The 143,479-nt window shown below is 40.5% G+C and overlaps 8 protein-coding genes and 1 long non-coding RNA gene across 12 annotated transcripts in view; 3 read left to right on the top strand and 6 right to left on the bottom strand.

Moving 5' to 3' along the window:
- epg5 (ectopic P-granules autophagy protein 5 homolog (C. elegans)) overlaps window positions 1-10,059 on the bottom strand; it is a 21,216-nt gene extending 11,157 nt beyond the window's left edge. The window contains exons 1-26 of the mRNA XM_088426276.1: window positions 9,554-10,059; window positions 9,222-9,323; window positions 8,520-9,137; window positions 7,230-7,490; window positions 6,939-7,137; window positions 6,558-6,694; window positions 6,357-6,464; window positions 6,198-6,271; window positions 5,848-5,956; window positions 4,852-4,966; window positions 4,637-4,787; window positions 4,387-4,548; window positions 4,148-4,305; window positions 3,830-3,981; window positions 3,046-3,186; window positions 2,800-2,961; window positions 2,602-2,724; window positions 2,264-2,526; window positions 2,047-2,187; window positions 1,805-1,949; window positions 1,207-1,404; window positions 1,014-1,121; window positions 806-928; window positions 564-730; window positions 229-465; window positions 35-158 (exon numbers count right to left, since the gene is read on the bottom strand). Of these exons, the coding sequence (XP_088282402.1) occupies window positions 35-158; window positions 229-465; window positions 564-730; window positions 806-928; window positions 1,014-1,121; window positions 1,207-1,404; window positions 1,805-1,949; window positions 2,047-2,187; window positions 2,264-2,526; window positions 2,602-2,724; window positions 2,800-2,961; window positions 3,046-3,186; window positions 3,830-3,981; window positions 4,148-4,305; window positions 4,387-4,548; window positions 4,637-4,787; window positions 4,852-4,966; window positions 5,848-5,956; window positions 6,198-6,271; window positions 6,357-6,464; window positions 6,558-6,694; window positions 6,939-7,137; window positions 7,230-7,490; window positions 8,520-9,137; window positions 9,222-9,323; window positions 9,554-9,601 (4,326 nt within the window). The 5' untranslated portion in view covers window positions 9,602-10,059. The remainder of the gene's footprint in view (window positions 1-34; window positions 159-228; window positions 466-563; window positions 731-805; window positions 929-1,013; window positions 1,122-1,206; window positions 1,405-1,804; window positions 1,950-2,046; window positions 2,188-2,263; window positions 2,527-2,601; window positions 2,725-2,799; window positions 2,962-3,045; window positions 3,187-3,829; window positions 3,982-4,147; window positions 4,306-4,386; window positions 4,549-4,636; window positions 4,788-4,851; window positions 4,967-5,847; window positions 5,957-6,197; window positions 6,272-6,356; window positions 6,465-6,557; window positions 6,695-6,938; window positions 7,138-7,229; window positions 7,491-8,519; window positions 9,138-9,221; window positions 9,324-9,553) is intronic.
- A 548-nt stretch (window positions 10,060-10,607) lies between these two features.
- LOC148429790 (protein limb expression 1-like) lies at window positions 10,608-15,988 on the bottom strand. Its single transcript, XM_088431391.1, has 6 exons — window positions 15,208-15,988; window positions 13,698-13,894; window positions 12,703-12,843; window positions 12,495-12,590; window positions 11,743-11,820; window positions 10,608-11,666 (listed from the first exon to the last, which is right to left on the bottom strand). Exons 1-6 carry the CDS (start codon window positions 15,287-15,289, stop codon window positions 11,193-11,195), a joined length of 1,068 nt encoding a protein of 355 aa, XP_088287517.1. The 5' UTR covers window positions 15,290-15,988; the 3' UTR covers window positions 10,608-11,192.
- Window positions 15,989-16,183: 195 nt separating this feature from the next.
- Window positions 16,184-20,998, bottom strand: riok2 (RIO kinase 2 (yeast)). Its single transcript, XM_088431379.1, has 10 exons — window positions 20,825-20,998; window positions 20,090-20,228; window positions 19,879-19,995; window positions 18,952-19,127; window positions 18,748-18,836; window positions 18,470-18,661; window positions 18,281-18,373; window positions 17,556-17,978; window positions 16,751-16,850; window positions 16,184-16,619 (listed from the first exon to the last, which is right to left on the bottom strand). Exons 1-10 carry the CDS (start codon window positions 20,888-20,890, stop codon window positions 16,458-16,460), a joined length of 1,557 nt encoding a protein of 518 aa, XP_088287505.1. The 5' UTR covers window positions 20,891-20,998; the 3' UTR covers window positions 16,184-16,457.
- A 43,087-nt stretch (window positions 20,999-64,085) lies between these two features.
- rgmb (repulsive guidance molecule BMP co-receptor b) lies at window positions 64,086-76,291 on the top strand. 2 transcript variants are annotated; one of them, XM_088409155.1, is made up of 3 exons: window positions 64,086-64,596; window positions 70,912-71,447; window positions 74,332-76,291. In XM_088409155.1, exons 1-3 carry the CDS (start codon window positions 64,479-64,481, stop codon window positions 75,070-75,072), a joined length of 1,395 nt encoding a protein of 464 aa, XP_088265281.1. In that variant the 5' UTR covers window positions 64,086-64,478; the 3' UTR covers window positions 75,073-76,291. The 2 variants fall into 2 exon arrangements, with proteins under 2 accessions (XP_088265281.1, XP_088265272.1); XM_088409146.1 differs by lacking the exon at window positions 64,086-64,596 and adding an exon at window positions 65,727-66,179.
- Window positions 76,292-76,380: 89 nt separating this feature from the next.
- LOC148429787 (uncharacterized) lies at window positions 76,381-77,954 on the bottom strand. Its single transcript, XM_088409165.1, has 4 exons — window positions 77,807-77,954; window positions 77,183-77,485; window positions 77,074-77,106; window positions 76,381-76,962 (listed from the first exon to the last, which is right to left on the bottom strand). The coding sequence occupies exons 1-4, from the start codon at window positions 77,859-77,861 to the stop codon at window positions 76,823-76,825; spliced, it is 531 nt and encodes a 176-aa protein (XP_088265291.1). The 5' UTR covers window positions 77,862-77,954; the 3' UTR covers window positions 76,381-76,822.
- Window positions 77,955-78,267: 313 nt separating this feature from the next.
- Window positions 78,268-88,207, top strand: erap2 (endoplasmic reticulum aminopeptidase 2). The gene is made up of 21 exons (XM_088409134.1): window positions 78,268-78,389; window positions 80,625-80,952; window positions 81,041-81,227; window positions 81,298-81,467; window positions 81,538-81,676; window positions 81,866-82,000; window positions 82,083-82,203; window positions 82,285-82,439; window positions 82,743-82,856; window positions 82,947-83,078; window positions 83,619-83,750; window positions 84,113-84,181; window positions 84,262-84,437; window positions 84,509-84,588; window positions 85,474-85,657; window positions 86,273-86,429; window positions 86,518-86,702; window positions 86,799-86,960; window positions 87,221-87,361; window positions 87,455-87,536; window positions 87,695-88,207. The coding sequence occupies exons 2-21, from the start codon at window positions 80,783-80,785 to the stop codon at window positions 87,824-87,826; spliced, it is 2,823 nt and encodes a 940-aa protein (XP_088265260.1). The 5' UTR covers window positions 78,268-78,389; window positions 80,625-80,782; the 3' UTR covers window positions 87,827-88,207.
- Window positions 88,208-89,003: 796 nt separating this feature from the next.
- lnpep (leucyl/cystinyl aminopeptidase) lies at window positions 89,004-106,769 on the top strand. 2 transcript variants are annotated; one of them, XM_088409121.1, is made up of 22 exons: window positions 89,004-89,385; window positions 92,797-92,891; window positions 94,695-94,897; window positions 95,011-95,122; window positions 96,347-96,586; window positions 97,153-97,343; window positions 98,610-98,748; window positions 99,392-99,526; window positions 99,622-99,742; window positions 99,813-99,964; window positions 100,054-100,167; window positions 101,263-101,394; window positions 101,483-101,617; window positions 101,726-101,886; window positions 101,976-102,064; window positions 102,146-102,329; window positions 102,412-102,568; window positions 103,182-103,366; window positions 103,773-103,934; window positions 105,192-105,332; window positions 105,414-105,495; window positions 105,572-106,769. In XM_088409121.1, the coding sequence occupies exons 1-22, from the start codon at window positions 89,358-89,360 to the stop codon at window positions 105,701-105,703; spliced, it is 3,090 nt and encodes a 1,029-aa protein (XP_088265247.1). In that variant the 5' UTR covers window positions 89,004-89,357; the 3' UTR covers window positions 105,704-106,769. The 2 variants fall into 2 exon arrangements, with proteins under 2 accessions (XP_088265247.1, XP_088265239.1); XM_088409113.1 differs by having other exon boundaries at window positions 92,797-92,912.
- Window positions 106,770-114,761: 7,992 nt separating this feature from the next.
- slc14a2 (solute carrier family 14 member 2) lies at window positions 114,762-120,697 on the bottom strand. Its single transcript, XM_088427566.1, has 9 exons — window positions 120,567-120,697; window positions 119,665-119,836; window positions 118,259-118,448; window positions 117,966-118,094; window positions 116,600-116,792; window positions 116,330-116,477; window positions 115,871-116,005; window positions 115,740-115,789; window positions 114,762-115,651 (listed from the first exon to the last, which is right to left on the bottom strand). The coding sequence occupies exons 1-9, from the start codon at window positions 120,588-120,590 to the stop codon at window positions 115,268-115,270; spliced, it is 1,425 nt and encodes a 474-aa protein (XP_088283692.1). The 5' UTR covers window positions 120,591-120,697; the 3' UTR covers window positions 114,762-115,267.
- A 17,445-nt stretch (window positions 120,698-138,142) lies between these two features.
- Window positions 138,143-140,139, bottom strand: LOC148429783 (uncharacterized). Of its 2 annotated transcripts, none has more exons than XR_015867140.1 (2): window positions 139,826-140,139; window positions 138,143-139,162 (listed from the first exon to the last, which is right to left on the bottom strand). It is a non-coding gene; the product is annotated as an uncharacterized LOC148429783 (long non-coding RNA). The 2 variants fall into 2 exon arrangements; XR_015867142.1 differs by having other exon boundaries at window positions 138,143-139,091.
- Window positions 140,140-143,479: the final 3,340 nt, after the last annotated feature.

Raw genomic sequence — 143,479 nt, 5'->3', positions numbered from 1 at the left:
ATTTGACTCTTTCTTCAAGAAATATGAGGCAGACCTGTTGCTGCTGCATAACCTGTGCAAGTCTGTGTGGTTCATATTCAGGAGGAAGAGAGGGAAGGTAAACTTCCTGCTTCTGCAGCGTTTCATCATCCAACCAAACAGCAAAAACACTAAACAACCTGCCAGACAAAAAATGATCTTGGTTTCCTGCTAAACGTCACAGTGAGAAGTAAAAATATTAAAGCCTACCTGACCAGCTCTGTGTGCAGCTGAGGAGACGTGAAATAGGAGTGACCGGGGCTGGCAGGATGTCGGTCGCACTGGTCGTCTGCTGAGGTTGTGTTCTTCTGAGGCACTTTGAGGGCCTGGCTGGCAGCATGGTGGAAGTCAGATACGGTTTGTATTCGCTGCCTCAAGTCTCGCAGCAAAGTGGCTTGAGAGGAAGCCTGGAAGAATCGGCGCCCGATGCATCCACCTGCAGCCAGTCTGGAGGAAACATGGATACATAGTGCATTCCCTTGAGAGTTCTTTTCCAGAAAAGTAATTCCACCATTGTTATTGATTAAATTATAAGAGAATCATACCCATAATCGGGACCAGGCTGCCTGAGGTAGAGTTGCAGGAACTTCTGCCAAACCAGAGGTACGAGGGGATGGTCAGGGGGTGTGGCTAACGCCTGCCAGGCCCATCGATACACTTGTAACCGCTGCAAAGACGGTGTGACTGGCAACTTCAGCCTCTGCTGGGCCCTCTGGCTCAGGCACAGTAATCGCAGTCAATTAGATATTGGTCAAACATCTATTTTGATAGTCGTTCACTTTTGCACCTTTAAGGCTAGCTCTGGAGAGATATTAGGCTCTGACAGAAGCTCATTTTCAACACATCGCCGGAGCTGAGAGTCTTCCTCAAATGTGCCTTCCATATTAAGCACCATCCAGGCAAACCAAACCTATCAAGAACACTAATACTGTCAACAAGTGAGATAAAAAAAAAAAAAAAAAACTGGTGAACTGATGAGCCTTAGAAACACTTACCTCTCCAATCAGTGATTGGCCCTCAATGAAAGAAGGTGTTGCATTTCCAGCAATCCAGCCAACCAGAGAGGAGAGAAGACCTCGATCTCCATGGTAACCCAAAGCATTCTGCATTCAAATCACGGCATTACGAACTTTCCTCATTTGCCTTTTGGACTGGACATGGAATTCACACAGTCACCGATGCAAATACCTTATGATGCTGTTGCAGGAGCTTCAGCAGACATTCCTCCTGATGATGTGTGAATGCAGCACAGCAGATCTGATCCATGAGGAACAACACAGTTTTGTCCCGGTACCATAAGTTCTGCTGAGTCAAAATCCCCACCCAAAACTCCAGCACTGCTGCAGCGCCAACGCGACCAGGCTGGGAACTCTCGACCACATGGCTCTGGAGGACAAATAAACATGCGTTGATTAATCATGGATGGTAAAACTCCTCATCCTCAAAATAAGCGCCACTGCTATGTAACAGTATGGCCAAAATGTAGAAAAGCTTGGTCATAGACATTTTTGAAAACAGGTGATAAAGGATTGATATCATTGGAACTGAAACGTAAATTTAACATCTCTCATCTTTTAAAACGGCCACACCTTGTTGAAAAAACATTCTGATAGGTCTCAGTGTTCACAACCAAAATCAATGGGAGCTTAGAAAAACATGTACATTTAATGGTTTTTGTGGAAAAGGTGCTGGAATATAAAATATAATAGAATAAAATAGAATACCTTTATTGTCAGCTGTACAGACACTGGCTACAGAAACTAATGGAATTATTGAAATGATTTACCTGAATAACACTGTTCAGCAGTCGAACATTGTCCCCATAGTTTGTTCCAGTGAGGAGCGGTGCGACCCGGTGTGTGACTTGCTGCGTCACACCCTGAGGACATACGCTGTCGTACTGCAAGAATAACTGAATGCAACTAACAAACCTAACACAAACAGAAAAGACACAGGATGTTAAGTGTTAATGAGGCAGCAAATATATTGGGAATACATAAGGATTTGTCAAAGGTGGATTTAGTTTACTGGGAATTGTTGAGAAGGTAGAAACTGAGTGGGTAGATTTGGGGAAGAATGGTGTCCAGAAGATGCACAGCCGCTCGCAGGTGGCGTGACTGAATCAGACTCTTTAACAAGCTGACTCCATCAGTACAAAAGTGCTCCAGGCTTTTGAAAAATCAAGCACATGAATTAAGCCCTTTCACTGACCTGTAGAACTCATTAGGAATGCATGAGTCCATACCTGTGTCCCACTGTTGTCATGGCAATGGATAGGTAAGCTCCAATAGGGATGCCTGCTTTGACGGCCCGAAGAACGGAGTGCATGCTGGGAGAGTGTGTAAGTTCTGCAGTTGGAATGGACGCTAAAGCAGGTACTGACCACGCCCCTTTTTGGTTCTGCGCATTGGCGTGAAGCTTCAGCCTGAGTAGGAGCTGCCACGCCCATTGACTGAAAGATGCTTCAGGGGACACGCCTAAGCGAAGGACACTCGCAAGATAAGACACCTAAAGACAAAAACCAGGCATTCTCGGTCCAACTTTGCCAAAATCAAATGCAGTGGATGTCTGACTATGAGTTACCTGTTTAATTCCTTCTGATATGAGGCCGCTATAGGGTTTGTCAGTCAGGTACTTTTGATAAGCCTCAGCCACCAGCAGAGCCACTTTACTGTGCAGTGATGATGACAAGGCCAGGGATCCATCCTGAAAAACCAAACGGGCTTAGTTATTTCAAACCTGAAGCGTACATAAGACAACTGAGGAAACTTTTGAAAGCACCTGTGAATATCCCCAGTTCAGACCCTCCAGTATAACACAGGCCAGACGATTCTCCACAGCCGAGAGAGGATGCTGGAGCAACCACCCTCCGATCACACATATCTCCTCCGGTTGTGGATGCCACAGGTTCAGAGGAAGCTCTTTACATAAGTACAGTGCCACCTAACACATAGAAGGGGTTTGGGTTTGACGTGTGTATTTTACATACTGTCCCCTGGTGAGAATTCAGGACACAAAAGGACTAACCATGCCCACAGTTTGGATGGTTTCTCTCAGCCTCTCCAAAAGCACAGAGATAATGTAGGGATGGGCTGATGCTATGGTGGCCAACAACTCTCTTCCAACTTTAGAGTAAATTTCTCTGGTTGACACGCTCACATAAGACACCTGTAAACAAATCAAAGTGAAATCATCTAGTTTTACACTGGACATGCACAGGCCACAGCTTTAGGTACACCTACAGTCTGATGAGATCCAGCTCAAGAGTTGTATCAAAAATTTGCCTCCCATAAGAAGCTCATCATCATAAAGAGGTAAGTTCTCTCGATTTTGCTACAATGCTCGAGGCATTTTTTTCCTCTTAAATTGGAGTTCTTATTAAAGCTGCATTGTTCATTTTGTTGTGTCCAGACACAGTTTTTGGCTTGACTGGTTGAGGTAATTCAACAAATCTCCATTACATTAACACGCAGTCCAAACTATACATAAAAATATAATAGAATTACAAAAACTGCATCTTAACGGTTATCTGCCAGACATGTATGCCTTGAGTCTGCGATCGCAAAACATCAACAAAAGGGTCGATACAATTATCGGACAAAAGTATGAGTACCGATATGTTGAGATAAGGTCGGGTATCGGCCCAATACGATACCTGGTATCTGTGCTTGCCCATCCCTACTTAAATTCCTTGCGGACACATAATTATCATTACAGCTCTTGGAATTGGTTTCACTGGATGTGCTGGTGTAGCTCATGTAATCATAGATAAAAAAATACATCTCCTTTCCTTGGCACATTCTTGTCATACCTGGTAAATCAGCAGAGTAATAGTTGTGACGAAGGCTGGATCCGAGTACTGAGTGGGTATGGCCATGTGTGCGAGTGCAGTGAGGAGGGAGATACCGTCAGAGCTGTTCACCTCACACAACCACAGCTCAAACCTGTCTTGGTGTTCTGGCTCTGTAACAAAGATGGTCAGCCCATGATCACCGGTGGATACAGTTCAACGACCTTCCAAGCATATCAATTTAAACATTTCAAGAAACGTTTGGTTTTATATACACTGAAAGTAGGTCGAATAAAACTTTCGTGGCTGCTGTAAATAATACTCTTGTAATTTGTTTACCTCTTAGAGCTTGAATGCAGGACTGTGTGTCCCCAGAATTACTAAGAGTTTCCTGTCCTGCTGTTTCGGCACACTGCATGACGTAAAGGATCCTCCAAAGCATGGAGCTGGACAGTGTGCCATATGGCATCTCAGACATGAATAACCAAATTCCCAACCTGTAAAAGAAATAATAATGGATTATGCATAGATGGGTTTTTTTGCTCTCTTCAGAGAAATTTTTGAAAATTGTACCACACCTTTTGTTTCTGAGAACATGCAAAACAGCCCTGAGAAAAAGATGATCATATTCCATCTGCAGCTTTTCCAGAGGCAACGCGTGCACATGAGCGCTAGATCCACTGGTAGCGGTCACACTGACATATTGTGCCCAGTGATCACTGACATAACACAGCGTCATCCTGCAAGAGAGAAAAAAACAATGACATTTTCTGCTAATAAATGTGGAATGTGGCTGTATCAACTGCATGATCCCCTTGATGCACTGACCGTATGATGTGTCCTATTCGTTTCACAAGCTGTCTGTATCGGGCCCTGTTGTAGGTTTGCAAGCCAAGGGCAAGAACTTCAATAAGTGAGGATGCAAAAGCAAACACGCGCATCATCTTCTGACTGGAATACCCCTGAGGCTCATAGACACCTACAAACAAGTGACAATCTTAGTTGGAGCTTTAGTAAACAAAAGTAACGTCACAAACATTTACCGTCCTTGTCGATCCCAAGCATGTGTGAATAGAGCTGCTGGAACGGGAATTGGGACATAATGGCTACGAGGTCATCTTCACAGAGCAGTAACCAACTGCTGTCTGGATCCTCATCCTAAAAAAATGAGGACAGCACATTTGGCATTCAGTTTATCAAAAAAAAAAAAAAGCAGCAGATTTGGCATTAAGTCAACAGACTGACATTTTCTCAAAATTAACATTCATTTAGTTCAGGCGGTCGTGATGTAGTCTCCCCAGGTAACGTCAGCTTTCTACTAAAGAACGTTGACTTTACAAGCAATTTCTATCTGCATTATTTGCGTCAGTCAAATTGGCTTTGGCTATTTGTTAGAGTATTAGACATTTATCAATGAGGCTCATTAGCAGAGGGGAAGGCAAAGTCTCCGCCAAATACAGTATATGCATATTACCTCGTTTAAATAAGCGTGAATACCATGGAGAACTGAGATGGTTTCTGCTCGGCATCTCAGTGACGCGTTTCACCATCTGCGTGTGTTTTGCAAATAAGACGCTATCTTTTTTGCTTCCCTTTCGCCACATAGTGCCATGCAAAACAAATTTGGCAATAAAGTGTTTTTTGTTTCTAAAAAATGCCATTAGTAATCCGATTTTGCCAGTGGCTTAGATCTGTGAGAACTGGCCATAGTTTTTGAGGTTGCATCAAAGGTGTAACACAGGTGTGAAATCACTGGTTTGAGGGGGACTGCCAGAAGCTGGAATGGGTAAATTAAGTCAAACGCTGGCACCAACTTCCCCTGCACTGTTATGATGAAAGTGATTATTGCAGATCAAGTTTTGTATGTCACATTATACATATGCCATCACAATTCTAATCATCTGTGCGCAGAAAGTGTGCTATGTTGTATTGAGTTGTCTGAGGTGACAGGGTGATAAAAGTTGGGTGTGTTGATATAGCTTTGAAGCATTAATTTCGCACAAGCTGTGTGAAAGATGAAATTGACTAGCTATGAGTACCTCCTCTCCTCCTTCATCCACTAGAGTCCAGTTGCCTGACTCAGGTCCAGATGAAGCCGAATTGAGGCCCTCACATGGTTTCATGTGACTCAAAAACTCTGCACGGTGTCTAAAGTCAGAACAGAGATTGAATTGGGTGAGTGATATGTTATGCTTTTATTTTGAAGGGATCCTAGTAATTCAACACATTGCCCATCTTATGCAATCCAATACAACTTATCATAACAGGAGTACTCTAAAAAAACATAAGCGACCTAACCGCGCACAAATAAGTATTCACTTTACTTTGATCATAAATATTACCTAACTACAGGTACCTAATGTTGCGGGCAATGAGTGTCTTTACTTACCGAGCAGGCGACATCAGAATCGCCAAAGCCTGCATGAAGTCCTGCACCCCACTGTTGTTCCCACATACTTCAATCTGAACAGATCATAATTTGTTCAGTATAGGTAATTTTGTGTATATCCTGTATGACAACTAATAGAAAATTGTTTTCTTAGCCAACCTGGAGGAAAAGGGCAGCCCACTTGCCGACCCCTGCAGGACAGCACAACAGATGACAAAGCATGAAGAGATGGTCCCCTGGCCCTCCAACATGGAGCAGCACAGCCACCTAGTCATAACACATGACAACATGGATTTACTGAGCCACGAAGAAGAAATGCTCACAAAGGGAGCGTGTGTGTGTTTGTAGGTACTGTATTACCAGTATTTCCAACCAGTGATGGATGTCTGCTTGGAACTGTGCGTCATCAAGGACTTTTCTTGTGAAGCTAAAGAGGACACTGATGGCATCTTTCAATGGTTGAATGGAACGGGCCTGTCTTTGGCTAGTTGGACAATCTGATGGGAGAAATAAAAACACCTCAGATCAGGGGCACAGCCAATTTGCACATCCTGTTTTGTCAGTGATACTGTTGCTTGCCTGTGTGTGTGGTCTGCTTCAATGTGCCGTGTGCAACAAAAAATGACCCAGAATATAAATCTAATTTCAGTATAATGGAGCTTAATCAGCATCATAAATAAATAATAAAATAAACAATGCGGGATGTGCAACGCTTTTGGTGATGATGTAAGTGTATGTTACCTTTTAATAAGCGGTATAAGAATGATTCCACCTGGAGGCGCGACAACGAAGCAGTATATGCATGCAAGGCCACCTTCTGATGGAGAAGTTCATTGCGAATTTCTAAAAGTTTGCTCAGCTCAGCCAGCACGCCCTGACTGAAGTCTGCTTGCTGGAAGCGATGGTATCCACACACTTTGGATTGATCTCCACATACACCCTGTAGAAGAGAAAAGCAAATACATTAGCATATTATTTTTTTCATAGGATTCACTGCATATTTGTGCTTGTTTTGTTTTAGGAAAACTTAACCTGGAGTGTTAGCTGTTCATCTCTGAAACTCCACAGACGATTTTGAGTGCTTTTACAGTCAGACGACTGTGTGTGCAATTGTGTGTGAGATTGGGTCAGCTGTCTGCGGCAGCGCCAGTAGTTTTGCAGCAGTTCGGCTAATTCGTGGCTGTCCTGTCGAGCCAGCGAACAGAACTGGGTTGTGCATACTTCAATGCCTTCCAGCCAAGCTCGTAACCCTCCTCCAGGCTCCCAAACACTCAGCTGCTCCAATGTGAATGGCTGCAAAAGAAAACGATATGAAACTGGTACGGGGTTATGAATTAATCATCCATCCTTGCTTCTATCAGTCCATCCATTCTTCCCTCCATCCGTCAATCCTAACCGCTTGTCCTCACGAGGGTCATGGGTCTGCTGAACTTAATGCCAACGGTCTTCAGACCGTAGGCGGGGTACAACCTGAACCGTCTGCCAGCCAATCGCAGGGCACACAAAAACAAAACAACCATTCAAACTCACAAACACACCAAAGGGCAATTTGGAGTAATACTTTATAATAATGATCAGCCATGCAGCCCTTACTTTTAGTCCTTATTCTGTTCAGGGTGACGGGTGAAACGGCACCTATTCCCCATCTTGATTCCTGGACTAAGCCGCGGCATTTGCATCACCCATGAAAAATACATTAAAAATTCTTCAAAGACAACTATGCTCACTTTTGAATGTGATAGAAAACAACTGTCTGTATGATGCATTATCGCAATTCTCAAATGGGGGTACGTGAAGGCACTTCAGGGGGGTTTGTGCAACTTTAACACGGTTTCTGCATGTATCGGCAAATCTTTACAATTGGATTGGATTGCATTGCTTTCCAATTGCATTGGAATACCATGAAAGGAGCAGCACATTTCTCTTTTCAAAGTAAGAGCAAACTTATTGGAAGTTGAACAACTTGTTAAATTGTGTTATAGTGACTCCTTTGCAAATCTTTGTATGCCTTTTTTTCTGTTAAGGTTTATATGGATGCTCATTAGTGATGCAAATTTTCAGCAGACGAGTCATAAATAAAACAGATGATGTTACATGAGCCATCTTCTGTAAAACACGCCTGGATATACTGCTACAAATGTTGTTTAAAAGTTTTAAAAATCAAAACGTGGATGGGACAGCCCGCTGTCTTTTTTCATCCCAAAATGCTTTGCGTTGGTTAGGGGGTACTTGGCTGAAAAAATATTTCTGAGAGGGTACATTGAAAAAGGGCTGCGAAGCAATGTATTAAGCAATATTATGTTCTTTAGTATTTTAAATTACCTGAACTTCTGTTGTTGTTCTTGGTAATTCAGGATAGAGTTTGTTCTTGGAAAGTTCAGCTACAGACTCCAAAGGCAGCAAACTCGGAGGAGATGATTCCTGCTCGGCAAGGGCTAAAACCGCAGGACCTTTCCCACAACTTTTTACAGATTCCCTGTGAAACTCTAACAAGGATCCCTCCTCGAGTGTTGGGACAGATGGGTACAGCGAAGGAGCACTGGGGACATGTTTTATGTCCAAATGTGTCGAGGCACAAGACATTTGTGATATGTTTTGTAGCTGAAGCACCAAATCGCTCGTGCCCTCTGTTTCTTTCTGCTGTGTCTGTTCCACTGAAGCTTGTGATGATTCTGACGAATCTAGAGCAATGTGCTGGGTCTGACTTAATGCAGACGTTAATGCAGTTCGTGACACGGAAGTCTCATGCGACTCTGCATGCAAAGCTAATGTCTGGGCTTTAGTCTCAAGTACAAGAGTTGGCTTATGCTTTTCCTCTTGTAGTTCTTGATTTGGGAGGCAAAGGGGGATGCTGGTAAATTCGGAGCAGGAACCCTCATCACTAACGGTTGAGGGGGTCGCATCTCCCTTGTCTTCTTTCGTTTTATGCTTTCTGACAACCTGAGAATGGAAAAAAATATATAATCAGAAAATATATGATGGAGGTTATCTGCACAAAAAACAATAAAGTTCCAAGTTCCATACAAGGCATCCTTGCACTAGTCGTTCGGAGGAGGAACCCTCATCACAAATGGTTGCGGGGGTAGCATCTCCCTTGTCTTCTTTCGTTTTATGCTTCTTGACCAGCTGAGAATTGAAAAATAAAAGAATGTAATCAGAAAATATATGATTTAAGTTATCTACAATACATAAATATATAAATAAATAAACAAATAAATAAAGTCCCAGACAAGGCCTTTTATGCACTATTGGCTGGCAACTTGTACACTAATATTAATGTTTATTTACATGGTCTCTAAGCCATCAAATACAGTACTGTACAAAAAAAAGAACGAATACAGAAGAGCAATAGTCACCTTTCCACTGACTTTTGCCTTGGTCTTCTTAGGTCTTACAGCCTCCATCTCTCGGCCGAGTCTCACATCACAACTGCCACGGTAAACACTTTGCTGACAGAGGCGGTCTTCGTAGAAATATTAGGCTCACAGAATTCACAAGCCATAGGTCAAGTGAGCAAACAACGTTCTTTCCCCTGATAAGCAGCAAGTGGCAGCTTGTGTTGACAAGATAAATGCCGACAAGACTTGTATGCACAGATATTTCGGAGGCACGTTAACCACATTTAAGTAAACAATTACAAGCGTTTGATGTTCACGGACTAGGCATCTGAGATGACATAGAAGGTTGCAACATTTACGACGGAGTCAAAGCTAGCCTGGTGCTAAAGGGAATGGACTTGTTTGGTCAGCGCGCAGTCTTGCCGATGTTTATTTATTTTACCAGAGTCGCGAACGTCTTTTTTGGCTCCTCGTGTCATAGAAGTACGAAAACATTTTGTGCAAGCAAGTGACACAATACCGTAGTCTCGGTTCAGCTGTCATTTGTTTTGTTTTTCCAGGAACCGTACTGAGTCACGTGGTAACTCCACCTTACTACGGAGGTCGAGGGTGGTCAAACTCTATTTAACCAACAACCTACAAATGATCTGTTTTTCGTCAACATAATGTTGGCAGAATGCCATTTTTATGCATGATTAACAACAGACGGCGTTAGCACCTAGCTTTTGTGATCAAATTATACAATATTTTATTGTCGAGTGAATCTAGTATGGGTTTCACATTTTGGATTGAAATACTGTACTGAAATGTAGAGATTTGTTTTCATGTATATGTTAATTGTTGGTTTTATAATATGATAACCTTAATTTGTCTCACAATGCAGGGACTTGCATCGTTTCTGCAGCAATATTGGGTATAGTTTTATTTTGTGCAACATTCATGTATCAACCTAAAAAAAACATGTTAGTCCATAGAACGGTTGTCCTTGGTGTATTGTTTGAAAAAGAGTGTAATCATTCATTGAAAGTGTCAGGCAGTTCTTTACCTGATGTCATGATATATACACACTCCATTGACTTGATACATTGCGTTTTTATTAGTACATAATTTCATGTGAAACACAAATATCGACAATCATGATGCTGTAAACGGTGACATACTGACAGACTAATCTATTTACACATGTCCCTTTTTAATGCATATTAATGCAGACACAGCTGTAAATGTTGTAATTCATTAATACACAAATTTGACTGCATCGTATAATCTGGTCTCCAAATCAGACAGTTACTGAATGTCATTCAGATGACCGTAATAACAACTTTCAAACTCATAGGGAATACTGGCCGACCATCCTAAATATGAACACGTCTGCGGACCTACAAAGGAATAAAAAACAGGCATTGTTTTGAGCACCAGGAGGTTGTATGAATTCAGTGTACCGTTAAAATTATACTGTAGCTCTAATGCTGTATTTAATTCATATTCACATGTGAATCAACAGGACTGATTCTTGGGCTTGGTTTGAATGAAAGCGAATGGTTAGTGCTATCCAAATACCATACAGTTGAAATAGTTCATGATGAAATCGCAATGGGAAGAGAGCCATACAAGTACAGTGCTGTCAATGTTGGCAGTCGACAAAAATATCTACATTTCATGTATTCTCCGATATATTCTGCTTTAGCAAATGCATGTGAATGCAAAATGAGCAGGTTGCGTAACAATCAGCGGGAATGTTCCTGCCACAATTTTCACAAATTACAGGATTGGTGTATTCCTGGAGGGGTGGTGATGGACTGCAGGACGGTGTTATTAGCACTTCTCCATCATGGGAGCACATTATTTGCAAAGGACGTTGTTCCTCTTTGTTATCATGGGTCTGACCGCGGACCTCGGGCGTGTGGTGAACATAGGCTTGACTGAGGGCCAAAGTGAGGATGCCGCTTTTCTCCTTGTAGAAACGTAGCTCCATGCCTCTACTCCGGGCCAGCAGCAGCTCCTTTTGCGCTTCTTGAAGCTCCGCCCCAAGTTGGCCCGGTGACCTCTGTTCCCGTCCGAGCCAGTCCAGAGCCATGCTGCTGCGCATATACTCATCAAGACCACGCTGGCTGTAGTAAGCAATCACGCTCTGAAAGAGAGGGAAAAAAAAGGGGGTTGTTGTGCTACTACTTTGAGGAACAAAAACAATATATCTTTGTAGATACCTGACGAGAGCATTGCTTTTCTCTCAGAGCTTTTAGAGTTCCATTCCAGTGCAGCAACTGAAAAACTGTCATCATCTCCTGAAGTGTTGCAACACAATTGAAATACGCAGGTCAACATTTCATGGCATCATTTATGAGCATTTTTATTCAAGGCATCTCTAAACTATAAGCTACAAAAGAAGGAAAACGATGTAGATTTGCCTGCAAAGTTATACCTCCAAAAACACTGCTTCAGTCGTACCCTTGATTTAAGACTATGTTTTGAGAGATGTATAATATTTGGTCAAGAAAAGGTATAATTAGCCTTTTAAGACTCTAGCAATTATAATTGTAATGTGGATTATAATAGAGTTGACTGGACTTGAGGGTTGGACTCCTATCGACTAATTTTTTATATCGGTGGGTGTTATACAACAATCACCTCCATGCTCGCATAGGTCTGTGTAATTTCTGTATGAATGTGTGAAAATTGAGTTATGAATATGCATGTGTGCATTGCGTAATTATGAATAAACTGGAATGATGATCAATCTATTTTCTGCAGACTGTCTGATTATTTATACAAAGTTAGCGCTTTCCTCCTGGGTCCTAAGCATTTCAGTGACGGTGGGCAGACGAAGAATATATTAACAATAATAGAGAGGGAAACAGGTGTGAGTGAATGAATTCATTTGTGGTTCAAAAATTCCTGATTATGTAGCACTGTTCAGCATTGCCCCAGGGGACTTGTTTATATCAGAAAAATATTTTACCTGGAACTCCAGCATGGTCCTTCCTATGTAAGAATGGAGAAGCAGACTGTATGTTCCTATATGTGTGCTTGAATCATTTGCATCTTCTATAGAAACCTGGTCAGAGACAACGCAGCAAAAAACAAACAAAAAAACGTGGGTCTTAGCATGCTTTTTTCTGTGGCCCAAATCCACGTAAAGTAGTAATATCAGACTGGTTAGCGCTCACATCACTGTCAATGGTGGCCTGCTGCAGACTCTGAGCGATGAACTGAGGGCAGATGCGTCGACAAGGCAGCTCATTAACGAGTGAGTTCATCAGGGCCACTCGGGCCGCATCTCGACGGGCCTCTGCTTGAGTGTTGCACAACTGAGGATGACAGGGTGGACGTAGAAAGAACACGAACTTTCTTGAATCCAACATGCACTTTCAAGTAGGTTTCCATTTTACACTTCACTGCAGATAATTACAGGATCAGAGCACAAATCACAAAGGAGAGGCAGTCACAGATAGCTGATCACATGGTGCTGGAGGCTCGGGTCTGAGTCACAATGCACTTCTGGGAGGCACCATGGAATTACAGTCATGTTAAACAAGATGAAATTGTGGTGAAATTGTGCTTTGCGTCAAATTTTTTGCACTACTTGTAAAATGTGGCATTTGTCTTAATCCGAAAAAGTTCATTTTAACTATGAACATTATTGTGTTCAAAGTATTTTTTAAACGTACAATGCCCATACAGAGTAGACTAATATTTGTTTAAGATTCACAGTTTATATAGAATAACTTTTTCTTGTTTTTAGTTTTTTTTGCTGCTAACTCTCTTGAAAACAAATGTACAAGATTCATTCTGTTTTAGTCAATAGTTTTTGTTCTTACTGACTCAGTACATCAAATAGCTTTAGTTCCATTATTCCAAATGGTTTTTGCATTGATGAGGCATAAAAACCCACCAGAAGATGGCTCTTGTGCATAAGTAAACATTATTAAAATAATTTCAACCTTAAAGAAACACAATGAAATACTGTACAGTACTCAATGAAAAACTGTTTGCCCCAAATATTGTAGTGCAATTTTTTTTTAATGTAAACTACAGCACAGGTTAATATCTGTCCAGGAATTTAATCATTAATACATTTAAAATTATCTTCAGTAGTATGAGGAACACATTAAATACTCAGGGCCGATACAAAATGGTGATACCTTTAGTTACATTGACACACCTTATAGTTCCCAAAGCAACTTCCTCCTGGCAGTGTGACGTAGCAGACAAACGGTGGACCGGGGGAACCGGCAGATTCATACAGGAGCAGGGTTTCCATCTGGCCCACAGCATCCCCTACACAACTATCAGACCCAGTGGAGGTGTGACTCATCTGCTTCTGCTCCCAGAAATTATGGAGCATGGCTACTACATTGACTGAACACACAAGATGAGCACATAGTGAAGAGAGGAGAAAACATAATACAGTGCCGTGGGTTCGGCATTGCCTGGACAAAGGTCCATTGAATCTGAATGAAATGCTGTGGCATAACATTTAAAAGGCTTTGCATGCTTCAAAAACACAAACAAAAACAACACGGTTGCTGAAATAAAGCAATATTGCAAGGACTGGTGCGACGGTAGGCAACCCCGTTCCAAGAGAGTCACCTACCTGCATGTTTTTGATGTCTTTCTCAGACATAACACCTGATTCAAATGATCAGCTTATCAGGAAGCTCTGCAGAAGCCTGAGAACGATCCTGATCATTTGAACAAGGTGTTTTATAGAAGGTAGATATCAAATACATGCAGGACAGCCACTCCCGAGGACCGGCGTTGCCTATCCAATATATGAATCAGTATATCTCTTTGCAGATGTGAAAGACTCATTGCCAGTTATAGAAAATGTTTGAAAAAAATCGTGGGAGACAGCTTGAAACACTTTTTTCACTCTGCTGTATATGACAACAACAAAGCTGAAATTTAAAACCAGATGCACAAAATGCTCTAAGTTCATCACATCAATTCTTCCTAGTCCTCTTTTATGGATGAGTATGAGTAACTTTACTAAATTATTTGTGAGGCTTCTGCACAACTGAATGACAACAAACTGGTCCTGACTTTTGTGTAAATCAGTGCTTCAATTATCTTTAGCAAAACCCCCGAAAGAGAACACATTTCTTGCCCCTTGATGATGGTCTATTAAAAATGTGTTTATGTATACCTAAAATTGTATCATTTTTACCATTAACAAAAGAAAAAAAAATCAATAAACAAACTTTCAACAAATGTTAACTTTCAAGCCTTTTTCCTTGGGTCATCTGCCTCCCCGGGGGGGGGGACCACACTGTTTGAGGACTGGTCTCAATCAATCAACATGAACTGGACCTGAGAATGAAACAAGCTAAAAAGTAAACCTGCAGGTTTTAATATTTTGCTTTTTTTTTTTTTTTTAAAGATATTGGGTAACACTACAATACAGCAAGAGTACCCGATAATCTAAGTACATCATAAACCTTGATTATAAAAGTAACTTGTGTACAACAGAATCCATTGCTAACATGCAAGTGAAGCCTTCTTGTAAAATCCAAGAAATATCAAGTATTACCACGCAGATCAAGAGCTAAACATTGGCTTTCGTAGTCCTTTCATTCAAAGTTTCACAAACTAAGAATGAAGTGGGCACACAATATAAATACCTGTTAATACCCTTCCAGGAAAGCAGAAGTTTGAGTTGAAAGTTTACTCACAGTCTTTTGGGCTGAGATGAACGTTGTTCTGGGACAAGTAGGACATGACGCTGTCCTCGTCTTCCGCTTTATTCATCCTCATTCACAGATGCCTAAAACGTCTCAGTCCACTTGTCTCGGGCTCTACTGCCATGTCGATAAGACGCAGGATGGCAACATTACGGGGAAATAACTCAAAATCGTATGCGCCAAGCCCTCCTTCTCTCTCCACGTAAACCTCAGTTTCCATACCTCCCCCTGCCTTTGAGTCCACCCAGTCTCACTATGTTTTTTTTTTTTTGAAGCTGCTACCACCTTTGTCACTCTCGCTGCCAATTAGCTGAGAGGGGCCCCTCTCTCTCTCTATACGCAGAGGTACAGCCCTGGAATGCTGAGCCCTTCCCATCAAGCTGTGCAGCTGGCTAATCCCTGACCAGTCACTTTGAAAGCTGCATATACTGAAGTTTAGGAATTGATCATAGAACTGGACACACACACGACTCATTACTAGTGTGCATGTGTGTGTTGTGTGTGTTACTATCACCATCATGCCTAGGACAGAATACTGCTAATTTAGTTTGCAAAACAGTGTGGGAAGTGGGGTTTGGGGGGGGACTTGTCACACAAGTTTTTGAGCCCACTGAGCTTTGGCGTCTGAGCTCCATTCATCCTCTTGAAAATGAATAGCCTTTGTTCAAGTTGGAATTCACCCGCTTTCTGAATACCTCTGACAAAAAATGGACCAAATTCTGAGAAACCACTTACTCAACTGTTAGATCTACTTTTTCTCTTTGTTTAAAATGTTGTGCTAGGTTTGGTTTGAGATCATTGACCATTCCCTGCGTTGTTTTGGACCATGTTGATTTTTCTACACCTAAATTTGAATGCATTTTGTTGATGGTAATCACTTTGCATCGCCTTTTGAATGTAAACACAAATTAAAGCAGTTGAACTTTAAACCACATTCAACATCAGAAATAATAAAAAAAACAAAACATGATACTCATTACTTTTTTTTTTTTTAACGTTTTCAGAATAACATTGGACACATCTCCCCTCAACTTTCATTGTTTTAAAAAGCAGGGAAATACACAAAGTAATTGTTTGAACGATGACAGTCCAGAGTATACATATTTACACTGAATTATACTGATAGTTGACCATATTGGAAAAGTTCCATCCTATATCTGGACATAACGGAGTTGTTACTTGTCCAATAAAGTTTGTTTAACAGCTGTGATTACGTTACCCTGCTTTAGACAAGGGCTCATTCACCCCCAAAATGTGGCGCTCTCCAAACTAGACTTAATGTTGTTTTGGTTCTCTCGTCTCGATTTGGTAACCAAGTTGGCCTCCCCCTTCTGCAGACGTCTCCTCTGTGCCGACTTCTGTTGTTTGGTGAGCTGTCGTCGCACTTTCTGACGCACCACATCCTGCAACACACAGGGGACACAAGGGGTCACTCACGACACACCCCGACAGACTAGCCGTAGCTGTTTTTCTGTATTTTTGATACAAATTTACAATTGACAGCGTCTAGACACCAGCTTTATTTCTTACGTACTGGTGGGATGGTTGAGCAGCTTCCTGTGCTGTCCATTGTAGCCTCACTGTCTGTCCTCCTCCTTCTGTGTTCTGCCATCAGTAGAAGGCTGTCTGAGTCTCTGCAAGACATTGAGAAATGATTGTATGCGTCACGTTGTTGAGATTGGTTATCAAGGGGTTATCATGGAAAACCAACTTTGTAGAGATTTCAACCGCAAAGTGTTATTTTCCTTCACTGATGCATTTAATAGAATTCCCTGTCCCGCGCAAGTAGATTAAAGTGGCTTCCGAGGCATTATTATGATATCAGGCACTTGTATCCCCCCATTAATTATGTACATTTTTGTTTTCATTCCAGGATTGGGGAGGGATTTTGCAGTTGGCCAAGTAAATGTTGTATTTATTAGTTACATTAATTTTTACTGTATAAAATGCCAATGTAGCAAAAACGAATGTTTCAAAACAGCACATGACCGGACAATCAATGTTGACACATAATTCACTTACAGGTGAAACTTTTGTTATGAGTAGTGGTTTCCCAAAAGGGGACCTATTTGATAGGAGGAATGGATGCTACGGTGATCGCGCTCTTCACATGTCTTTTGCTGTGTTGGCAATTTCAGAACATTTCACTGACAGCAAAACGTCCGTTTTGGGGTTCTGTCACTCAGCCAGTCAGACCTCCATTACAGATCACTAAAATGTTAGATTTATTGTGGTTGTTTTTTCATTGTAGCGGTCAGCTCTAGAACTATGTGATGAAGTGGGCACGGCAGCGATAAGAGACGGGTTATTATGACAACTCAACCATTTTTGGTCAATACCTGAAAGGCTTGAACTCTTTGTTGGATGCAGATAGGTCAGAGAGTTCAGGGAACTCATCTGCCAGCTCTTCCTCCAAGTCAATCTCTGTCTTGTCAACGCTTTTAGTGTCAGCGTTTGTCTCCTCCTCTTCTTGTTTTTCACTGTGCCCATTTTCTTTCTCATTTTCCTCATCATTCTGTGTGTCAGCGATTCTGTCGCTGACTTTCAGGCCCTCCAATTCCAGAATTGCATCATTGTAGTCATTCACATCTACACTTTGCTCTTCCGTTTCCACTTCGTCACCGCTCTCCTCTTTGTCACTGTTCTCTTCCTCATCTTCTTGTTCTCCCTCGGGTCCAGCTGGATGCAGCACTGCGGCTTCATCCTCCAGCTCTTTGGTGAAACCACTTGCCGAGACCTCAACATCAAGCGAACATGAGCGTCTGCAAGGAAATGTTTTTTTAATTTTTTAAATAGATTAACAAAGCACTGCATCACAAGATCCTATGCCTCATGACGCAAAGTAAGGTAGGTACTTATAGACCAAAGAAACACCAGACATAATTTATTGATTGGACATTGTTCAACTTAAATATTAATATTATGTTATATTCAAAAAGGCATGAAGTAGCACTTGACAATATAGCAGCATTAGTATGTACATAACCCATTACAGACATTTTAATTTCAATTAGTTTTCATGTATATTGCAGTAAAGTTGTATGCACTTTGCAAGTCAGGATACCTGATATCTTTGAAAGTTGGGAACAGCTCACTCTCATAACTATATCGTTTAGCGAAAAAATCCCGTATGCATTTGACATCTCGATCAAAATACCTAAAAAAAAAAAAAATCAGTGATAGAAAGAAACGGTGATGTATTCGCATTCGTTCACTCATCTGCAAAGAAGTGTTTGCAGGCACAAGGACTCACCATTCAGCATTTGGGTGCGAGGTGGACACCATCTGAGGGAAGTCGATCATTGTTATGTGATCCTGGTCATCTAGCATCAGGTTGAACTCATTAAAATCTCCATGAATTAGGCCGTGGTTTCCCAGTTTGACGATGAGGTCCATAAACTCACTGTACAAGGCGGGGGGATCTCGGAGATCGTGCACTTGACACCTAGTGTGAGAATTAAAACAATTAATTAAAAGGACTGTAATGATACGTCAAGTGATTCTAAAAAGAAGGATGGTTTTTTCCCATACAATGGATATCCATTGATGAGCTCCATTACTACTGCATGTCTGTTGTAGTCCACAGGTTTGGGTACAGGGAAGCCTCGGTCATAGAGTGCCTAGGGAAAGAATGTGCCAAGACAAACAATGTGCTGATTTCAACGTAACCATGACTGTGCCCTGACGAGTAACCACTTTTATACCAGACTGACAGTGCAGCAAGTTTTGCCTTACCTTCATGTAGGCAAACTCCTTCATGGCAGAGAGGCGAGAAAGGTAGAGCCAGGACATGTTTTTCCTATGCTTGTGGTAATCTCTTTTATTCTTTAGGTTTCTGAAGGAGGTTCGACCCAGTCTGTGAAGCTTCAGTGCGTACTGCTCTCCATCTTGATTTGCCACAATATAAATATCTGAAGAAATTAAATAAATAGATCAGTTTAGAACACTGCGTAGGTACAACTGTCAAAGCCAACTCACATGCTGTTATACTCTCAATGGATGTTTCATTAGTGAGGGATTTACAATTTCATCAGATCCAGTAACGTGCAAAAAATACACAAAGACAAAATGTTCGATTAATCACAATATAATAACAATATCATTTTGACAATTATGTTAATTATGTGCTTGCAGTTTGTACTGGTCTACAACTAGACTGTTTCACACACATACACAAGAACTGATTTTATTTTGTTTACCTCGCGAGATGGGAAAAATGTTAATACAATGTCAAAACATTTCTGTATTTGAAAGAGGTAAATGAAGCAGGGCAAATGAAGATTGTACTTTTCTAAAGAACGTATCAATGATGTCATCAATGAATTGACTTTTACTTTTCAACAGAGGGCAAATATCTTAAAGGGGCAATGTGAATGTTTTAGACAGTTTTTTTTAAATTACGGACCATTGTCTGTACCATTGTCTGTAGCTATAACAGACATGGCAGTATCCGGAGGAGTGCCACCCCCCATGTAATGTAGTTTAATGATAACTAGGCCAACGACTAGATTTAAAACATACTGTTGGTCGTTAAGAACACATTTATTTGCAAGTTTTTGAACGGTATAACCATGTATTCCTTTTTAATGAAAAGCAGTTTAAATCTTACACATTGTGCCTTTAAGTGGTTTGCCCCCTGGGAGCTGAGGGCTATTGGCATACCTGACTCTTTTCCTACTCCCATTTGGTTTCCAACTGAAGCAATAACATCTCTGGAAGACAAGGTCTTAAGGGCTAGGTAGTCATATCCTCCAAAGTTCAACCTGTAACCTTGCACAGCTGAAACATAATATACATCACATTAGAATAAACAGTACATACATTCTTATAAGAAAACAAAAAAAAATATGGAAAGTAGGCTCATAAAGATTACTCTTTGCACGTTCATAGGCCACAAGTTTATGCTTGACCAGCTCTCGGAGAATCTTGTTGCAGCCGCCATGTTTGAGGCTAGCAATGGAAGAGAGGAGACTCACTGGAACAATTTCATGGTTCTTCATTCCCATCTCAACCTACATGCAGAGAAGTGATATCGTTATGAAATGCAATAAGCATGAAAACGCTTGTTAGGAAGTGGCTTTTTTTTTTTTTTTTTTTACAGGTTTTTACTGTCGCATCAAAACACAAGTCCCTGTTCGTCAGATGTGACTAATTTTGCCGTTTTCAAAAAGCAGTGGTTATTTTGTCATGACCGGTGTACATTGGTCCTGACTGGTCGCGATGCTGGGAGTACTCGCGCGATTCACGCCAAATACGTCAGGTGGCGAGCTGACGCTCAAGACAAAATGACCACTGTGAGATAATTAACCAAACACAAAATCGTTAAGTGACCAACACCTTTGCTTAGTCGGCGTTATGTACAATAGCGTACAGTGACAATCGTCCCGACCCCAAATATAGGAAAGCTTTCCGTGAAGAGTACGTACAAGCAAAATTAGCACGGTAAGACTGGATTCCGCACATATAAGTGAACATAAAAATATAGACTGCAAAGCGATAAGCACACTTGGCTTGAGCAAATATTATTACAACATTAGCCTGGGCGAAACTAATTCAGCTGGGGTATAGCAGATAGCATGTGCTTGAGAAATATATATATATATATTACCGCCGTGAGCACCCGGAAGTCATCTCGAGACAAGTATCGCAACACCACCACATTCAGCTTTCCCATGTCTTAAGCAGTGACAATGTATCAAATAATGATCCTAAATAAGTCAAAACACGATTAACAATTTTTGTATACACATGGACGTAGCGGAGGTTCGGAAGCGGAAGTTACGTCAAGGTGGTGGTATCGCTTTGTACGGAGTGAGCGCGCCCTCTTACGGTCAAAATAAAACTCCCGATTTTCATTGCGTTTGATTTGCTGGTATTTTCTGTCTCGTTTAGGTATCAGAAAGCTTTATTAGTGAGGATTGAACAATATAAAATTACGAAAATTTTACCTGAATGTTGAGGCATTAACGTTCTTTGAGTGAGCTGGAACGTTTGCGGAACGTGGGAATAAATTGCAGTACCTGTACCGTAGTCTGACAAAACCCACGCAAGTACTTATATATATATATATATATATATATATATATATATATATATATATATATATACATACACATATGTGTGTGTGTGTGTGTGTGTGTATTATAGGGTATTTTGTAAAAAAGTTCTTTGTAGTAAGTCGTTATGGTGCTAGATGGCACTATGACACAGTTTGTGTCCATTACAGTGCTGCTGTCTTTGCCTTGGCCGCCGTATTCGGGTTTTAAGCATTAGTTTTAAAATAATCATTTGAATGTCTTGTGCTCACACACCTGATGGCCTGTTGTTCGACTATTATCCCAGATGGTCTTGCTGATATTTGGCAGCGACTCCTCTCCTAAATCTGTCTGGAAAAAATAAAAATCAAGGAAACATTTGGTAATTTAATATTTTGTTCTGGAGGGATCAACATAAATTCTGAAACCTGTTTATAAAGCATGTTGACTCTGGAATTTAATTAACGCTTTAGGCACCATAGTTCATCCCAAAAATATAAGAACCAGTGTTGGGCAAGTTACTTCAAAACTGTAATGCATTATTTATTACTTTTATTCCTTTCTATTTATTATTATATACTTATAACTGTCATTTCAAAGTAATTGGTTACGTTACAATATTACTATAATGTAATGCTTATACTATTATTGCATTGCTTTTATATTACTCTCACCACCATAATATAAAATAAAATAAAATATGGATTTGCCATTCTAAATGGAGCTCATTACACTTATTACATATCCAGTGGAAGGTTGGCTTAAGCCTAAAACCAGTACAAATCATTTCATTTGTGTGGTCTTGTAAACCTTTATAGACAAGATAACAATTCCTTTTTTTTTTTGTATTTTAATCTTTTTATAACTTCGCTTCACAGCAGTAAGTGCATTTCACAATTTCAATATTAATACTCTAATTCAAGATCAGTTGGCTAGGTTAGACACATGTTTCAAAAGTAGAGGGTTTCGGTGGGGCTAAAGTTAGCAGCTAGCGTATATCATTGTTAAAGGGACAGTGTGTAAGATTTAGACCGTTTTTCATGAAAAAGGAAGAAATTAAATGATTGTAAATTTCAAAAGCTTGCAAAATGAATTGTTCTTAATGACCAACAGTATGTTTTAAATATTATCACAGTTCTAGTTATCATTGAATTATATTACATGGGGGATGGCACTTTTCTGGAGGTGGCCATGTTTGTTATAGATACGGACAATGGCAAATGCAGCACCTGCAGCACCCCCTGCTATCCGTAATGACAAACGGTCTAAATCTTACACACTATCCCTTTAAGGTGTTTAACGTACTGGCTAACATGAGTTTTGTATGCTTCTTGTCTTGATAGACATTTACCAGTAATATTTATAGACTATTACAATATTAATAGCAATTGTACAGTGGAAATTAGCCTTAGCTTACCTTGTCATTATTGCTAGTTGCGACAAGGATCATGCTGACAAGGTTTCCAAATGCTGTGGTGACTCCCCTGTGGAAAGTGGCACCATATCTCCTAACGAATATCCTAACCTCTTGATGTTGAAGTTTGATCCCTCAGCGTGAGAGAGCAATCCTCCGTTTTAAAATGGCACCGCTTTAAAGGTTTTGTCAAATTCTGATCCTATTTGGCGGAGTGGACAGCTTTTTAGGTGTCGCTCACAAAGTGCACCTAACGATGATATTTTTCTTGTCTTTATATCTGACGAACTGAAAGTAATAGTCGTATGTCCATCTTGTGTACATATTGTCCATATTCAAACTGCCGTTTCATCACAGCATCTCAGCAAGTAAATATTTTGCCCAGGACTTATCTCCTCTGATCTTGCGGTGTTTTGGGTGAATTTGGGGGGGACATACCACTTTCAGACTAAAAATGCATTGTAATGTATTACTTGGCTTTCATATGTAATTTGTAATATTACTATTTTTTTGTGTGTGTAATGTATTACACACATTACTGCATTACAATAAAAAGTAATGCATACACTAATTACATTACTTTTGTAATACATCACTCACAAAACTGATAATAACAATAAATAATAACAATGTTCTGTTTTTGTATCACTAGTTCAAAAGGTTGTGGTTTGACGATTGGTATTGATAAGAGATTACTATAAAAGTTGCTTGGTGCAATATTACTACTTTGGCGCTTAAAGGGTTAATCTTGCAATCCACATGGCTCGCAATGTTGTTTTCCTGCCACAATAGTTTTTTCTATCCTTATTTCCCCCCTTAGCCTTCCTTCACATTCACTATTTTGGCACCTAAATGGAAGCGCATGATCACTGTTTAATTTCATTAGCGCTCGTAAAGATTTCTGATACAGATGACATCATATCTCACAGGAAGACAGTTAAGATTTTTAAATACACATTTTCAGCCTATTTTGGAGGTTTGGCTCTTCGCAAAGAAATCTGTAAAGACACCGATATGAACTTTGCTGGGTTATGTAGCTCAAGGTTTTGGGATAACATGTTTTTTTCACTGCTTTAGTAGGCGACAAGCAGAGCAGGCAAAGTAAACACAGTAGCACACCCATCCTGCATTAAAGCAGTCACCTTTACTCCCACTGCATCGTCTGAGATGTATTCACCTTTTTATGTATTTATGCACTTATCTCTGCCCTTTGCACTCTGCCTTTATTGTTTAAAATATGATTGACCTCTATCCATTTCTGGTCCATAGGGGATGAATATCCACCGTTGCACCTCTAGTGCTCTTTGATGAGAAATTAATGAGCCCCTCGTTAGCTGTGGATGAAAGTGCTCGCTAGATAGGTCAAGGGGATGAAAGAGCTGTTGGAGATCTAACTGAAGTCAAGTGGTTGCAATGTTTGATGTAAATGAGCGATCAAACCTTTCCTATGTTGTTTCACTCAAACCATAAACCATAAACCATATAAACATATATATATATATATATATATATATATATATATATATATATATATATATATATATATATATATATATATATATATATATACATATATATATATATATATATAGTGATTCTATCGTGATGCTTTAGCGTGTTCAAGTCAAGAGTTATCTACTGCCTGCTTTATGCTGCTAGTTTATATGTTGTAAAATAATAATAATGATAAATAATGAAAAAAAAAGGAACCTAACACTCACACTTGAATCGGAAAATGAAATAAAGAAATAAAGGAAATACATGGAAACAAACATATGATTATTGAAATGCAATTTATTTGCATTGACAAAATTCAGTCTTTGGAATGTGTAATGTGTTAGCTGTAATTGACCATTCTTCCTTTCAACATCTGCCAGATTGTGAGGACATCTCTTGGACACTGTCCTCATGGTTACCTCACAGATGTTCTACACTTTAAGCGCCCTTGGTGAAGTCATTGTTTTGTTGATTTTTCATGCATGTTTGGGATTTTTGACATGCTGAAAGGGAAAATTCCGCTTCAGGTTTCAGGCCAAATTGGACTGGTATTTGGAGCTGTTCACAATTCCTTCACCTAAACACAGGCCTCAGTTCCAGGTGGAGAAAAACAAGCACAAAGCAGCCACCGTGAGGTTTTGCTGTGAGGGTAATATGGTATATTCTTTTGATAAACAGTATGTCTTGCCATTTTGGGTTCACCTCTGAGAATGACCTGAAAAGGTTTGTGCAAAAGAGATACCATTCTTCATGCAATATATCATGTCTAAATAAAGTGACATGCAGTAGTATTAGTTTTAAGGTGTACACATTAATGCAATCAAGTTATTGTATTTTCTACCTTCTAGCTAAGCACATTAATACACATGATTATTTTTAGAAAATAATTTATTTTTGTTTGTGCAAAAACCCTGCTACTTGTTATATGCACTGACGCTTTGAATGTCTGGCTCCATCAGTTTCTCAGAGGATGTTTGCTTCATTTACAGATCAATTTTAAGGCCAACATTCACACCTAAACTCACTCTCAGTTGGGAAGATCCATTAAATTTCTTTCTTGTTGTCTTCTAGCAGTGAGAAGAGCTGGGAGAATACTAAATGGAGGATATTGGAGAAGCTCAGGTAAGTCTGCGACAACAAGAGCAGGCTTTGTTTGGTAATGGCATCACTGCTGTGTGTGTGTGTTTGGAAACATTGCATATGATTAGATTAGAGCTCAGGATGGCAGATCTACTTACGCTGTTTGTTGTGATGGAAACCCCCTTCAAGAAAAATCTGCTTTCTTGTATGACAGCACAGAAGCTAGTAAATGAGAGGCCGAATAAGAAATATGAAGAGCGAGGGCAATGATTAGGTAAGCGTCGCAAGAAAGTCATAGATGGAATTGACCTCGATATAATTAAATTACACGCAACCTACGGTCGCAGTTTGTTTAAAAAAAATACATAGTGCGACATTAATTAAGAATACATGTGTTAAATATGGCAGCCATTCATCCAGTCACACTAAGATACTGTATATGCAGGGATTAATACCCTTATAACTTAATTAATGGCGCTACACAATGGATTTTGTGAACTGAAAATAAACGTTTTTTAATCATATATTTACAGATGACTCCTACTGTATGTGGCGAGTTGGTACTAGGACAGCCTGTGAATAGTGTAACTCCCCATCTAATTGATGCCTATTGAAATGCATTGGGAGACATCTCGATAGGAATTGCCTGGAAATGCTAGGATTAATCATTAATCAGTATTTTATACTGTCAAATATCAGCATTGGTTTAGCCCTTAAAAACTCCATATTGGTCATGTTCATAACTGTTTTTTTTTTACAACACAGCCAACCTGTGACTGTTGAAAATCCGTTTGCAGTCTTGATCCACGGACATATCAGTTAGGCAACATTTTACATTGGTGAAACACAGCAATCCAACATTTGTCCCATATGTTTTTGTTGTTGTTTTTTTAGGACAACAAACAGATTTGTTGTTTTGGCTCTTGTTTTCTGATTACAGACTTACAAACGGTTGGAAATCCTTCTCTGCTTCTACTATACTCCCATGTTTGTGTTGCTTTTGACATTTGACAAAAACAACTAACTGAATAAAAATGATAGACTAGATGTGGGCAAGGGCAGATGTTTGGAAAATATTTCCCCAAATTTGTGCTTTTTAAGTGTGAGTGATGTAGCATTGCCCCGAGATAGATAATAGCATGCCAAAGTGATTGAGAATGCAGTGAAGAATACACACGCACACATTGTTAGGACCCTTGTAATGGGATCAATGAGTGATTGGTCCTGCATCAGTCACAGTGCAGCTGCAACTGTGCACAACAAGCCAAATGCACACGCACACACACATCATCCTGAGGCTGAACACGGATGTGTATCACAGGAAGAGGAAAGCTGCTCTTTATCTCAGAGGTTGCTGTTGTTCAGGCCATCAGATAGTAGCTACATCATGTCTGTGTGTGTGCGCTAATGTGCGTCAGCGTCCGTACACACATTGGTGCCTATGTGCTTGTGTGTCGGAATCGCGACCCATTTGAGTGTGTCTTGTGTGTCTGCTTCAATAACATTAACTCCTGCAAGCGTGAAATGAGAGCGGCTCCTTCTATCTGTCTTTAGGAGCAGAGTAGCTGACTGAAACAAACCAGTAAGTGGTTTGAGTCTTTCTCACTGTTTGATACTGGGCTGGTTTAAGTCGAGGGAGGCTTGTCATGTTTGACTCCGAAATCAGTCTTAATAAGCAAGATGACGCTTTCCACCAAAAAATGTTGAGTATATATTTTCATTTGGGAATACATCACATGTGTAAGATTTCCCGATAGCAGCTTTCTAATTGATCTGAATCAACAAAAGTATGATATTTGACTTATTTGAACTGGTAGGAGCTGATCTAATGTTGTTTTAGGCTCACCAGCAGTCAAGCGAGCAACATTTTGCTGTCTGGTATTTTTATAACATCCTCACTGGGTTGAAATCTTTCTTTTAGCTCTGAGTGGGCAGAGAGAGAAGAGAAATGATACACCCGTGCACCAAGACTGTATCACAGTAATCACACCGCAAGGGATACTGGGTAATTTAGTTAAAAATGTCAGGAACGTAAATCACCTTCCATCAGCCCTGTTTTCTCATTGGTTGCTTGTCCTTCTATGGGAGTACTTGACTGGTTCCTTATCCTCCTGACTGCCTCTGGAAGACCCTCACTAAGGAGTTATTTTGCTTTCTCTTGTCTTGTTAAACGCATTGGAAAATGATGCCGTGTACCATGCAGTCTTAAATCTTAAACACCTACTCCTTTGACAGTTATGATTGTTATTATCCTTGTAGAGGAAGAATACAGTATCTGACATGGCACCTGCGTTGGAGCTAATTAGAAATAGTCTGTATCGGAAGGTGCACAGTGATCATGAATGCAAACTAAAGACCAATAATATATTCATTTATAACCACAAGGCTCGATGGGTGCACTCAAGTAGTCATTATTATTATTGAATGTCGCACGCACACATTAGACAATAATTGTCAGAGTTTATTTTTTGTAAAACAATACGAGGTATTCTTTGGGGTGCGGTGGTGCGTGTATGTGTCCCATTGGCTTGTGCCTGCTCTCCCCACGGCCCTCCAGACAGCTCATGATTTTCAGTGCAAGGTTCATTGCGTGTTTCTCCCAAGCTGGGGAGGTTGACACAGTAGAGGTCTTGGAGATTTGTGACTCAACCAGTGATAATTTGGTATAGGCTAAATATTAATTTTACATTACAGCTTCAGTACCACTGTAAGTTTGCTACTGCAGCTAATTAACACTGGTAACATGGCTAACATGGTGGTTATTTTATGCTACATTCACGGAGTGTTTTATGTAATATCGCTTGAGGTAGGTACACGAGCAGTCCATCGAGCTGGCGCGTGGGTAACAAAGCGAACCGCTCGTTTTCCTCCCTCCCAAATGCGTAGTCGGCTCTCTGAGATGTTTCCAGCTTTTGAAAAGTAGTCATGAATATGTTTATTGGTGAGAGAAGATTTGCTTTGATTTTATTTATATATTTATTTTCATTTAGCACATTAAATGGTTGTCATTGTAACAAATGCTGAAAAAAAACATTTGCACAAAAACAAATAAAAAATTATACAGTATTTTTCAGAGTTGAAAATTCAATACCGTGATGCAGTGATACTGTGATATTTTTTCTCAAGGTTATTATGCTGTCAGAATCTGATATCGTTCCATGCCTATTGCCGACAAAAGAAAACAGCACCTTTCCTCCTGATGGTTGAAAGTAATGGTTTCATCGAGCACTTGAGACCAGTCTCAAAAACAGCAGAAGGTAAATTAAGACATCCATATATATATATATATATATATATATATATATATATATATATATATATATATATATATATATATATATATATATATATATATATATATATATATATATATATATATATATATATATATATATATATTCTATATATGTGTGTGTGTGTGTGTGTGTGTGTGTGACATGGCTTTTTTTTTCAGCAAATAATCATAGTCTGTGCTGCATACTCCTGGGTGGTCACAGGTGGAGCGTCATACAATATTTATATGTGTCCAAGTCCAGGTGGATTTATTCAAGTTAAGAGTGTTTGTCAAATCTGAGATCAAATCGATGTGGCACTAATCTCAGGCATGATGTGATTGATTACCTCATATTGTCTGCACAAAGACTGTGCAGAAAGATCTCCTTTGGGTGTGATGGACACACTTGCGTCCACACAAACATACACACATTATGGTCACGTCATCCCAAGAATTGATTCTGATGATATACAGTAAGAGCCTGTCGGTTTCATGGTTGGCCAGTGGACATACAGGCTAAGAAAATTGATGGCAGATGAAAATGTTCACTGATACCATCTGTTATCTGAGATATCAACATGTGTTTTAAAATGAAATCACTTCTCCGTAATTGCTCTTGTATCTGGGGGTGCCAATGTAAAGTTATTTGATGGCAAAATGTTGCTTGCAACACCAACAGTGGAAAAATGGAAGACTGTTTGTATTATTTTTTTCTTTAATGATCCCTATAGGCGATATTGTAACTACTCCGTGAGTGAATAAATGGCACTGCTATGTGAGTATAATTGCAGGTATTTGTGTTCCATGTTTTTTTTTTCTTTTTTTACCCTGTCCTGGAGTGTGCAGTCGATTGCTTTCCGACAATGCCATGCACAGTGCCAGAAACCTAATTTCAACCACTGCTGATGGCTTTACTGTCTTTGTCTGCAAGGATGTGCCAGGAATAAACTGCATTTTGTTTGTAAATTCACTTTACAGCCTTCACTTGGCCTTCCTCATGTTTGAAAAGAATGTCTTGAACTAGTGAACCCCCCCAATTTCAACTGTTTATTTGGACTATGCACTGCTCCTGGTATTATATGTATTAATTCTAATTTCTCCTCCAACTACAGTATAAAAAAACAACAGATCGTAGTAGTCAGTAGTCAACATGACTTATGAAAAAAAATAAAACCATCACAATGAACCTCAGCAGGCACAATATTTTTATTTCACTAAAACCGAATAAAAAAATCAGCATTCACCTGTCACAATTCTGTTACCTTGGAAACGTGATTAAGAGTACTCTTCGGCACCACACAGCACAGAGTGGACATGAAGAGGCATCAGAAACACACTCAAAGCACATTACAAAAACAATGCAGGATTAAAAAAGGGTTTAGTTTTTCACCTGCAGATTTCTGAGGGAAAACTTTCAAACCATCTGTTAAATCTTGTTTGACATTACTTTTTTACAGATGAAATTAATTACAGCATGCAGACATACAGTGTGCGACTGAAATGGTTAGGCTTTTGTGTACATACAAATGCAAATGAAACAGCTTATGTTTTTAGGAGGTACACAGCTTATAAAACAGTAAGAATACAATATAAATGGAGAATATTTTGGTTATTTTTATTTGAAAAACTTGGGTTATTTGAGTCACCAATGCAAACTGCAATCACAATAATAAATCTGTGCATACTGAATTAATTCATCATAAATCATCACATTTCTGTCTTTTTAAAAGCAGAACTGTTTTATTGGCCAATATGAAATGAATGTCTACTGGCACAGGATGAAAACTCATCACAGACCCACAATTGAGCCCGTATAAGGCAGGTCGCCTGGATTTATCACATCTAGTTTCACACAGAAACAGTGTGATGCGAGCCACTCCATGTGCATTCCCTTTTTTCTCTCTGTAGCTGCCCTCATTTGGGCCCATCTCCAGGGCTTCATATCGTCCACTTGTTTTATCTGTGGCCCATTTCTACCCGTCCCATCCATCACCCAGCAACTATCCTGAACAATGGGAGAAGAAGGATGTTCTTTCATGTCATGCCTAAGTTTGCTTCTGAACTAAACACAAATGTGTGTGTGTGTGTCTGTGTGTGGGTGTGTCGGTGTGCGCGCGCGTGTGCATATGTACAAGCTTCTATTAGGACACGAAAGTGATAGACAAAGGATTTGAAAACCCCATTACAGAGCAGGTGTCTTTCCATCTGCGCTGATCACAGATGACTTTTCCCTGTTGGGTTCTGTGTCACACACAAATTGCGGTCAGTCACAATCACACAGTGGCTACAGATCAGCTTGACACAAACATTAGAAAATGAGAATTGATGGAGTAAACGAGAAGCAATAGGGCCTTGAGCAGGAAAATGAGGGAATCATAATGAAGAAATATCAGAAGAAGGGAATGCAAATGATCAATCACTGGAAATCTGGGATGGATTGTTAGAATGCAAGGAGAGATATCAGAGTGGAAGGGGGGGGCGCATAAAGCTGCAACTCTTGAGCTGGGGGCGTGGGTACGGTGCCCTGCTTAACAGCACCTTGACAGTTGCTAAGAAGCGCTCTGTGAATACATTTATTGACATGGATGTTTGGTTGAGTGAGTCTTTTTTTTGGATTGATGATGGGAATAGCCTAATGATGGAAATTCCAGGTATTGCGTTGTACCCGACAGGCTTGTTCAGATCAACTTAACGGTTGTCAGAAATGTAATCATACTGTCATTCACACTGATACTATCCTATACTATATTATCCTAAACTATACTGTAAGATAGTCGTTAGCTCTCTATACTTATTCCGTATTGCATGATCAGAGACTGAGTACTCAAAACTGCTGTGCGTTGGCTGCAAATTCAGCGGGGGTAGACTCCAGCTCATCAGTGACACCAATGATGAAAAGCATGCACAAATGGATGGGTGGATGAATGGATGGATTGCAGTTTTATATATGAGGAGACTGTGGTTTTTCATGATAGTGAATGTAACGGAGGACAACCTCTGCTCTTCCTAAGAAACTGAAATGTTATTATGTTGAGCATGATCATGTTATTTAATACCTGCCAGTGGCTCAATGGCAACTCCCAGCTGTCTTAGGTTGCCCTTGATGCCTTCTAGCAAACTAGTGCTCAGTGGTCTTTTCCTCTTTAAAGACTTGGGTACAGATTGGAATGTAGCTTTGGTTGGGTGCTCTGGCGGAAAATATTAATCCAAACCTATGGATGCTGCAAGCTCTGAGTGCAGTACTGGAGATGCGCTGGTATCAGCTATTCATTTTTTGGTTCTTAGGCCCTAACTACCAAATCCATGGATTCTTGGGGGAAAGTGTCGTTTGAGTGGCCTTTTGTCACAGCTGAAGATCATGATGGAGAGTACTGACATGTCAAATGATCACATACTGTATATACTGTAACTTTGTGATGAAATGGTGCAGTGGCGCCAATGTGAATTCCAGAGTGATTGTCAAAGGCAAGGCCACATCTGTAATTGATCTGTAGTTTTGGGTCACTCTTGGTATCTGGGCTCAACTTGAGAGCCACTGTAGTTTGTGAACCTTGGTCATCTAAGAAGATCTTTGCTTGGGCTACGGAAGCACACATTGAGAAAAGTTGGAGGTGATACTGTAGCTACATTCCTTTTTGAAATCTCACAGAAGGATAGAGCAAAACATAAGTAGCCTCCTATAGAAGACCAATTGCTTTAGTTTTGAATGTTGCACTTCTTTGTTGTTCCCGTAATGTATTGGTTTTGATAAAGAATTAGATCATAAATCAGCTGGTTTATGCGGATATTGGAAAGAGTAAATATGTGTTTGGATATGGAGGTTTGTCTTTCCAGCCATTATTCAGAGAACTACTAAGCCAATCATTTACAAACACCCACTCACATCCCATCACTTGTATTGGCACTGATAATGATGTTGTTTGTAGTGACATATTGATGCCATTAACTGCCACCCCCTCTCACTGTTTGACATCTGTGTCTGTGTTGTCAGATCCCTGCTGATGTATTCTCTGTTGTGATTTACTGATTGCTTCCGGCTCTGCAGAGACACTTGAGAGCTTCCTGCTCGCGTTTGAAATTGACCAGACACCATGCTTCTCCGGAAGAAAAAAAAAATACGGTCAAAGTGACTCTTTAGTTGTAGGCAGACTCGCCTACCTGAATGCAGTGAGAATATGCAAGGAACCGTGACAATGAGCGTTAGACGCTTGACCCACTTTTCTAGCCATGACATAAAAGTCCTTTCCAAACACACTTCCTTCAGCCAGTCACTGCGAGTTTTCAACCGGTTTGACATCTCAAGTCTCCCATCTGGTCCAGGTCATCCAGAGGCCAACCAATGAGAGTCTAGAAGACGAGTCCTCACCAGATTCCCCTGGCAGATTTAAGCAGCATAACAAAGTATCATCTTAATCAGACAGACATCTGGAGTCTGGAGCTCCTACCTCAGTGCCTTTATGAATGGTAAAAATATCTCCTATGGTTCATATCTGTTACGGTTTCCTTGTCAAGCCAAAGACAACATTATACTTCATCTGAAGTGCCAATTTTCTTTTCCAGCATCACAAATGATTTAGAGAGACGAATATCACTTACGGGCAATGATTTCTGGAGTCTGATGCTCGACTGTATGATTGTTATACTGTATGTATCACTGGCTGTATGCATTACTTGATTTGTGTGTGTAATGTACTGTAGCAAGCATCCGCTGATCCCTTTTTTGGGGGAGCTGACCTTTACAATTAAACTCTTGCTGGGTGTCGGATAAAGTACCTTTGTTCAATCAATCAATCAAATTTTATTTATATAGCCCTAAATCACCGAAGTCTCAAAGGGCTTCACAGATGAAAAGAGGTCATGTGGAGACCTCTTTCGAGAAAAGAAGTTGTACAGAGACATCTTTTCAGTATAAGGTACACAACAGCATCCCCTGTCAAAGCTCCCAGAAGGGGAAGGAAAAACTCAAAAACCCCAATTTGGGGAAAATCAGAAACCTCCAGAAGGGACCACAGGTGGGAGGAGCCCCCTTCCAGGCCCACAGGTTGAAGTGGATGCTGCATGTACCAAACACAGAAACAATATAAATGACAGAAAACATGTTGTGCTATATAGTGCAGTGATGTCTTGACAATCTGTTTTATTACAGATTATTACAATTTGTTAATAGTGCTGAGCTGGAGAGAGGGGTTGGATGCCCTGAAGTGCTTATTTTCTGTACATCTGATTTGTTGTTGTCTGTCATGCAATTAGATGAACGGGACAGAACAATATTTTTTATTTCTGTTTGCTGAATATTGAAAATACTCCACAAACCCATCCCTTCTCTACAGCCACTTATGCTCAGTAGGATCGCTGGTGCGCTGGGCAAATATAACTTCCATGCATGTTTTTGGAAGCTAGCCCGACTGACCAGAGGAAACCCACGCGGGCACAGGGAGAACATGCAAATTCCACACAGGAAGGCTGGGAGCAGGTTTAACCCGTGACCTCTGAATTGTTAGGTGTGGATGAGCTAATAACTCCTTCACTGTGCCACCCATTCCAAATACCCAACAGTGAAAAATCAATCAGAAACCAGTGCTTGAACTGCTTGCATCTATACTATTCGATGCACTGAGAGGCTAGTCCGTCACTGATGTTGTGCTAATGCAGTTGCACTTTATGTATTTGTTGATTTTGTACTGTGAAGGGTGGTCGTTGAACACACCTCAAGTATACTGCCGAATGCAAGTGAGCACATGTACAAGATTTTCTTTTGCTTCTGTTTGTGAGAAAAAAACGTCACAAAAGCGTGTTATTCATATCTTTAATGAAAACAAGCATGCCGCTGTTGCACAGCTTCCACGGATGTGTGTGCACTGCGTTGTGTAGAGTAAGGCCACCGACAGTCAAATCCAATCTTTGTGTTTGGAGCTGTTAAGAGTGAGATGTGCCCTGTCAAGATCAGATATGAAACTACCTCCCGAATGTGGTCTTAATCCATCCTGTAAAAAAAAAAAAAAAAAAAAAAAAAAAAAGATTTCTTTGGCTTGTTGACTGTTCAGTCTACAAAGGAGCCATGCAGTTTAAACTGCCCAAGCTAAAAATTGGTTTTTGGCTGACATTCTGAACTGGGCTATGGTATAATAATTTTAGTGTGTAGTGAGACACAATTCTGAACAATAAAATGAATCATCTGTTACACGTATTTTCATTTGGCCCATAGTTGTGCGAAAGCCTATTCATATGTTTCTTTTCCCCTGTTGTTTGTGACATTATTGAAATCTTGCTTGGAGGCTAAAAACAAATGTGTTAACCCCAAAAAGGTCAGATCAAAAATGGTTAAAAGGCACTTCAGGAAAGTCCTACTAGTGAAGTAGCACTTTTTACCCCACTCCGTCCCACTATTGTGTCCCATCTTTTGCTCAAAATCTGATCAAGCTTTTATTCATACTCATGAATAATGCATGGTCAGTCAAGTCTCTATTCCACTCCAACCCCTCCCTATTCTCTTCTCTGTCCAAACATATACACACACACTTAACTTGCATATGACCTGGACCAGGTCGTTTCCTGTGTAGATAGAAGGTAACTGGATTTAGTAATCTGTTGTACTATGTTATTTTGACAGACCTGTTCAAGCAAAGTGTATGGAAATGTAAAAACATAATCAACTAAAAGAGAGTAAGCGTGCGCATCTGAATTACTGTCGTAGCTAGAATTGGCATCACTTGGTTATCAACCACTCTGTGACAGTCAAATGTTTTCCTTAATGTCTAATGAAATAAATGTCTGGTTCATGATTCTTTTTTGGCAGTCTGTGTTTTGCAGAGAATACATAATGATGTTAGTGTATTTCTTTGTTTTTCAGTGTTTGCATTCACAATCTTACTTGCGCCACTTGTATGCACCATGCATGTTATTCTGCTGTAAATGTAATTCCCTTGACAAGTAAGAATACAGTATGCCTCTGGTGAAGGTGGCCGCGGTGCTTTATAACATCTGCTGAAAATGTATGACTGGAAAATAAATGTATACATGGAGCTGAGGAAATGATGCACCCCAGAGGGAAGTTTGCTACCATATGCTAACACAATTTCTAGCACTTTGAAGTTAGCCATTTGTGTCTGTTGACATGTTATGGACCCCAGAGATGTTTCTCAGCTTGAGCATGTGCATACTTCTACACAAAGTGTTCCAGAAAAGTCTCAGGATATGTGTAACTAAAGATAAATTTCAAATTCAAGCTACAAAGCTGGAAGCCTTTCTTTGCAAAGTAACACATTCCCGTCCGTCTCTGCAACTTCTTCATACACAACTGGAAGGAAGTTTCCAAAAAGCTTCTCATTGACATCTTCATGGCCAACTTGATCTTGTCTACATCTTCAAAGCTTGATTATGTCTTTGAGCTTGGTTAAAAAAGGAGTGAAAAAAAAAATCACATGAATCCATGTTTGGGTTAGTTTTAGGGTTACTCTGTTCAATCTGCCCACCCCTACATGTAAATCTCCATAAAGCAACAAGCACTACATTCTTGCCCAAACATCCTTGTGTGCCAGATGTAGAAGAGCAGTGGTTTAGTTTTTTAAGCAAAAGTGTCTTTATTTGAACAAGATTGTGTATTAGGGGTGTGAGACTGCTTTAGACACCATGTTAGAACTGAGTGTTGGAGTGTTGCAGTGCATCACACGCTGTTGTGAAGTGACAGTCCTTTGAAAAAAGAAAACGCGAAGGGCTGAGGTTGCAAAAAGTGAATGGTGAGCACTTTGAGCTTTAAAGTGCTGCTAAAAATATTTGGCTGAAGTGACAGGAGTTACCATAATAATAAGAATAATCAGAGAATTGACAATCGCCCCAATCCTGACTGCATGTAAACATGGTCCTTATTGCTAGCCATTCCTGCTGTCACCCTTGCCGTCAGTAAGTGAAGCCACCGACTGCACTGAAAACAGGCAAAAAGTAACATTCAGTTTCTTTGCTTTCAAAAACTGTTGCAAGTCTTGAGTCATTATCTATGACCTCCTGAGCTGTATGCTTGAATGTGAGAATGTGAGAATGTGAGTGACATTGATCTTTACACACTAAAACTGATACTGTTTATTTCTGTTGGCAATACAACAGTATCATCTATTAACACCATGACTGAGCCTAATCTATGATACAAACAGGCTTTGGATTATTCTCGCCAAAGGATCTCATTCCAGACGGTAAATTTCTTTACTGCTTGCCCTCATTAGGGTCATGAGTGAACTGGAGCCTATCCCACATGACAGGGTGAGTGGCGGAATGCATCACAGATTGGCCGTCATGCATCCACTGTGGGTATTTGTATTGTAATGGATATTTAATGGCTATTTTATTTGGTCACGACTGGATTGTGTGTCTTCAGACAGACAAACGATAAAACCTGGTAACAATGCAGGTATATAACTGTGCATAAAGTCAGTAAGCCACATTGTTACACTGGTACAATGTCTGCATGTGTCCAAGTCAAAAAACAGAGAGAAGGAGCGAGAGAGACAGACAGAGAGAGCGAGAGAGCAAGAGAGAGAATTCTAATGAATTTCCCCTTGCCCTTGGTGTTGTCTGTCAGGGCAAACTGAAACATGAAACTTTTCATCATTTTACCTTCAACTGTCAATCATGTGCTGGTTTTAGTGTGTTCATCAATGTTCCACTCTTAAATGGTTGATAAAATGTCAGTCACGCTGCAGGAGACGAGCTCCTGTATTATTTACACAAGGGACACGGCATGCTGTGAAAAGTGAATTCAGACATCACAATGCCACTGCTTAACATTCGTTTAGCTGCTGTAATTGAAAGGGGTGACACTTCCAGTAATTATCTCGGCTCATGCTGCTGCATGATACCGGTTGATGCTTGCCCCCCACCAAGAATAAGATTGCCCGACATCCTCCTCGGGGATGGCACTTTTTTTTGATGGGAGGCAGTGTGCCAGGTGGAATCGCGGCCAGTAGTATTCTCATTGATTATTATTTGTCCTTTCAACACCTGCTTAAACAAGCCTAAATCCATGGAAGAATTCCCTAGCCTATTTTTGAGCAGCATTACAAATGAATGTAGATGTCGCGACTGGCACAGGCTCCTTTCATATGGAGATGTGTCAGACCAGCCTATCCTCCGGTTCCCCGTTTACTCTTCATAACCTCAACAATGTGCTCCATATAGGGAGTTATGTACAAATTGATCATAAGCAATATTTAGGGTTTATAAATCTGCTGTACATCCCATCCGTAAGGGATTTCTATTGCTATCCTTTTCATGTCTTTATGAAAGTATTGGGTATTGACGCAGTTTTCCTTTGTTGGTAGCCTAGATACTAATTATTAACCGAAAGGGCATGCGGCGACCGGTCTGAAATGTAAATGCACAATACAGATAAAGTGAGCATGAAAGGGCTTCCAGATAGCCGAATGACAGTGTTTTGCTCGTCTGCAGAGAGATAAGTATGATGTGCGATGAATGTCAGGGGAGCTCGTTGTTTAGCTGCCATGCCAGGTGCAGTCAACTCATTTTGTGTGTGTGCCTGTGTGCTCCAAGTCGACAAATGGGAATGCATGAAGGACAAAGAGTTGGAATGCAATTGTAAGAAAGCATTTATGCGTATGTGTGAGTACATGAGTGTCAGATAGAGATAGAATGAGGGTACAAATCCTCGACGTCCAAATATTGGCAGCTCTGCAGGCGCAATCTGACCTAGCGTGCCCCACACCCCCAAGCTTCCATTATTTCTTTTCGTTTCCCTCTCTGTACGCCCAAACAAAGGCAAGCGAGTGAACTACTGCTGATGTCAGACCGAAGCAAGACACAGGATGAAATGTTCCTCTGGTTCAGTATTGCTCTTAATGTGCGCATGACTTCAAAAGCACATATCACTTTCATTTCTATGACATCACCCCCATTGTTTTAACAGCCTCTGGACACACCCACTCTGCATTACACCTGCACAATCTAGTGAGATCCGGTACAAGAGGCATATCAAAAATGTACAAAAACGTCGAGGCAACAGGACCCATCAAGGTGTTGATTTAAATAAGTAAATAAATAAATAAAATGTAAAGACATCACCACCTGGGTCTACTCCAAAAAATGTCTGAATCTGGTTGAAAAGTGAAAAAGTAAAAAACATGACTTTTAAGTCGTTGAAAACGTATCTTTAAGACATCCAATTATAGACTGAATTTGGTTTAATATTGAAAGCATGGCATTGATTGCCTGGCGTTTGTGTTCCAGAACTATACCTGAAAGGAATCAACTGAATATTACCATATTTCCAGCTTTAAGTGGGAGGTGCACGATGTAAGGTGTAGGCAGGCATGGCATTTTTGAAACTAGAAACTAAGTCCCAAGACAGCTGGATTAGGCTCCGGTTCAAACCTTTTTCTTGAATTCAAAATGATTCTTATTAATTGATGAGCCGAAACTCAGCCTTATTTTCAATTATTTTTAGACAAAATATGGACCGCATTGGATTTGGTGAAACACCACAAAAATTACAATGACCATTTTTCAGCAAAATTTCACCCACATTCGATAGACTAAACAAGACTCCAGGTTTAAAGGACTATTTTTAGACTAAATTTGGACTACATCGGATAGTCAATTTGAACCTCTATCGTCAACCTGATTGTCAACAAATATTTTTGGACTACTACACTGGAAACGATATTTTCAGACCTAAATCAAGTCTAGGATGAATGGATTAGATTTAGCCCAAAATCCAATGCCCAGAAGACGTGTCTGGCGCTGGGTTGATAATGTCTGGTGCCACTAAAAGTGGATCAAGTGACTAAAATCGGGAAAACATGGGATGCCTAAATGCACCTTTTTTTTTTGGCAGTGCAAAGCCACAGAGCGATTAATTTGTTCACTACTAGCCCAGCTACAATGGATCTTGACTTCTATATCAGTCAGTTTTGTGTTTTCTTGTGGTTTATAGTAGTTTTGTGTGTGTTCTACTTAGGTTTTGTTCATCATTTACTTCTACTCTATGGGTTCTGTTAAACCACTCCCCTGCCTGTTTCACGGTGAAATTTTCACTGAATGACAAGATTATTTAAAGCGCAGCAATGGCTTATTGCTTTCCTAGTCCAAAATAAAAGCTGATTATGTGCACATTCACGGAGCGAAACAGCATAGCTTCAATGTGAATAATTCACTCCAGCCATTTGAAGTCTGTTGGCCCATTGGATGTTTGCTCTGTGGGGCCAGTTGCCAGTCTTGCCCTGCTTGAGGCGAAAGGCAAACACTCTATCTTGGGTGGTTGCTAGTCATTCATAGGGTACATTCTGCATAGAGGCAAGCAGTCATTCACATTTACATTCATATCATGAATTCCACCCTGTCAGGTGAGTGAGTCACTACACCATCAACGTAAATTGTTCTTGTCATACTATTACTATGATTCACGTACTCTTCCCTGCACTTTCTGGTTCATTGAGAAAGGCTTTTGGACTAGGCATACAGAACATGTCTTGAACTGAAAAGGAAAGAACAGAAAATACCAATTTTTCCCCTCAATTTGAATTGTAATATTTTTTTTGGACCCCAAAATCCTGTTAATACTTGTGCCAACTCTCTACAATGTTTTATAGAAATCAGTGGTGGTCCCTGACTTCCACACGTACACTTTCAGTGATGTCAGACTCTCGATTAAATACCCCTCATGTTTTGAGCGAACAAAACCCAAGCCAACGTGAGCACGGAACAAACATAGAACCTTCATCCAGAAAGGTCCGAGCTGACATTTTAACCTCAGACCTGTGAGGCAGACATGCTATCCACTTTTACACTGTGCTGCCTAGCTACAGTAAGTATGGTTCTGGCTCAGTTATCTTTGCAAAGGGATAATTTTTGAAACATGTCGCTAATGGATCTAATTAGATTCAAATTAGATGCAGAAACTGGTGACTTGTGCGTGTATGTTGTTTAGTGATAAGCCTCGCATGTTACTGTATATCCCGACGTCATGTTTCATGTACCACAGCTGTGCAAATATGGATTGAGGCTTTACCTTTGTCCTCGGAATATGAACAAAAATGCAATAAATTTGCTCGTTCGTCACTCTGACATTACACCCCAAATGTTAATGATATTGAGCACAGTCGATACATGTATTCTCCTTTTGTCCCTCCTCTCCACACTCACAAACAAATGATCAGACATTGATCTGCCCTTTCTCCTGCATCTTGGCAATTATCTCTCTAATTATTCCAAATCCATCATCCCCTCAGCATGTGCTATCAACCAGGAAGCTCACACTTTGTGTTTATTTCTGGATGCTCCTGTCTGCATTTCTGCGTATGAAAGTGTGTGACAGTGTGGGACAGAAACAGAAGCACAAATTCAGAAAATAAAGACAGGATGGGATGTTTTTGGCTGAAATTGCCTTGTGCTCTGTCGGCATGTGTCACAGGTGTCATCGCAAGGTTGTTTGCCTGAAAGCACACATACGCACATGCAAACCCTTCACAATAGCATGTCAAACTTTTTGTTTCGGGACACATTTTGGTGAGGCGATATGACTGTGGGCAGTCTGTCATATTAATAATGCTGAAGTAAAAAGCTTGTTACCGCCTGCGCTCACTGCATCCAACTATATGCGGATGCATGGGTGTGTGCCGAGTAAATAGAAGGAGATCAGTGAAATCATTTGTAACCCAGTCTGACTGTGCTGCCCTCGAACGATGGGGGAAGGGAGTGAACTACGAAGAGGTGTAACATCTCATTGTCGTCACTCTTCTTTAGTGGTTTTCCACTGGGAACAACTCAGTGGGGCTCACTGTAATACAAAATTGTACCGTATGTATGTGTGTTAGTCTTCTCTGGCTTTTTTCAGGCTCAGACATCGAAACAACACCTAATTATTCTATTCGAATAAAACGTATTTAATTTTTATAATTGCTTTTTTTTTAATATGGATTTAATAGGCTGTTGTAGCTTTACATTAAATATGTATATACTCGTCTATTAAATGTAAGTGCACCCTTCTGATAGTTTGGGCCAGCAAAAGACAGCCTTTAAGGTCCTGGCAGCACTGTAGCCTAAAAGGAGATAGGGAAATAAGCCGCTGTCACCTTTCAAAGAGACCCAAGTGAAGGCAGGATATTTTTGCAACTGTGTGTGCCTCCTACAGTCAAATAATTCTACATGCAGGACAATGTCAGCCCAGTGGATAGTGTGACAGAAAGTACTGGTTGGATATCGGTAATGGCTGACAATGCATCCAGGAATGGACATGTGAGCCTCTGTTAAAAAGGCGCCATCTCACCTCTGTTGCAAATCGTGACGCTTCTTATGAAAGCTGGATGAGGAGGAAAAAGACACTGAGATTAGGTGGAAAAAGATCAAAGTGGGCTTGTGTGTCTGACTTACCATTAAGGTTTGAATCACAAGAAGTTTCTAGTCAACTTTAAATTGATGAATGTCGGATAAAAGGCACTTGATCTATGGTACATATTTTTTCAGCACAGCGCAGTTGTCCCTGATGTTCTTTTTTGGGGGGTGTGGGGGGTGGGTGTTTCTTTCACATGAATACATTCATAAATATATAAAAATACAGCTTTTTATTGGGCTGATTTTCTCTGAACCCTGCCCACTTTTATGTTAAGTGAATAAGTGATGAGTGATAAGTGAATGTCAAGCCAATTCTTCTAAAATTTTATGAGTATAGATGAGCTGATGTGTGTGCTTGCAGAGAAGACAGATTCGGTGGCGTCTATATACACGAGAACAAAAGAATCTAATATTTCCCCTTTGTAGACAAATTGCCTGTATTATCTTCCTCCATTACACCCCCATAGTTGCTGTTTTTTTGTCACTGGGGGGGTGTAATGTGTTGCACTTTTATATGCTCAAGCCAGAGAGCTAGGAGTAACCAGCTTGTACTCGGAGTGGTGATTGCCTGCGGAGTCTCACTGGGGCCCAGAACTCCTACGAGCAAATCTATTAGCATATGTGTTTGTGTGTGTGAGTGTGCGTGTGTGTGTGTCTGTGAGAAGGGGGGAGTGTGTATCCTGCAGACATGGACAATACTAATGATATTTTGACCTGTTCTTTGTTCTGAAACAAAGGAAAAAAATGGCTACACTCTTCTTGGTTATACACCCACTGTATACAATACACAATAATTTGTGGGTGTGTCTGAGGGTATGTGAGCGAGGCGCGCACAGCTCTATAAGCTGCGTCCATTTTGAGGACCCTTCATTGAGATGCATTGATTTTTTTTTTTTTTTTTTTTACGTGACGTGTCTCCAGCGGCTCTTCACACCTCCTATCTGCCCTCTAATTACCTCGTTTAGTGTGTTCAAATGTGTATGTGGATGTGTGACGGCATATTGGGCATAAGAGCGTACGTGTCTCTGCATATTCATGGTTTAATCATAAGTGAGGATTTTGGAGGGCAGACACGTCTAGATCCAGTTTATACAATTTATTTAAAGAGTTCCTCCAAAGATCCCAAATTGAGTTCCTGATGGGTAAAGGGAGCAATGTTGTGAAGTTTGATGATGCTTTGTGTCTCGTCCTTGATTTGCCAAAACAGTTCACCCAAATTCATCCTTGTTCATTTTGAAGGGAGTGCATTTGGGGAATGGATGTGACGTCAAGTCCTTGACAGAACCATTCCTTGACCCACCGAGTAATATGACAGATCGTTGTTGTCACTGCTAAAATGGACTATTAAGAAAAGACTAAAATGCTTATGTAGTATGTCGCTCACAAACATCATCGACTGATTGATCAAAGAGTGTGTGCATGCTACTCCCGATCAGTTGATCAGTTGTCTAATCGGTACGTTTTTCAACAGCACAGAAGACTGTTCTTGTTGAAATGTATTCTAGACATTACCCTGGTATTTTGCTGTTCAAAGCTGGATATTCTCAACCAGACTTGTGTCAAGTTAAATGAATCACTGATCACCCTACCTCTCCTTTTTAATGCGCTACCTATGTCATCTTAGCATGGCACGTCTTTTCTTGTCACCCCTTCTCGGTTTTGCTTTTCACTATGTGTTAATTTGTTGCATTATATGCATTCATACCTGCAAAGAGTGGTGTGCCGGTATGACACTGCGAGTCAAGACAAAAGTCAGCCGAAAAATTGACTGTTTGAAAAAAACAAAAACATGTGTCTTTGTTTTGTTTTGTTTTTTTCCTCTGAGCTGATTATGACAATTGAGTAGGCCTTTGTCAGGAGGAAAACCTCAGAGTATAATTTCAAAATAAAAGATTACCGAGGCCAAAGGTATAATGCACTTTTGGTTAAAATGCAGTTTATTTTGAAGCGTTGACTGGTCTTCTCGCAATGCTTGGCTGACGTTTTGGTGCTTCGCCACAACAATGACAGGCAGAACTTTCTCACCGGGTATTTGTTGCACTTCTGCCCCATTAAAGCTTAAAAAAAAAAAACGGAACTACCAGTAAATAACAGATCTCCTTCCTTCCTGGGTCTTGGACGAATGCAAACAAAACACCCTCTTTTTATTGGACAATTTCTTCACAATTTCTTTTGTCAGACAGAATATCTGTGGATTCAGTAATGGATTTTAAGCATCACATTTAGGTAGAACAAGGTAGCAAGATTGATGCCACTTTTGGTGGTGTAGAGCAGATCAACTCCATGTTTCACTAACTTTCTCTTGTTGTTGTTGAGTATACACATATGCGGAAAACATTTGCTCCTGCTGTTTTTCACTCTCTGTTTGCTCATGCTGGCAAAACACAAAAAGTATTGCCGAGCCTTCAACCCCTGCAACCGTGCAGAATTGCGCATGTGTCTATATGTGCATTGAGGGATAGCTATGGGAAAGGATTAGGACAGCTTTAGACAGGCTTTATTTAATAAGCAACACATCGGCTGCACCGGATGGGAACCTCCAAAAACACACGCAAACATGGAGGTGCATGCACACATACACAAATACACAACTACACACGTACACACCAGCACCATGGGGTAATGAAGCTGGAGCTCTGGTTTTGTTACAGTGCAAGCTGAATTGAGCTAAGAGGCTAAGTGAACCATACATGCGTTGGACTGGGTTTTTTGGCTCCGGTAATTGGGACCGATGGACCTGAAAGTGAGGGATAAACCAGGAAAGAAAAGAAGCCTGCACTGATAAGCTCACTCGGCATGGGTGAGTATGTACAGTATACTATGTGTGTATATATATATATATATATATATATATATATATATATATATATATATATATATATATATATATATATATATATATATATATATATACCAAATTACCACTTCTTTGGCCCAGGGACACTTCGTTTCAACCCAGCGTTTATATTTGCATTATCTTGCGCGAACATTCGCGTGCTCTTTTCATATTTCTCAAATAAAGGATGGCTGAAAATGATCTGAACGGTGAATCTTGCACCACACATTTGTGCTTCAAGTCATGCCACTTTGCAGAAAAGAAAAAAATGTGTTTCTGTTGTTCTGAACTTTTTGATGCTGACAAATTAAAGTTGAGACCTTAAAGCAATGTTTCTCAACTATATTTTGCCAGGCCCCCAATAGGAAAGCCCCCCTCCCCCGATGCACTTAATATAAATAAGATTATTATTGATGAAAATTGTTTAAGTATACCTACACATGTATCCTTTTTAACATACAGAACAGAAAAACGCAATATAAATCAACTTTCAAGAACTGTTAATTATTTTTATCGCGTTTATACGGGTTATAGCTTAGTCTAAATTGGACAAAAAAGAAGCAAGTGCACCAACGTGCATGAAACTAAAAGAAAATGATGAAAATTATATATGTATTGCAATTGCATTCCACATGACAAAAACAAAGCCTTTTTCCTGGGATCATCCGTGCCCGCCCTGGGATCACTTCGCGCCCCCCCCCCCCCCCTCCCCACCCCCCTAGGGGGCCCCGCCCCACTATTTGAGAAGCACTGCCTTAAAGGGACACTGTGGAAGATTTGGAACGTTTTTCATAATGGACAGCAGGAGGTGCTGCATTTACCATTGTCCGTAACTATAAACAAAAATGGCAGCCTCCGGAGGAGTGCCCCCCCCCTCATGTAATATAATGTAATGATTACTAGACCTACGATTCTATTTTAACTCACTGTTGGTCATTAAAAACACATTTATATTCATTTGATTTCTTCCTTTTGAATGAAAAATGGTCTAAATCTTACACAGTGTCCCTTTAAGGAAGTTGTTTTCGTAGAAATCCAAAAATGGACATGTCTGCCAAAAGTATGTTTTGGTCAATAACTCAAAACTAATATCCTGGACATATGGCTGGTTTTGTCAAAACATGTCACTCACTCACTCACTCACTCACTCACTCACTCACTCACTCACTCACTCACTCACTCACTCACTCACTCACTCACACATGCACATACACACTCACACACACACACACACAAATATGTAATAAAAGACATTTAAAACGGTAAAATATAAAATAAAGGCAAGGCCATATTTCAGTCAGCTTCAGAGGATACCCTTCCTTGACATACAGTACTACATGAAGATGTATTCTTCCTGAGCACAATGAAACAATGAAACACTTTCATTTGGGACATGTTTCTCAACTAGGTCAGCAGGATCAGAAGGCAAGAGATTTGAACAGCATGATTGATTTTTTTTTTTAATCTTCTAGTTATCCACAAAGGCAGTTGATTAGAACGATTCAAGCCAAAGTGGCGCGAGTGGTGATGAAGGAAGGGAGAGGTGAATAAAAGATGACGGTGAAAGAGAGGAGAGGTGAGGTCCGTGTCTGCACGCCACTCCTGGGAGCCTAAAATGCCTCCTCATCAGTAAACAGTGAATTATTCATCTTGTTACAACGGCAAATACACTCACATACACACATGTGCGCACGGCCAACATCGTATGCATGTCACACACAGGCCAATTTTACAAGGTCCAATGTGCGGCTTGTATTATTCACTAGCACATGAACTCTGCGGAACCCTTCACTTTTTGACTGTCTGCACATGTGTGTGTGTGTGTGTGTGTGTGTGTGTGTATGTGGCATGCAAGAACTTCATTTTTATGCTTACCAATGAAATAAGGTAACAGGAAGGCAACATTCGCCCAAATGAGTCACACGCACACAGCCTTGTAGTACCATCTTGAAGGGTATGCATCATTAAACCTTAACAGTTGATTTTGATTTTCTCACCCTAGGTGAGGATGAGAGTCAGGGATGGAGATGGTTCCAAAGCATCTAATAAAATGCAGCTGCGGTTAAGAATATAGGCCGACACAGAAGGTCCGCATATTTGATTTCCTTGTAATTGTACTCCCGTGCCTGTTTTTCCAAGCAGTTTGTAATTGCACAATGATTGTGTTAGACTCCTGGAAACAATAAAGGAGTCATGGCAGAGTGGAAAGAACATTCCAAGAAATTGCTTCACTGCACATTGTAAGATTATATGTGGTAACAACAAGCAAGTGACTGAAACACAAAAACTTTCTTATGGTCTACTCGGTGATTAAACTCATTTTCACAGTAGACTATGCAGTCATGCTTAAAAACAGTTTTGGTTAAAGCAGGTGGGGCTTACAATTTTTAAATGCATAATTTTTGTCTTATTCCTCAGAAACTGTCTGTATGACCTGACAATAGTAAATTACTAATCTGTGAAAAAAAATAATGAAACCATCGTGCTGAAAGAAAAACAACCAGACAGATGGGATTCTAGACCGTATGACAGTGATTTCATTTTCAGTTAACAATAATTGGCAAAATGGCCGCGCCCTGAAATAATTATAAACAGGGCAATGTTTCTCCACATATTCCACCAATTCAATAATAATCGCAATGCCACGTTTATATTAGTTTTAATACATATTTTTTTTTTAATTTAGATCAGGGGCATAGAAAACATGTTGTAAACAACCCACACAGTTTTAACCATCAACAAAATTCCATAAATTTGTGTCACAGATGCTCTCCAAAACAAAATATCCTTCTCAGAGTCCTGCTAGGGGTACACAATTGCACTTTAGGAGGTACGTAAGACTTTAACAGGGTTTTTACAGGAATCAACCAATATAATATAAAAATAATAGTAATGCTTTTATATGCAGTGAAGCAAAATACAGTTTTCAAAATAAGAGCAAATGAATTGGAACATTAAAAACCCTTTGTTAAATTGTGTTTTAAGACTCCTTTGTTAAATTCCGTGTCTTAATTCTGTTAAGTTTTGTATCGGATGCACACAAAAATATTTTTAAGTCTTTTTTGTCATCCAAAATGTATTTGTGCTGGTTAGAGGGGGTACTTGAGTGAGAAAAAACTGCTTCACTGGGGGTATATAATTGAAAAAAAGTCGACGGCCTTATCTCCTTGGAGTCTGAGTTTGATTCATGTAATTGAATGACAATTCCCAGAAAATCATCCCAATATCCACTGTGGTTAATTTACATTAAGGTGTTGCATGGTAATTCAACTTTTTCTATATAATTTCCATAACCCTGCGACTGGCTGGCAACCGGTTGAGGGTGTCCCCCGCCTACCGCCCATAGACAGCTGGGATAGGCAGCAGCAAGCCATCGACCCTAGTGAGGGTACGCAGCTCCAGAAAATGGATGGATGGATCTCCATAACTGCAGCGTGTACTTTATTACTATGCTAATGTAGGCAGCCCCTGTGAGCTGAGCTGTTGTTTCTTCTATTCATATATGGAAATAAAAAAAACAACAACTGAATAATCTGTTTCCAAAGGCGGCTCACACGTGTATGCGCTTCATATTTCATCACATGTAAAACAAAAACGTGACGAAAATATCAGGATTGCGAAACTTTAACGAGGTCTCAAGGTAATATCTGAGTGTGTGCGCGTGAGTGGTGATTGATGCGGTGGACCCGACTGTAACCTCTGGCCCAGAATGCTACGGACACCTGTCTTGGCAGGCAAGGACCTCCAGGACCCACCTTTCAGTGCAGGCCTGATTTATGAGACCCCAAAGGCTCCTCTTTGGTGTTCTGTCTTTGTCTCTCTCATTTCCTCACTCTCTTTCCCTTTGACACACACTACACCTCCATCGTGAAGCGCCACAGAGAGAAATGGCTGCTGTCATTTTTTCTCTTTTAACTGAGCTGGCGCTGCGCTCTCTGTCACGAGCCCTCGAGGGGAGGACATCAAACAAAGGAAAAAGCGCCCACACTTTATTGTCTTTTACCGCAGAGATCCCATTCTCACTGTCACCTCTCCTTGAACAAAAATGTCTCAAATTGCGGCTTGATGTCTCCTCTCCCCGACCTCCTCAGCTTCTCTTCATACATTTCATACATCGGCGCTTGGAGAGTGTCGTCTCGCCAAAATACTGATTGAGGGGAAACCAGGGGTGTGTATGTGAGATTTCAGTGAGGCTCAAACACAAAACTGATCTCAAGTATAAACACTGTGCTATTTGGTTGAAGTCTGGGCATAATGATTGAGATCATTTTCACAAACGGAATACATACATTTAACGGGAACGGTAATCTTTTAATGTCATTAAGAAAAGAGAGCAATAAGTCTGTAGGATCCGGTCACATTCTGATCTTTCCAAGTTGCATCTGTATTCCTTCATTTTTGAAGGAATATTTATTTGAAACGACTGCACGTCCTTCAAATCAGTTTGTAAAAAGGTCAAACCATACTGCTCTACAAATGTTCTCTGTCACAAGAATTTAGCGCTGAAGTCAATTGTAGTCACGCCTTTCTTGTACACTTCAAGGCACAGTGATTGTTTTCTGACACACCCACCATTTGGAATATATGTCACATTTGAAATGTGTATTGATCCGGAGGTTATATAATGATGGTCCCCAGGGACACGGCTCATCTAACAGGTCACTTTGAAGGAATGCGTATTTGTATTCTGAATAAAGGAGAAAAAACTGAACAGTAATGAGTAACTTAATTCGAGGACTGTGCTCATTGAAGCTCTTCCACTTATTGAAAAGCCAATAAGCCGACTGTTGTTTAAACGTTGCTTAGCAACTTATCTTGCAAGACACACACGCCACTTCTTTGGATTTTATGGCACATGTGTCAAATAAACAAATGACTCAAAATTTCACTCACCATTGCCATCATTACCCATCATCATCACATCTTAACCAAATCAAAATGTGAAAAGTCACTTTCAAAAGGCAGCCTTAGTACAGCATCCTCGGAGCGAAAAGCAAAATATGTCTAAAACATAAAACAACTTTTCAATGATCAACTAATCGGCACAAACCTTTAGTAAATTTCAACATGCACCAATTGTTGTAACATGTTCAACTATGAGCCTAGTCCAAAAAGAAGTCACAATATAAATTCAGTCTTAGATTACTGATGGTGTAATGGTTTACGAACCTGACTTAAAAATGGTAGGAGTGACCCCAGAATCTGTTTGCCTTCACCTTGATCAAATACTCCACCAAAATCATGTACACCCACTTGCACCACAACTTAGAGCTGTGCCGAGCTGGTTTGAAATTTCACCTGCTTTCAGGCACCAAATTGTCAGATGTGCCCCCAGTTCACTAGAATGTCCACCAAAAAAATAGAGCCTGTACAAAATGTGTTGGGAAACACTATACAAAATTTGCAGATATTCTCTGTGCATTTAAATATGAATCTCCTTTATTTTATGCATATGCAGTTTGAGCGACATTTCGTTTCCTGAAAAAAAAAAGATTCCAATTCCAATTGTATGACCTCCGGAGCATTCAATAGGAGAGGTTCCTCTGTTGCAGGAAAGTTCGAATATGTTGCTATTATGAGTTGTTTTGAGTGGTCCTTATCATCTTATAAATCAAGACTGGCCCCTCATATAAGACACTAACCAAGGGTGAGGTAAGGGCAGGGAGTGGTTACAAACTGTACATTGCACAAACGCAGACACATTTTGAGTTGAGCCAGGGGCAAAGGTTAAAAAAAAATGTCTTGGCGCAACTGTCATCGAACTCATGTATTTCCCGGTGGAATTTCTGGCCTTTTACAGCCTGCAGAATTCCTTTTTAAGAAGTTTCTCTGTTATTTTCAGCCTCCTTGCAGGAGTGCTTCAGGAAGTAAATGGCTTGACACAGCTGGTATCCTCAAGTCAGGGTTGGGGGTTGGCCAATCAATATCATGGAGGGAGATCAATCCTCCTCGCTGTTTTGATTTTACACTCTGTGAGTATGTGTGTGTGTGTGTGTATGCGCATGATGATCATGTGACATCTTGTGAGACATCCTGTCGATGGCTAGGTAACAAGTCCTGCAATCTGGTTTGTTGTCGTTTGTGCACCTACGTGGGAACGCGTGACTGCATATGCGTGTATACATTTGCATGCAGGAAATGAATGGTGGATGTGCGCTGTACTCAGGTGCACCGCCTGGAGGTTGGTACCTGAGAGGAGAGTGTGTCTGTGTGTGTGTGTGTGTGTGATACGTAGCACTAGAAGACGACAGGGTGTATCGGGAGGATCATCCCCCTAAATCCCACACCAAGAAATAAGGTCAGAAAGGAAAAGCGCTGGAAGGCTTTTTTATGCAAATTGCGATTATTCCCTGAATGCGCAATGTATGTTCATACTTTTTTTTTTTTTTCAATTTTACTATAGGAGCTAATTTCGGATGGCATTTTTTTTTATATTCCAGATCTGAACTGGAGTTCGATCCAAATCTTCTAGGTCAGCTTTTGAGACTTCAGCTTAGCAAGCATCAGAGAGAGTTACAGTTTGTCTTTTTTCCGTCTTTTTTCCAAGGTAGAAAAAGAAGCGGTATTGGAAAAAGGAAACGTGTGAGAATGGCCGCTGAGCCAAACATGAAACTTGTCTTGGCCAGTCCGTCCGTCTGCGCAGTACGTTTGGGACAGTACATTTAAAAGGGCTTCTTGAAATCACGAACTGAGGAACGTTCTCGTACCGCCTCTATACTGGCCCTGCATCACCCGCATAGACTAAACGCATGTATACACGCAAACCAGTCAACGTTGAACTAGAACCAAGTCATGAAAGGGGCGTGGCAGCCACACGGTGAGGTACAAGCTTTAAGGGAACCATTCATTTCACTTCCTGGTTAGAAATATAGCCACCAAAATAGCTCAAATTTGATAAGAAATTAAATTTCTGATTTCATCCTGTATATGCAGATATTTAACAGTGAAGAGTTTAAAATGTCATGTTGTAACTCCTTTAATCAATTACATGAACAAATAAAGTGCATTTAATTACACTGACAAATATGTAACTTAATTTTATCATGCAGATGATAACTAATGTTAAATGTATTTTAGGTTATTGTAGCACGAGATTGTTTTTTCTTTACTATACTCAGTTTTTATTATGTTTTGACTTTTGTTAGTTTATAGGTAGGTTTGTTAGTTTTTAATATTTGCAAAATATTTCATTTTAGTTTTCATTATATTTCTCATATTTTGATGATCTGTTGGGTGCATGTTTTTTGGGTGCAAGTTGAAAAAAAAGTCACAATGTATTGTATGTATGTTAGCAAACTATTAAGATTATAAACTATTCTTAAATGACTATTTGATCTTCTTTCTGTGCAGATAGAAGTACTGAAATAAGTACATTTGAAATTCATCCAGAAGATTCGGGTGAGATTGAGAAAATTAGTTTTAGTCAAAATATTAATGCAAAATGTAGATTTGGGTCGTTTTCATTTCGTAAAAGTATTTGTAAGCAATCTTGTTTATTTAGCGCATGATGATTTTTTTTTTAAATTTTGTCAATTTGAGTTATTGTTACTTTATTTTTTTTTTTTTTTGCAGAGACACTTTACTGTGGAAAAGAAAAACAACAATGTCCAATGTGAAACAGACCAGACAAGCTTGCGTAGAAGCAGTGAGCTTGCTTGACTTGTGTTCTAGTGCCCGTTGCTACAATAATCCCACTCAGCCTAAAGGCTGTGGAGATTTTATAATCATCGGATAATTCATAAATAGAGGGAGGAAAGAGCACGATTTGGCCACCGTCCTCCTTCTTGCTGTTTTAGTTTAGACTGCCTATTGTCTGAGCATGTGAGAATGTGAATATAAAACTGTGAAATAACCACATACACACACATGTGCAGACACAATGGATGTTTCTCAATACTTTGGCCTTGAGGAAATAAGAATAAATCACAAGAACAAATATTTGGTTCGCAGCCTGAGGTTCCATCTGAATAGGCCATCAATTGCTAATTCTTCACGTGTGATATTCGAATAAGGGTGTCTGGTTTTATTTTTCCTTTGTGTATTTTTTTTCTTCAGATTTTCAACTGCCGATGTTGGAAATGCTCCCCCCGCGCCGCAATACAAAGAAGCGATCGTCTTTAAAGTCGGAGGCTGCACTGAGACGGGGGGATGAAAGCAGAGCGAGTGTGCTGTCAATGGTGGAATACATCGAAGTAGTTGAAATGTACCAGAAGGATACAATACACAATGATTCTTACAATCTCTTATTTGACCCGAACAGCTAAAATCCCATTTTACACCTGAACACTGTATCAATTCATTTGAGCCACTTATAGTGATTCTCAGTAATGAGAGATCATCCATCCATGATAATGTCATCACGATTTAAACGGAGGTACAGTAAATGATGAAATTTGACAGTAGTATCGGCAATGATGGATGACGCCATTTGATCATCTTCAATCAACAGCCGCCTGCTTCTCGCATCAAACTGGACTGCTTTCATCCTTATAGCATAAATACCCAAAAAGCATTTTTTATTTAGTACACAGCTAAGACGAAAGCTTAAATTTTCATGACCAACCTCCTGCGATATCACACATTCCTCTCACCAGAGGAAAAACAGATTTCTGCGTGAAGTCAAAATTTGGTTAAGTAAATGTCAGTTAATCATGATATTTTGTTGTTTAGACGATTGGGTTCCTGATATTGGCGCTGATGTAATTAGTTTTCATTACCAAACCTTATTTCACCTGCTGAGCAAAATAACCTAAGTCTAGCTAGAAGATACTGGCAAGCCACCTCAGATGACTACCTTTTCCGCCAACACTGCATAGCTTGATTGTTGAGCATTGCGCCGCCTTCCTGCAGTGTGCATCCACTCATGTCACGTTCAACGTGACCCGCCTCTAGATGGCGATCTTCTGACTTGCTTGGCTATTGCAGCAGTCTATTTAAAATATTTACATGTGTCTTTGCACACGGCGCAAAAGGCCCGTAACTGCTGAAGCGAATGCCCTAGCGCCTCCGGGAGCAGGTAGTTTACATATGGCCTGACGACACAAGTTGGCTGAATTCTAATTGGCTAAAAACTCCAACTTAAAACTAAAGGAAAATAAGTATTTGATCCCCTATCAGAACATGATCTAATACTTGTTGGCGCAACCCTTGTTGGCAAGCACAGCTGTCAGACGTTTCTTGTAGTTGCTTACCAGGTTTGCACACACATTAGGCGTAATTTTCGTCCACTCATCTCTGCAGATCCTCTTCAAATCCTGAAGGTTTTGACTAAGGCTGGCGCTTGGGAACCCGAAGCTTCAGCTCTCTCCATCGATTTTTAATATTATTAAGGTCAGGAGACTGGCTAGGCCATTCTATGACCTTGATGTGCTTCTCCGGTTTTCTCCCACCTTCCAAAAATGTATGTTAGATGAAAGGAACACATTAGATTGTCCTATAGTCTCTATAGAAAATACCGAAAGCAAGAAAAATCAGTCAGATTTGATGGGGACACTGTAGTATTGAAGTTTTATGTTTCCCCTCAACCCTGATATTAATGGGATTTTTTTTTTTGACATCATCATTTTGTGAATAAAAAGTCGTTGTACCATATCCTTCTCATAGTCTGGGTGTGTCCTTTTGGGGGTGTTTCAATGTGAATTGACATGCTGTTTAAAAATGGATCTGCCTGAATTATTCAGTCTGTTATTGTAGTGTCAGTGATGATGTCTGGTTGTCACGGAAACATGGTCCCATGATCTCAAGTCCTCAGCTGGGTCCCCCCTGGATAGACAGAGAAAATGAACTTCACCATCCTGGTGATTTTGACAGAAAATGAGGTGCCAATATGTACCGTCACACCATGTCAAAATGTGCCAGGGTGAGCGAAACCACAAGAGACAATATTCAGGGAGGTCACAAAAAAAGCAATATAGAAGCTTATGAGGTGCGAACAGTATGCTCTCAGTGGGGTTTCGAGTATAATATAATACTTGAAATGACATATGCATGCGGTGGTTTTTCTCGCATACAAACACACACACATGTACATAATGGGTCCCTGAATGTAGAATTTAGGTACTGTGGATCACCACTGAGACATGAATACATGGAACAGTTGACGAAAGGATACAAGCTGGGCTCTCTCGCTCTCTCTCTCTCTCTCTCTCTCTCTCTCTCTCTCTCTCTCTCTCTTTCTCTCTCTCGCTCAGATTCTAGCACATTGCATGATGTGTTTCATCATTTCATCATGACCTTCCACATTTTCATCTGAACATTTGACCAAAAAGCACCTTTTTCAAAAGGAGCTATTGTGCTTTTACAAAGCAGATTCTGAGGGGATTCCAGTTACATTAACAAGCACACATGCACAACATATACTCGTTTTCAGAAATTGCCTGTTTTACTAGCTACTCAAAAACAGTCAAAAAGAGGTGGCACTGTTCATCAGTTCAGTAAGTCAGGCAAACAGATTTAATATTGAAGCCATTTGAAACATATTTAAGCACTACATAAATATTTCAGTCATCATTTGAGAGGCTGCGTGTCATGACAGGCAGAACTTAATGCCACTTAATGCCACTCCCTATGATATTTCCCACCATAGTTATTTGGAGACACACGGCACGCTGTCTTCTCATTGCGACTCCAAATCTGTCCATTCCGTCTTGGCTCTTTTATTCCAACCTGTCAGCAGATGAGAGCTGTGTACACCTGCACCAAGCTGTCTTGGTGTGTGTGTGTTTTGAATGTGCTTGTGTGTCTTCACCAAGAAGCTTGCTGCGCTAGCATATTCACAGCCAGCATTTCTGACAAGCCTAATGAATCTCCAGAGAAGCGCTACCTGCCAGCTCTCTCTTGTTCTGTCTTGTCTTCATTGTTCTCCCATTTTTTCTTCCCCTCTCCTCATTCTCCTCCTCCCGTATTGATGTTTGTATAAACCATTATGTGTTTTACTGAGTCGTATCCTCGTTATCTGACACACACACTTCTATAAACTGGGGAACTTTGACAATCCCAAGCCCCCGGAAAAAAAAGTATTGCATTTGTGTCAGGGAACTCCTTTCGCGGAGACGGAGGTATTAATTATACTACCGTGCTCTATTAGTCATGCCTCAGCTCAGCTTGTCTATCCTAAATCTATTACCTATGCCTGAGGAAGCCTTGTTAGTTCACAACTGAGTACTAATTACATGGCATTATGATACATAGACCTCATCTTGCAGTAATCAGTGCAATTAGGGAGATAAAGCGGCTTTACATGAGCAGGGAGGCAGAAGGAGCATGTCTGCAAAGAACAAAAGATTCATAAGCAAGCCATTAAGCGTGCGCTATAAATGTCCTTCAAAACGCACGTCAAAAGTTATGACGGCATCACTGAGCTGCTGTGCATCAAGCCAGCACGAGCGCGCCGAGCATGAGTAATGAAACGCTTCACACTCATTTGGCTTTTTGCTCTTCAAATGAGACTGGAACAGCGCACAGCCATGAGATCTATAACCGTTGCACAGCCCACTCCCCTAAGACTGTACACACCCTCCCAGCCCCCCAAATACTCAATGCATTATGCATCCCGCCCATCTGCCGTCGTGTGAGTACTCTATCCCAAGGGGGAGGGAGGGGAGCTCGAGGGGGAGGAGAAGAGAGAGAAGCGCTCACAGCTGGATGTAGACAGGAGAGATCATTCTCACTTTTTCTCTCTATCTGTCACTATGTGGGATGCCGGAATGTTCGGGGGTAGGAGCGGGACTCACCTAGGTTCTGGCTTCCTCCACACTGACACACACTCACACAAACAGGTGCAAGCATCTGTCATTTTGCGCTACCTCTGCTGTGCGTGTTCAAGTGGTTGTGATTGCTAACGGAGGATGAGTGTGGCACCGCAGGGGATGGACCATCTGTAGCACAAAGTGTGCGAAAAGCTTAAAAGTGCATGCGTGTGTGGAACACGGATCAACAGAGACGTGTGTGCATCTGCGTCTGTGTGTGTGTGCTTGCGCTAGAAAGAAAGGAATGAGCCACGTTTGAGAAGCGGCATTATATGGATCAAGTAGGGAGCACAAATGCCTTTACATTCTGAGTTTGACAGTTCAAATCTCAGCGTCGGCATTGCAGGGCAAAATCTGCATGTTGTCAACGCGCATGCTTGCTTAATGTAGACTAAATTGGCCACATACCGTAATGCCCCAATAAGATGCACCTTTTTTCCAAAAATGAAGGCCAAACGTATGGGTGCGTTATACTATAAAAGGTAACCATTCGAAGAAGATGGACCTGTCAGCCACATAAGCCAAGTTTTAAGACACAGGTGTGCAATTTTACGTGGGCCGTATTCTTACCTACAATAATTACAGTAACAGAATGAGCTAGAGGGCGGACGTCGGGTGGCTGGTAGCAGCAAGTGCAGATAAGAGCAGCTCGCGTTAGCTAAGGTTCTTACGGCATTATTTTCAATAAAAGTGTGTGTCCAAGTTCATCATTGTTCACACACAGGAACATTTCTAAAACGGTTCGATCATTTGCACATGGCCACAAAGTAAATTAACATGTTTTTTTTTTTTTTTTTGCATTCAACATCATGCAAAAGAAACAGATCAACAATTTATTAGTGTAAAGGATGGATTAAAATAGTAAATTCCTCAAACAAGATTTCAAGAAGCAGACATGCTCAGATGGAGAACGTGAATGTAGATCAATAAAGACAAGTGCTATTGAGAATAGATAAATGGGACATATTTAATGCCACTGGGTTCATAAAGCGAGACACTGTATGAACTCTAGACAAATATTTCATTATCATATTCTCTGTACACACCAAAACAAATTCCCCAGTCCTAGGAACATGATGGCAAAAGTCACATAAGAAAAGTCCTGTATTCCATTGAGAACTGATAGAATCACAAGGCATATACTTATCAAATGTAATGTTTGTTCAACAAGCTAAGGGCCACAAGGCCTGGGTTTTAATGGTATCTTTGTCTCGCAGCTGCCAAATACTGACCCAAACCAAACTGCAACCTCATGATCCTCATCGAGCTTATTACCCTTCAGCTGTTTCCGTCGTACTGCTCTTTGTGCGTGCAAGTGTGCGCGTGTGTGAGAGGAAACAGAAGCTTTTTTGTAACGCCATCATCGAGGGCTGTGAATGTTTCGGATTTCACACAGAGAGAGAAATGACGACATAAACGAGGCAAAAGAGGGTAAATTTGCAGATAACGAAGAAAATGGTGGTTGGAAAACTTGCTGGCATTTATTTCACTTTTACTGTGATCTTTATCCTTTTTTGTGGCTAGTTGGTTAAAAATGCGGAACTGTGGTGCTCACTATTAGTTACTTGTGTTAAGTGTTAAGCAAAAAGATTCGGTGGTGTTGAAGCCTTATTGTTGTAGCTCTTTACAGGGCATTGAAATAAATAGTTGTTAAATTCAAGCACCATCCATATACTGTACGTATACATACGTAAATCATTTTATTTTTTGTTAAAGTTTAGGTCTTCCTATGTGGAGGTGGCCTGTTCTCTCTTTGATTACTAGCTTAGCTTTTGTGCCGAACAACCAATCTCATGTGATTCCCGGGTTTGGTAATGTGTTACGTGATGTTTGCAAGCTGAGCCTTTAGGCACTGTGACATCTTTTTTTAATTAACAGGAAATGGCAAAATGGACACCCCACGGAAATGGATAAAAACTGATGGATTTTGTTGTTTCATTGAACATATTTTACAAACTCAAATATGATCAAAATAGTACGCTTTGAATAGTGGGCCCGCATAGAACATATTTTTGTGCATTTTGGCCCGCACGTTATAAAACGCCAAATCATGGTTTCATGTAAGGCAATAAAACACACAGGTACGGGCTGCCACCTTTGGCTACAGGTTCAATGCTCAAGTCTTCAACAGAAAAGAAAAGGCTACGGTGGCCAAATATAATTGATAGCCTCTGGGCATTACATAGGCATCTAAAATTTGTATTCAGTCTGATGTTAGCGATTAACTCTGAGATGATCAATCTTCCCTTTGGGCATTACATCTTAAAAGATGTCACAGTTATTCAAACACACAAGGAAAAATCTTTCTCAAGATATGAAAATGCGCTGTTTGAGTATTCAGACAGAACAAAGCACATTTTCCGACCGCTCTCAAGTAGTGTCACTAGTGTGTCCCACTGGATATTACCTACGATACAAATCATCTAATAGTCTTATTCTATTGAGTCTTAATGTTATACAGCTCCTACATTCAAATGGGGTAGCAAATGTGTTAAAATACAGAACAGGTCAAAGTCAGTATCTGTCTGGGAGATTTTGGGTTTTCCCAAGCGAGACTCTCATTGACATGAAATGACAGAATCCCCATTGTGCTATTTATTAATACACATAGTAGTTGAACGATTGATTGGAAATAAACAACTATAACTCAATGGTAGTTAATTTCAAATCAGTCATCTTTCAAAATTTTGTTCACTTATACTATAAACAAAACTGTTTCTATAATCTAGCAACATTGCTATTTACCAAAAGATTTTGAAATCATCAATTTTGGAGCTGTAATTTCAATACCGTGATATTTTTTTTCAAGGTTGTCATAATGTCAGATTTTGATATTGTCCCATGCCTGCTAACAAACATTCAAAACAAGTAAATAATATGTTACGATTGTGACTGATCATTTTCCCGATATGGTCAGAGATGAACAAATTGGCACACGTTTAATGCTTTGCACATACAATTTAGAAGCTCATTTGAAAAGATTTATTTTCATTTCTCGTATTTCTCATAAATCTTCTGAGAAATATTAATACTTTTCATTTTGTCAAGATTATTAAAATTTTTGTTTAATCTTATTTCATAATGTAAACGTTATAGAATTTATAGCTAACTTGAAAAAAAGGTGGATGTTATTTTAGGGGGGGAAAAATCTCGTTTCTTATAAATCAAAACTTAGTAAATGTAAAAAAAAAAGACCGTTTCCGTTTTTTATTCTGTCTTGCAAAGCTGACTGGAGTGTGTGACGAGTATTTGCTTGTCAATAGATTGAAGCAGAAATCATTTTTTATTTAATTGAATCATTTTGAGTGAATCAAAAATTGATTCTGAATTGATTCGGAGACGCCAAAATCTGAATCAATTCATGAGACGGTCAAAGATTCCTGCTCCTAATTTTGTCCTTTTTATTGCGCTATTTTTGGGACTCCATATACTCCTCCATAGTTTTTTAGTATTGCGAGTCCTGGAGATGCAACACCTTCCAAAGGTAAAATGAGCACTGTATGCTATATTTGTGCTGCACTAAGCAGGATTATTGCAGGCCCTGACATTCTGATGAGCAGAGATGGGAATTTCAGGTCCAGAAAAGAAAAACCCTGCCACACAGTTTTGGCTTCAGGTGCTTCCACTTAAATGGCATGTTAATGAGCTCACTGACTGCAGGTTGAATAGAAATACCTGTGGCTGAAGCCAAAATGTGGCAGGGTTTTTACTTTGTGGACCTGGTTTTACTATATCGCTGATCGGTGATGGGCCTTAAAATTCCTGATTGTGTAAAGTCTACTTAAACACAGCACGTGTATCAATCGACGAGTACACATGAAGTGAATTCATACTTTTTTAGTCTTATAAATGTCACAATTCAATATTAATCTCTATACATTTTAAAGGGGAACATTTTGGTTCATTTTGATGCAATTTTTAATTCAAAACTGATATTAAAACAGACATTTGTGACACCCCAAACAGATCAATATCATCAATCACCTTGTCATCATGCTGACCCCCCTCTATGTTTGCTCGCGGAAAAGAAGAACAGATTCACAACATTGCTGTAGCCGCCACACATCCACGCCCACAGACACACACACGCACATGAATACACACACATGTGCGCACGCATACATCCAGGTGCACACATGCTCGCGCACACATATACAGACACGCACACAAATGTGCAGAGCAGCATTTGTTGAGTGATGGCTTGTTTGTGGTTCTGAGTTGAAGAGGGGTGTTGAGAGGTAGAAGTGGAGAGGGGAAACAGAGGTGTGGAGGTGAAGACAAGCTGGACTTTCAGAAAGAAACTGCCTTTGTGCCAGGTGCTCTGTTTGCCTGACTTCATGTCTAGCTATGCTGTTTTTGTATGTGGGGACCTTTTTATTTGACATGACATATCGTTGGGACTTGTCACCTACATTTCGGATTGCTTGTTTTTACAGATTTAATGAAACTAAAAGTTTGTGTTTTGTGCTGTGAATCAATAAAAAGGATACATTTTGAGCTGCCTACTATAGTCCATCCATCCATTTTCTATAGCTGTGTATCTTCACTAGGTTTGCTGGTGTGCTGATGCCTTCCCCAGCTGTCTTCGGCAGTGGACACCCTGAACTGGTTGCCAGTCAATTGCAGGAAACACAAATACGAACATGTCATTCACAAAGGAAGGCTGGGACGAGCTGGAATTGAACCCAGAACCTCTGAACGGTGAGGCGGAATTACTAACCACATTACCACCGTGCCACCCCCTACTGCAGGTACAGTAAATTGAGAAATATATCAAATATTGATTTCTTTTTTAGGTTTTAGAGATTGATGTGGGTGGAAATGGAGATGTTCGTGGACATTTTAGTGACAAATGTTCTTTTTACTCGTTTTTTGGGACTCCAAACATTTCTGTTGGGACCCATAGATTTTTTTTGTAACGCGAGTCCCGGGGACTCACCACTTTTCAAAGGTAAAACGAGCACTGGTCACATGAAAATCCTTTCAGATTCACTTTCAAAAATGTGTGAGAATCTTTCATGCCGAGACTGACAAATTTTCCTTGTGTAGGCTTGTATACCAAACATTTTTATCAATCAAATCTCATCAAAATGTCTTTATATTTTTATAATCTTAATGATAACTCAAATGTAACACCTTACAACACAAAATTCAATATTATGTTATCATAAAATAAAAATTATGATTTTATTTCTATTTTAGGGGTGATCTCTGTACCTTAAGTGGGTGGGGACAGCTCCCAATGGCCTGCCCTTGGGATGGGTGTGGCCTTGAGCCAGAGTTCAATGTCTAGATGGAGAGAGATGGAGAGAGTAAAAGTCAATCAATGCACAAGAGACAATATACTGTGAATAAGTAATAAAGGGAAACACAGTGCACATAAGCACAGCAAGTCAAAAATTATCTTGAATTATGGAAGCTTGGCCTTGAAACGTGTCCAACTCATCTACTTAAACTTGATGTAAAAAATAAGTTGGATCAGACTTCCAATGAACATCAATTAGCTGTTACTTTTCCTTAGTGTATACGTAGATGTATGTGCAATCTATAAAATAGGTTCATATATAATCCGTTGATTTTAGAAGAAAAGTACAGCAATTCTCAAGGGCCTCTGTTGTGCTATTTTAAACTTTCCCCAGTCAACTATTGTATAGGTTTGTATGTGATTTTACTCGATTTCCCCTTTGTCACAGTGCGGAATTGGTTTCTTATGACCTATGAGTTAATTCGGTGGCTGTATTTCTAATCCAGAAATAAAATGCCATTAATCCTGTCTCTCAGTGTGTGGTGACCACACCTCTTTCTTTACATCATCCCCGTGCACCGTTAACTGCTGGGAGAATACAGGGGTGTGTTAGTCTGCATTGGCGGTCTCATCAAGTGATGTAACAAAGTAAAATATACTCTGATGTTTCTGTGCTTGCACCCACAAGCGCTGTATATAAAGAGTCTGGCTAACTCACGTAGATGAGAGTACAATTTGCCAAATTATCTTTGCCCATTTTTTCCTTATGCCTTAAATAATTCCAATTCCATAGAGAAATATGCTGTGCAAATGCACGGAGGAAAATCTTGCCACTGGTTTATCTATTTTGTCATCTGTAGTCCAAGTATTTCTCAGAATTTCAGAGGTTGTCATCTTGAATGGTCAAATGATTTCAAACATGTTCTCAAAGTGACTTAGGTGTCATCGGCATTGGGCCAATGGTGCCTGATGAGGGGTAATGCATTGCAGCACCATCTGCTATTGGGAGCATCCGTACCTGGAGCCAATGGCGCATCGCTCACCGTGCCTCAAGTGCGTTGGGTTTAACATACTGTAGATACCAGCTCCAAAAAGTGGAATTTGTTTGATGCTAGTTAAATGTGTTTGGTACACTTTTTGCAAATAAAGTGCAAACAAAGAAGCTGCCCTCCTGAAGTGGAAAAGAAATGTTGGTCACTGGATATTCCTGCTTTGTTTCTGCCTTTTTTTAGTAGATAAAAATAAAGTGAATGATCAGTTCTTCATGGTCGTATTTTTTTAATGATGCGCGACATGCAGAGCAACTTCGTGAAATATTGATTTAATTTAAAAAGCACTGTCACATTTTGTGGAGCCTTTTTCGTAAGTAATCCCAGGGACCAAAGCTGTGTGTGTGTTTTTTTTTATAACATTAATAATATGACATTAACAATTGTCATTATCACAGTTATTAATGGATGGCCTTTTTCCTGCCTGAGTTTGAAATGCCTGACTGCATCTGACTGCACCGTATGTCTCGCGTTAGCAGCTAGCGGAGACTTCTGCCATGTAAAATCAGGACAGCGTAACTTGACAAGTGGTTTCCCAGCATCCTTAATCAGTAATGAAATATGATTTGCTAATGATATTCTGTTGATTTTGGTAGCTATGTAATAGGATGGCAATAATTTTGAATGAAGGAGTCTCAAGAACTTGTCAAGCTAATCGGAACCCAATCATCGCTTTTATGTTAAAGTTGACCTACAGTATATAGTGCATTGGTTGGTTGTTACATTATGTTGTTGCAGCTTCCTTGGCATGTCCGTTCGCATCAAATAAACAATGAGAAACATATGAATATACATTTTGAAAACATCCTTGCATACCTTTTCAAGTACTACCAGCATTATTCAATGACTTGTTTCATCTCTAGTTGCTGAAATCCTGCCAAAATAAATATGACTGAGATGATCCAGGTGGGTTTCTTACATTTTCTGCATGACATGACTACGCCTCCTTCTCCAACAGCAAATGTGTAAAGTCAATTGAAAATGCACCAAACATTTTTTTTCACCGAGCATTCCAGGAACCATATGATTGTTACACAGGAGTCACGGATTAAGTCTAAGGAAACCTGACACTTTTTAATTAACACAAATTGTTGTTCAAAAATAATTTGTGACCTTTGGCGGATGGTTGATTTATAAAAACCAAAAGTTTCCATTTCAATTAAACTATGGTAAACCACGTTATCATGAATATCTTTTTTTTTGTTTCTAATGTAATTTCAGGACTATTTTTGTGTATTTGTACGGATACGTTATCTCTCTCTCTCTCTCTCTCTTTCAATCACTGTGGGCGTGATTCCCGCCTGCAGAGCTCACTTGAAGCTTTATTGATTTGTTGGAAGAGGAGGAGAAAGTGAAAGGGGAGGAGTGAAGGTGGAGTAAAGAAAATCGCGCTGGGAAAGGAGAGTGCGTGTTTTGAGTCCGCTTGAAAATCAAGCAGGTCGAGTGGTGGTCGTGGTCGACTTCACGTGGGGCTGCAAAGTGTGGATGCCGGGACAAGGGAAAGTGTGACCACTATCGTTGACAGGCATACTTTCTCCTCTTCCTTCTCCTTGCGCACCTCCGCCCACCATTCCGTGGAGTAGAAGTATTTTAATGCTCTTGCTCACCCGTGGAGAACAGGGACAGAAGAGTGGAGAAGAAGAGGAGGAGGAGAAAAAAGAAGAAGTAGTGGTCCTAAGGCCTGGCCGCCACTACTGCTCGCCTTTTTGAGCTCTGTCCTCTCCCCCTTCCTGGCCCTGCATGGACGGGGATGGGGAGAGCCGGATGCTGTTGCAGCGGGGCTGAGCGCCTCGCCGCCCCGTCTCTGGTGCGCCGCTTCCGGCCCCTGCTGCTGCTGGTCATCGCTCTGACCTCCACTGCCCGCTTAGGTAAGCACACTGCAACCACTTTTTATCACTCCTCTATCAGCGCGCTATAAACACACCGCGCGCATGCAACGACTAGACATTCTTTTGTCACTTTTTCCACCCTTGTATTCTTCTTTGTGTTGGGCCCACGCCTGCTTGACATTGACTGTGCGTACAGCGGCAGTGCAGCAGTCCCAGCCCGGATCGAGTTTCGGCATGCTTCTCTCTCTGGGGCCGTCATTCTCCTGCTTGCTCTTTAATGGCTGCAGAGTAAGGGAGCTTTCGAGCAATGCCTCTGCACATGTGCAAATAGCTAGCTGCTGTCAATAATAATATAAGTGGTTACGGGTCTCTTCGTGGAAGGAAAGGTTTGTTACAAAGTGTTACTGTATGGGCAGCTTAACTGATAGTAAAGCTGGCATCCTATGCAGTACTCTTCACAATTATCGTGAAACAATTTTTACATCGTTGAAACACAGTAACGGTGTTAGTAAATAACTGCTTTCGTCTTATTTAGAGGTGTCATCAAAATAAAAGTTGAAACAATACATGCAGCTCATAGAAATACTTAAACATGCACCTTTATATTGAGACAATACACTGGTGGGTTCCATACTAGGCATCTGTTTTGGGGAAACTGTATCTTCATAGTCAAAGTTAAGTGCTGTTTTTGGGGCCTCAATTTGAAGTTTCCACTCAACAATGGTAGTATAGGCTGTCAAAGGTATGTTCCTCGCATAAACTGTCTTTGAAAATGAACAAATCTTAGTCTGAAGAATAATGTACTTGACTAGGTGTTGTACATGAATCACCGGGGAATTCAACTCACAGACAACTTGATCTCAAAGGTGTTTGAGGACACCATTCATGCATTATCCTGGATGCATGTTTATGTGGTCCAAAAAGTAGACTCTTTATGTAGCCACCATTCATTCCTCTTGTTCAATGTGTGTTTGTACATGTGTGTGTAATTGTGCATGTGCGTGTAATTGTGCATGTGCAGGGGGGCTGACAGTCTGTGGAACAGTCACACCTTCAGTAATTAGTTTAACACAGTCAAGGCAGAGGGACAAAAGTGCTTCTGCACACAGCCTGGTGGTTGGGGGCGGGGAGGTGGGGGGACACTTGCCAATAAAATGAACCTTCTCAGCACCACCTGGAAAGAATGCATGTCATTCATTTGGCAAACAGAGCATTGATATGCATCAACTTGTACGATCCGTTATCATTCCTGAGGCGTACTTCTCACCTCTGTTTTAGTCCTTGCGTACGTCAGTGCCGTGCGTTTGTTTAGACAGGAAGAAAGGAATGTCGGAGTCTTGTGTTCACACTCCTGACTTTCTGTTCCAGGAGGGTGCATGCTGTCGTGAGTTCCTGTAAAGTGTTGCAGCTATTGCTCGGAGGGCTGTTTGTGTGATCTGAGCTCAGGGTGAGAGGGAACATGCACCACAAGGTGATCAATAAGCACTTGGGCTGTGAGATGATGCCTGGAGATCCCTGTCAGATCTCTGGAGAACAAAGTGGTTGGAGGCTTCCAAATCGGGAGACAAAAGAAAACTCCCAACTAAGCCAGAGAGATTCGCACTGTGGATCTTTTGACCCTGGTATGTTTGCAGAGAAGCCATGTGGGGAATGCGGGAGCTTGGCTGCCGGCTGAAATATCGCTGATGTCTGCAAATTATTTGAGGTGGGAACCCCATCAACCGCAGAGAGTAGCGATTCTCAGGCAAAACGCATTGAACCTCTGAGATGATAGAAACGGACATGGGGGCAATGGAGCAAATGAGAATAATATAGCTATTGTGTGGAACTACTAACAAATATTAATACTGTGATTATTTCATCTATTGAATATTTTGTTGATTAATCAATGATTGGCTTTTATTATTCTGAATCAATGGATTTTTGTGGTTGTTACTGGTTTGGTCCGTAAAATGCCAGAAAATCAGCAAAATTAGTCGATCACTGATTTCCAAAGTAAAGGCAGATGTTTGCGGCGGTTTTTGATTCAACGCAATGGTAATTAGTTTACATTCACACTCGACTAAAGAAATTGGAGAATAATTATCGTCGAGAGGCTACAATTCTGAGCGTTTTGACAATTTGACATATTTAAACAAATAGTGTATTATCAACAATTATTAGCAGTTAATTTAGTAATTGATTAGTTGTCAGTTAATATTGCAATGAGTAGTGCGCTTCTACTGTTGTTTATTACTCTATTATTGTTTCTTCTTGCCCTTGGGTATGGAGCCCATCAGGCACACAATGCGGTGAATAGCCCGTGTGTATGTCTCTATCCCTTTAGGAGGCGATAATCCTATTTATTTATTAATAGCAGAAAATAAACATTAAAGCACAGCAGTTGAATGTGTGTATATATATATATATATATATATATATATATATATATATATATATATATATATATATATATATATATATATATATATATATATATATATATATATATATATATATATATATATATATATATATATATATATATATATATATATATATATATATATATATAATTTTTTTTTTTATTGTAACAATATGGCTGCTCCGTATCTCTGTATGCGGCCACATTTTGTTTGCAATCTTCAGTTTGGGTACCAAACACAATGCAATTGCAGTTAGGGCTGAGATGCATTCTGCAGTCTCTTGAGTAGTTCAATGTTGTGTAATAACAGGGATGAAATAGGCAGAGCATACAACCTTCTTTGTCAAAAGCAAATATCATCTTTAAATAAAAAGTCACATGTGAAGAGGAAAGACCACATCACTCCCTTGTGGTCCTTTGTTTCGTGTATGCTATTTAATAGTTTTACAATTGATAGATGATTTTTTGTCGGTGCGGAATTAGTGCTCACTTTCTATTACAAATATTGCTCTGGCACCAATCCCATTTTAGATTCATAATATGTAGCTAAAGTTCTGTTGAACCTATACTGTCTAGATAACTTTTTAAGATTCTTTTTTTTTTTTTTTAATGAAATCACTACAAATTATAATAATTCAATGTGCATCCATTTTAACATTTATGCAATAAGAAATAAGAAGGTAAAGAGAGTGTGACATCACACATTTGAAAGGCCACTTGTTGTTTGGTTCATTTCCTAGGCCTCAATCATACATATCCCTTAAACCAATGAATTCAAAACATTTATTTTCCAGTCAGACTTATGCGGATATCTGAGGATGATTATTTCAGGCTTGCCAGTTTTTTTGGATAGCACCACGGCAGAAGCACAAACCAGATCACGGTTTACATTCCAAGTGTTCCAGAACAGTTGTTATTCATCATAGCGAGAGCCTTGTTTTGCAAAACATTTGAGCGTTTCATGAAAGTGCTTTGAACTTCGTTCTCATTGGACTTGGTTCTTGTCTTGCTCCATCACTCTGCTCATGCTTGATGGTGAAAGGGTACTTTTGTCAGTGTTAGTCCTGCTACTGATAATGATACCTCCTGAAAAGGAATAAACTCACATTGATAAGATATGAAGTTGTATTTCACTCGCTGCCTGCACGAGCGGATAAAAGTCAGGTTAATTCGGTTAGGAACAATGTGTCCCCAGTTCTCCCGATGTGTGACACCCACTAACTGTGTGTATGCACTGGTGTCAGTATTTACCAAGCTAGGGAGATATATATTTTTTTAGTGTTGGTAGGGGGTCCCCTCATACTGTTTTGTAAACACAGAGCACTACTGCCCCCAAATGGTGAGACTGGCTCCTTCACGCACCCCTGAAACCAACGCGTGCACAAAGGCAGCTTGTGTGCCTGGATTTTTTTTTTTTTTTGGTAAAAAAGCGAGATCTAAAATAGTTAACTGACGGTGTGACATACGAGGAATTTGTTGATTTTAGCTGAAACAATTTCAGATTTCTCTTGACTGGCCTTTAGGAGATCATCCTATCATATGAGTTTGAAAGGAGTACACAACTGGCATTCTTTCTCTTGCCTCTGAATGTTAGTATGTAGCAGCCTATTCACGGTAGGTCCCCTCTCCTCTGTGCCTTAATCAAATAGAGACATGCTTTGCCTGGTGCATTAGATCTGCTCGCTAATTGGCTTCCCTTGCTCCAACGTTACAAAAAAACGTCATATTGACTCGTCACGTGTCAAAAGCAAGCACGAGGAGAGGGAACAACAAAATAACAGTTTACTGTAGTTTTTAAATGGGGCACATACATGATTCCATTTCTTCTATGCTCTTTGGTGCTTATTGGCGTTAACTTGAATTAAAGTGATGAAAGTCATAGGACTAAATGCATGGCTCTCACCTTGTACGACCCCACCCTACTTTTCACCCTTTTAACGCCGCGCGCTGCCACTATACCACACACAGACACGCTCTGTCATTAACAACCGCCGGTGTGGCTAAGCTTTCCATCTGGCAAGTAAAATATAGTCCCTGAATCTGAAGGAGAGTAAAACATTTAAATGTTGAGCTAATAAGCACCTTAATGAGACTCTTTAAATAGAAAAAGTGTTTAAGATGAGATGAATATAGTAACAACCTGCTATTTTGGATAGTATGGTACTTTTATTTGATTTTTTTTTTTTACATTTCACAACATTCATCTCAACTCTGCAACTGTAGATGTGGCAGAAATACCGTAGAAACTCACTTTAGGGTTATAATAATATTTTTGCATTATAGTTTGACTTCTTTTTTTAAATTGAGGTTTATTTAGAATTTAGATGTGGTTTTGTTTGATCTTAATAGTTTTTATCTTTTTAGAAAATGCTTTCTTTTCATTTAGTTGTCATTAGTTTGTATTAGTTATTCTTTTTTACATGTGAAATGTGAACGAGATGGAAAAAAAGGTAGTATTGTATAATGTGCCCACTTTGTGGCCTTGCTTATTCTGAACATAGAGCAATAGAGAAATAAATGTGTTTAAATGGAAGGCCGAAAGCTCCTGTATGTTATCAATTTTAAAAGAGAAAAACAGATGACATTTTTGCATTAGTGTTTGCACTCCTTTATAAACAACATTTTGTTTCAGATAATTTTTGTATTTTTCAAAAACATTTGGTTTTATTCTATTTCGTGATAGCATTTTTTTCAATTATACTTTAATTATTTTGTTATTTTTCATTAAAATATTGAGTAGAAGAAGTAGTACTCGTATAAAAACAAGACTAGTGAAAGTAGAGGTGGCTGCACGGTGGCAGACTGCTTAGCACGTCTGCCTCACAGTTCAGAGGTCCTGGATACAATTCCAGCTTGCCCAGGCCTTCCTGCAAGAGGTTTGTGTGTTCTCCCCATGTTTGCATGGGTCTTCAATCTGGTCTTTAACTCCTGCATGTCCATAAATAAAAATACAGACAGATGTACAGAAGATACAGATATACAGTGTCGGCTTAAAATCTAAGCTATTTCCTCATAGCTTTGCGAAGATAAATTGAGTTCAGAAATATACTAAATTGGCCAAAAATAACTAAAAATGTGAACTGATGATTTTTAGGCTGGAAACATACTAAAAAAAAAAATCCACAAACCACTATTGATGCATGAAACACTTTTCTGGAATATGGTCACAGTTGGGGAAGTCTATTCTCAGAATCTGTTATGATGTCATCGCCTCTGGGTTTTTTTTTCCGCTCAATAAATCCCCAGTCACCATGTCACACTGCCATTGACGTTACCATTTTCATTTATATTTTCTTTTAACATGCCGTCATCTTTTGTGGAGAGAAAACGTATCACGCTTATTGTTCATGATATGATAACGATAAGGTGTATCGCACGGATACAAATGTGTTGTGTAACAGTAAAAACGTGAAAAAAGTTTTCACCGGGAAAATCTGTTTAGGATCAGGAACAAAGGCTTTGTAGTTTGTTACTTCCCTTCATCGTACAAGTGTAACTTTAGCAAAGGTGCATACTGCAAATGTAAGGCCTCTGTCTATTTCATACACAATGTGGTGAAGACTTGTGGTAGCTTTTTATGGTTCCTGATAAACATGGCCTTATCTTTTATAGTCTTAAGTAGTCCTAACAATTCTTTATCTTTTCCTTCTGCTGCTCTCCGCTCTTTGGTTTATTACGCTTTGGATTTATTACACTTACGGAGCGGTTCGCTTGATTGATCGAAACATTCTGAGAAGCCCGAGGGCGGCTCTTTTTCTTCTTTTATTAAATGGCAACCGGCCTGTAAGTTTGTGAGTTTAAGTTCAAAGCCGGCGACAGTCATCTTAGTCGTGTTCGGCGTGAATGTAAACTTTCCATTTCTGCTTAAAACCAAGCTGCCCGCATTCTCAAACAGATGTTTCGGCTTTCAGGAAGTTTCAACTGATGGTATTTCTCTCATTCCTGCGTAGGTGAGTGCCAGGTGATTCCCCCCCAGTGTCGCATCCAGAAGTGCACCACCGACTTTGTCTCGCTGACCTCTCACCTCACGCCGGCTGTGGATGACTTTCAGGTTGAATTCTGCAAAGCTTTGCGAGCTTACTTGGCCTGCACGCAGAGGACATCCAAGTCCTGCAGGGGCAACCTCGTCTTCCACTCGGCCATGCTGGGCATCTCTGACTTAATGAGCCAGAGGAACTGCTCCCGAGATGGCCCCACTTCCACCACGCACCCCGAGGTCCACCATGAGCCGTGCAACTACTACAGTCGCACGCAGCATGTGCACACACACGCCCATTCGCACGCACACACTCATAGCCACAATCACGCCAGGCCCGGATTCCTTTTCTGCGGGCTGTTCGGGGATCCCCACTTGAGGACGTTCAAGGACAGCTTCCAGACTTGCAAGGTGGAGGGGGCGTGGCCTCTCATCGATAATGACTATCTGTCGGTTCAGGTCACTAATGTTCCAGTGGTCACCGGCTCCTCTGCCACAGCCACCAATAAGGTAAGAGACAAGCTGTTTCCTGAACATTTTCAAATGTCAAATATTCTCTTTAAACTAAGATTTTGTTTGCAGTTCCGCTTGTTTAAACACAATATGATGATTTGTGGAAGATGAATTATGCAGGAAAATCCACCTGTTATTTACTTATCTCGGGGGCAGCCGTTTTGCAACTTTCCGTCAACTGAAAATGACATCACACTTGCTCAGGGCTCAACTAACAACCAATCGTTGATCATCTGCTTTCTGACTTTGGTCATGGGACATTTGCAAGCTGATTCATGATGGGTTATCCCTTGTGTCCTGAGCAACAGTGTTGTCGTTCAACAGCAAGTGGTAAAATGGCCACGCCCCAAAATTGCTAAAAGAACTGGTAGCTTTTACTGCTTATTTAAAATGCAATAAAAATATTAATGTGTAAGTCAAGTTTAGACTAGTGAGGGAACATAGATCATATTATTGTAAATACAATTTTTGGGTCGACCTCCCCTTTAAACCTGATCTGGATTGCATGCCATTAGTAGTTCTGTCCGTGCACCCCTCAAGATAAAAACCCCGTTGACCCCAAATTTTGGAAAATTGCTTCTTATCTAATAAGAAAACTAGAACAACGACCGTGGACATTTTAAATTGTATACAAGGCTTTTTTTCACAAGTCCCCAACAGTAAGTCACAAGATTTCCGATTGAAAAGCACTAATAGCCCCCCCTATCATCCTGAATGTGTATCAGCCATCATCAAAGTTGGGATTCCGTTTTTAGGTTTTTTTTTTTTTTTTTTACCAGATTAAGTTAGAAATAGAATAAAATAACGACACCCTGAAAAAACCATTGCCTGTTAAGCCTGACTGGATTGTGTTAAACCTTATAAGTTCCACTTTGGTAGGACATCCTAACACTTTGAAACAATGTTACCGTCCAATAAATTCCCTCTTTCTTTGTCACTGTTGACGCTGAAGATGCAACTGATATGTAGAAAATTTGATCTTTTCTCCTCACCTATCAATCCGTTGCACTTTAAAGTTAAGCATCTTAATTTGGGTCTTAGCCAGTCGTCCTCACAGGTGTGCTGCCAACAGCTCAGTCTTGTGACCGTCTCTTGTGACTGCAGCACTGTTGTGAAACCTAATGTGGGGAATGGCTCAGCAAAGCCTGACCTCTAATAACATGGAATGATATGTGTGAAAGGACCCACTGTTTCCCGCTGCGCCTCGTCTCCTTGGGCTCTCTGTATTTATGAATCGTGGGCCTTTATCGCTATATGACAATAAAGAAGTAGAAGTTCAGCACAAATTGGACATTAGAAAACGATACGTAGTTCTCTCCTCTTTATTTTAGTCCATGCTTGTCATTGATCATTCAAACACATACACACCCACACAAGCAAACAGAGCTGTATGCCCACACGCACGTACACCCACCCAAACACACACACCAAGCAAATAGTATGGCTGCTGCACTGTGGAGATGGAGGTCTGACCTTGTGTCAGAGTCGGGGCATGTTATTAGTCACAATTATTACAAACACACACACGCGCACACACACCTACTCACACACACACGCACTCACCCAACAGCCCTCCAAGCTTAATGGCCCGACTGGGCTCATGCCTCATGGCTGTCATGTGAACAAAGCCGCCATTCACCGGAACTACGATGCTGGACTAGCGCTCGCTGCAATGCTCATACCACACCCTTGTACTCACACCACTGCTTCCAATGTATCGGGTGTGTGTATGTGCGTGGTTCCGAGTGTGTGTGTGTATGTGCATGCGTGTGCCAGCGTGTTTGCATAACTGCATCAAATTGCAACTTATTAAAAACTCATTTCAACTTTTCTTTATATTCTGTGTCAATAATATGTTACATATGAGCGTTGCTATCTGAGCTCCGTGTTTGTTTTATAAAATCCATACAATTGAACATAATTGAACGTAATTGAACATAAATGAACATAAATTAGTAGATTGTACAAGGAATAATGCACTGAACTTATTATTATAGTTTGTTATTTCCTAATCGATAACCCAAACGCCAATACATATGAAATGGGCCAAACCACAAATAAAAAAGAAACGTGGTAATCTGTTGGTCAGCACCCAACAGGGTAAACTGTTTTGCTCTGATTTCACTCCAACATTGCAATTACGAATCGTAATTAATGATTATGGTGCTGTGTTAAGTTGCTTATATTAATACTACATGGGCAAAAATATTGGGAAACCTTAAGGTTACACTTACATATGATTATGGATGTTTGAAAGTGCTCTATAGGTAAAGTTTAGTTGAGTTACGCCCTTTTGGGCATGTATAGTTTGATTTGTGACACTCATTCATCCAGGGGAAAGAGGTCACTGATATTAGCCCAAAAGAGGGCCTTGCAAGCTCTGTTATAAATTAATGCCAAAGATCTTTGATGGCATAGAGGTCATCTTTATCTGCACCCAAGTTGCCCTAGCACATAGTTATGACCAGTATTATTGGAAGAAAAAAAACTGCCACCCCTGAAAAATTCGGTAGCATGGAATTGCTTAAAATGTCATTAACATAATTATTGTGTTACTTTTGTCCATATGTCGCAAATTCATTTCATATTCATATCTCATATTTCAAACTGTACAGTGTTTGTAAGCATTTTTTCAAATAGATTTTTAAAGTAGAGGTACAGACTGTAATACCCACATTTATGGGAAAGGGAAGCCACAGAATCATCACACATATCACACTCTTTGTTCTGATGCACTACTGCAAGTGTTGCTGTCAACCATAGCTCCCTCCATGACACAGACTGACGAGTGTCACATGCCAACCCAAAAGTGCTCGACTCTTCACTCTTCACAAGTGCACTCAGTTCATTCAGTTAATGCAGATAGTTCTGTGTCTTACAGGTCACGGTTATCTTCAAGCCCTATGAAGGTTGCACCGACCAAAGGGTCTACCAGGCCGTGACAGACAACCTACCCGCCGCCTTCGATGATGGCACCGTAAGCAGCGGCGACCCCATCCACGTCTCCACGGGGACAGACAGCGCCACCGGAAAAGTGAGGGCCCTTTGGATCTCGGAACGCAGCCCGGGCCACCACGTTGAGCTGCACGCGGGCTACATTGGCGTGACGGTGATCGTCCGACAGCTGGGTCGCTATCTGACCCTGGCGGTGCGGATCCCCGAGGAGCTGGCTCAGGCCTACGATGCCACCCAGGACCTGCAGCTGTGTCTCAGCGGCTGCCCCAGACTCGAGCGCATCGACCAGAGCGGCCGCCTGCCCCTGCTACCGCCGTCGGTCGGCCTTCAGCTCCAGCATCTGCACAGGCCCAGATACTCCTCACAGATACAGTTATACTCCCACAGTGACAGACAGGTGTTCACTCTGGAGGGTGCTAAGGAACGCTGCAGGGAGCAGCTGGAGGTGCAGGACATTTACTTCCACTCCTGCGTTTTTGACCTCCTTACCACCGGCGACGCTAACTTTACCGTAGCGGCGTACAGTGCCCAGAAAGACATGGAGAGTCTTCATCCGCACAGAGACAGATGGAGGATCTACCCGCGAGGTGCCGCCCCTTCCACCTTGTACCGTCAACCTTTGCCGGCCCTCATTCTGCTACTGCTTTGCACACTCACCTTGGCGTAAAATTGATAGTCCTGCATGTACATGAAGTGCACTAGAGCGTTTTTGCCTGAGCATTGACACTGATTCCTGTACGAACAGGAAGGTTTTACTTTAGCAGAGATGACTCTAGTCTAATTGTGGTATTACTTTCTCCTCTGTTTTCTCCATTTTTGGATCAGAAGCCAATGACAATGATTTAAATGTTGTTCTGTAGGTGAAAAGTGATGCATTACTCATAGTGTACATATGTCTGGTCTTTCTAGCACGGCATAAAAATATTGTGTGTGTTTTTTTGCTATTTGGTATGATTTTTCATACCTCAGATAGGGGATGTCTTTATAGAAGCACTTTATTTTGATATTTTTGTTTTTTGCTTGTTCAAATCCACGTCAGTGTTTCTTATGCTAAAATCTGTGATTTTTATGATAGTACGTACATCAATCTCAAACTAGCCAATTGAACTCAGTATAATGATTTGAGTATAATGTGAGCGGTTATTTTTTGAATGGAAAAAAAAAATTGTGTTTTGTCTTCCTCGGTACTAATTTCAATGTGTGCATTTCTGGATCCAATTGCCAACTTGCCTGGATGTGTTTCTAGTTCCTTTGGGTGTCAATTTGGAGTGTTCCCGCTTCTTTGCCATTAGGCTGGACGTACAGTGTATGGGCCTGTAGTTGTTGTTCACCGTAGCATTTGTTGGGTTGATTTGAGCCAAAGACAAATGGCCATTTCTTTATGTAGAAAACACACGATTCACCATTAAACCAGCACCTTCACCATTTCCTGTTTTTTAATGTGCTACTTTAAATGATCAGTTGTCTCTCGCTGTTATCTTATATAGGATACGGAAGGTCTTACTAATCCTTCAAATTAACGTTTCACCACCTTGTCTATTATTGGCCAATGCAATTGTTGTGGGAAATGTTTTCGTTTTTGTTTATTCTTTCCTCAACTGAGCTGTGAGTCATTGAATCATATGAACTGCTCTGTCATTATTCTTTGTTGGAAAGAAGCTTGAGCAAATCTTTTTTGCAATTGTTCAAAGTTAATTTCGTGTGAATGTTTTGTGGCTGGCATACATAACTTATTTAAGAACCGTAGGTTCTTGTATAGATAGCTCCATCCACTTGCCATGTGAATAATTTAAATATTGTAAGTTGTGATTGTGCTGTCACCCAGTGGTGCCCTGTTGTTATGTCAGTGTGTTATTCAAGGCACTTAAAAAGAAGGAGCAACGAAACGTGTCCAAGTGTTTTATTTCAACAACCAATGAAGAGAAAACAGCATTCATAGTTAACTAAACATTGACTGTGACATTTCAAACAACTTTCCAAGTTAAAAGGAAAGCACACCGGGATCGCACTCTTAGACTGCACTAACGTCTGTCTGAGGTTAGGCAAGCTGCTGATAAGATGGGAGGTTTGGCTTTGACACAACCTCAACTGACAACACTGTTTACACCTGGGATGCACACTTTTAAGCAACAAATGCTGTCAAAACCTGCCCCACTTATGACCCTGGTTGCGGATAACTTAGGTAATTCCAATATTATTCGATTCCAAAGGCATTTTATGAAGTCACCCTGAAAGAAGAACTCTTCAATTTCTTGTGCAAATTTCATAGAGGGAAAGAAAAATCACTTTTGGCTTGTCAGTGGTACTTCCATTCATCTGAAAGTGAATGACATGGTGAAGCCTCAAAATTGTAATGCATTGGTACAAGGAGGACTTATGATATTACAAATTCAAGACTTTGTACCACTAAAGATGATTTAGTTTTTTGCGTCGCGCAGCGTATTACCACTTGTCGCTGCGTAAATTGTCACCACAGAGTTAAACAAAAGAATCTTCAAAAGAATCAGCTTCATGATGAAGACAATTACTGTGTTTGTCCATATTGCAACATCAGGAGCTGAAACCACACCAAATATCAAATAGACATATTTTGGAATAGTAATAACAAATTCAAGGTAAGATAACGCAAAAAAAAAAAAAACTAACTTAGTAGCAACACTTAACATACCTTTACTCTCATCACTGCAGATGTCTTGGGGATCTGGAGATATTACAATGAAATTAGTGGCATGTAAAAGATTTACCATGGTGCAAAAAAAGTGACTAAATTGTGAAACCTGTGAAGGTACTGTGGTGTCTCTTGCTCACTCTGGGGCGTTGACTCACAGAGCAGCTGTATGATGCCCACTCGTTTGTAGCCACTGTGATTCCTGCCACGGCAGCGTGGTCGACATGTTTGCTATTTTCAGCAAAGTGGACGAGCCTCTTTGACGTGTGGTCTTCCGACGGTGACCTCCAGCTGACCTCCAGACGTCCTCTCTTGAAGTTCCTCACCATACAAAACAACAGTGTCCAGCCTAATCTGTCCCCCGACAGGTGAACAGGCGGTGCCAGTGATGCAAGCACGTCACATTTAATTCCTCAAAAAGAGAGTGGCAAGGTGTTTTTAAGGTTTGTGTGCATAATGTCATTTTTCACCATTTTGTGAATTGCCACGTATCATAATACAAAATAATAGTTGCATAATACTGACAATGTATAATGTAATGTTTTATGGTCATAGTTGTATAATAATTGTGCAGTTAAAACAATTTCCAAGTATTCAACGAGGTGATAGCTGATTTACAACTGCATTTGATATTGGCAGCCATGCAGGCCCAAATAAATAGCGTTAAGTACGCTGACTTTTCATAGATGTCATTATTGTAAAGAAACCAAAACAGGAATGCGGAAATTCTCACCTGTTCGTAAACTGATGAAGAAAAGGCAAAATAGTGCTCGGTGTAGTTCTTCCATGTTTGCATACGCTTACTTTCATTGTTCACTAGTCTCTGTTCATTTTTGTCTAGCAGTTGACGTGCGCTTCAGATTGCGTGCGCATCAACACGCTGCACTGGTTGTACTTGACGTGCACGCCACTGGAGGTGCACGTGTGCATTTGTTGGATTGTTTGAATGCCAATTTTTAAGAACAGTGCATTATGGGTTATTGGCTGGTGTGGTGACTTTCCACTAACAACGGTGCTTCCTCCGGCTACGCACAAGAAGGGGGGAGAGAGGAGCATATCTGCCCAAAACCGTTATATCTTAGATTAAAAAAAAAGACTTCTATAGACTAAGACTTCTATAGGGCTTGTTAACATTCACACACACACGCACATACGCACACGCGCGCGCACGCACGCACGAATTTACTCTTTTCTGTCCTGCATTGATGTACCTCCAGTGGTGGGTGGAGTTACTACGGTGGGAGGAGTGTTTAAAGAGAAAGTGAAAGTTTCCAGTGGTGGCATAAGATCGGAGTGAGGAAGCTAAAATGATGAAGGTAAAGCGTTTTGGCTTTCGCTGTTTTTCTCCTTGTTCCAGACAGCTTGCCGGCAGTGTTAGAGGAATGTTGACTAGCACTGGTATTCAACCTCAGTGTTGGATTTGCCTCTATGCTCCTGCAGCTGTTGTCACCTCACACTTATAGCTGTGGCCCGATATGCTTTTGTCCACGCTGACAGGCATGGCTTGTGTCTGCGCCTTCTACTGTATCGCCTGGATAACCTATTACTCATGTTGTTTTGTTTATTTATTTTGTTAGTTTGGTTTCACGATTCTTGGTCACAATTTCTTTGGACGCCTGATCTTTGCAAGCCATGTCCTTGTCTCCTTGTCCAATTTTAATCCACCTGCTTTTCTATACCTGCAATGGCTCATGTGTCATAAACTTGAGTATATTTAGATGGAGCCACCCTCATTTCAGGATTCATCAGATCCTTGCTGTTGTCATACAGCTTTGCTCTGTCTGAATAATCGTTAACCCCCCCTACATTTTCCAGTGACAAACTGTGACAAAATACCAAATTGCTAGCTCATCAAGGAGTTTGTAGTTTTTTTTTCAATACTCGTTTTTGACATGTGACTTGAGACCTGGGACTGCCATAGGACATTTCTTTTGTTCACTCTTGCATGGTTCTACTGCTATTCTTTGTCCTTGAGCACAACCAGACAACAGTTTACTAGAGGCTTGTTCTCATTATTGTCACCAATAAGCTTCAGCCTATCCTCCCATCTTTGGTTGAGAGCCGCAGGACACCTTAGACTAATTGCCAGCCACTTGCAGGGCCCATATGGATATCCTACAATTTAGACTTCAATGGACCTAATGTATAGATTGCTTTGTAGGGAGGGATTTGAATGAAGGTACCTGTAATAAAACTAAGCACTGTGAGGAAATATAAACTCTGAACTGTAAGACTAATGTGCTAAAAAGTAGTCTACGGGCACATTCTCTTCTAATTATTGTATGGTGCTGCTAAATGATGACTATTTTATTCAAGTCCAATGTAAGAAGCTCTGCGCTTCATCTACCTTACCTCATGAAAGAAAAAAAAAGTTTCTTGCTGCCTTCCTAATCAAACCTTCACTCTGATCTTCTGCGTGTACCTGTTCTTGTGTCAGTTTTCACTGAGGACTGGGTTTGTTGCGCATTCAAAAGACATGCATGGTCATTTTAACAGAGACGCTAAATTGCCCATTAAGTAGCTTTGAATGTACAGTAGATGTGTCACGTCATGGCATGGCGGCGTGAGGCGGTGGAGGGAAAATGAATCAAAAAACGCAGGAGGACGGAGTGAGTGTGCTCAAACAAAAATGCTCTTTTAATAATAAAACAAGGCAGGAAAAGCAGTAGACAAAAACTTGACAAAGTAGGAAAATAAAAGTTACGGAATATAACTCACGAGACTTAATTCGGATGATGGGGAAGAATGGAGGGCGAGTAGGAGGGGGGGGAAAAACCACAGTGGCACAGGGAACATGAATTAACGATATCTGTGGGGTGAGAGGTACAATAATAGTAACAGAGGGACGGTGGTTTAAATACATGAAAACTAATTACAGAAAACACACTACAGCTGGACGGGGACAAGAGGCAGGGGAACCGGATTGGCTAACACGTGAGGAGCGGGGACACACGGACAACAGGTGGACGAGATAAAACTAATGAGACTGAGAAAAAGGCAGACGCAGGGAAACCAACACGAATGAGTCAGACGAAATGAGCCAAAAACTACTTAAACTAAATCCAAAAACCCAGACAGACCGTGACAAGATGGTTCTTTGTCTCTAAATACACAGCATTTGCAGACTGCTTGTTGCTTCTTGCTCAAAGGCAGCTGGAATTGGCTTCAACTCACCAGCTCATGACTAAAGGCCTGATCCTATCACATCATCATAAATAAGGGTCATGTAATTTTCAGATAATCAGTATCATCAGGAAAAAATTTCAGCTTTTTTTTTTTTAACCCATTTTTAACCCATTTCAAAGGTAAAAGACCAATAAGATAGCAAAGATAAAATAGCAAAGGCATGCAGATTGATTTCACAATTTTGTTCAGTCAACCAATGTGGGAGTCTCCAATGTAGCAATTGCATACTGGTTACCGTGGTAAACATGGTTTTTACCATCAGTAATAATAATTAAGATAGAATGAGACAATTTCTAGCTGCTTCAGGTTTATTGTGTTCAGTAAATTAGAGGAATACTAACAAATCATCTTGATTGTTTTTTTAGGTTTAGGAAGCAAAGAGAAGTGCCCATATACTTTTGCAGTGGAAACGTCACCTTTACAGGCCTTCAAAAAAAAGGATTTGACAGCCTGCTTTCATCAACCGTGGTTTGCCCGCTGCTTGGCTTTGGCTTTTTGTTCAATCAAGGACATTTTAGCCAAAATGGTCTTTGTGAGGCCGTTGGTGCTGTTTATTCTCCATTCATATATGGTTGGAATGCAGCCCACCCAAATTTCACAGCAGGCATCAAGCCCTTCGCAGCCTCCTGGAGAACAAACTCCTTTCGAGACAGACAATCTGTCCTTTCCTTGGAGCCGCCTCCGTCTGCCAAGGTAATCTCCCTGCCGTCCTCAGTGAAAAAGCCAAGTAATTACAAAGAGAACTGTTGGAACTCATCACAACAAATCATTTTCTTCTTAGGTATATAATTCCTCTTCATTACCACATCTTGCTGCATCCCAACCTCACTAGTCTCAATTTCTCCGGCTCAGTCACCATCCAAATTGACGTCCAGAACAACACCAATTGGGTTGTGTTACACAGTAAGGGTCTGCAGATTTCCAAGGCAACCATTCTGGATAAGAACCTTGCTCATTTGTCTGAGCAGGTAAATGAAAACACAGCTGGCAGATTAGCACATGTATGTTTTGACTGACCCACTTTTCCTCATATTCTAGGTTCTACCTTGTCTTCATAACCCTGCCCATGAGCAGATTGGCATCTTTTCCCCCAGGGTGCTCATTAGTGGACAGAAGTACTTCCTGTATATTGAGTATGGGGCAGAGTTGGCAGAAGGCTTCCAGGGTTTCTATAAAAGCACCTACACGACCGGTTCGGGAGAGATCAGGTCAGGAGGAAAATCGATGTATGGCGAGTGTTTAATATTAATATAATGTATGTTTTATATTTTTTTATAGAACCTTAGCTTCCACTCACTTTGAGCCTACAAGTGCACGGATGGCGTTCCCTTGTTTTGATGAGCCAAACTTTAAAGCGAACTTCTCAGTGAGGATCAGACGAAGCTCTGAGTTCATTTCTTTGTCCAACATGCAAATAGTAAGTATCATAGCTGTTTGATTCATGATGTGGGCTTCTTCTTTAGAGATAATGACAATACTGCAATATTAGTATACTACTGCTACTACTACTACTACTACTACTACTACTACTACTACTACTACTATTACTACTACTAACAATAATTATAATAATAATTATTATTATAATGGTGTTTGTTTGTCTTAGGTGAATTCAGTAGAAATTGATGACGGCTTACTGGAGGACCAGTATGCTGCAAGTGTAAAGATGAGCACATACCTTGTAGCTTTCATTATTTGCGATTTTAAATCTGTGACTGCAACAACATCATCTGGAGTGCAGGTATGATCATTGAGAAAAGTAAAGGGTGTTTTCCTACTTTGAAGAAAAGCGTTATCACTGAAACATTGTCTAATCATGATAGGTTTCCATCTATGCTGATCCGGGGAAATGGTCTCAGACCCACTATGCACTTGAAGTTGCTGTCAAAATACTTACATTTTATGAGGAGTATTTCAACATTTATTATCCACTACCCAAATATGGTCAATATTTTTTTTTCCGTTGCTAAACATAAAGTCTAATAAAGTATTGATTCACATTTTCTTCATCTTTTTTTTTTCTAGATCTGGTTGCCATCCCAGACTTCCAGATGGGTGCAATGGAAAACTGGGGCCTGACCACCTACAGAGAGAGCAGCCTGCTCTTTGACCCTCACATATCATCTGTGTCTGATAAACTTTGGGTTACCATGGTGATTGGACATGAGCTTGCCCATCAGGTATGAGTTTGTCTTGTGTCTTTTCCAATAGACAGTACGGTTCAGCTCAGAATTAAATGAATTTAATCACATTTCTTTTGTAGGTCCCTATAACTTTGACCCTAAACTTCCCGTGTTTCACTTGTTGATATAAAACAAGCGGCTTTGGAAATGTTAACAGTCAGGTGTTTACCTGAGCCAAATTGTATCAGGCCAAATTGAACTGAACAGCGTCACTCATTCATAGAAAGCTGTAGGGCCTCATTTTTTGATGTGGATACACTTGTTCCTAAAAGGTTGTTTTTTTCCCCCCCTTGCTTGCAGTGGTTTGGCAACTTGGTAACAATGACTTGGTGGAATGATACCTGGCTAAATGAAGGGTTTGCCAGGTACATGGAGTACATATCAGTTGAGGCTACATACCCTGAACTAAAAGTGGTATGCACTTAACTTAATAGAGTGGTCAGCTGAAGGTGACGCTGAGACTGAATAACATAAATTCATTGAATAATGTCACGGTTTTTGCAGGAGGAATACCTGTTGCACACATGCTTTGCAGCAGTTGCTCATGATTCACTGAATTCTTCTCGGCCAATATCCAGTCCAGCAGAGAGCCCCACTCACATCCGTGAAATGTTTGACACCGTCTCTTATGACAAAGTATGGTTTCTGTTTTTCACAAGTTTTTGCTTTTTACAACAATCGACCTAATATTAGGTGAATGGCTAGGTTCAAAAAATTGTCTCGCTCGTGCAGGACAGACAGGTGAATGGAAAACAATCTGCTCTGCCATTATAAAACATTTTACTGTAGACCGGAGGCAATGTTTTTAGTAAGTTTTGAAGTTGCACGTGTAAAACCCAAGTAATTAGCCAACATTTAAAAAAAAAAAAAAATCATATTTCCAAGCCTAAATAGTAAAACGATGTGAATATGTAGCTTGAAATGTTCTACTATTGGGAATAGCTCAGTTTTATTTACCTATTTATTTATTTATTCAAGTATTTGTGTATTTATTTATTTTACTTTTTCAATTTACCACCAACATCGCTTAGTATTCAAACATCAACTGTAAAACATCACAAAAGGCTCACGCAAAAATATCAGTTATTTTTCAATTTCTCACACTTGCAATTTTTTGCTCATCATCAACCTTGTAAAACCCTGAAAACATGTTTCTTTTCCTCTCTGTACCTCTAGGGGGCATGTATCCTGCACATGCTGCGCCATTTTCTGTCAGAAGACTTGTTCCAGGGTGGGATTGTTCGATACCTTCGCAAATATAGCTACCAAAATGCACAAAACCAAGATCTGTGGGACAGTTTGGCCAATGTATGAATACAAATAAGTAAATAACAGAAAAAAAACATAGAAATATGCTAATTTAATTGAGGATTGCACACATCAAAGAAGAGATGGTGATGGATGGATGGATGGATGGATGGATGGATGGATGGATGGATGGATGGATGGATGGATGGATGGATGGATGGATGGACGGACGGACGGACGGACGAATGGAGGGAGGGATGGATGGATGGATGGATGATACCATTTGTTTCACTGAGTATGCAATATATCATTTTTCAGACTGGATGGATGGATGGATGGATGGATGGATGGATGGATGGATGGATGGATAGATGGATAGATAGATGGATGGATGGATAACATTTACTCCTATTCTTTTTAAGACTTGCTCAGAGGAGGATTTCATCTCAGGGAAGCATTGTTACAGCAGAGAGCAGGCCCATAAAAATTCAGTAAGTAAAACGCCTGTTGAAATTGCTGAAATCCATCTGGAAACATTGTAATCTCATAGTTTAGCTATTGCTTCATTCAGTACATGTTTGCCGGAGAACACTTGGACTTGACAGCCATGATGAACACTTGGACCCTTCAGAAAGGTGTTCCTCTGGTCGTCATAAAAAGGTCGGGGCCACGTCTGATGCTCAGACAGGTCAGATTCCTGAGAACACAGCTTCCTTCTGACCCCCTCTGGTCCACATTGCAACAAGGGTGAGGATGGATTGATAGCGTCAGCATTTGTGTTTGGGTTACATTATTTAAGATGAATTGTTCTTCTCTAGTTACTTATGGCATATTCCTCTCACTTACAAGACGGATGCATCTGGTACCATCCACAAACATCTGATGACAACTCCCAGTGGTAAGCAGCAAAAGGTCGCCTATTGCACTTTTACTCACCCAAACTGTTATTGTGCTTCTGTTTGTGCCAATAAATAAAAAAATAAAAGTCAACATCGATTTCTGTGACACCCCAGTGTGGCCCATGTGCAAAACAAGAGTTCATGTTACGGCACATTTTAATAAATCAAACAAATTTGGTCTCAATATCATCATCTCATTTGAATCATACCGACAACCGTCCTGGCCACATGAAACACAAGACTTACTGCGCAGTAACTTTGTTGAGTTAGGGTTAGGGTTAGGGTCAAAGGAGTGCTGTGGGACATAGCCGTGTTGCGAATGCCGCTAAAAGGCAGCAAAGCATCACTTTTATTTCAGTGAAACTCCTCATCTTTGTGACATAGCAAAATTTTACAGTTACAGCCTGAACCCTAAAAGAAGAAGGGAAGTTAAACATGGTTTTTACAAAGATATTTTCTATGCAACCCTATTAGTGTGAACATGACATTAAATTAGATGAATTTTCTGTGTGTGTGTATTATGAATTAACCTACAAACCCCACCCGGTTTCATCCATGTCAGGGGGCGTCCATTTTTTTCACCTGCCGTCGGTTTAATATTACTGTACATCACACTTCCTTAGGGGTCGGGTCATGACCAATCATGACCAGTCATGCCTCGACTTGGGAACGTCACACGATTTAGCTCTGAAGAATAGATTACGGTGTGATTAGTGATATCCTCTTTCATAACTTCCTTCAGACTTGTACAACACTTACAATATAATTTATCAATGAATACACTTGACTAAACATTTTGTTGCAAAATGCTCTTTGCCTTTATTTTGATATGCTGACCGCAATATTTCCACAATAGTGCCTTTCATTGTCTGTTTGTCTTACAGACAGTGTCTACATAGGAGAGGAGGTCAACTGGGTGAAGGTCAATGTGGACATGACTGGCTACTATGTGGTTCATTATGAGGATGGTGGATGGGAGGAGATAACAAAACTGCTGAGAGAAAACCACACCGCCCTGAGTTACAAAGACAGGACACACTTGATACATAATGCATTTCAACTCGTCACGTAAGACTGCGTATACTGTTTATGATCTTTTGTGTAAGTACAGTAGTAGCACACAAAATGTGAGAAGTGCAGTTTCTCTTCAGGATTCCCATTAGGGAGTGTTCTAATACATGATTAAAGGGTTGCTTGGTCATGAATTGTTAGGATGGTACTAATGCTACACAATGAACGAGTTCATACAGTAAGAATGTTGTCACATGACACAGCAGGACACACGGTCAGTCCGGGGTTTATTTAGTTTTTCCATTTGTTTTATACTAATGGCCTATAAAAAAATTTGTATTCTTAAAAAATATTTCAACTTCATACTTAGTGAGTTGACATTAGTGAGACTACAATGTGTTGACTGTCATACAAATTTGGGTTACATCCTCAACGTTGGAACAGTACTGTACTCCATCTTAAAGAGAGGACCTTTGGTAGTTAATTAAATTCATAAGAAAGGAGTTTACCCTTGAATCACATATTGAAATAACTGAGACAAAATGGAGTGAATTCAGTCTCAACTAGTTTGTGGTCAAAGAGGGAATATACCTTGACAGGAGTGACTTGTATTTCTTAATTTATATAGTGCATACAGCATTTAATGCTTCAAAAATCCTTATGTGTTTTTAGGGCAGGGTACCTTCCGCTCAACAAAGCATTTGATTTAATTGGCTATCTGCATCGGGAAACGCATACTGTACCTCTGCTCCAAGGACTGGGATACCTGGAAGCTCTTTACCATATGATTGAGAAACGGAGGGATGTGGATCTGATGCAAAACTTTAGGGTAGGAAGATAACGTTATATCAAGACTGACTTAGGACTGAAATATGAAGCATTACTCAAGTTTGCTACTCTGTTTTTTTCTGCCGCAGATCTACATCCTGCAGTTCTTCCGCGGTGTCATTGACAATCAGACATGGAGTGACGAGGGCTCTGTGTCAACCCGACGACTGAGGTCAGAGGTTCTCTCCTTGGCGTGCCATCTGAATGACACTTCCTCCCTTGATGAGGCACAGCGGCGTTTCAAAGAGTGGCTTCAATCAAATGGATCTCTCAAGTCGGGCCTTCTATCAGCTCCACTTTCAATGTCAGATTTTCTGTTGCTTCTTGATGATGGACTAACAAACACGTCTTCAAATTGTGTTACCTGTAGACTTCCTACTGATGTGGCCAGCACTGTGTATGCAGTTGGTGCCCTGGATGATCACGGATGGGCCTCACTCCTGCACATGTACAAGACCTCAAGCTCACCAGCACAGAAAGACAAACTTTTGCTTGCTTTGACCAACAGCAGAGACACTAATAACTTACACAGGTACATTCCCCTCCTGGGTTTTTTTTTTAATGTACACTAATGCAATTACATAACACCGAATGTATGAATTGATTTTCATATCATTATTCTTGTGATTTGCTGTTTGTAGTCATGGAGAACTGCGTGTAAAAAAGAACTATTCACGGCAGATGCCAATAGCCTATTTTCACATGGTTTATGCTGCCACCTTGTGGAAAACGATCATGTTTGTTTTCCTGTGGCATGATAATAGAATACCAATTGGGAATTTGTCCTTACAGGCTGTTAGACCTGGGTCTGGAAGGTCAGGTGATACGACCACAGGACCTGGCCACGCTCATCTTTGGGGTGGCCCGAAACCCCCGGGGACACCGCATTGCATGGAACTTTGTCAAGAAAAACTGGAGCACGCTGGTTCATAAGTCCGTGTCACTGAGAAGCTTGTTTTCATTTTGATGCCATGGTTGAGGCTTGGAATATGGGTAACTGTGTGCTCTGTATCTTATCTTCACCAGATTCGATTTGGGCTCGTCTACTATCCGCAACATTCTCATAGGTACCACAGGGCAGTTTTCATACCCAGAGGAATACGCTGAGGTACAGTATACAGTATGCCACTTTACCACCACTCATGAATACAATTGAACAGTATGTCCACAACACATTCTGAATGTATCGGCAATACCTGTGTAGTGTACTGTCTTTCCAAGTGAATGCAAATAAGTAATGATTGTTGTGCTATTTCTTTAATCCAGGTGAAGTTGTTCTTTGAGTCCATCAGGGAACATGCATCTCAGTTCAAAGGTCCTCAACTTGCACTGGAGAACTTGCAGAAAAATATACGCTGGATGCAGAGGAACTTGGAGACATTGAAAAACTGTTTCTAGCAAGAAAAAATACGATTGACAGAAGACGGACTTAAAGTTTGTTTTGAACATGTAAACCACTCTGAACTGTTATCTCGATTGATGGTCTATTTTTCGCTTGCACTTTCTTCCTCTCTATCTACCCTTGTTTGAACGATTTTTTGTTTTCATTAGAAAATTTCAAGATAGGTTTTGAACTTTTTCCTACTGCCTTTGAACATGTAAACCACTCTGAACTGTTATCTCTATTCATGGTGTATCTTTCGCAATAACAATCCACCAATCAAAGTCGTTCAGTGGCTTGTAAAAATCAGCTACACATTGTGCAGTGCTTCTCACTTATGTTTTGCTAAGCCCCCCCCCGGGAAAGAGAAAACCTTTTGCTCCCTTTTTGAGACACGATTTCTACTGACTTGTCTGTATGTGTGTGACACACACACACACACACACACACACACACACACACACACACACACACACACAGTATATGGTGTTTTGTAATAACCACAATCAACCATTGTTGTCATATGTTGTCTGTCAGTTTAATAGATCTTATTTAGCGCACTTTAACACAGAGGTCTCACAAAGTGCTTTACATAGCTAAAATACACATACGTTATAGAATTACTTATATGTATAGCGTTCATATTTCCAATTTGTTGCTTGCAAGTTTTATTGTTTGTAGATTTTAGTGTAACAGTAACCTGTCTTTTGGTATTTGTTATTTCCTGTTTTAATTGTCATCAGTCCAAGGCCAGAAAATATGTAGAAAAGGTATTGCTTGGCATCTATCTATATAGCATACAAATACAGTACCTACAGTATATTGCCTCTAGGGCTGGCCAATTAATTGAATTGAATGTTTTAATATATAATTTTGAAATCGATTAGTTAAAAATGACCTATATCACGGCCTGTGGCGTTTAAGCATGTTATGCACAAGCTATTACACATGCACATTGCACATGCCTTATTTTGAAATATTTTAAATGTTGCCTCTTCCCTGGATCCTCGCAAAAGATCGTTCAACCACTGAAATGAAATTATAAATATTTTTTTGCATAACATACAGTCCATGCAAGGTCTGTATGTACCGTCTAATGGCCGTGACGTCAGAAATGGCTTTTCCGGTTCCGTAGGCTTTTGCGTCATTATTATAGCCCCGCCTCTTAACAGTCGCTAGCCAATAGGATGAAGGTTTGAACCAGTTGTCAACAACTGGACAGTGAGGAAGCAGTCAGCTGTCGTATTATACTTATACATAGTTTCTTAAACAATATTAATTTGTGTTTGTGTTTTTTTTCTTTTGTTCTCGAAACGACACTGCGTTAGAAACCGCTCGTCCACGTGAGATCGTTACAAATATGAGAAGAAGGCTAGTTCCCTGTTAGCGCCTACGTAGCTGGTGTTCGTGTTGTGCAGACGGGCTAGAGGCAAGCAGGCAGGCACTCACTTTGGTGGCGTGGCCAGCGATTAAAACTATACGCCTGGTCGAAACGTGTTCTAATATCCTGCCTCCGGGACGTAAAGGACATCCTTCCGATAACCCGCAATGGATCCTTTTGACTATAACAGTTCAGGTAAGGAAGTACGAAGGTTACTGTAGTGTATACAGTACGTGACAGCATGCTAACCGCGAGAACGCTCGCTAACAACCATTCATTGTGAGTGACTTTGAGCCGCGGAAGCATGTCGCGAGAGGTCAATTTGACTTTTTACCGATCTGCTAAAAGCTGAACACATAGTCAAGCGACTTGGAAGCTAATCAAACGCGGTGGTGCGCGAGCTTCCTGTCTATTTGGGTTTGATAGATATCATTAGCCGCATTTAGTCCTGGCGTGTTGAGAAGATAAGTCGTTCTCAGCTCTGCTTTGCATACCAGCAGACAGCGCATCAATAACCTCTGCTGTCGTAACGTCCACGACCTTAGCGACCAAAACAAACCAGCATAGTCTTAAATCAGCAGTAACCCTGAAGAGCACTGATTTCTTTTTTTCATTTAGTTAAATGACTCAAATAACTTTTGAGAGTCATAATTTTATGTTTGCCCAAAAAGATAAAAAACAAAACTCAACTGCAATACCTAACTGGAACTGAATAAAGTGCTGAGCATGAGGTGATAAAGTGAAAGTTTGTCTCTCAGTCGCATATTAATGTATTATATACTGCAGAATAAGGTTAAGAAAATACGATTCCCCCAAATGTGTAATCTAGTATTCTACTCAGGGATTTTTACACATTGCAAACACATTTGTAAGTCATTGAACTACACATTTATGATTTAAATGACAAATGTGTATTATGATCATAATTCGTGACATAGGTGCGCTTGATGAGCCTGACCTTTTAACCATATCACGATGGTAAAAGCAAGTTAACCAAAACTGCACAACACGAGGTAAAAAAAACAAAACAAATTCGAGTTTGTTTCCTTGACTTTCCTTCCGAATTACTTGTAATTTTATTTCTCTCATTCTTTTTTTAACCTCCTTTGTTGAAACCCTAACCCCTAACCCTATCCAAAGCCAAAGAAAAAGCAAAACATGTTAAATCTTTGCTTTATGTCCGTTTGTAGTACACTCTTTTTTATGCAGTTTTATAAGAATATTTCTGCACTTCTTCTGCCAAATACCTCCGATTTAAAATATCATTGAGTTACTGATTTTGTAAGTTAACGTCACACAACCCCATTATAATCTCTGTAATCAAGCCAAGTTCTGTCTTATTTTTGGTGATATTTTTATCATCTCCTTCTTTGGATGTTATTCATTACCCAGTACAGAGTTCCTTACCTATTAATAGGCGTTTGTGCAGTCAGTGTGACGCGGACAGACATGCCTGGATGTCAGAATGTATGAAGTTGACCCTCTTCACCCCTATCCCCTCCCCGCCCTTGCATTTAGGTGTTAATTCATGTGACGGCACATTTTCCCCTTCCAATCCCTTACCTACTGGCTAGACATAATCTTTACTCAATTTATTATGAAGTGATGTCAGCAACTAGCAAGGAACCATGTTTTACTGTATTGACTAATATTGAATTAGGAAGTTAAACATGACATTTATTGTTTGGGAAATGAGCAGAGAAGGAAATTCCCTCCCAGAGAATTTGATGTCGACAAGGCACATCTTGTGTCACTGCACACAGTGCTGTGCAGGTTGTGAAAATGCATGCTTGTGTAATCTGTGGTAGCATGTGACAAGAGCAGACAATACACTGTCATTGCTTGTTCTGCATTTGCAACTTGTAGAACCACGAACAGACAATACATGCAGTATATTTAACTTTAAGTGATTGCAACGGCAGCAAAATAATAAATCATTAAATATAAAGGTAGTTATAAAGAATCATGTAAGTTTAAAGGGGAAGTCAAGTAAAACATTTTCTTTACAATAATGTGCTTTATGGGGTGTGGCACGGTGGCTGACTGATTATTAGCACATCAGCCTCACAGTAGAGTTTGCCTCCGGCTCCGCCAAGCCCGTGTGGAATTTACATGTTCTCCCGGTGCCTGTGAGGGTTGATCCCAAAAACATTCATGGTAGGTACTGTATATTGGACACTGGACACATTGCCCTAGGCTAAGAAAATTGCTGGATGTTGTATATGGCCCCACTAGTCTAAACGAGATATTCTGATCAATGCTATGTTTTTGGAACAGCAAAAAAAATCTAGCTTTTTCGAAGCTTTCTAGCCATCTAAGGAGGCGAATACTTTGCCGCTTACCGTCGCCTGAAAATGGCATCAATTGCTCAGGGCTCAGGTGATGACCAACCACGGCTCACATGTTTCCCGAGTCATGTAATGTTCGCTAGCTAATCCTTGATTGGCTCAGATTGACTTCCTCTTCAAGTAGCAGTATATGCTGCAAGAAGGTAAATAACAGGAAACTGAGATTGTGTTTTTTTGAAACAGACGCTTCAGCAAGCATTTGTTTTTGTTTTGGTTCCCATGCATAATACTAATAAGTTTCCTGCAGCAACTGATAAGATCAAAATCTATCTTCACCATCTTATGAAATTTCAGTTTTATTAATAGATATCCAATGGCTAAAGTGTTCAATTTAATTGACCAAAATAATGTTTAAGGTCTTTCAATATAAATAAGTGCAGTTTCACACGACTTTACTGGTCATGTTAAATTGATTATTAATTATAAAAACAGACCACTTTTTTTTCCATTTTCATAAAATCCATCCATTTTCTAGAGCCACTTATCCTCACAAGAGTTTTGCGGGCTTGCTGGTGTCTATCCCAGCTGACTTTGCGGGGGACACCCTCAAAGAACTGCCAGCCAATTGCAGGTCACACACAGATGAACAACCATTCACGCACCCAATCACATCAAATTTAGTATGTCCACTACACCTGCCATGCATGTTTTTGGAGTGTAGGAGGAAGCCGGAGTGCCCTTAGCGAACCCACACGGGCTCAGGGAGAACATGTAAATTCCACACTGGCAAGCCGGGGAGAGGTGGATTTGAACTCGGGTCCTTGAACTGTGAGGCAGTTTCATAAAATGTTAACATTTATTATGGTGTAATTTCATACAGTAGTCAAAGTTTCAGTTGGTCATTTTTAAAGTGTTAAATATAACAAAACCGATCAATAATGCACAAAAAAAAGAAGACAAAAACCTCCCCCCAAAAATTGTGGGAGGATGTTTCATGCGCCATAAAAATAACCATGTCATTTAGCTTTCCCACCCTGTCCTCAGGCAGCCGTGAGGATAATTAAGATGATGCTTTGCTTGACAGGTACCATACAGTAGAGGTACACCAAGTGTCGCTTGTGTACGGTTTCCCTTAAGGAATTAGGGAAGGGCAAATACTGTAGTAAAGCAAGAAAGGAATCCTCCTGTGGCACTTTATTCAAAGTTAATGTATGGGATGAGGTAAAAAAGGTTCAGCCACTTATTTTTCAGAGCATGTTTAATTTATTCTTGTGAGTTATGTTTTGTCTATATGCCAACACCTTGCTTTTTCTTGCAGAGCGAGCCAGCCTACCAAGGAACATGATTGAGAACAGCATGTTTGAAGAAGAGCCTGACGTTGTTGATCTGGCCAGAGACTCCACAGCATATCCGGTACACTCAAGTCATTTCACTGTACGCTATGGCAACTATCTCAGTTTCATACACTCTTACAGTTCTCCACTCATTGCACACAACAATCACTCAAGTCATTTCACTGTACGCTATGGCAACTATCTCAGTTTCATACACTCTTACAGTTCTCCACTCATTGCACACAACAATAATCTGCACAGTTAATTCAAGTCAATCTTAGATCCTACCTGAACAAATGCATATGCATATGATATAAATGTTTTTTAATTTATATTTTTTTTATAAATGACAAAGTTTGACTTATGATGATAGCAAGCATACGTACAATCAAAATGACCCGAAGTTGATTTAAAAAATAAGTAGTGGTGCCTTAAGATACGATCAGCCCAGCAACTGGCTTTTTTCAAGATATAAGATGTGGCGATGTACTTAGTTGTTGCTTTGAATTCTGAGCACCAACATGACGTACGTACAGTATGAGGACTGTATTCAACTCATTTCACAATAAATCAGTTTAAATAAGGGGCCTCAATGAGTTGAGTTTACTGTAGTGTCAAACTAAACAAAACAAAGTTCATTCCATGACATGTGCCAGTTAAATGTCTACACATCTCTGCCTTATGGAATCAGTTTTATTACAATTCGAGCCACTGTAATGCTAATGTTAGCATCCCTCGCTGTGGTTTTAAAATTCTTTAGGCAGCAAATGGGCGGTATGATGGAAGAGTGGTTGGCACGTCGACCTCACAGTTAAGAGACCTGAGTTCAATTCCAGCTCTCTCTGGCCTTCCTATGTGGAGTTTGCAGATTCTTCCTGTGCCCGTGTAGGTTCTCCCTGGGCACCCTGGCTTCCGCCCACGTTCCATAAGCATGCATGGAAGGTGTACTTTTACACTCTAAATTTTTTCATAGGTGTGATTGGGTGCGTGATTGGTTGTTTGTCCCTGTATGCCCTGCAATTGGCTGGCAACCGGTTCTTGGTATCCCCTACTGTCCGAAGTCAGCTGAGATAGACACCAGAAAGCCAGCCACCCTTGTGAAGATAAGTGGCTTTAGAAAATAAATAGATGGATAGGCACAGACCTTTAAATACAAATGGTGGAGAAACACATTTAGACAAGCGTAAAATCATATTCACAGGCATAACAAGCAGCTTGAGTAAAATAAGTTACTGCATAATAATGACTCACTCAAAGTAGTTTCTCAAAAAAGAATTCTTCTTCAACAACAAAAAAGCCTTTTTTACATTGTAGAAAAAGCAAATAAAACCTTAACTTGTAGTTGATCTCTTTGAATCAAAAGTGACTTACATGAAAGCAAAACATATCGATCATGGTTATTGTACCAAATTGGAATTTTTTTAGTTAATTAAATTTGCTCATTTAATTAAGTCAGAAATATCAGAATTTCCTTGGACTCAAGTCTTGTTAGCTACAAAAAAAGTATATCCAAAATTATCCTTTTTATTCCATGGACATGCTTGAACAACTTTAGAAAAAAAAGGTTGTGGTGCTTTTGAAAAATCAATTACAATCCCATATGACTCCCCAAATCTAGAGGACTGCATCCGTGCATATGTAAGCAATGAGTGAAATAATTTATTGATAAAGTCTCAGGGACTGGAATCTTTGCAGGGCCTCCAGAGTTCTTCAAGATTGTTTGGTTTCATCTTCTAAGCCTGCTCCATCTTACCTCAGACCTCAACCTTTTTGGCTTCTAGGAATTGCTTGTACAGTCGTTACATTGGATGTAATTCTCAACAGATAGCTCATGTTTATTTCATTTGGTGTCCATTGAGCAAATGATACACTGTGCTTTCAGACATTTCCAGCCCTAGACCCAGATGATGCTGTGTATGAGCCTCGCAGCTCTCGGCTTTTGGTGCGGGGCCTGGGTGAGAACGACATGGATGATGATGAAGAAGACTGTGAGTCTTCAGCCCGACTTCTGGGCATGTCTTTCATGAACCGCAGCGCCACTCAGAGATCCAACGTCTCTCCTTATGTCAGACAACCTCCACCCAGGTAGCAGGACTTTTGCTACTTATTGATTTTTCATATCTAGTTCTAACGCCTGCTTCCCGGCTATCTAGATCTCATGTCCCATAGATAAATTGGTGACTTCTCCTCTGTTCCAGGACATGCTCGCCACCCTCAGCCCGCACAATGATTGTTTGTGTGCTATTTCTGGTCATAGTGGCTTCCATGACTATGGTGTTATACTTTTTGCCTGGGTGTAACTTTACAAAGGTAAGAAAAATACAGTGGTTTTGTGCAATTTTGACTCCCCAAGTTTACCATATTTACACATGTTTGGCCATTTACAAGGTATGTGTGCATGATGTGTGTTTTTTAAACCAAATACTGGATTTTTGTATGATAATGTGTGACACATACTCCTGGATGCAAGCGGATGTTGCAAAATTTTAACATCCACTCTGTTCGCCTCCATCGCGGGTAACATCCATCAATTAGTTACCGATTTATCATGAGTTGGGTCACCGTGGTAGCAGCTTTAGCAGCGAGGCCAAGACTTCACTCTCCCTCGCCACCTCGTCCAGCTCCTCTGGGATCCCCAGGCATGACCAGGCCAGCTGAGAGACTGAGTCTCTCCAGCGTGCCCAGGGTTATTCCCAGGGCCTCCTCTCTGTGGGACATGTCCGCAACACCTCACCAGGGAGGCGTTCGAGAGGCATCCTAACTAAATGCCCGGGCCACCTCAACCGGCTCGACACCGAGTCCCTCCTGGATGAACGTTCTTCCCACCCTATCGCTGAGGAATAGCCCAAACACCCTGCAGAGCAATCCCGTTTCATCTACTAGTATCTGGGATCTCGCTCTTTCAAGAATATTGAATAGAGAATATTGAATGGAGAAAATAGATAACCATGAGAGATACAGAGATATAGAGTCTGCATCATAGCAGACGCACTGATCCACCTGTGGATTTCTTGTTCCATCCTCTCCTCACTCGTGAATGAGACTCTAAGATACTTGAATTGCTTCACTTATGGCAGAACCTCATCCACAACCCAGAGAGGGCATTCCACGGGCATTCAGGAGAAATTCTGCCGTAGGTTGAAGTTGAAACTTCCTAGGTCTGGGTGCGCTTGAGAGAAATCAGTTTGCTTTTGGCTCGACATACAAAAGCACAATGCGAGACGTTAGCGCTCAGCTCCATGGTTTCATAGAAGATTCTGGGGATAGCTCTGTATCGAAATCCGCTCATCTGACGTATTCGGCTTGGCTTCGGTGAATTCGCCAATAGACTCTTCGTCAAATGACCTAATTAGCTGGATGACCAGTTTAGGGTGTAGCCAGCCTTTTACTCATAATCACCCAGGACAGGCTCCAGCTTACCCCCTGACACTTAAAGATGTCAAGCAGGGTCGAAAGTCAAGAGATGAACTCCCGGTGAATGAACCCCGGTGACACCCATTTTTCCATACATCTGTTTTGCTTGTGTTTTTCCAGATGGGATGTCTTAAACAAGAAAACTCGACATCTAATAGCACTGATGGTGAACTTTTCCCTTGGGCACAATACCAGCTCCCCCGTAGCATACGTCCTCTCAGCTATGATCTGACCTTGAACCCTAACTTGAGCTCCATGGATTTCAGCGGCCGCACTGTCATCAACATTTTTGTACTCCACAACACCAAGCGCATTGTCCTGCACGGCGCTAATCTAAATATTATCAAAGCTACATTCAAGGTGAGGTTTTTTCCAACCGAATAACTTGCTTTGGATGCATGATAATGTATTGTTTGTATTTTCTGAATGTGGTGGGGAATACCTAGTCGCCGGGATATGGGCTGGGACTAACACTATATAAAAGGGCTTGTGAGAGGAGGCAATTTGACTTAAAAACTAATTGGGATAAATCCTGTGATTTGGAAAAACCTTGCTCAGTTGGGCAACACCTAATGGGAGATGCAAAAGAAATAACCAAAATTGTATTTCCTTTGGGAGTTTACGAATGCGAATGAAAGTTGATGCATAAAATGTAACTTGTCGTGGGATAATATTGTTATGAGGATACCTTCTCGATTCATCCACTGCCAACCAAAATAAAACTTTGTTTTATTTGTATTGCATTAATTTTTTTTTATTCAATTTCAATGAATGAGTTACCTTACTCACTTTCTCACTTAGAGTGGATCTTTGATGCCTATTGCCATCAATGAAAAAGAATCTGTTAGCAACAACAAGCAGTTTGTTACATCTAGCATTTTGATGTCCGATGTTCGAGTTGTTAACTTGAGCTTGACCTCTTGCAGCTTGGCGATGGGGAGCCCAGCGATGTCACAATACTGGAGAACAAGCCAAGGGAACAGATAGCTGTTAAATTCTCTGACGATCTTAAGGCAGGCCAGCACTGTGTGTTGACCCTGGATTACACTGCTCGTCTCTCACACACCTATGATGGGTTCTACAATAGTTCCTACGTCGATCTTGATGGAAACAAAAGGTACATCAAGCTACATTTGAACCTCCTAAAAGTTCTGCAACTTGTACGGACTTTGTTAACATTCTCAACTTCGGCATTGTCATAAGAAACAAAGTCAAACGAGAAGAAATACATTTGAACTTCCCACCCATTTTTGGGGGTCTCGGTTGGACTGGTCCTCGAAAGCCCTTAACCAGCCTTTTTTCTGCATAATCCTAGTCCCAACACACCCGATTCAAATGATCAGCACATCAGCAAGTTTGGCACAAACCAGATAACTATCTTGATCATTTGAAGCTGATGTTTTTGTGGAGAATAATATGGAAAACAGGCTGCCTAGAGGACCTGACTTTGGCACCCCTGCTATAGAGAGACAAACAAGCATTAGGATGTTTCATTCTTCAAAGTATTCTGTAGGTAAAACGTCCTGTAATTTCCTGACATCTCGTGCGAGGTCACTCATAATGGCTGTTTGTTTTCAAGGTTCATGTATGGGGGGGGGGCTTTTAACACCTAACGGGTAGCGAGATTTCATTTCTGCTGCAAATATCAGTAGTTTAATAGTTCTTAATTAAAAAAACACATCGGGTGTCCATAAGTGCATTCTTTCTTGATACTCTACATTTGGCATTGCAGATAGGTAACTGAAACATGATTGAACTCAGGACAAATGACCTGACTTTTACCATTCAGGTGTTTTGGGTTTTCTCATATAACAAAATGACAATGCAGATCTCTGCCATTTGAATTGATGTTTCTGCTATGAAATTGTTAATATGTCTAAATTGATAACGTACTGTGTTATGTCCTTTTTCAGGTTAAATGTAACTGTAATGTGAAATCACACTGAAGTGATTTGTAACTTGACTTATGACTTGTCCAAGGGGTGTTGGCGATATCCCTCATAGGAGTTTTTGAAGTCTATAATTCAGTTGAGCATATCTGTAATTTCCCAGCACGTCTGTTACTGAATCGGAGCTATCTGTAATAGAAACCCGAACATACATGAATGGCAAAAGTAAGGTTGCCAATATTTGTAATTCAGTTCTGCGTCATCAAAAAGTTACAGATATCTTTACGTTACACATACTGTTATCTTAAGTGAAAACTCCAACGATTCAAAATGTGACTACAGCTAGTCAGAGAGACATTGTTTATCTATGGTGTTGATTCTGAATTTTTAAGATTAGCTTTTAATTTTGCAAATGCACCTGTCATATTCCACTGGAATTTCATCCATTATTCCATTCCAGAATTTTAACATCTTTTTTTTTTTTACCCCCCCAGGGTCCTTGCCGCTACCCAGTTTGAGCCGTTATATGCACGAAAGGCCTTCCCTTGCTTTGACGAGCCATCATTTAAAGCCACCTTTCTGGTTAAAATCACCAGGAAGCCGGAGCACATGACACTCTCTAACATGCCTAAGGTCATTTTTACATGGTTCCGCACATTCAACTCTTGCGACATGAATTTTGTCGTAGACAGTGGTGACCTGTCAAGTGTGAATGATGACAAAGTATGCCTTGTGCCTGATTGCTTTGTGATAAGAAAGGCTGAATTGAAGGAGTGGCACTCCATCATAGTTTCACTTTATGTGGCTTTGTTCATTTGCAATCAGTGTAAATGGCAAGGGACAAAAGGGAGTTTAAAATGGAAACCCATAACCCAATTAGGGGGAGACCACTCATCTTCACTGACCTTAAATGGTAACTGTGATCTTTCAAACAATGTATTGGACCTTTAGTGACATCATGCTAACATATAGCAGATTTAAAAATGCACTGCTGTACCAGCTACTCTTTTGTAATTCCGACTATAGCGTAAACTGAAAATATGTTGTTGTTTTGTCTGTTGGAACAGTAGTAATCAAAATGGAGCATGTAAATGAAAAATAAACATATTGATTTTCATTATATTAATTAAGAGTACTTAATGGCACAATGGTGAGGATGGCACAAGTCATCTTTGTTTTTCTTGCTGCTTATTTGAAGTTCTTAGCACCTACTCATTATACTTTAAGCACGATCTCAGGGACAAAACAAACACACACCTTCTGATGTGTGTCTCAGGCAAAGACTACGCAGCTGGACAGCGGCCTCATGCAGGATGAGTTTGCAAAGACCAGCGTCAACATGAGCACTTACTTGGTGGCGTTTATTGTCGGTGATTTCACCTCCATCAGCAAAAATGTCTCTGGCACTATGGTAGGGTCGATTTATTAAGGCTTTTCCATTGGACGATCTGTTTTTATTTCAGTCAGACTGTCAATCTGGTTCTGTATCGTGTGATTTAATTTTAGGTGTCTGTGTACAGCGTCCCGCAAAAGAAAGCGCATACTGACTATGCTCTGGACACGGCATCCAAACTACTGGCGTTTTACAACGACTTTTTTGAAATTAACTATCCACTTCAGAAACTTGGTAAACATCGTTATTCTTTTTCAACACAACATTCGAAATTCCACGATATTCTTTATTTCTTCTTTGCCAGACTTGGTCGCCATCCCAGACTTCCTGGCAGGAGCCATGGAGAACTGGGGTCTGATCACCTTCAGAGAAACTACGCTATTGGTAGGGGGACACTCCTCTCTTCTGGAAAAACAAGATGTTGCTTCTGTCATTGCACACGAGTTGGCTCATCAGGTAATTGTTATTTGTTTACTTTGTATAATTTTTGCCTACTTGTTCTGAATCATGAGGTTGTCAATAATGTCAGCAACAATATGTTCCAGTGGTTTGGAAACTTAGTCACGATGAGCTGGTGGAGCGACCTGTGGCTCAACGAAGGCTTTGCCACTTACATGCAATTCACGTCACTACAGACAGTCCTGCCACAGCTTGACATGGTACGGCTTCAACTCCACGCATAAAGTGCTAAACACATTTACAGCTTGACTCTACAGCTTGGTCTTGAACAAAAAGCTAAAGCTAAACTTTAAAGTCTTCATTTCAATCATACAATATTCAATTATCTTAAACATTAGAAATTGATCACACACCACAGTGACTACTACGGATTCCCTCAGCACTTGACTGCAAAAAGTAATTATGCCCACTGAGGAACATACATACTAACAGCATGTATGTTCAATGTGTGCCATTAGGACCAGACTGCAATTAGCCATCATGTCCACTAGGTAACATGCATACCCCGTTGTGAATCAGCCACATCTATCTATATGAAGTATTTTTTTTTAAACATCTGATTCATCTGTCACATACACTACAAGTAAATAGCAAGGCCTTGCTGAGATTAATTTATTAGATAATGCATTTTTGGGGATAATTATAAAACTTCTATCTTGCATTTGCTCGCTAAGAGCCAATCAGAGTGAGATTGTCACTTTGCGATGTACCCATTGATTACTTGAATGCTATCACCTCTGAAAGGCACCCCAGAATGCTTTGCTCATCTATGCGCAAGCAATCTATTCATTCAAATTATATTTAAAACACAAAGCAACAACAAAATCTCTTCATTTTAAACGTTAATTTTTGCTTATTTTTCGCTTAGGTCTACAACGAATGCGCTCAGCAAGATTGTGTACAGTATGCATTTCAATGTATGAAATCATGACTCAAACACAGCGCGAACATTGACATGCTGGCAATCTTTAATGAGGAGAAAGTGTTGCTCCGTGCAAAACATGAAAAACACTTGGCTACTGCAAAATACAGGCTACTGTATTTTCCGCATTTTATTTAGGCGCATCTAAAAGCCTTCAATTTTCGTGGCGTGAGCGTCACGAACATGCAGAGTCAAACTAAAACTAAAAGTAAAATCGAAACAAGCATTAGCCATTACCAAACTAACAATGCGCCACAAATAACCCGATGCTGAATGGTCTCATCTCGTTTCCATGATCGATCGTCTGGTTCTGACAATAGGAGGGGCTGTGCTATGTGTTTTGCCAAAATATTTTATGCATTTGCATTTATAGGGCAGCGTGTTCTTAGCTGTTCGATTTAGAGCGTTGGACAAAGATGCACTTAACTCCTCCCACGCTGTGTCTACCGAAGTCAATACCGCAGAGCAGGTGCAAGAGATGTTCGACTCCGTGTCATATCTCAAGGTGCGCTTTCTTTATTTGATTTTGATTCCTGTTCATTGGATGCACGATTCAGATAGTTAGAAAAATGTATTGCGCTGGGGTTTTCCAGGGGGCCTCCATTCTTCTGATGTTGAACGCCTCTTTGCCTGGGGACCAGCATTTCAGAAAAGGTATCATTCAGTATCTTAAACAGTTCTCCGGCTTGAACACCGACACCGACGACCTCTGGAACAGTCTTACCGAGGTAGGTGTGTTGTTGTTGTTGTTTTGTAATGGTGACTTTTAGTCAGGATACAAATACAAATAAATCAAATAGACGAAATGGCAAGGGTGGTCTCTTCTCGATCTTTAGGTGGAGGTCTCAAGTCAGCATCTCAATGTATCGGAGATGATGAGGTCATGGACATCCCAGAAAGGCTTTCCTTTGGTTACAGTATACCGTAAGGGGGGTGAAGTGACTTTAAAACAGGAAGTTTTTCAGCTTACGACAGATAACGCCACACATTCCTCCAGGTATTCCCTTTGTCCAACTCCTCCTCTTTCTCCCTCGTGTATTGGTTGGTACGTTTTACAGGTACATTTCATTTTGCATTCTCTCCAAGCTTGTGGACTATTCCGGTGACATATGTGAATGACAGCTGTGGTTTGGCCCCTGAGTGCAGACAGGTGTTTATGCTGAAGACCAAGTCAGGTGAATGTACAATATACTATTATAGTTCCCAAAGCTTGTGCAAGTACCGAGTCTGTGAAACTTTTTGCATACTCGACATAGGGACTCTTAAGGTGCCAGAAACTGTGAAATGGCTGAAGTTGAACTACAGGAACACGGGCTTTTACATTGTTGACTATGGAGATGAAGGCTGGGCTGCTCTGAGCGACGCCATGTCCAACAACTTCCAAGTTCTCACATCGGAGGACCGTGCTTCTTTGATACACAACATCTTTGCTCTCTCCCAGTAGGTTGACAAATCCAACACCCTCTGCGTAGTGGTGTTCATTATTTTTTTTTTTTTGTTGCTCTTTTTCACGTCACCTCAGACTGGGGCGTGTGTCCTTCCGCCAAGTCCTCAGCCTCCTGCATTACATGAAAAAGGAAACTGAGACAAGCCCTGTGTGCGAGGCCTTGCTGCAGCTCAATCACATCTACCAAATGCTAAGCAAAGGATACGAGCAAGGGCTCGTCACCCGCATGAAGGTGCGCGCGCACAAAAAAGCAGTAGAACATGTTATTGTGACAATTATTCAGTGTCCTTTGGATGGGGAGGTTACATTAACTCATCGACTGCCGTCCCTGTAAAAGTAAAACTTTGACATTTGTAACCAGCCATGACAGCGAATGAGTTAAATGTTCTTCCGAGAAATGGCAGAATAAGTCATGGCAGTATTGTTTATTTACTAGAAGTAATACTATTTTTTGTTTTATATTTTATTAATACTTGATGTAAAGAGAAGGCTCAGACCAGCTCCTGGGTTGAAATAAAGACCCATTGCTGGCTTTATCTTTGTTCAAAAGGCAACTGAAGCAGAAATATACGTGACAAATGAAATGCATCAGCTAAACGTGATAAATACCTATCAAGGCACAAGCGTTCCAACAAGTTATGCAAAAGGCCTGAAAATGTAGTCGTTTTGCAAGAACTTTTAAGTGGTAAAGTGTAACAAATATGCTATCTCCATTTGTAATATATTAGCCGAACTGTTCGAGGTGGTGTTATCATGTAACGTTGAAACATATATTAGAGTAACTTTCAAAGACTTTTGATACCTCTTTCAACAGCCGTTATTTATTTATCTTTTCCTGTTTGCAGACATATATTCTGAATTACTACGGTGCACTAATGGATAACCAAACATGGACCAAGGAAGAGAGTATTTCCAGACAGAATCTGCGATCTGCCCTGTTAGAGGTGGCCTGTAACCTGGGACAAAAGAACTGCAGGGAACAAGCCAAAGCCATGTTTAAGCAGTATGTCGAGTCCAATGGAACTTTCCAGTGAGTGGAATATATTAGTTTATATTGGGAAAACGAATGAATTATTCATCGACTATCTTAACCGCTTATTCTCACGAGGGTCATTGGCATGCTGGAGGCTATCCCAGTTGTTTTGGGGCAGTAGGTCGGGTACACCCTGAAGTCTGTTGCCAGCCAATTGCAGGGCACGCAAACACGAACGACCATTCACACCTAAGGACAATTTAGAGTGTTCAATATACCTAAAATGGATGTTTTGGGAATGTGAGAGGGAATCGGCATTGCCTGGAGAAAACAAATGCGGGTACGGGGAGAGCATGCAAACCTCACACAGGAAGTTCCAGACCGCTCTGCCGCCTTGAAAAATATATTATCAGTGCGAGAATACTTTTGATAGAACAACCTAAAACATGCTGATTTTTGGCAGGATTCCGGGTGATCTACAGCGAGTTGTATTCAGTGTGGCGGCTCAGTCAAGTGAAGACTGGGAAACTTTGCTCACCATGTATCATTATGCCACTTATGACTCGGAGAAGGAAAAGATGCTACAAGGTTTATCTTCCACGCAGGACGCACAGAAAATTGTGTGGTAAGTAGTGAACTTGCATTCATCCTAACCTAACATGCAACAAGTGCTTATGAGCTGTTTGTTGGTAAAGGATCAATATGATGGGATTTGTACACTTTCCACCCTTAAATATTTGCATATAAATTACATTCGGCACATTTGTGATTTAGTTTCTTATTAAATATGAGTGTTATGGTACTGACGTTTCCAACCAGGAAGTTAAACGTCTCGTTGGCGGATTGTGCTTCTCGCCGTGTGGCTGCCATGATGTCTTTCGATGCCGCCAGCCAGAAACATCCATCTATCCATAATCTTGACTGCTCATCCTCACGAGCGTGGCGGACTGAATGAAGGAGCCATAAAAAGCATTTTACTGACATACTAAAACTCAAAACAGTATCTATGGATCACACTCACTGACAGACATTCCTCTTACCAAATCGGTCCCCGGGGGAGCCCAATATTCCTGACAACTGTTCCGCTCGTGGTGAAATTTTCTACAGAAGCGCTGCAGATCAGTATTGTAGCATGTTCCCCAGTGAAATCATTCTGGTGACGCGGCGGCTTGTAAAGGAAGCAAGACAATGCTTCAAAATAAAACGTGTGACATCAAGTAATGTATAAAATGAACGGGATTGGTTCGATTTTATTTTGAAGTTACTCCCGGAAACATGGTCGTGACAACAAACCACTTGACATCTACTTGGTTTATGTAAACAAAAATGTGCTCTTTTTTTTTTTTCCTCGATTGACATTCTTTTTTTTCTGCAAGATCAAAACAAACATGGACAAAGTTGTCAAAAATATTTGTCAGTCATTTTGTTGAATAAAAGAGTACGTTGGACGATGATTAATATTGTTATCAAAAACTATTTGTCCAAAAGATGCACGTTGATTTTAAAGTATGCAAGATTGCAACTACATATGCTTCTAAGAATACTAGCCTGTAGCTAGAGGAAAGTAGAACCTGCAAGATGTCAGTTTATTCCTGTTGATTTCATCATACTGTGTTTTTGAAACTTTCTGCACACTAACACACATGCAGGCAAGCATAGTATAAAGCTGAGTTGCCTGTTTTTTTTTTTTCCTTGTTTTTTTTTTTTTTTTTCGGGTATGACCTAGTATGACTTTAGTATGATATGGCATGGCGTCTTTTGGCTGGCACTGTTGGATTTAATCTTCATTGTTTGATTAAAATATTTGGTCTTATTGTAAAGTTGTTTTTTTCCCTGTCTGAAAAGGATTTAACAAGAATAACGCTCACGCCGTCCCTTGCAGGCTGCTCAATGCAGGTTTAAATGGCAATATCGTCAAGGTACAGGACCTTCGCTTGATCATCAAAACGATCTGCCGTAGCTTTGCTGGCAACTTGATCGCTTGGGACTTTGTTCAAGACAACTGGAACCAGCTCGTCCAGACGTGCGTTGCGCATTTTAAGAAGAAATTGTAAGTTAGAACACAAGAACAAAAACTGAATCTAATCAGCGCTTTTGCTCGTAGGTTCCCCATAGGTTCTTTTTCCATCCAATCAATCGTCAAGCATGTCACCTCTCAGTTCTCTGCACAGGCGCATCTCAATCAGGTATCTATTTTGATCTAAGAGTAAAGAAAGTTTCTTTGCTCGTTGTCTTACACTTTGCGTGGCGTGTGTTACGCAGGTCCAGTGTTTCTTCTCAAGCCTGAGGGAGCGCGGCTCGCAGTCGCGAAGCGCGCGGGAAGCGGTGGAAACCATCCGACTCAACCGGCGCTGGATGGAGAGGAATCTTCCCTCTCTTCATAAATGGCTTTAATGCCGGCCAGGCACTCCTTGCATTTTCTGCTCCTCCTTGCCCCCTTGACCACTTTGGCTGGCCGGCCGGGGCACGTTGTCAAGACAACCGCCAAGTTTGCACTTTTGTCTCTTTACCCAGGTCTGAGTTGCGCTGGACCGGGTAAGCTCTCATGTATGACTCCTGTGAGATTTTAGCTAGCTCAGGGCGTCTCCGATTGTATCTGACAGAAACATGTCAGACCGAAACACTCCTCACACTTGAAGCTGTCGACCAAACCTCACACCAGACAATCGCACTAGCCCATTTGCTTTCCGGTCTTTTCCATTCAGGGGCCGCATTTCAATCGCTGCTGCTAAAGCAACAAGGACACTACAGTGCATACTTGCGTGTCAGCACTACATACAGTACAGTGTTTCCTTTGCGTAAGCCCTGAACATTCTCCGTGCAGCACATTGAAAGAAATTTGCATTGTTTCTTCCTGGTAAAACAAGACAAAAGCAACCTTTAATGGTGCATCCTGGAGTGTTTACTATTTTAGAAAATATGAGGAGGAAGTGCTTGGTCGACTCCATAAAAATCCTTCCTACTATGTACAGTAGATGGCGCAGTGCACCGCTGTGCTGGTTTAAAGCAACCAATGTGTCTTAAGTCAAGCAAGCAGCACACTGGATTCACGTTTGTATTTCAGTCCATAACCTAGTACGTTTTGATTTGCCTCCAGTAAGCCGATGTACATTCTTGTAAAATTTTAAATTCGTAATGTAAATACAGTATGTTTGGCCCCACGGCAGCTGCAGCAGTTTTGGATGTGCCGTTTTTATTTAATTCGTCTTGAGTTTTAGCTTTTCCTTTTTGTACATAGAATGTATAGATGACATTTGTTAATAACATTTGATCAAGACTGGCCCAAACACTTTTGACTGTATTTCTTGGATGTATAACACCCCCGTGAGGTCACATTTGGAGGTGTTGTTTGTATAAGGGCTCGCGTGTATAGAAGAATGTTTATTTTGGGTATCTGTCCACATCTGCCTGATACAAGTTTAAAGTTATTCCATGTCCAGAATAAATAGCTTTCAAAGTATTTATTATCCTTACTTGACCCCATTCTCTCTGCAATTTTTGGTCCACTGTGGATTTCTTGTCAGATGTACTATTGCTGCTCAGACTGAAGTAGGCCCTCTCAGATTTTTACATTGATTCCTATTTACTTCCCAGCACTTTTCGTTGGAGCAACCGCTTCAGTACAGGCCGTTTCCCTGGATTTTCACTGATCTTGCGAGGTCCTCACATTATTGTATTCTAATGCTATACAAACATGGAACCTAGCATCAGAAAAAAAGTATATTTCTATCTTTTTCCAATGTTTAGCAATCAGCATTAGAAGATATCAAAGTCCGAATTTGCGTCAAACTCTCCCGTATACACTTGCATGAAAACATCGTAAAAGATATACGTAGACAAGGACTATGATTTTTAAGGCGTTATGTTTTCAATTGACTAATTGTACATATATAAAGTATCTTCCTGTATTTGAGAAAACTGAAATATTGATTCTTTTAAAATGTCTGTCTCAGTTTGTGTTTGTTCCATTTTGGGCGCCAGCAGCAATTCATTGTGATGATTTGGAATGAGACAGGAGATGAGATATGATCGTGAGGCGCAGCCTTCCACATGTGAGCAATGACGGAGATACTCATCAGGTCACATGACTCACTGGTCTTCACATTATCCAAACACGTGTTTGCTGCACAGAACAACTTGCAATGCGCTCCATACAGACAAAAAAGAAAACTTGAGTGAAATGATGTGAAATTCAGTGGAACGTTTGATTGAAGTCACACATGGATCGTTCGCAGGTGCAATTGTAGGGAATGTTTGATTTTATTTTTATTGTTTTTTGAGCATCTTTCCCATTTTATCGCGAGTCTTTTTATCGCGAGTCCCATTTTATCGCACTATGAGCTAAATTGTTCCCTCAGACATCAAGTCAATTGAGCCAAAAACAACAAGCCCTTAAAAGTGCAGCTCATTTGCTGTTCATCGTATGCATACGTACAGGTCACATTCATAATTCAATTTGATCTAATATGAGATCTTTTAAAAGAAAAAAAAAGTTATTTTGGAAGAGATTAAAACGTTTTGTTTGAAACAGATTGTGTACACTATTTCTTTAACAGTCAGTTTATTGTCTGCAGGCTGTGGAAGTGTGAAGCTGCTATGTGAAGTAAACATTTTTGACTGCTAAACTTGTTTGAACGCACGTTCGTATGTCCATTTGAACATATTGAAATGTGTTCGTCGAACATACTGGCGATTATATCGGAAAGTTATTGATTGCTCAAACTACTTTTAATGCGCATCTCAGTATGATTGTTGATTTTATCGCTGCCTTATATCTGCAGTACTATAAATTGCCAAGTCCAGAGAATCAGGCATTCACACAAAAGAGATTTACAGTAATTATCTGTCAATGCAATATAGACGTGTTGATATCATATTTAAACTCAACCCGCCCATCTAGGGCTGATTTATTGGAAAATTGAATCATTGTGGGAATCTTCTGTAACAGCTAGTGACCTCTGCTGGCAAAAGCATGCACTGCAGTTGATTTGGCAAAAGCCTTTCCTTTGAATTGCACACACGAACGCTGAAGTGGAATCCTGTTACAAAATTAAGATTAATAAATTACAAATATTTATTTATTGTTTACTTATTTATTGTGGTTACGTGGCAATTAATCTCTTAAAAACGTTGTAACGGACCAATTTATAATAATGATTTTCAAACAATATATGGATTTGGAGACACAGGTCATTTTAGCTTGCATCCTACGTCCGTAAGCCTGTCAGTCCAATTTCATTAAATAATTTATGAATAAATTGGACATTCATGTTGCAAACTGTCAGCTGTTGATGTATGGGCTAAGATTGCTGTCAAAAAGACGAATGCGTGCGTGACTAATGGCGGTGCGTAGCGTCATCTTAAGTTGAATTAATTACATTTATGTTAGGTTAGGGCAACCGAGAACATTTAATAAGCAACAAAGCAGAGAGAAGACAACAAACTTTCTCTCGCGAGGAGAGAAGACAGGAACCTTCACCTGAAAGCTACTTGCAGGGTGGTTACAGATCCTTTCTGCTCCTCATTTATTCATTTGAGTCAGCCCTGTGTACAAAAGTCATTGCTGCCCTGAAGGGTTGAGGAAGACAGTTGGAAACAATGTAAACAATCAGTTTACGATCGTGAGGAATGCAGTTTACGAGTCCATGCTTCTTCTTCCTCAGGAACCTCAAGTGTGTCTCGTTCCGCTTTTGCCCTTTGGTCGGGTTACCAAGCCGCGACCCCGTTGGTCGGGCCATGAGCTTGTCTCTTTCTTGCAACTGCTTGAGACGCGTCAATCCCTCATCTTTGCAAACAACAGTCACAAGAAACATTCATCCATACTAATCTACAAACATCCTTATTGCATATCACAAATATGGGATAACCTCTATGCAATTATTCTAACAATTTAACATTACACGGGTGAGACGGTCATTGATCGCTCGCAATGTGGGAAATCTGAAACCGGTTGAACTTAACGCGCAACAAATGTATAACTTAGGGATATGAACATGAGAAGATAATTAGAGTTTGCAAAAGATGAGACTTATTCTGTTTTCTGTATTTTTTGCATTGTTGCTAAAGTGTTGGGGCGTCTTAAACACGGTCACACACCTTTATTCAATTGCCAGGTTTTTATGCTATTAAAAAAAAACAACTGCTGAAACATAAGTGTTTGAAAGATGAACAGTTGATAGTTGGAACTGTTGGAATAGGTCAAAAAAACATGTAGAAGTTAGAAGGGGAAAACAAAACAAAAATACATAAAATTTCTTACATTTTAAATACATACATTTTTTATTTTAACATTTTTGAAAAGGTCTTGTGGTCCAGATGAGCTGAATGAGTGAAAATTGGTCAAAAGTGGTGAAAAAAAATCTCGGGTAACAATTGTTCTAGGTCTGATATGCAGAGTTTGAAGAAACGGTTTGAATCAGTCAGCTCAGAATGTGGAAATGAAAGGGTAAAAACAAAAACATTAAACTTGAAATTTTGAAAACAAAATTTGGTCGGCATGAACTGAAGTGTTCAAAATTGGAGTGGTACGATTTAGTGTGATTTGGGGCTTGAAAATAATGTTCAAATGTGGGGAATCTGTGAAATATACAAATGTTAAATTTTGAGAACAATTTGAGTCCGAACGGTTTACTATCGTTTAGCAAATCTTGAAAAAAACTGGCAACGTTTTGTGGAATAAAGAGATGTAAAGTAATCATCATAATAATAATCATAATATTAACGTTACCAAGATAAATAAGTTCAAAACTTTTTTCTCGTTAATGTGACATTTATATTTTTTAGAGAGGGGAAGCAAAGCTAACCAAGTGGACTAATGTATTTGCAAAAATGTGCATCCCCTCTTATAACTGGGATTTGGCTGTGTTCATGAAGAACAAATCACATTCAAACTTGTTGTTACAGTAAATGAGCGTCAGCACACCTGGGCCACCATTTGAAAGGCCTCTATTTATCCCCCAAAAAATACTGGTTCGAGTTTGCTTTGCCCGTATTTTGCTGGTGTGAATTTAGTTACAACGTACCAAAATAAAATGGATAAAGACACTGTTGTGTTTAACAACAGCAACAACAAAAACCAGGATCTGTATTCTCTCATTTCGGGATCATAAGTCATATATATTTCATCATTCGTTGTCTGGGTAATATCTGACACAGTCATATCACTCTTTTTTTGCACTCTGTTTATCTAAATAACAACACAGCAAAACCACCTGTTTTTTAAGGTGTTCCTCAAGGCTCCGTGTGTGGTCCCAATCTGTTCATAATCCACGCCTTCTCCTCTGCCATATTTTTGGAACCAACAGCGACACATTTCCATCGGTATACGGACGGCAGCCAGAGCTACCTGTCTATGCAACTCGCTCCCGAAAGAAAGAAAGAAAGAAAGAAAGACGCCCAATCAACACCACAGTATAACAGCAGCACTTGATGAGAATAACACCTCATCACATCACATGGTGTTATCCTCAATGGCACTTTTTTTTTTTTCAATCACACATCCATTCACACATAAGCTTCAACATCTCATCACAGCCTATCTCTCACCAAACATTATGACAGCCAGTCTTAATCATACATTAATAATACCCTTTCCTGATTCCTGCGGCTTGTTTCTCAACAATTTACCCGAGATGTTCCGCAAATTGCAATCTGTTCAAAACGTTGCCACTTGTTTTCTCATAAAATCACCTCACACACCTCACTTGACACCTGCTTGACAGCAACTTCACTGACTGTTCATTACACACCACAACAGATGCAGCAACCTCCTGGATTTCAAAACCATCTGTGTAGTTGCCCATCAACATTTTACCAACCTGCCCCACATTACCAGATTCACTAGTTCTCCTCGGTTATACTCATCTTCAGAACATTCCCCCGGCTCAAATCATCAGTCAAACACATTCATTGATAAATGGTGTTTGATGAAGTTTGTAAGTGATGTTTTGGTCCGCCCAAAATAGATGCCACGCACCAGTCTTTGGTACCTCAAGAAGAAGAACGCCCGCGTAATTTCCGCGTGTTGCCACATTGTCAGAATAAAGCAAATCAACACGACTTGTGCACTTATCGACTAGGATCTGCCGTAGGAACGTTATCACATCGTTATACTGACACACATATGGCATTATGAAAGCCGCATTCAATGACCGAGCCCACAGACTCTCCGTCATTAAATGCTGCTTTCATATGTGATCATGTAATATGTGTGTCAGTGTAACAATGTTGAAAGAGATAACATTCCTACAGAAGATCCATATGGTAGCTTCGGTGCATGAAAGCTATGCTGAAGATGGAGCGATAGATGAGTTGACATAACGTGAGGTGCATACTATAAAATGCTTCTTTACAATGGCAAATTCGTGTCGCCGCCATCGGGCAAAGTCCTTGTACCTCAAAAAAAAAATCTCTTTCCAGGAAAACCAAAAAAGGGCTATATTTGTTGAGCAATTAACCTTGCATCTTTTATCTTACTTTAAATTCATCTCAGTTTTAATACAGTAATAGTAATAACATACTCAGTTGGATTCTGCTCAATTGTATTGAGAAAAAAAAATGAAATCCAGCAAATTTGAACCATAGGAGCATTAGGTCAGATGCCAGCAATGTATAGAAAACATGATATTGAACCAAAGTGAATACATTTCATATGCTTTGTGTACTTTCACACAACTAACACATTTATTGGACCAACACCGTGGAAGGTTTCTGCTTCAGCGGCCCTAAAATAACAATGTAGGTCATTGCCAAACATGTCTTGTATATTCTTGTGTTAGAAGGCGGTTTTGATTTTTTTTTTTTAAGAGTTAAAAAAAATGCATTTCAACAGCAAATGTTGACTTCTTAACAGCTATAGCTTAATGTCTGTCCCAGAAGACGCTTGTAACTTTTCTGAAGGCCTTGCTTTAGGACAATAGGGCTACAGGGTTAGGTGTAGCAATATGCACCATGCGCCACCACCAATCTAAACATAGCATTCTGTTTACTGTTGCGTTTGTGGAATACAAATTAAGATGTCAAAACCAGCAGCTTTTATCCACCTTGAGGATTTGATATCTTCTGTAAATTTGTGAGTAAGGCACAATCAAGTCAGAACTTTAATTTGTAGTATCACCTGGGCACGTAGAGAGCTCCATTTTCCTATCATATGAGCATTCCTCATACCTCCGTCATACCTCAGAGGACAGCTCCTGAGCCAAGACATTTTACGTCACAGTTCAGCCCTTTAGTTTATCGCTGATGCCCCCATTCAGTCACGCGGTTTGCCAACAACCATTGCAACTATGTTACTCAAAGGGCAAGCCATACCAATGCATCGGCAGCACTATCTAAAACACAGGTGTCAAACTCAAGGCCCGGGGGCCAGATCCGGCCCTCCACATCATTTTTTGTGGCCCGCGAAATGCTGATTTGACTTCAGGTTTCTTGCTAAAATAGCAAATTTGCAAGTTGTCTTTAACTTTTAAAAATCTGTGGAGAAAATACAAGAATGTTTTAATTCACAATCAGTTTTTGCCGGCCTCTGATTTCGAAACTTGGTGCGTGTTTTACAAAAGTATTTAAAAAGGATTTGACTTCACAATCATACCGGCCCTCTGATAGAAACTAGAACTACAATGTGGCCCATAATAAAAATGAGTTTGACACCCCTGATCTAAAAGGTGCGCTTCTCTGCAGCTGAGTTTTTTCACATTTCTGTTGGCAAGTGGTTCTTAAATAGGGCTTTTGGCTGTATGAAAAGGTAAAAAAAATGCCTTACTATACATGTTCGTCCTTTGTCCTTTTTTGTTCTTTTTTGTTTACTATACATAGTGGATTTTAAAGACGCGGAGTTGCCCTTTACTGGAGTTACGCGAATGTAGCATGCGCTCGTTTGGCTGCACACAAGACAAAAAACACACGTCCAAAACGTCATTTGAATTACGTTGGACAATTATTATTTTTATTTTTTTTTTGTATCTCTTTTGCCGTCTGTCGCTAAAAGAAGCATGACTGCCCCAATCTGGGTAGTGCTCCTCATATAATATAAGTGCCGATTACAAAAACTATGAATATATATTAAAATATATGTTGGTTGGATAGAAGATATTTATTGGCATTTTAGTGAAATTTATAGTGAGTTTTCAAAATTAATAACAGTCTAAATATTACATATTGTCACTTTAAAAAGAGTGCAATACAGTCACAGCACAATACGCTTGCTATAGCCTTACAAGACTTGCAGGGGACGTATTATGTTTTAATATTTTTTTGTGGACAAATATTTATTTATATTGATTTCTTTTAGAGAGCAGGTCTGACACTTTATGATAATTATTTTTATGGACAAATATATAATAATAATTGTTGCTGATAGATTTTTTTATATGATCCAAAACAGGACATTTTACGTTACAAATTTTTTTGTGGACCAACACAAATGAAGTTTGAAAAGTTCTAAAAATTAATATCTCAGACACAGATGGCATGTTTTAAGACTTTTTTTCCCCTTTTTTTTGTAACCTAAAAATGCTTTGCACTGGTTAAAGGGCACTTGGCTGAAAATGCACTTCGCAGGGAATACATCACGAGTCACAAAAAAGTTTGAGAAACATTGCTCCAATGAGTCTCATGACGCTGGAGAGAAAAAATTATTTTGCGGCGGCCCAACAACTTGGGCCCAATTTGGACATTTTCAATTCTGGGTATAGGCTACGAACGAAAAGAAAACGCGCCGAGGATTGCACTCTCTCGCAGTGGGATGCCGCTTCCACCTCAAGAAGTTAGGAGATTCGTGGCGGAGTATGTTGTCCGTAGAAGACATGCTGCCCCTTCCCATAATGGATTCACCAGCATTTTGAAACCTTGTCAGCAAGATGGCATCTAGCATGAATGACAAGGTAAGCTAATGCAAATTTTCACCGTTCAATTGATAATAATAATAGTCTGTAAATAATTCTGGTCAATATGTATCGAGATGAAGCAGACAAACATGTTAAACAATGAGTTAAACACCTTAACAATGATGTAGGCTAGCTGCTAACGTTAGCCCCACCGAAACAATCTATTTTTTAAACGTATGCCCCGAACCTAGCCGACTGAACTTGAATTTGAATGTTAACATTGAAATTGTGAAATGCACTAAGTGTTTTTGCCTAAACAATGCATCGCATTTTTGCACTTTTGTGCAATAATGTGAAATTTACTGAGAGAAGCGATGACGGAAAAGCAGTTACGATACATGCATTACATACAAGGATGAAAGACCGATTATTAGAGTTTCATTTGACCTGAAATAATGATGGACTAACAAAGATGGGCTGGCCGCGGGCGAATTACAGAGTGGCAAAATTTACGCGTGCACTTTTGTGTGTATATACATATACTAGGTCTACATACATTGGTGCAATAGTTACTGAAAGAAGAGAACAAAAATGGTTTATAGTACACCATATGGGGCCTTTTGAAAGAATTGTGAAAAGGAATGTTTAACTTTTACTTTGTACATCACATGCATCAAATATCACATGACTAGATAACATGACAGCCTAACAGTTCAGAGTTGGCAGGTTCACCTCCAGCTCCGGCACTCCTGGTGTGGAGTTTGCTTGTTCTCCATGTGCCTGCATGGTCTTTTTCCAGGTATTCTGGTATACTTCTGCATTCCAAAAACATGTGTTGTAGGTATATTGGGCACTCTAGTCTAAATTGTTCTCAGGTGTGTTTGTGAGTATGAATGCTTGTTTGCCTTTGTATGTACTGCAACTGGCTGGCAACCAGTTTGGAGGGTACCTTGCCCACTGCCCAAAGACAAACAGACCTGTGACCCTTGTGGGGACAAAGACAATGGATGGATGGATGGATGGATGGCAAACTAAAATTTGGTAAGGATTTGGTGAGAATACGCCCTGATACAGTAAAAAAAAAAAAAAAAAGTTACAACATTTCCACCATTTCATTCTCTATCGCCTTGCTCTTTTATACATAATCTGTCAGCATTTCATCTGTTGGGTAGTCTTCTGTGGTTTGTTCCTCCCCAGTATTCCACCGCGCGCTCTCTGCTTCAGGCTCCGTTTCAATTTGTGCAGTGTTGCCTTCTTCCATGGCTCTGAGGTTGAGTCTCAGCTCTTCTTTCTCATCCCGTATGACCTCATCATCGAGAGCTCTCTGCTGCTCCTCTTTCTTTTTCTGCTCTTCCTCCATCTTCTCCTGCTTCTTCATTTTCCAGAAGAAGCAGAGATTTTTCTCTGGGTAGGTGACTTTGGCCAGTGGCAGCTTAAAGATCTTATTGGTTTCTGTGGTGATGAGCAAAAACGTAAGCGCAGAGAGACAGAAGGGCCACGTGCAGGCCGGGAGACCAAACTGTGGGCAAAAATATGGCCTCGCAGTTAGTACCAATGTAATCTGAGTGAGGTTCATATAATGTGGATTTATGGTTTGGAGAACATACTGCAGACATGATGTTGGCAATGGCAGAGCCCAGGTATGCACAGAAAAACCCTGCAGACAGAAAAGATGTGTATGATGAGGAATCATGACACTTATCAAACCTCAGACAATCGGATCGGGATGCCAACTCACCACAAGCGATAGCAAGCAGGTGCACCTGCCAAGTGAGAGCATAAAACATTCCGCCAATTGCAATGCAGGCCAGCACGCAGTTGTATCCCCACAGGCCAAAATAAATCGCCCCGAATGGAGCCGCCAGAGCCAGACCTGCAAAGCGCAGCAAATTGCAAATCATAATAAATCTCGACGGCCAACGGTCAACATCTACTTGCGTTGCTCACAACATTTGGCACACCATCATTGTCATCTTGAGAGATGTGCATCCCTGAATCAAATTCAGGGGTGAATCTTGGGTAGCTAAGTCCTACCTAACAGCATAAACAACAGTGAGCTAAAATGTTATTCAGCAACGACTAATTATGAGGGTCGTTGGTAAGGTGGTTGAAGGTCAGACATGTTCCATCTTTAAGTGCCCCCAAATGGCCTGGATATGCCCATGATCAAAAGGCTGAATTTGTTGGCCAAACCTACCTGAAAGCATTCCAATTGTAGACCCAAGGACTGCGTGAGCGCAAGTGATGGGGGAGGAGATAAAGAGTGAGATGATGAAGATGCCTCCCGTCCAAGGGTTGTCGCAGCCGTAGACCTGGCCTATCCCCACGGGCACGGACATGAACAGCTGTATGTCCGCAAGTAAACAAGGACAACTGGAGACGCATTTTTGGACCTCCCACAACCAATGTGAATGTTCTGACATTAAAGAAGCAATGAGATGTTGCTGATTTCCAACGTTTGTCTGACCTTGGCGACATCGATTTCCTCCCAGGTGATATTCGGCAGCTCCGTGCGTGGTTGGATGAGGACTTGCGGGAAGTGGTGGTTGTAGTGACCTGTGGCCACCATGTGGAGACACACCAGGATGTTGAAGGGCAGCGTGAACACTGGCAGATCCCAGCGACTGTTAATGGATGCCAAGGCACTGGACAAAATTGGGCTGAAACAAACAAATGCAGATAGAACTTTAAGAATTTAATACCAAAGTAGCACCGAGCAACATTTACAGTATTCCTTTTATTCCTTTGTCACTAATAATTTTCAAGCTACAATATTTTGAAATACTGAAACAAAAACGGAATACTGTACTTTAGTGATAAAACGCAGACGCCTAAATTGTTAACTACACTTTTATGTGGCGAACGATTTGGACATTTTCCCTACTGAATGGACATAGATTTTACCATACGCATACACATGGCCTAAACAACGAGCTTGCTAGACTAAAAAAAAAAAAGGATATCAGAACATGACCCAAGTAAAACGCCGAAATCCATTGGGACATGGGTCACAAGTCTCAAAATCGTTTTGGTTAAAACGGGAAGGTCAACTTAAAGAACACTGCGAGAGAAGTACCATTCTTGCAGCCATTCACACCTAAGGACAGTTCAGGTCGTCCAATCTACCAGCCATTAGGGCTGCACAATTAATCGAATTTGAACCGCAATCACGATATTGGTTGCCAGGATTAATTAAGATGATCCTCGTCGATATTAACATTTAAAAAGCTGACTTGTCAAACATACATGTCAAATCAAGCACTTTGTTATCCTACCACCAGGGGGCAAACGCAAGCTTTCATTAAGCTTAATTAAAGGGACGCAATCGTGCAGCCCATGTATGTTTTTGGAATGTGGTAGGAAGCCGGAGTGCCCGGGGAGAACACATAGGCATGGGGAGAACATGCAAACTCCACACAGGAAGGCTGGAGCAAGCTAGAATTGAACTCGGGACCATGAACAGTAAGGTGGACGTGCTAACCACTCTTCTACTGTGCTGCCCCGTTCAACTAGTTACGAGTCAATATTTCATCAAAAGGCGTATGAAATTAATTCTTGTCGCTTCAAGGTTCAAGTTGGTCCAATTAAACCTAATGAAATGGATTCATTAGGAGATTATGGGGCTTGTCTACCTATGGTTGACATATTGCCATTTTTGTGCCAACTGTTCTTATCTCTAATTCAGCATGTTTGCACATCTTGTTACATAAAACTGGCTTGACTACATTTTGAGGATTGACGATGATACAGCATTATGTAACAGTCACACTTTATTTATTATTATTTCTGCAATATTTAACCTGTCTGGGATGACACCGACTTGAACATCTTACCACATCATGGACATGAAGATGTTGGGCAGCAAGAGCCACCAGTACCAGTTTCCTGCATTGGAGAAGACAGCCATCAGCAAGCCCACTAGGATACCATTGTAGCCATACAGGCCTGCAGCAATTGCACCCCTGAAAGAAAAAAAAAAAAAAATCATGATGACAAACCAAATGGGTCCATATATTTATAAACGTACGCTCCCAATGGGGTTTGCATTCACGTGACTTTTCTTACTGCTATGAAACAAACATCTTGCGCCGCTTTTTGAAAAACGAAGATAAGTGAGGTGAGGAACCTGCTCTGCCGAAGAATGAGGGCTGAAACGGTGGCAAAGAGAGTTCCCACAAAGCCGTTCAGCGCCCACCAGTAGTTCTGCAGGATGAGGCCGGCAAAGATAATGAGGCCGCTCAGCGGGTTGTTAACAAACATGACCTGGGCAGCCCCACGCAGGACCCAGTCCAACAACTGGAGCAAGAAAAACTGTTCTAGAAGACAAAAGAAGATATCGTGGTGATGTTATCTTACAACAGCTCAAAATTTCAAAGCTCGTAAGATCACTCTTCGCCCCATGCGGGTGTCGCAGCCAAGCTTAGCCAAGCTCAGACGGGGGGGGGGGGGGCAACATGAACCTTGAAGCGACAAGAATTACCCTGGACAGGTTGACAGGACAAGTCTGGGCTACCGTTCAATCACCTCAACATTTACAGCTAAAGCCTATTCAAAGTCTTCAATACATTTAAAATCCATCTCATGACAGACAGGTTAGAGCAGGCAGGGGTCAGCAACCTTTAACATTCAAACAGCCGGGAATGTTGGAAAAAAAAAAACCCATACATATCTATGTATAGAGATAGATAGATATAGATATATGAAATCAGTTGTGCGTTAGCAGCTTTGGTTAACCAAGGTAGTACCACATTATTTTCAATCAAAGAAACAAGCAGACCAAACCAACGTCTGAATTCATCTGTATGTGTAGTCGCATTTTTTTTACTCTCCCAAACCACAGAGAGCCGCAACGTGAGGATGAAAGAGCCACGTGTGGCGCCGGAGCCGCCGGTTGCTGCCCCTTTAGTTAGCCGTTTCTGTTTCTGTGATTTAGGTGGAAAGTGGACTACCAGAAGTAAATAATTATGCAAGGACACAGAAAACAGGCAATAAATTAATATAAGTTGGATACAAAACTCTTAATGAAAATTCAGACAAAGCCAAATGGAAGCAATAGCAAGCACATTGAAATATCTGCACGCTCAAAGAAGTTTGGCTATGGAGTAACAGAAACAGAATTCAGACCTCCAATATGCGCCACTAATTTGCATCAAAATAATGAAATCAACACTGAAAATCACATTGGCTGGTCAATGTAATATGTAGTATTCTGTTTCTATCATCACATTTATAACCCTGGATCACATGCGTACACTTGTGGTCTATAATATTCAAATGAGCAGTCTTAAATTAGATTGAGAAGGCATTCTAACTGTTTACGTGCCTCTGTACAATGATTTTTTTTCTAAATTTTTCTTTGTTTCAATATTGTTCAAATGGCGATTTGCTTCCTTATTTTACTTGTTCTCACACTCTCACACATACACACGATGCACTTTAGGTGGCCAAATCCTACGGAGCATTGAATTTATAATGATCAAAATCGTATGTAGAAATTCAAAAACAAATGACATGCGTTGAGAATAAACCCACTTTCCATCCACTTTGCAAAAGCTGGCATGTCTCCGGCGAAGTAGGAGACCCCCTTGAGGAAGCGAACTTTAGCCCGCTGCAGACATGCGGCCCCGGCATTCTGGGCTGGGGCCTCGGACTGCTTGTCAGTCTCCTGCTTCAGGTCAAGCTGTGCCATCAGGGGTCGCGATTCCTGCGGCGACAATTCCAAAATGAACTTTGTTCACGTGTAAAAATCTACGCGGCAATAATCACTGAGGATTTGCGTACGCGCACAAGCGGCAACGTGAGGCTCACGCAAAGCTCCGATAATCGCATCAGTTCTCTCAGGAAAGGGAGCAGTCGGGCTTAGTTTTATAAACATATTGTATCCAAAATGATTGGTTTTATTTTAATTTTTTATTGCGATTGTCAGGGATGGTGACTGATAAAAATTACTTACACAATTTGAGAAGGTTTGTTTACCGCTAAATACGTAGGATTATTATTTCAGAAAGCAAGCATTTGATCTTGTCCGAGCGTTCTCATTAGATGACGCGGATGAATTCAATGTTATTAAACCACATACGGAACATCAAAATGCAACAAACAAAGCAGAATAGTTTCATAGGAGTTTCGATTTGAACTTTTTGCATGCATACCGGAGCAAGCGAAACATGATGATGATGAATGTTTGGACCGTCCGTATGATCAATGATCCTCTGAAAAAGCTACGCCACGCTCCCCTGCCGTCTGGATACAAATCGCCGGAGCTATCAGTAACAAATCGAGCTTCCTCCAGTTACAAATGACTCATTGTCAATTTGTGGCATGTTAAATCGCCCAAATGTAGGACGGATCTTAAATTTGTATCCTTGAAATAAAATGAATAGTAAAAGAATGAATAGTAGAAATAAATGACTGAATGGCTATAGACAAATTACCTTTGTAAAAGGTGATCCCGGCATATGTTCAAATGGTCAGGAGCTTCATGGCTTGCCACCCTGGTAAAAATCTGGCAAAGGGTTTTAAATCCTTGCGCTAAAAAGTAACTCCTACTTTCCTCCCTCCACCTCTCTCGTCTCACCCTCTCCCTCATTTAGCTCATCATCTGCAATCTTTGGTCATCTCCGCCCCACCCGAGTCCATCCAACGAGATAAGCTTCACGGTGTTCAAGTATGCGCAGCACCATTGTTGGCTTACGTTCTGTTTTGTTTTCATAGTGTACATAATTCACCTTTGTTAGTTAGACAGAGTAAACGGCATATCCTGCGCAGTGGGTATTTTCTGTCTAAAATTATGACATGTACATAAATCATCCGGCAGTCACTCACTTAACTTCTGAACGGAGTCAGTGGGCGGGACACCGTTGTGATTTTACCTTTAGTCGTCTTTATTTTAGGAGAAAAGGAAAAAATAAAGCCTTCTAGTTCATGGGCAACAGTTTGCAGTCCAGATCTTTCTTGTCTATGAATGTCAAAGGTTAGGGAAGAAAAACGTGAAAATGATTATTTATCGTCACGGTAAAATAGGGATTTCAAACATAGTGCAACAAGTAGTGCTAAAAGGCCAGTACTTGCCAGAAATTCCTGCTGCTCCTTCATTGTTGCTGCGCAGCCTCCATGATCACTTTTGTCCTTGTCCATATCCGCATTGCAGCGGCTGGGATAGGAACAGAACCTTCCTGGGACAGCTTGACGGTAGCCAGCAAGCAGACTCCCTACAACTAATTGATTATTGATGAATGAATTAAGCGCTCGCTCACCTGACTTATGTACTTAGTTAACTTACTTACCTAACTTACTTAACTACTTACGTTGCTGACTGCCAGACAGACTGACTGACTCACTCACCTAACTTATGTACTTACTTACTTACTTATTTAACTTACTCACCTAACTCAGTAAGGACATTTCATTGGCAACATGGAGTGTGTGTGTGTGTGGGGGGGGTGATGCTCGCTGGGCACAGATGACCCCAAGGATGAGAGCGCAGTGCCGCTCTCATTGCCAAGTCTTTGAGGGAGTTAAAAATCTTTTGCCATCTACAATTTTTTTAAAAATCAGATCAATGTTTTATACCTTTTTCTTCAGTTTAAAATATTTTAAGATTGGTGCTCCCGTGTTAATGTTCCAGATCAACTTACACTTATTATGTATTGATTTAATATTCTGTTATTATTATTATAGTTAATTTAATGACAATTTTACTACTGCATTAAAGGCGTGTTAAGGAAATTCAAATGTTAAAAATACGTATTTTCCATCGCATAAAGGTTCAAGCAATGGTTTGATGTCTGCAACGAGCCATGACAAGTCACACAGACGATCACAATAAGCTTATTTAGGAATCTTCAACAGCCCGAAACCCAGGTGGCAAACTCAAATGCTGCATTCGAGGAACGTGGAAAGATTCCTAACAGTATTATATGTTTTTGTTTGTTTCTTTCTTTTTTTTTTAGTCAGGGCCTTTTCTTTCCATGTTCAAAAGGGGCGTTCAAATACGCATTTCCTTGTCAGAGGGGGGATAAGTCCGAAGCCACCTCTCCCTCAAATGCAGCATATGGCGAGTGTAAATATCAAAGAGGCATTTGACTAACGGAGAAGGCTCAGCTTAGCTATTGGTTTTCAAACCTACCCAACGCGGGCTTCAGTTTTACTTGAAAGGTAACAACGGCAAAAATACACTCACTGCATGTGATCATTCACGGTTAAGACACCAGCGATCCATCAAGGGCGCATTTATGCGTAAGACTTGATGATGTCGTCATTTAGTGAACAATTTGTAAATTGTCTCGTGTACCTTAAAATAGAATTGCCTGCAAGGAAGCAAATTAAGACTCTTGTACCATTCAAAAGTTTGTCATTCGGACAATTTCCTATTTTCCACGAAAACACATCTGAGATTCTGGTTTGTCAATGTAAGTTTGGTGGGAGGGTTGCGGTTGTCAAAAACACTACAAAAAAATAAGGGGAGAGGGGACTCTTCTTTTCCAAAAACAAGACACCGGACCTTTGAATGATAAAGTAGCTGCCAAAATGTGACCCAGTTAAAAGAGTGGTTTCCACCGAGAAATTGACCCGGCTCGACTCTCCTTTACTCGCTTTTTTTGATACCGACTGTTTTGCGGTTCTCAAAAAATACATCGTTTCCATTGACGTTATTGACTCTACACTACTCTTAGAACCGGGAAGGTTTATTGGTGAAAACTGGGCTTTTGGTGAATAGAGTAGAGCCAGGGAGATTTCTCGGTGGAAACAGGGATTTTGTGGAATATAGTATAGAGTTGATGACGTCAGTGGAAATGGCCTACTTTTTGAAAAACCGCAAAGCGACAGGTACCAAAAAGCCAACAGAGTAGATTTCTTGGTGGAAACTGGGCTTCAGATTACCCCAAAAGTCCAATTATTTGCCGATGGAAGAATTCTCAGATTTCTGTCCCCTCAATGAAAAGCCAGCGTACCGTTCTTAAACATTTCTGCTAACTGGTGAGGGATGTGGGGGGAACAATTTAGATGCCCCATTTGACATGGTGACCCGCATCCTGTTTCGAAGTCTATCTGACCATTTGTAAGTAGCGAGCCATCCTGGAAAATGCGACCACTTCTTGTAGCATGGCAGCATTTTTTTTCCTTTGACCCCTGGTCACAGACTACATTATTTTTCTTCGCAATTTGCCCCCTTTATCAATTTCATTCAGCGGAGGTGTCCAAGCTTTGGCTCGGAGGCCATTTGCAGCCCACCATCTACATTTTGGCGGCTCGCGAAATATATGAAAATAGTGGCACATTTTTACATGACCTACAATGCTGTTTAATAAAGTCATAAATAAATAACGAAGAAAACCCTAAAGTGCCTTGGATTTCCATTTTAATAATAACTACAGTACATTATATAGGCAACGTGTAATTGCTTGATTGATTTATTTTCGCTGTGTTTATTAATATAAAAAAGTGGCCCGTACCACTTTCTTTTCTTCCACATACGGCCCTCAGGGAAGAAAAATACTGAAATCGCCAACAAAACAGGAAGGTTATTGTCTCCCTTATCTGCAATCTTTACATAAGCATTGTAACGTCTAATGATACCCAAAGAATTTAAAATATTTCCTAAACAAAATCGCATCCAGCTTCACTGTTGGCTGATGCTGACATCTGCTGAAGAAAACCAGGAAGCGTCATGGTCATTTCAAATTGACCCACCTGTCTGTTTACCTGGGCTGTGGACCCTACACTTACCAAAGCAAGATAACACATCAATAATGCAAATGCTGTGCAACAAACTCCAGAAGAAGATCTCACAAGAGTAGCGAATTGGAGGCACTGGTCTTTTCATACACACAGCTCACTTTGAAAAGCCGAAAAATATGTGTGCCCCCGCGCCTTCTTTGCGGTGTGTGCGTGTGTGCGGTAGGGGGGCTCCAGCTTCAGTCAGAGTCTTTGGAACCTGATACTGGATGACTCTCCATCACAAGAATGTAAGTTTCCTTCTCTTGGAGCATCTGGCGAGACGCCCGGCCACATCTCCATCTGTGTGTGTTTGTGTGCAACTTGTTACTATTTGCCCCTTTTTCAGAGCCTCTTTCAGAACACTGAGACATTCTTTGCGCTTTCTGGACCTTTGCTAACCTAATGTCAGTTTTGTTTACGACCTTCATGCTGGTTTTATAGTCACCACAAGGCCTAAGGCAAGGATGGAACACAAGAATGTGCAACTCTCTTTCTCGGGAGGATTTCACAAACTCATTGCCGTTTGTTGTATTTTATTTATATGATGAAAATTAGTCAAATGGACTCGGCACATTTTATTCTGACACAGCAACCGTATGATAGTAGCAATGTTTGTTGCATTGTATTTAAATCATAAATGCAACTGATAGAAACCAGACCTCTGTAAAGGCCAAACTGTTCTTGGTGGTGGTTTATTTTATTCCACGGTGACCAAAAGGATCACATCCATACATTTAGTCAGATACTCAACAAAATTGACCTATGCACCACCCCTCGTTTTTATGAAAAATATGTATGGATTCTAATTATGTCAACTCCGGGAATGTTCGGCATTGCCATCATTAATAAAACAAGGAGTATTAGGATTTACAGTTTTAATTAGTTTCTTTAAGTTTTTATTTTTTTAAAACATTTCATTTGAAGCAATCCCCTGTGAAGTTGCAATAGTCTTGGTCCATCTTCTGATCAGATCAAACGCTTCAGGGCCGTTGGAACAAGTGGTAAGCCCTTGACTGGGAAAAAATGAATGCCCGAAAATCCCCCTTAGTGTATGTAGTTTAGTAGAGCTCATGAAAATGAAAATATGAAAATATCATGAAAATATATGCACAATATCAGTGCAATAACACAATAAATGAGAGCAATGCGGGTGTTGATAGTTGCTTGTGTTTATTGTGTTGATAGTTGTGTGTTATGTGTGATTGATTAGCAACGGTCCAGTGTGTAGCAGACCATTTTGCAGAAAGTCAGCCATTGGACTGGCGGTATGTAAAACGGATGCTTAATCTTGTTATTATTGTACATTATTGGATAAATCTTTGATCAACTCTTGCTGAATGTGTTTTGTGTGTTTTGAGATGCACGTCCGCAGGTTGGCCACAGAGGGCAGTAACGCTCCACCTACGGACCTGATGAGCGGCTTGCTTTTGCAAACCGAGAACAAAATCACTTTCAAGCAAGAAAACACAATACTATAACCGCAATTGGAACACATAATAACCTCATTGAACCGAGAGTTTTTGTGTGTGTGTGTGTAGTGAAAAGCCATGAAGTTCACTTGAAGTTATGGCTTAGATAACTACACAAGTGCAGGAAACAACAGCCTGAGGGCCCATCCTTTCAAGATGAAGGCCTGTTTGAGGTTTATGACTTTCCATATTTTAATGAAGAGCGGACAGTCTGAGAAATATTTTGTTGTTTGTGTTTTCACAGAAGAATCAATATGAAATGAACTTAAGCCTTTATTAATACGCCAACCTAATGATTGACTGCTGCTCCGTTCTGCGTTCTCGGCAGGAATAGAGATGGAAGGACACATGTAACCAAAATAGAGGGTTTTTAAAAAAAATTTTTTTTATACATATACATTCAAACAGTTCATTAAAATCCTTGCATTAACATTTTCTTTTTTTTTATCATCCACCAAAAATGTGTTATTTTTGAATATTCATTACTTTCTTATCACATGTCCTCATTTGGGTGCAGGTGAGCTGGAGCCTCCCATTTGATGAGAAGTGAGATACATCCCAGAACGGTTGCCATTTAATCGCAAGGCACAAATACACAAATTCTCTTGAAGGCTTGAATCGAGGATCAGGTTTAGGGTTCAGGGGTTGTAAGGGAGTTTTCCATATTTTGAACACACATTTTATTTATATTCTGGACTATAAGGCGCACCGGTATATAAGCCGCAGCAGCAGAAATTGAGCAAAAATAGAATAAAATAAAAAATAAATAATTAAAAAACAAAAACATCTTTTGCCACGGATAAGCCGCATTGGACTATAAGCCGCAGGTAAATATGGTGGTAATATTAAACTTAAGTTTTCTTTATACATACGCTTTTTTTTAATGTTGCGACATGTTTTCGTCCCCTCTTTCCGGTATTTTCCCGGCTTTGCAACAAAAACAACTGTCATGACCCTAGGGGCTTGGCTGTATTGGTGTTGTTTTGCCTCCATCTGCTGCCGTTTTAGGTAAATGCACTTATTTACTATTGTCGTCAAACTGCTCCCATGCTCCCGTGCATGTCACTACATTGCTGGTGTGCTATTGGTTGGCGTCGTCTCACGGAGATGCTGGTCTGCTATTGGTCGGCCTCACTCGTTTCAAAATGGCGGAATGGTAAAGCTTTGTTCGATTGTGAGTGGTTACAAAACCGTATTTATCGTGCATTTTACTGCATAATTCTAGTTGAATGGGGTAGCCACTGGTCCCAAGATTGCTAGTGATGTTAAAGAGAGAAAAAGACAATTTATATGGAAAGGAAGCTGGATATAATCAAGAAATACAAAGTTAGCCTAGCCTAGGCTACCCTTACTAGGGAATATGGGCATAACAAGCGCCACTCAAAGGTATATAAATACTTTCTATATGTTTGATTTATGATGTTTTCTATATACGTAGCACTTACTACTGTACTATTTTGGTACCAATTTTTAATATGAATGTGCAATTTTGATGTTTTTACCTGGGGTTCTCATCACATTAGCTATTTAATAATATATTTTAAAAATCATTTTGAGCACAGCCATTCAGTTCTATTTCATAGTTGTTCCAAAAATTGAAACCTTGAACAGATATACACATTTGGTTGCTGGTGGCTAACAAAAAACAAAACAAAAAACAACAAATAAGCCGCACTGAGCCGCAGGGCTCAAATCATGAGAAAAAAGTCACAGTTTATAGTCCGAAAATTGTGGTATATATATATATATATATATATATATATATATATATATATATATATATATATATATATATATATATATATATATATATACACAATGTATATATATATATTTTTTTCATGATGGGCTACAGCACAGGGGAAAAGGATTGAAAGATCATTAAAGGGGAACCTCTGCTATTGGCTGGCAACCAGTTTAGAATGTCCCCGCTTACTGCCCAAAGACGACTTGGCTTGAAAATGGATGGATGGATATGGGAACCCCAGGACACCTTTTGAGACAGAAAACCCTCAAAAGCAAATGATAAAATGTACCTGCAGAGATCCCGAATTGAGGCCATGATGGGTAAAGCGATTATTATCAAGTTTGATAAACATCTGCTGTTCCAATTTGTGTGTCTCGTCCTATATTTGGCAAAATGCTATGCCGCCATCACAAATTCTGTGATGTATTTACATTCTGGATTAATAGGTTGAGGCACACAAGTAGTTCTTTGACTTTGATTTTCTTCTAACCCTAACCCTAACCCTAACCCTTTTGGGGCACCCATACACTTTGCAAAGGTGTGAGGCATGATGATGATTGTGAACTGTATTAATTTTTTTTTTTGGCTTAATATTGTGTGTCTAACTTCTCTAACTCTCAAACTCTAACAAATTTGAAAGGCAATAGGTAGTGGTTTGCTTACACTGTGCAGAGGTCATGGGTTCGGTTCCAGCTCTTGCCTTTGTCGGAGGAGTTTTCGTGTTCTCATCATGCCCACGTGGGTTTTCTCCGGGTACTCCGGTTTCCTCCCACATTCTCAAAGACATGCACGGTAACTGTATTGGAAACTTCAGATTGACCTTAGATGTGTTTGTGGGTGCGAATGGTTTTTGGTCTGTGTGCCCATTAATTGGCTGGCAACCGGTTCATTTTTGAGTTTCTTTTTGAGTTTGTGTATTGGTGTCTTGTTCCACATTTAGTGACACTTAGTTACTTTTCTGTAGTTGTTGTTGTTGCAATTCAAAAGCTACTTTTAGTTTAAATAGACATTAGTTAATGTTGTAACCAGATAGTTTCATGGAGCAAAGGTTTTAGTGCATGTAAATTTTTAATAAACAATTGAGGGATGCATCATTGCAGTCATTTACATTCATGGAGATTAATTTTTAGCCTGGAGTGGGGAAATTGTTTTCTTTTTTTTATATAAAACTTGATGTGTACAAAAATGTTTAGCACCTATTATCCATGACTGATGATGAACGTTATAATACATTTATTTGAAAATCCTCACCCTTAGTTGAGTGGCGAACTTGTGGCATAGCGATTGGTTTTCAGGATTAAAATGTAAACGAAAGCAAATGAAACAGATTTTAGTTGACCCTTTCCCAGCAGTCTACACTTCTGGTGTTCATAAAAGAAATATTTTCTCATTTGTGACATTGTTGTGCTATTAGTTTTGCAAACTGACGAATTGGCAGAGAAACATTAACTTTGGCAAGACTGCGGAAAGAGAAAACATCATGAAGAGTTTCACGTTTCCTAAATGAACTGGGAGGATTCGTTTTCTCCCTTTAACTTCCAATAAACTTCCCACATAACCAAACATATTACAGCAGCTCATGAATGTATGCACATGCATGTGTGTGTGTGTGTAAAGACAAAGGCGAAATTGTTCAGGCTTTTTTCATCCTCATTGCACCTTTCACTTATTTATGTTGCTAAACTTTCTTCCTCACCTCTCTGGCTTTCTGCTGACATTCTCATTCAGTGCGCAGTATGTAATCAATGTTTACACGCTCGCCATCCATCACTTATGACGTCTACCGAGGCTCAAACAAGATGAGGGGAACTTCAGAGGCTAAGTAAACATCTATTATAACCGCATGCTGATTAGGGTGAAACAGTCTGGATGAAAGACAAGACTGGATGATTGAGCTCTGGTGGAAAATCCATCTTTGAACTGCAAAGAGCGACGGAGGCAACGTGAACGGAGGCTAAACACTGAAGAGGAGGGTGAAGCCAACTCTTAGCTCACACAGAAAAGTGGAGAATGAAAATCAGACAGAGAAATTGAGAGCAGACAGTCGACATGAAGAGAAGGAGAAATGAGAAGGCGGGAGAGAGAAGAAGACAGAAAGTGGTGGATGATGGTTTCCAGCTGCATGGCACTCCTCCAAGGCAACACACGTGCGCGTGCGCACGCACACACACACACACACGTTCAGTTGAAGACCATCGGATATTGTAAGTCTCTGTGACATGCCTGCTTGGACAAAAAGACAGAAACATTTTTGGAACTATAAGATGTTGAGAAGAACTATATTTTATATTACTACTAAATGTTAATTTAGGGGAGCGGTGTAGTAAATAATTGACCCAAACAAATCCAGGGAATTGCATTGGCCACTGTAATGAAATATATCTATGCATGAAAATGCAGCCAATCAAAATAAAGTCAGACGACCCATAAGAACATGACCTAAATAGAAATGCAAGTCGCAGCAAAGGAGCACAACTGAGTTAACCCATTGTCCTGAATGCTTTCTGTTGGTCCCAAAAAAGTGCACATGGAAACATTGCAACAACAAAACATAGCGATCAAATTACTTGTGACAATTCTATGTTCTATTATATATTCTGAAAGAAAGAGTTAAAGAGGAGACCAAACCCATCCTCATACACTTTCTCTTACGATCCCTGTCTCACTCGTTGATATCTTTACTATTAATACTTTTGCACCCCTGTGGTGTGACTGACTGGTCAATATCTTTTGGTCCCGCCCCCTAGAGGCGTCACTTATAATTGTGTGGCGTCGGTTTACAGTATATTTTGTCCTGGCAGCAGTTTGGTGCTTTTTGTTTCTTTTTATTTTTGCATGTGTGTTTTTTTTTTTACATTTAGATCCATGTCGCTTTTGTGTTTGCATCTCATTTTTTGCACATTTTCTTGCGCTTCATTTTTGAGTCACAAAAGGAGTGCAATACACTCATGTTCACGTTCCATATTTCGTTTTCTTTTTTTGTTTGTTCAGTTTAATGGCCAGCAGATGTATTCCAGTCATTTACTCTAATTGTGGCTCACTCTTGTGTTTGTGCAAATTATTGATAGATTACTGCATAGATTTGTGTTATGTCACTGTTTCTTTCTTTTGTAACACTAAGGAAGCGGATGCCTTTAAAAGACAGCCTGTCAAATATAAAACAATTGCTGTCTCAAAAATTTAGTTTTTTTCTGACAGTATCGATTAAAATGTTGCATTATTCTCTTTATAAGGATATTGTCCTTTTTGCGATGCTTGTACTGGACCCGATTGCTAGGTCAAACACTGAATAGTGAAGACCGCCTGCGGGTGCTGATGACTGAGTGGTTGTCCTGGATATTTTTGCCTAGCTAACAACTAGCGCCACGTCATCCAAAACAGGAAAAATACAAGAAATTGTTGTACAGTTGAATCTATTCTAATATAAGAAAAAAACAAACCAAAAAAAAAGTAAAAATATACAATTTAAAATGGCTAATAAAGACTTTCCAAACCATGTCTGAGACAATCTCTTGGGGCCCGTATGGTGCAGCATACAGTATGATGCGCACAAATGTGCATCTGACATCTGTTTGAAAGTCAGTAAATTAGCAGGTTTCTGAAGCTCCGCTCGAAAATAAACTGCTCACCCACGGTGAAACATAACCACAGAGCCAACACGCAAGCTGACATGAACATTAAATAGTCAAAATTGGCATAAATTACACGGAGACAAGTCCCGGCCTGTGCAACACATGACAGATTAATGCTGGTCTTCGAAATTTTACAGCATACAAACACTGACAACAAATAAAACATGGCGATAAATGACAGCAATACTGTATGTGGCAGTGATGTTTTAGCACTTAAAAGACAGGATCACTTGTCACTGTCTTGTTTAAAAAAAAAAAAAGAGCGCGGAAATGTTATGACATCGATGATCAAGTGAACTCAGAGCGTAAAATACTATCATTAGAAATTGTCTGAATTTAAAGACATGACTTACTGCTTTAGGTTCATTTTAAACTGAAGTATGTAAGGAAGTAAGAGTGCACGCAAGGTGCAGTTTCACACAAATTCTTGATGACATTAATAAAAGTACAGTATTCCTTAAACTAAAACCATATCTTATTGTAGATGACAGCGGCACCGTGTTGTTGCTGTCGCTAGTTCACTGTGATGCAATGCAGTTTTACAACCACGATAAAACAACACGGCACTCTGCAAAAAGGCTGCCTTAAACAACAGTCTATTTGCTTTGAAATAAGTCATTGTTTGGGTCGTCATGATGTTATAAACTAGTTCCTACTTCTTTTACATAGCGATAACGTTTGCCTTTAAATTCCATTCGCCCATCGTATATATTGCATGTCCATGCAAGAGTCGAGAGTGGGTCAGAGCCTACTGGCCGACAACGCGGCCCAAGTCTTACGTCGTTGAGTAACTTTACTTTTCCGTTCACAGTCATCATCTTCCTTTTTCTGTTTACTAGATGAATTAGAAGGCGCGGGACATTTACGAGCAATTTCTAGTGCAAATTTTCAGCAGAGTGAAACAAGCACATGGCAAACTTGGAGGCTGCATGATACAGTACAGGCGTTTCTGCCAATCAGCTTGCTGGGCTGATGTTACTGAGCCAATGGAATGCAGTGTTCCCTTGCCACTTTGCGCTTCATGTTTTTATTTTATGGTAATAAAAAAATATGCCATATTGCTGAAATACAAGTTCACTATCCTGCGCAAGCCATCGCAAGTCATGTCGCGCCTGGAGCCGCACGCGAATCTTGCAGGACTGCCCGTTAGCTGATTGACTGATTGTCTCGCTAGTCTTGTTCACGCGGTTGACTGTTGAGTAACCTCAATTTTATGTCTGTCTATGAGTCAAGTGAGAGCCTCTCCTCCATCACCCACACAAGCCTCTTTGCCTCTCTGATAAGGCAATGTTGCATTAATTATATTAAAATAAGTATGAAAGTGGCAATGGTTATCGATTTTGAGTATTTTGTCAATGCATTTGATTAGATTTGCAAATGCAGAATTTTTGATGCAACTATTATGTTGGGTGTCATCAGATGCAAGTACTCTTAATTCGTCCACCGGTAACATTTCAACACATTTCAACCCCCCCCCCCCTTACAACCGCCATTCAAGAGTATATCTTCCCTAGGTGTTGTATTTATGATAAATCACGTTCTAATATCTTGCTAATTGAAATGGCGCTAACACTAAAAGTCCCAGTGACCGTGGGTCACTCCCAGGCAGTTTGATGATTCCTTAACAGCTCCAACAAGGCCGGAGATGCTTAATCCCTGTCATGAGTCAGTAAAGCCGACTGATGTTTGACATTCTCGCAGCTTCCTGCTCTCGCTCCCTCCAAGCCTCCATCTCGCCTTGAGGCTTTGTCCGCTAAGTCAAAACATTGGCAGCGCCCGTATTTTAATTCCTTTCTCAAAACTGTTTTCCCTCATCTGTTTTCCATGTGACCGTGACCGGAGAATAATGTTATTAGGGGTGAAGCAAAAAAGAAAAAAGAAAGTCATGGATCAGATGAAGCTTGAGGTGGTGGCGCCAAAAGATCCCCCCCTGGCCCCGCCCCCGCCCTTGTACTATAGACAAGCAGCGTTTCGCCGTGAGCCAGATGGTCCACGGAGGCTTTGGGAGCGCCATCTTCACTTGTGAGCAAATGATTATCTGTGACATTTCAATACGGCCTTGAGTCCGAGCTTCCGCAAAGGCCTCCCGCTCCATTCAATCTAATGGAGAGCCTCTTTCACTGGGTTTACCCCCCCCCCCCCTCCACATAAGCCCCCTGGATCAGCGCCCGTCAAAATCAACTCAAACAATGTACAGTGGAGGAGCGCTTCCACCGGAGAAAAGACACCAGCATGTAATGACATTTAAGCCCTCAGACACACACTTGAAGTGACTGTAGCCTTTTTCCTGGTGCGCTTGGCTCGCAGTGGGAGATGGGCCAAATCCCCCGAGCGCGGCACGCAAAATTAACATCATACGACTCGACTGTGACCATCAGGCTGAGTCTAGTCAGCCGTGATTGCTCACTTAATTAATGAGTGATCTTTACATTCACCTCCCGGTGGCTCCTTCTCAGCCCGGAGTGTGTGGGCGTGTCCTTGTGGAGCCTAACCTTCAGCGGTTAATTAATCAATTAGAGTTGAGCGCAATACTTCAGTCATCCCTCAAGCTTCACTTTTCTTATAGACGATTGCTTGCCTCCAACTTTTTAGGGACGCTGTAGAAGAAGAATCTCATCCTGTTTGGTGTGAAGGGTCCACCCCTTGGAAAAATGGCATAAAGGCTTCATGCCCTGATTGCAGTTTTTGTTTATGTCGTATTTTTTGAAAAATACAGACACATTCCACAATATTTCCCAATCAAAAGCAAATCCGAACACAGCGGGTCGGTGTGAGCGCTCATCTGTTCGAGTAATGGAATTGACTTTTTATTTTTTGCTCGAATTGCAGTTACAAGACCACTTTTCCACGTTTATTGCTACAGTTTCAATAAATGTATTTGAAACGGAATTATGTAATGATCAGTTATTTCAAAGCGTAAACGTCATGCCATTTTACATGCCATTTTGATCATCCTTTCTCTTTATTTATGTGGGCCAATTCTAAAACTGCGCCCCCACCTCGGTGACGACCAATCACGGGTCAGCTTGTACGCATCACATGACCAAACTCATTTTAAACTGATGTCATTTTCAGTCAATAGCAAGTGACTTGCTTTTGATGCTTAGTTCATGTTCCACTTTTGCAAAATGAATTCGAATTAGAGGAGAAAGGCAGAATTATATACATTGAATTCTAAAGACTTTTTTTTTTCTTGACTTTTAAGTGTGGAGTCCCATCTCATCACCAAATTTGAATTGAAACCGGCACGGCAAAGGTGAACAAGTATCACACCTTCTTCCTTTCTCACTAGCTGCCAATGCCATGGCCAGGTGTCCAAATAGGTTAATTAATCTGTCAGTCTGAGCTAGGGATTAGTTGAACCCCCAATAGGTGAGCAGACTCCATCCCTGTTCCAGCCAACACAAACACATCTCCGTCCAGCCCTACACAGAGCTCAGCGTCTACTAAACCAAAATATGTTGAGCTAAGTCAAACCGGATCAGTCGATCCACTGATGACCGAGAAAGGTTTTTACCTCAACCTCCAATGGGCGGCAAGCAACAAACGTGAAATAACCTCGGCAGTCTGAAGGTTCCTCGTTTACGCGCTCACAACACACAAAATCTTACATGAACACGCATACGCCAAAGCATCTGCTCCAACTCTCAAGAAATTAATGAGATGGCATTCACATTCCACTCAGCCCTGAAAAGTTTGTGATTCTTACGTCTCGCAGTGCCAATAACTTACCTGCTCTGCTTGAAGTAAGTAATGCACAATATAAAACAACCTACGCAGTACATTTTCAGAGTGGAAACCGGATCCTATTTTGCATTGTTGGCTGCCTTGTTTCTCACACTTTTTCCAGAGATGGGCGCGTCAGAACATTTTGTCGGTCCGTCATTTGTCATTCACCTACGGCCGGGCTACCTATCTCGCAACCAGCCTTCTGAGTTTAATCATGTATGGAGGCTGAGCCATGATTGGCCATTACCTGAGAGCCGAGCAACAACTGTATGCAATTTTTAGTCAACAGCAGGTGGGATAATGGCTTCTCCCAGAAATGGATTAAAAAAGGGTGGATTTTGCTGCTTAATTCATCTTTCACAAACACAGCATTAATCAGAATGCCTTGTTTATAGTTTAAAAAAAAAAAAACTCAACTTCGCCTCTAAGCAGCGTCAAGGAGCCCTTAGTGTTACATGAGTTAGGGGGCAAAAATATTCAAGATCAGCTTGTAGAAAACAAAACAAGTCCTTCAATTCCACCAACAATGAGTCACACGGGATACTCCTGAGGGTAGAAAGCTTTACAAATGCACTCCAACGATCTTTAGAGTGATCTTTTTTTTTTTTCCATTTGAAACTAATTTAACTCAGAACACAGCCTAAATTGAGTATTTTTGTTTGAGAGTCTTAGCAGGGCCTACAAAGAGCTTGCAAGATCTCCCTGTGCTTCTTGTCATGGCAGTCTGGACTCAAGGAGGACTAGAACTCCAATTATTGACATTAACACCATACCAGCGATTGATCTGTGCAAATCTGTTCCCGATTGAATCGCTGACAGTTACCGAGCCGGGGGGCGCTGTCTCACATGCACATGTACACACATGGACACACACACGCACACGAGTGTTGACACAGTCCAGATGTTGGCAGCCATGTTCCAAATGAAAGAAAGGCAGTCGGCCAACAACCTCGCCATCAAATGGTATGTTTAGAATAATACTGTTCTGAGACTCGAGACACATGCGTGAGCGCACACACACATATACACGCATGCATAAAGTGACGCACGCAAGAGTCATTTCAAAGAAGGAAAGGGAATGCACCAAACGAAAGCCGGAGTAGCACAAGGGGTGCTACAGAATGTGTGGCAAATCAATTGATCAAAAGAGACGCTAAATGATTCCCGTGGCCTTGTGTGAATCCGTTTCCCTCTGCGTTGTTGGCCAGGAAGATATGAGATGGAAAAATAATGTTGTGTAATGTGCTTCGTACGGCTAGAAGGAATAAAGTAATACAAATAGACAAATAAAAAAAAGTTCCCAACCAAAGAGCTATTTTCCACAAAAGTTCTAATCGTGTTTGGGACGGAAAGTGGCGCGACCAAACGTTCAGCTTTTTATTGGATGTTTGTCCTTTTAGTTTTGCTTATTTTTTCACACACCTGGTTATGTTTCTTTAAATTAAATCAAAAATCTGAAATAAAAAATTGCAACGTGTGTCCTAAAAGTGTCTTTTTCTCTCTTTTTCCCAAAAGTATCGAAATGTGACTGCTGCAATTATGTAATGTGGCTGACAAAATATGAAATATGGCAGCTCAGTGGTGAGCACACCCACCTCACAGTTGGCGTCTGAACCCAGACTTCGGCCTTCTGAGATTTTGAGCCGTTGGTCGGTGTGAATGTCAATGCTTAATTGGCTATATACTGTAGTATCTTGCAGCTCACCTGCGAAAATGTGGACATGGTGTATAAACATTGGTCGAATGGAAAAAAATACATCTTATTTGACCTTTGTTTTATACACTGTTTGTATTTTTATTTTCAACTACGCCAAGGACTTGCATCCTTTCTGTAAAAAGTGCTCCATAAACAAAATGTACTTACTTGGTTACTGATTGCCATTAAGACATTTTTACATGTCTTGCACGTGTAAGTTTTACCACTAGCCACAAACACATTAGTGAATCGGAAGGCCACAAAACAGTACTTGAAACCCATTTTCCCTTTGATCCAGATGGAAAAGTTGAAATAATGCTAGATTTTATTTTCTTGATGTTTTCATTTGAAAGCTACATGTACCCGTTGCCCCAATGAAGGTGTAATGAAGTGTGCAGCAGTGTCTTGCTTCATCAGAAGTGTGTATGGGGGAGAAACACATTGAAAAACGAACCTGGGACTTGAAATCATTTTTAACACAAGAGGGCTCCCTGTGTGTCACATCATCTCATCCACTAAGAGGTGTGTGTTCACTACGGGGTTCCATTAATAAAATATGAGTGTATCATATAATAGACTTGTCTGCCAAATTACAGGAGACAAGAGATGGCTTATTAGGAGATCTGTAGGGGAGTGGGAAAAGGGAGAATGCGCAACTGTGAAAGATGGAGACTCAAGAAAAAAGATTTGGTGGCTTCGTCTCATCAAAAAGAGTCATGTTGTGAAGCCCTTCTTGTGCTACAGTGGGGAAATACGCGGGGACGACACACAGCGTCAGCGCCGTGAGCTTTCTCAAAGATGCCATTTTTACCCAATAATAGCAAACGTGTATTCACAAAACTTTTGCACAAATTGTTGCACATTTCTGCTATTTATTTTGTATGTGTAGTGTACACAAATTTGCCTGCAAAGAGCAGCTCTGTCTCCATGGCAACAGAGGCCAGCATTGGTATTTGATGCCACATGAAAATTTAAGAAGCAATGAGCTCTCTTCCAAGTCAATACATGGTCCTTTATATTTACTGTAATTATTATTTCTAGCCTTAAATGGTGATATCTTCCAAGACACATTCTTTCAAATAACTCCTTCCTCGAATTATCTTTCCTCTGTAATGTACTTGATTTCAAACCACAACAAATGGAAAGAAATTACTTTAATTTAATACCGCTCCCGCTTTGTGCACCTTGGGGCAGGATGTCACAAATGCCGCAAATTTGTTGAATATTTTCCAATACTGGACTGTAAAAATGAGTAGAATAAATATTATTTCAACATCGCTGTCAACGAAGATTTGCGTCACAGCCTGGGATGCATGCTTCTTTTCACTGGGCATGTATGGCAAGCAGATGAGATCATCCAACCCTATTTGTTTGTTTTGAGTTATGCCGTGTGCATTTTGACTGCCGCTTTTTACGCCTAGCGATGTCCGAGATGGCGTGGAGAATGTCACCCTAAACGCCCAGCAGCGACGAAACTTATTTTGAAAAACACCAGATGCCATTTCGCTGGTCAAAACCGCATCTGGCGCCATTATAGACTCCAGACTAACTTTTTATTTTTCGGATGCCACTAGGAGGAAAAAGCGGCGTAAAAAGCGGCATAACTCAAAACGCATACGCCGCAACTCAAAACAGACTCGAATTAGTGTTGTATGCCGTGTTTGATACGGATTATGGATCCCAAAGGGAAAAAGGCTCCTCTGAGGAGAACAGAGGATTCATTCATTTGCTTTCATTGCCAAAGTGGAAGGATCGCCTGCATGTTTGCTTTGTAATGAGATTGTGTCAAATGCAAACATCTTACAGGCCCGCCGTTGAGAAGCTGTCCAGTGATGTCTGAAAACAGAAGTCACATTACACGGGTAAGAACACAATCCTGTCATAGGCACATATTTGGTAACAAATTGTCTCTTTTCATAAAGGGATTTCAGATTGGGTTAATGTTGTGCTTTGCTGCTCAGGCATTCCGTTTTGTTGTTGTTTTTTTTTTTTAATCCTCAAAATAATAATGACAACAAACATCTGATTCCTTTATTGTTTTTCTATCATTCCATCAATGCAACAAAAACAAATACCCGTCCATTAATATTGTACTGAAATTTAAACCTACAGCACCATCGTAAAGCAGAGTATGAGGAGTGTATTCTTTCCAGGATCCAAGCGCTGCCTGCAGGCAAAATAAGCATTCAATTGTCCATCCTTTTCTTCAGTCGCTTGTCCTACTAGAGTTGCTGGTGCGCTGATGCCTTTTTGGGCACTTTTGGGTAGTAGGAAGGGAACACCTTGAACCGGTTGCCAGCCAACCGCAGGGCACACAAAGACAAACGAATTTGGATCATAATCACAGACATCTTTTTGACAGTTATCTTACTTTGTACTTTCTTTGCTCCTGCCAGCCTGTAAGCTAGCTCTTCTCTCATGTATAATGCTCAAAAATTGGCCACATGGGCCACAATGACATGCTGGATCGTCATAAAGTCTGCTTTTGACCATAGTCTGCCGCAAATCGCAAATCAAACTTTGATGCACATAGATCTCAAGCATTTAGAAACTACATTCACGTAGAGTAACTCCAGATAGGAAGAAAAAATCCAATCCCTAATAACTCGAATATTTGCATGGCGACACATGAAAGCTGAAACCTGATTGGACAAAAACAAAGCAATAATTCAATACATAACTCACCAATGCCTGGAAGCGGTCAAGCTACTACGTTATTTCATGTAAGTTGGAGACTTTGGAGGCACTGACGGAATGCTGAGTGTTATTGTACAACACGAATACATGTGAGGACTACTCTTCAAAATTGCGGTAGGACACTCACAGGCCCGACAGAACCAGAATAGGATTGAGCACTTGTCCACTGGGTGGTGTCTTCAATCACTGCTGTAGGCGTGCAGAGGGGAGAGGAAGGGGACGCTACTGTAGGGTAGGGGTAGAGAGCACTGTTGCCTGCTCAATCGGTCCTTGGAAACACAAGCAACAGAGATGAATGACGTCTGTGCACAGTGACAAGGCAGCGGCTTGCTGAGTTTGCCTGAAATACAACATCATCCGCACTGAATTTATGGCTCCCTCTTTTTGCATCCGCTAGTGTCCCGCTAGCATCTCTTGCATTCAGTAGTTACTCGAAACGTGCAGCATAGGTGATGCAATCTATTGTAATGAAAGTGAGAGTACATAAGAGAAGCTACATATGGTATGTTTCTATATCCTATATGAACTAGTTACAACAGCAAGTTCCACATTACGGCGTATGATCTTCAACTTTACACTGTTTGGACAATACTATTGGAAACACCTGGAAATTTACAGGAGGAAACCTGGTTCTCCAGGTCGACCGCACCAAACACAACCAAGAATGCATTTCCGGAGCTTGTTTCATCATGGCGGAATGCAACCAGCTTCAGCCAAACTCTTCTCACAGTTGTTTTGGGGGCATTACAGTTAAATCCATTTCAGTTTAGATGTAAAAAGGCTTTAGGGCTCATTGAAAAGGACAAAAATCATTTTTTTTTCTTTGTCCGTTGCTTGGAAAAAAAGCACAGTAGTCACATTTATGTTTTCCCGCATACCAATTATCATCTAAAGTCAAGATTCCTTTTTTTCTGTGAAGCTCCAGGTGCTGATTGTGCCACCATCTCTGATTGTCTAATTTATGATCTATGCAGTTCATGCATAGGTGTGAGGTGAAACTCACCTTGTTTCAAAACAAATGAGAGAGAAGCTTCGCAAGCATTGCGTACGGTCGCTCCGTTCGTTCTTCCATTGGCCTGCTCGTGTTTGGTGTCTTGTGCAAGAGAGGAGAGCAGAATTTCAGCGCAGTCCCTGACTTCCGTCAGAGGGGGAGAGTTCTTTTTTTTTTTTCCTTCACCAGCAATGCCAACGGTTCCATCAACACCACAGAAACACATTTGGGCAGCTCACCCTGCAACCATGGCAACAAGAAGAATTTTACTAGTGGGCTGCAGCCAATGGAGCTGCGTTTCCCACTCCGCCGGGTCCAATAGGAGAGAAGCCTGCAGCCCGGCCCACTTTGAAGTAACAGTGATGGGCTAGTGCAGGGAGGATTTAGAGGTGGAGGCATGGCTGTCGTGCAAGTAAGAGAGTAAGTTAAGTGTGTGCGTGTATCTGAGAGAGCGCCATAATCTGATGAGAGGATTCTCTCTGTCGTAAAGCTCCATTCACTCCAACCGTCTGACATTTAGTGTCAGGCGTAAAGAGCACTTGTATAAACAAGCGCAGCAGAAAGCACCAAAGCGGCCCCGACCGAAAAAATACTGACGTGCGCCTTGATAAGATGTCAATAAAGTCATTTATTATTTCACACAATGGATAACATGAACAACTTCAACGGTAGTTCTTCTTAATAAGTGCTCAATGCAGCCAGCCAACAGAAGGATAGCAAAAGAATGAGCTTTTCTTTCTCAGGAAAAAGAAGTTAAACAAAACAAAATACCTACAAGATCATGAAAGATAAACATGACCAAAAGCATGCCGACAGACATGGATATACATATATATTGCATGTATATATGTGCTTAAAGACATATATCTGTATGCTAGCAAATGCAAATACAAAATATATGTGTAGACTTACACATACATACCGTGAAGAATATATGCATATGCATGCGCATCTAGTATTTACTCTATATGTCAAATATTTGCAGTTGGTTTTTAATATTCATACAATGTACAAAAATGCTTCATGAATTAAAAAATTCATTACAAAAAGAAAAATATCAAACCATGTACAAGTGTTGCTCCAAATTCAACTTTCGGCTCGTCTAAAATACATATGCATACAATCGAGTTGAGCATGCGGAGAAAGGAAAGCCACTCTAGAAAAAAGTTCAAATTCACTATGTATACAAACTAAAATATGCCCTCACATTGTGCTCTAAAGAAGTACGTTTATTGGTTTTATCACTGATTCATCTGCACTTTATTTGCGATGCACCTGCGAGGATCACTACACACGAGGCTCCTTCTTACGGGACCATCGAATTTAAGGGGCAATTACTGCGATTTCCCTGCTTAGCCGCGAACAGATTACTGGCATGAAAAAAATCGGAGCCGCTGGTCAACATACATTACAGCGAAGCGTCGCCGTAATCGTACCTATGGCCGGCCTACGTGAAAGCTCAGGTTCAGGACAATACTTGTCAGTGTTCGAAGGCACCGGAGCATTGGCTGGTAGCGGATAACAGACGACTACGGACAACATCCAGGATGTTCCACTCACAAGCAACACGCTGCCGCCATATGCCGCAGTTCACGATCCACAACGCGCTGCAGACCGGTATGCGTCTTCGCGCGGAGCAAGGTCAAGCACGCCACGACTGGGACGAGCGCAATTTTGGAGAATTGCGAGGCCGCGGGCGTAATAGTTCTCATTCAGCGGGTGCTCTTATTTCGGGTTGACACGCTTCCTTCAGCACTGTGAGGAGGCATGTTTGGATTACTACCCTTGTTACAAGTGAAAGACTGGCTGATGTATAGGATCGCCATCAAAATCAGCATGGGCCTTCTTTTCCCTAAGCTACTGTGTGTTGGCCTTGGAGCCTTCTAAAGAAAGACTGCTGTTTCGACACTGTGGTTTTATGATGCCACTCCAATTAACGCAATTACTAGGCAAATCCATTCACTGACATTTAAGAATCACGCTGATTGTGAGTAATTGATAGATGATCGTGCCCGTTGAAGCAACTGGAGCGAAACGGAAAGAACGACTTGGTTGCAACCGGCGAAGGCGCTGATGGTTTTCCTTGCCGTCCAAACGTGAGCGACATGCCGACGAGCAGCTATGGAGAGTTACACACGCGTAGACCTGCGTGTCAGCAGCTTCATTCTGCTCTGTATAACACTGCATGGCAAACGGAGTTTGCAACGATTCCTTTAAAAAAAATATTGAAAAATTAATCAATTGGTTTACTACATGAAAAGTATAATTTTACATCCGGTTAAGGCTCTACTTATAAATTTCAGTCGCAATACATGTTAACTTGTAGTCCCTGTCTGCACGAGTTGTTCCAAAATGTTACTGGTGTTTGCCACAATTTTTTTACAACCATGAGATCATTTCACGTAGTACACAAAAGCACTTGGTTAATCGCTTTATTTTGAGGAATTCACTTGAAAGTCCCTGCCAGGCATGGCCAAGTACATAGCTGACAAGGATATACAAATATGACAACCTTGTCAATTATGCAGCTGTTTATCACGTACTTACGCTTCTTTTAGAATACGCTCAAATAGTTGGTAAATTATACTAATGAGACTTTGACTTTGATGACGCCTAATTAATAACCTGTTTTAAAACCCTTATTGTAAAGTGGTACTGCCACACAAGTGAACTTTAACTGTATCTCCGGCGTAAATGTCATCTAGCAGAGTGGTGCCACAAAGCCAACACACAAAAACAGTGTGCGCCACTGTCTTGTATTTCACTTAAGACAATTTATGCCATATTGTGTTGCAGTTCATTTGTCCAGGATACGCGTGTGACACCCGATTCACAATCATCGTAATTTGGGGGTTGACAGTTAAATGCTGCTTACTATTCCTCGGGTCAAATGCCATTTCCTATACCGTAAGAACAACAGAAATCATAAGGCACACGTTGAGCTGCTGCAACTGAGAATCCCACTCGTTCCAAAGAGAACAGAAATCTCCTGAAATAGAACACGGAATAATATTTCTTTATATACGGAATAAACACTAGTGAAGAGATTGATAAAAGGACAGTACACATTGACATTAAAACAATCCTGGCTACATTCTAGAGTGCACAATGGGGTGATTTACATTGGTTCCAACACGCTAAAGACGCTGATTCAAATTCTGTTAAATAAAACGCCCTCACAAATAATACTGCGAATTTGGTTTCAAAATACTGAATTTTTGACCCAAAAATAGTTTTTTTTTTTAGATTATTTTTTTTTTAAATGAAAGTATAAAGAGTGGGGTAAGCTTTTCAAAACACGATATTGGAGTGAGCCCTCTCCATCGAATTCATTGCCGGGCTTCGGTTTGACGCTTTTGGCTGCGCAGCCTGCATATACAAATTGATTAAAAGTAATGCATGCTCTCTGGAATGGATATTCACACCATTCAAGGCCAAAAACCATAAGGCTGGAACAAGCATTTAAGTGCTGCATTTGATTGATGCAAGTGTACAGTTTTTTTTTTCTTTTTATAGTGCATTAAACCAACTTTTAAGGTTTACAACAACAAAAACACAAACACACCTGATATTCCCACTGTATACAACGCCCCCTCCCCTTCCCCAGAGATAAACACAATTTTGAGTGTATGACTGAATACATGTGGTTTCTGTCTGAAAACAAAC

This window comes from Hippichthys cyanospilos, chromosome 1 (assembly GCF_059441005.1).
Source record: "Hippichthys cyanospilos isolate Australia breed blue-spotted pipefish chromosome 1, RoL_Hcya_1.0, whole genome shotgun sequence".
Lineage (NCBI taxonomy): Eukaryota > Metazoa > Chordata > Actinopteri > Syngnathiformes > Syngnathidae > Hippichthys > Hippichthys cyanospilos.
The sequence above is the reverse complement of the archived record's forward strand: the minus strand, read 5'-3'. Positions and strand labels throughout refer to the sequence as shown.

Coding starts and splice junctions, on each gene's coding strand:
- rgmb (XM_088409146.1), top strand. CDS start 66,017: ATGCACCACAAGGTGATCAATAAGCACTTGGGCTGTGAGATGATGCCT. Junction 66,180..70,911: donor CTGTGGATCTTTTGACCCTG/GTATGTTTGCAG, acceptor ATTCCTGCGTAG/GTGAGTGCCAGGTGATTCCC. Junction 71,448..74,331: donor CTGCCACAGCCACCAATAAG/GTAAGAGACAAG, acceptor TGTGTCTTACAG/GTCACGGTTATCTTCAAGCC.
- LOC148429790 (XM_088431391.1), bottom strand. CDS start 15,289: ATGAGGATGAATAAAGCGGAAGACGAGGACAGCGTCATGTCCTACTTG. Junction 11,821..12,494: donor GGACCATGCTGGAGTTCCAG/GTAAAATATTTT, acceptor GCAACACTTCAG/GAGATGATGACAGTTTTTCA. Junction 11,667..11,742: donor AAAAGCAATGCTCTCGTCAG/GTATCTACAAAG, acceptor CCTCTCTTTCAG/AGCGTGATTGCTTACTACAG.
- erap2 (XM_088409134.1), top strand. CDS start 80,783: ATGGTCTTTGTGAGGCCGTTGGTGCTGTTTATTCTCCATTCATATATG. Junction 84,182..84,261: donor AGCAGGCCCATAAAAATTCA/GTAAGTAAAACG, acceptor TGCTTCATTCAG/TACATGTTTGCCGGAGAACA. Junction 86,961..87,220: donor GACACTAATAACTTACACAG/GTACATTCCCCT, acceptor TTGTCCTTACAG/GCTGTTAGACCTGGGTCTGG.
- lnpep (XM_088409113.1), top strand. CDS start 89,358: ATGGATCCTTTTGACTATAACAGTTCAG. Junction 89,386..92,796: donor TTTTGACTATAACAGTTCAG/GTAAGGAAGTAC, acceptor TTTTTCTTGCAG/AGCGAGCCAGCCTACCAAGG. Junction 98,749..99,391: donor CACTCTCTAACATGCCTAAG/GTCATTTTTACA, acceptor TGTGTGTCTCAG/GCAAAGACTACGCAGCTGGA.
- riok2 (XM_088431379.1), bottom strand. CDS start 20,890: ATGGGAAAGCTGAATGTGGTGGTGTTGCGATACTTGTCTCGAGATGAC. Junction 18,374..18,469: donor TCGCACCCAAATGCTGAATG/GTGAGTCCTTGT, acceptor TTTTTTTTTTAG/GTATTTTGATCGAGATGTCA. Junction 17,979..18,280: donor CCAACTTTCAAAGATATCAG/GTATCCTGACTT, acceptor ATTTCCTTGCAG/ACGCTCATGTTCGCTTGATG.
- slc14a2 (XM_088427566.1), bottom strand. CDS start 120,590: ATGCCGGGATCACCTTTTACAAAG. Junction 116,793..117,965: donor ATCTTCATGTCCATGATGTG/GTAAGATGTTCA, acceptor TGTTTGTTTCAG/CCCAATTTTGTCCAGTGCCT. Junction 115,790..115,870: donor CCTGCTTGCTATCGCTTGTG/GTGAGTTGGCAT, acceptor TTCTGTCTGCAG/GGTTTTTCTGTGCATACCTG.
- LOC148429787 (XM_088409165.1), bottom strand. CDS start 77,861: ATGGAAGAACTACACCGAGCACTATTTTGCCTTTTCTTCATCAGTTTA. Junction 77,486..77,806: donor CTTCATCAGTTTACGAACAG/GTGAGAATTTCC, acceptor TCTCTTTTTGAG/GAATTAAATGTGACGTGCTT. Junction 77,107..77,182: donor ACACCACAGTACCTTCACAG/GTTTCACAATTT, acceptor TAATATCTCCAG/ATCCCCAAGACATCTGCAGT.